This window comes from Dendropsophus ebraccatus, chromosome 1 (genome assembly GCF_027789765.1).
Source record: "Dendropsophus ebraccatus isolate aDenEbr1 chromosome 1, aDenEbr1.pat, whole genome shotgun sequence".
NCBI classification, from domain to species: Eukaryota; Metazoa; Chordata; class Amphibia; order Anura; family Hylidae; genus Dendropsophus; species Dendropsophus ebraccatus.
In genome coordinates, this window is record NC_091454.1 from 122563630 (window position 1) to 122707808 (window position 144179).

The following is a 144179-nucleotide window of genomic DNA, read 5'->3' on the forward strand; positions in this document are numbered from 1 at the left end:
CCATGTCATTTCAGGTCTCACCTCAGGCAGCAGAAAACCTAGAATCAGCCCTGTTTATCACATTTGCAGCTCTCTTAGAGCACACATCAGTACACATCAGTTGTGTAATTAGGTATGAGAACATTCCTTATACATGATGGTAGCTGTCTGATGTTATGTGTGGGAATAGTTTTATCTCAATGTGTTGTCTATCACCATGTGATCCCATCAACAAAGCTTTCATTTCGTACTGCTCAAAGATTTAGAGGAAAGAATACGTCCTGTCACCGGTGTTTGTGATAAATAGGGGCATCTCAGACAAATGGAGACAGCTTTCACTGGTATAGTTAACAACAAATGTGCATATATACACACATACATTTACATATTCACATGTCAAGTGGCCATTTTAAATCTGACTTGTACAGACACAAATGTTAAATATGACACAGTAGCTTTTTGTTGGCCCCATTTTCTGGCTCATTAATGGTCAGTCAATTTTGTTAAGAAAACCCCTTTGAAAAGTGTGTAAAGCAAGCCTAAATGTACACAGGCAGCTATGGGAGATAGCTGACTGTTTAAATATCCTGGACTTACCTTGCAGAGAGTGTTGGGTTACTTGCAATTGGCTGCTGACGCCCATGCCACTGGGGTCAGCTGAAATCCCCAATGGGCTACCTGAGTGCAGCATCAGCAAGCCAGGTGGGTAGTGAGATGTTGTCCTGCCTCCATCACTGCAACGACAGAGAGGAGACTATTGGAACCTGGAGAGGTAAGTTCCCTACTGTAGCTCTGTTTCTCCTAATTCTGGATTACCCCTTTAATCCTATAGGAAACCACAAAATAAGATTTTCAGTGGTGTGACTGGTTCCCAAAAATTGTTGAATTTGCATATTCTTTAAAGATGGAATAAAATGTGGTTGGTACTCAACAGTGGTGTCTATGACATTTATTTAACCTCTTAAGGACATAGGACGTACCGGTACGTCCTATGTCCTCACTTGCACTTCAAAGCGGGGCCGCGCAGCGGCCCCGCTTTGAAGTGCCGCGATCCCGGGTGCCGCGTGTAGCCCGGGACCGCCGCTATTAGCGGGCACGGTCTGATCGCCGTGCCCGCTAATTAGCTAATCGGAGGCAGCTGTCAAAGTTGACAGCTGCCTCCGATTACCGGAGGCAACGTTTCCCTGGTGTCTAGTGGGGGAGATCGCTCCTCCGGGACCTTGTCCCGGAGGAGCGATCTCCGTTACTGATGCCGGCCGGGGACGCGTCCAAGATGGCGCCGTCCTCGGCTCGGCACTCGTTTACTTCCGGCTGCAGCAGCCGAAAGTAAACGAGTGCCGATCTCATGGATCTCTGCAGCATATCTATGCTGCAGAGATCTCAATGAGAGATCCAAGTGTATATACTAGAAGTCCCCTAGGGGGGCTTCTAGTATATGTGTAAAAAAAAAAAAAAAAGTGTTGTTAATAGTAAAAAGCCCCCTCCCCTAATAAAAGTCTGAATCACCCCCCTTTTCCCAGGTTTTAAATAAAAGTAAACAAATAAATAAATAAATAAACATGTTTGCTATCGCCGCGTGCGTAATCGCCCGAACTATTAATTAATCACATTCCTGATCTCATACGGTAAACGGCGTCAGCGCAAAAAAATCCCAAAGTGCAAAATTGCGCATTTTTGGTCGCATCAAATCCAGAAAAAATGTAATAAAAAGCGATCAAAAAGACGTATATGGGCAATCAAGGTACCGATAGAAAGATCACATCATGGCGCAAAAAATGACACCTCGCACAGCCCCATAGACCAAAGGATAAAAGCGCTATAAGCCTGGGAATGGAGCGATTTTAAGGAACGTATATTGGTTAACAACGGTTTGAATTTTTTACAGGCCATCAGATACAATATAAGTTATACATGTTATATATCGTTTTAATCGTAACGACTTGAGGAACATGCATAACAAGTCAGTTTTACCCCAGGGTGAATGGCGTAAAAACACATTTCCCCCAAATAAAAGAAATGCGTTTTTTTTTTCAATTTCACCACACTTCGAATTTTTTTCTGGTTTCGCAGTGTACTTTATGTAAAAATTCAGCCTGTAGTTGCAAAGTACAATTAGTGACGCAAAAAATAAGGGGTCATGTGGGTTTCTAGGTGGAAAAATGCAAGTGCTATGACCTTTTAAACACAAGGAGGAAAAACCGAAAACGTAAAAACGAAAATGGGCCATGTCCTTAAAGGGTTAAAGGACAAGTGCCATGAAAAACTTTTTCCCAGCAATTGAAGCACATTACAAAGTTATATAACTCTGTAATATGCTTCAATTACCTATCTGCCTCCCTTCCCTCTCTTTCCCCCCCTCCACTTCCCACCAGGAAGTGTCCTGACTCACACAGACCTGATTACTGTCGTCACCAGGCAGCTCCTTCTTGTGAGGATGAGTCATCAGCAGGAGGGCTGCTCTAGGTCCTGTTACACCATCCTCCCCCTCCTTGTCAGGTGACTCTGCTTGCTCAGCTTATCTTCTCTAGTGACATGACTCCTTCACTGAGTCCACGGCAGCAGGAGAGAGGGTATGAGGGGAGGGGGGAGCTGCCTATGTGTCGGAGTCAGTGTGAGGGAAGATAAGCAAGTGAGATGTGACAAGTGATGGCTTGCAGTTGTTCAGCCAATGGGAGCTGAGCAAGCCTGTCACCTGACAAGGCAGGGGAGGGGGGAGGCTAGTGTAACAGGAGAAGGAGCTGAGAGAAGAGCTTGGTGACGGTGACAACAGTAATCAGGTCTGTGTGAGTCAGGACACTTCCTGGTGGGGGGTGGAGGGGGGAAAAGACAGGGAACGGAGGCAGATAGGTGATTGAAGCACATTACAGAGTTATATAACTTTGTAATCTGCTTCAATTACTGGGAAAAAATTTTTCATGGCACTTGTCCTTTAAGGGAAAGACCATCAATAGACCATTGCTAGCTCTCACACCACTTCAAGCCTTCACAAACTGTGTATGTCTTTTCTGCTAAACTGGTAATGCTGACCCATCATGAAAACCTCTAGTGATCCAGTTTCTTTTACTTAACATCTTGTTAGATGAGGCTTTACCGATTTGTGCAATTTGGGGTTTTTGTATGTTTTTGAAAGTTAATAAAAATTTACACAAATAAAAAAAACTGAAAAAAAGAAATGCTTGGCATAGCGTGGGTTGGCAGCATCTGGGACAAAGAAAAGTACTGCGACCCCACACCCCATGCGCTCTTCCCATGCCCCTAGCATTGTATTTAGCCCCCATAATGCCCTTAGCATTGCAGGTAACCCCCATGATGCCCCCAGCAGTGTAGTTGTCCTCCATATCCCTAGCAGTGTATTTAACCCCCTCAATGCCCCTAGCGGTGTAGTTAGTGTCCCATGATGCCCCTAGCAGAGTAGTTAGTGTCCCATTATGCCCCTAGCAGAGTAGTTAGTATCCCATGATGTCCCTAGCAGTGTAGGGTAACTTCATTTTTTGCTGAAAATCCGTGCCAAAATCCACATGCCACGTTTGAACTTGGCTTTAGGCAGCAATGATTGGGAAGTTAGTAAACATATTAAAATGAGCCTTCGTATGAGACAAAGATCACTTATGAAACGTGTAAAAACTAGCATTTTGCATAATAAGCCTTCTGCCAGAACTGTAACAATTGTCTTCTGTCTGCAGTTGTAGCTCACCGCCAAATTTGATCACTTTGATAAAAGCAAGTCCATAAAATGGCTAGTGAGTAATGGCCTTGACAAACCATTCCCATAAACAGTGATCTAATACTACTTTTATTAAGAATCAGCTAAAGTTTCTTACACCATACAAAGCTGTAATGCACGAAGCATCAGGATTTCGGTGCACAGGTTTTTGATGAAGAGAGAGAGTTTTATTTGTGGATCCAACTTTTTTTCTTAATTTATGCTGGACGTGGCTTAATGAACATAAACACACACATACATTATACACACATACAAAAATTATAAGTTAACTATTCCTTCCCTTGGAGAAACCAGAAAGTCAAACAATGAGTTAGGTTTCTCACTGTACACTTATCCTGTATTGATTTTAAGGTGTTAAAAAAAACTTTTCAAAAACATAAAAAATTTTGATTGTAAGGGAGTGGGTCTTGACACCCCCAACAATTGCTAGATGGAATAGGGAAAAGTACACATAAACTTTCTATAGAATCCACCTCCTGCTACAAGGAGTAGTGTCAGAAGTTTTGATTGGTGTGAGTCTGGGTGCTGAAACACATGGAGAGTGCGGCTCCGGCCCATTGTATTCAATGGTGAATTGGGATGCATTCCAATTCAATAGAAATGAAGATCCTCCGTCCTGGAGTCCTGGCCAGGATGATCTTCACTGACACCGGCTGTTCTGTAACACGGCCGGTGTCATATGATGTATGAAGCGGGCCTAATACTGTAAATTCAGATTTATGTACCAAATGTCAGACATTGCAGAGGATTGCAAGGAGAAACTCTGTTTGGCTATTTGCATTGATGCTTGTCCACATAGTGCTATTGTACAGGCACAGGCAGAGCTGTATAGGTGTACAAAGAGCCTTCAGATTTTAGCCATTTAACGTGTACCTCCAGTAAATTTAAAATCATCCCCTGTGCACTATATATAATATACATCAGTTTTGAATTAAACGCTAGAATCCTTCCAACTCCCTGCCTCATATATCTATGCATTATGGAGCTCCACCAGTGGGAGACCCAGTCCATGTAATTCTATGTTGGGTGATAGGAATGAACAGTTTATAATAACAGGGTGGAGTGTAATAAATTATCCCAGAGGTGTCCTAAGATAATGTCAAAAACACAATAGAACACAAAAAACACAAGAACTCTCACAGCAATATACAGTAAGTAAGTTCTGTCTTTGTGCTCAAAAATAAAAAGTAAAATAAAAAAATACTTTGAGCCTTGAAGTCTTAAATTAGTTAAAGAGGATGTTCAAAATTTTAAAAAAATGCAGGCGTAGTAGCTCTAGCTTATTTATGCTGTGTTTCGCTAAGTTTTGGGGCCATCGTGGACTGTTTTCAATTCACCCTTTTCTTTACTTCCTGATTTGGATCATTTGAGCAAGGGACCTGCTAAACTACAAAGACCAGCATGCTCTGCTCGCCAAAGCCTGCCCCTTTCCACCAGCCTACTGCTTGTAACTCCTCCCACATTCCCTCCCCCCAGTGACCACTAGCCAAGTAAGAACCACACAAACACCAGCCAGCCATCATTTCCCCATATGATTCCTTACCATATCCCCAGAGGCTGATGCCTCTGCTGTAACATGATAGAGGCAGCCAGCTCTTCTGCATTTCATAGATACTGTAGTACAGGTCCCTGCATGTATATACAAGCTCTGCTTGATGGGGGAGATGATGGGGGGGAGTAGTGGTCGCTGTTCTCTTTATCCATACAGCACAGATGATCAATTTCTTGCCCCCAGAACTCTGTTCAGTCACTCTGTCAGTTTCTGTGATTCTATTGGCTCTGAGGGACCATATGATGAAGGTCCTGATGAGCACTGTAAATGGCTAAAAAGGAACATGTGATAGTGTAACAAACCAATAGGAATTCAGATGCCCAGATATTGAAATTAGCCCAGAGGAAGGGAACCAATCAGAAAAGATTCTCTTACTGCCAAGACCGCCCAGTGCCATGACACGTTCTGTGATGTATTGACACAAAATGGAGGACAGTAACATGTATTGTGACAACACAAATAGAGATTTTTAGAACTACAGAACTTCCTGTGCAGCTGGAGAGGGAGGTCAAAATGACCAGAGAAAATGACCAGACCGGAACAGGAAGCACGTGGGTGGTATGTATAACTTTGGGGATGGGACAGAAAGGAAGAAAAAAGTTTTAAACTGGACAACTACTTTAAGGCTATGTTCACACTGCGTATATGTCCGGCCGCATATTTTCGCGGCCGGACATATACGCGGTAAACTCCGGGCGGAGATTTACGCTACTTGCAGCCGGCTATGTACGGACCGCGAACTTACGCCCGTAGTCTACTTACGCTTCCCGAGCGCCCTACGTAGCGATCTGACAGAGGTCTTTTACTTGGAAAGCTTTGCCTAGCCCCAGACACCCTACAGAACCTTTTGGATCGGCACAAAAAGCTGCAAAAATGAAGAAATCACCACTACGTACGGGACCGCATGTAACGCTACGGGCGTAAGTTACGGCATTTTAGTCCGCAAACAATGGTCTGGTTAATTTTTTACGGCGCCGCGTACGATCCGGGCATAAGTTCGTGCGTACTGTGAACTGTGCAGCCGTACATCGTATACTTTCCATTGTACGCAAACTACGTAAGTCTCCGGCCGCTTATTCACGGAACGCGCTACGGCCAAAAACTTACATAGTGGGAACATAGCCTAAGTCTGTAATGGGTTAATAATGGCAGTATAAATCCACTATCACCAGTTAGCAAAACCAGTATACATGAAAAGATGATAATTTTAATCCTATTCAATCCTTCAGACATAAATGTCTACATGTGTATGTTTATTTAACTAGTGACAATTGACACTGAAAGACAAGAATAATAATGTGGTGTCTATATTAACTCTCTTGTTCATTCCCCCCCCCCCAACAGGTTCCCTTCATCATGTTGAGCTTGTATAAAGACTTGCACCCTGTAGCTGTTCTCTATGCTCTATTGTCTAGGCATCTCAGGTGAGACTGTCACAGTCTGGAAAAAGTTTATTTTAAGCAACAGAAAGGTTGTTCATTTATCATATGACATCACTGAACTGTAATATGGCAAACTAATATTACCTTGTTTACCCATTGTATGGTTTTGTGAGAACAGATTTGAAATGTTATTAATCATAGGTAACATAATAGTGTTCCTTTATTGAATGGCTGTATAGTGCTTACATCCTGCTCGAAATCACGGCATTATGCCAACAGGCAGCAGGATGAATGGAAAACTCTTTTTATCAGGCTCAATATTCCATACAATAAATACACACCTGTTTGTATTTCTTTTACTCTCATGGGCTCATTTAGCATTTCTAAAACAGAAGAAAGGGATTACAGGATGTGTTTCTGCTCCAACACCTAACTTATAAAATGGATGAAATGGCTTGAAGACAGACATTACTCACAGCTATCTGTTTCCAGACACTACTGAGAGTTTAGCCATCGTTGCTAGTTATTATGGGATAGATACATAACCAATACATTGTGCTGTTACTGTAGGCAGGTATTGTCTGTGGGTTTGACCAAGCGATAGTGGAAAGGGTGATGTACACAGAGGCTTTGGAGTGTCAATGCTGATATTTGCTCTTTGGTTTTACTAGATCCAGTAATAAATAAAATACCCCCATTCTATATTCTGGAAATATTCTTTAGAATAACAGAATTGGGATCTGCCTCATAATATTTTTAGGTCAATACACAATGCATTAAAAAAAATATATTAATATTGTCTGACATTTATAATTCCACCAAAATGTTTATTAGGCTATATTCACATTAAGTAAAAAAAAAAAAAAATAGGCGTCCACTTTTTATTTTTAAAATAAATGTTCAACCATTCTTGTAACATTATGATTGACCTCAATGAAATGATGGACGTCCAATGCACACAGTGTATTAAATAATGGACGTTGTTTGTTGGGACATCACAATAATGATCATGACAACTAATAGTTTATACAGTGTAAGGCTATGTTCACACTTTGTATGAGACCGGCTGTTCCGTGTCGGGTCTTAGAAAAGATCATTCCCGCCAATACTGCAGTACTGGCCGGATTATCTTTAACGCAGCTAAATTTGGATTCGGGCGCATCCATGCGCGTCCTCATCTGAATTCCACGCTGCTTACAATGGAGCTTGCAGCCGGCACTGCACGCTCTATTATGTGAACTGACAGGGTTTTCTGTGGCCGCTATTCAATGAAAAGCGGCCACAAAAAACTGACGTGTCAGTTTCTCGCGGCGCCGCTAGGGATCCCGTCCGGAGTGTATACTATGAGTATACACTCCGGCCAGGATTCCATTGAAGGCAGCATTATGTAAGCTACGTAGTAATCACGGCCGTTGTTGCAAATCGGCAACAACAGCCGTGATTATTCCGTAGCTTACATAGTGTAAACATAGCCTAAGACTATGTTTACATATGACAAGAACGGCTGTTGCCAATTAAAACAATGGCCATTCTTGTCATGGAAAAAGAAATATCATTGAACTCAATTGAAACAACGGCCTTTGTTTCCACAGTATATTCAACAACAGCCGATGTTCAGTACAGCCGTGGAAATAACTGGCCTGCCAATTATTTTCGGCCATTGTTTCCAAACAACGGCCAGAAATAATTGACAGTTCACACACAGTGGGGCTGTCTTGTGGCCATAGTGTGATTGAGAATCAATGGTTAATTGATTTCTAGGCAGACTCATACGGCAGCCGATTGTAATGATTTTAAAATAATGTTCATCTGGCCATGTCAAACAATGGCCATTGTCATACCTAGAGAGAACATAGCCTAAGAATTAAAAAACAGAATTAAAAACCTGCCTGAGCCATATAATAGATCTGGTGCATTCTTGATTTGTCTGGTTTATCTGGGCCATTGTCTCTATAACGTTACAAAGTTTCCAGGGAACAAAAATTTTCTAGTAACTGTTTTTTTCCCCCTCATATCTCAGGCTCCAGACTTAAAGTTTATAAAAAGGGAGAATTGCATGTAAAATTTTCAATTTTGAGTTAGGTTTTAAGTACATTTTCATGGTAGGATTTCTCGCATAAACGTATATAGCTAACATACACAGTATTCCCCAGATTTGTACTCTTAAGATCTTTTGGCCACCTCATTTGTTTTATTTGTAATTGTTCTTTATTGGGAGATGAGAAATGTATTGTTTGTTTTAAATAGAAAGGAAAGAATTTCTCAGAAACAAGAGCCCTTATAATGCTCATTTATAGCCACTTTATATTTATTTTACACGTATTACCATGTGCACTAGAGATGGTTTAAAGTCTGTAATGTAAACTAATCAGTAACTTAATTGCTTCTGATTAACTTCATTGCAAAGATTTATTTATCTAGAACCCAGGTACCCATGGTAAGATCATGTGGGACAGCAGGCAGTGGCTGTAACATACTATAAACAAACCTGAAACTTTTCACTTACTTTCTAAAAACGCCATCTAGTTACAAAGATAACAAATTGAAGGCAATTCTTTTATAGGTAACCTGGGTTGAAAGAAAGGGCAAGGCATGACTTTCCATTTTACATGTTCTAACCCTGCTGCCTACATCTTTGTCTTTTTTTCACTGGATTCTAGACCTGTTTACTTGCAAAAATTAATAATTAAAAATGATAATTTTTATTTACATAGCGCCAACAGATTCCGCAGCACTTTACAATTCTCGTTATACATATATAGACAATCAGACATTACAGAAATACACATGTAATTATCAAACCGTACATGAGGGGTGAGGGTTCTGCTAACAGCTAAGAGCTAACAGACTATAAGGAGCAGGTAATAACTAGAATAAGATAAAGGCTTTGCTGAAGTTACTGTGACTAATGTCTCAAATAAGATGCACATTTGGCTTTTCAATAGGTTAACTCAAAATTACTAAATGTTTAGGATATATAGAGAGACATTCTATTTAGTGAATTTCATCATTTCAAATATACCATTCTGCCTACAGGTATGAGCCATGTACTAAAGAGGTCAATGATTTCCATTGCTGCTCATTTAAATATTGGGGGGCATCAGTGGAGACTCTTGATTGAGTACTTCATTGGAATTTTTCACTGATCTCCTTGAGTTCAGTGATTACTGTGTTTTGTTGATTGATTTGTCATTGCCCCAACTAGCCAGAATCTTGCTCCACACTGACGAGGGCCAAATACCCCGAAACGGCTGTCTGTGGATGGAAGCCTGCCTTGGGAAGCCCTTCACAATACTCGCACCTTGATTTAGACATTGACAAAAAGGGGCCACTCTGTTGTTTCCCTATTTATGTTCCAATGGTGTGGTGCTCTCCCCATCATGGAGGCACCCCGTGGCAACAGGCTAGAGATATCTGGCTATCCTGTGTTTTGAGACTCGCAACTGGGGCTCCACGGACTCTTTTTCTGCATATGTAAATTTTTGGAGGTATCAGTGGAGACTCTTGATTGAGTACTTCATTGGAATTTTCTCACTGATCTCGAGTTCAGTGATTTCTGTGTTTTGTCCATTGCTGCTCTGCCTTAGGGCCCTATTCCACAGTAACGATAATCGGCCGGATCGGCCCCATTTGGCCCGATTCGGGCGATTATCGTTCGGTGAAATAGAGAGAACGATCAGCCGATGATCGTGTCATCGGCTGATCGTTCATTTAGGGCCAGACCTAAAATCATCGTTCCCCCACCACGCATCGCTACGGTTGAATAGCGGTGCGCGGCGGGCGACCGACAATTTGAGAAGAAACAGCAGCAGCATCATCATACATTACCTGGCTGCAGGGCTTCTTCTCCGCGCTGTCTTCAGCTTGTGTGAGATTTGATAAATTCTGTGCAAAATCATAACAGGAAACACACATAAACACATTAAACACACACAAAGAAATTTCATCCAACATCCCATGAGTTATACAGAGGAGAAAGTAATATATAAATATTTTTCTTCAAAATCATCTGGTTTAAACAAAATCATCAGTGCTCTCTGCTGCCACCTCTGTCAGGAACTGTCCAGAGCAGCAGCAAATCCCCATAGAAAACCTCTCCTGCTCTGGACAGTTCCTGACTCGGACAGAGATGTCAGCTGAGAGCAGTGTATCAGACTGTAAAGAATACACCACTTCCTGAAGGATATACAGAAGCTGATAAGTATAACAAACATAATATTTTTGAATAGAAACAAATTACAAATATATATAACTTTCTGAAACCAGTTGATTTGAAAGAAAAAGATTTTTACCGTAGTACCCCTTTAACAGCCTACAAATGCCAGAATGTTTTCTGTCCTTAGGCTTGGTACCAAAAGTCCTTTTTTTATTACTGCTAAACTGCTGTATGGCATTTTGAAGGCTCTGATTTAAACCCTATTAATCACTTTTAATTTAAATTAAAGTGTAACTGTGACTTTATTTTTACATATTATAAGCAATATTACTAAATTTTCCAAATATGTTTTCCTAGTGTAATGTGTCACCTTCTGTGGGTAAATCCCTGTTTAAAGGACTCCCCCACCAAATCAAAAAGTAACCTTGCTTTTTGAATTCAGTGTATGAACAATAGAGAGAATTACAGAGCTACTTTGTGCAAAGGGCTGTATCCAGTGCCCTATCTAAAAAGATTTATCTGATGCTGTACCCCATGCTAGAGACAAAAAACATCAGGAACACCATTGGGTAAACATGTTCAAAGGAAGAGACAGAGGGTGCAACTTTGTCATCCCCTGCAGAGGCCGTACTTAGCTTTGTATGAGCAACAGCAGGCAATGACAAAGCTGTGCCTCCAAAGCATACTTGTATGTATGTGGTGCTGTGTCTATCTCTAAACAGTTTACCCAATGCTGTACCAGATGCACTCTGTCTCTAGGTACAGCAATATGGAAACCTGTCTAGAGAAAGAAAACACTGGGTACATCCAAGTGTGCAGTATACCTCTGTCATCCTCTGTTATTGTCTGTACATCACTCAACGGGATGAACTTCACATAGCAACATAATCTTGGACTAATTGTACTAGCAAAATAATCTTGGACAGATTGTACTGTTAAAATAATTTATATGAGATATGAAATCACTTTAAAATAATTTATTTGTTAAAAAAAGTATATATATATATATATATATATATATATATATAGTATATATATATAAATATAATTATTTTTTTTTTACTTATGTCTCAGTTGGTATCAGTTGGTATACTTTAAGATGCAAACTGAGACAAAGTGTTGTCCTACATCTATGTTACGCCTCATTCATATGTTTTAGACTAAATAAACACAAAAAAGATATTCCTGCAGTCATGAAGAGCTAAATGAGCGGGATGCCAGCAGGATGCCTTGCTTGTAATGAAGTATCCTGGGCTGTGGTATATTAGTCAAGCTAGTGCTGCACAATTTCTTAGATCAGGACCACCCACATGACTCTTTTTTAGTACCTTACACTGTATAGAGTGTGTGTTGTATTATAGGTTATTTTTGCTGTATACACGAAGCTAAGATAAAGACTTTTGATAAAGACATGTTCAGAAAGCTATTCTACAGCAGTAGAGCAAAACGATGGTGGTTTAGTGGCCAAAAATCTCATTACACATCCCCTTTAAGAGGCTCATTTATAGTATTTGTAGCATTAAAGTTTTTTCCCCATGAGGTAAATAAAATACATAACTACGAAATTACAATATTTTCACTAAATACATTTAGTTATCTCTGCAGATGCATGTTGGGTAATTTTCCCTGGATTTTTCCATTTTTGCACCATAAATAATAGTGTAATCAACACTTACACCATGCAACATCTATTACACTTGACACTTCTTCCGATTTAAAAAGGAAATCCATGTTTATTGTTAGCTACAAATAATAAACTTGTGTAACCATAAAAGAAATGTTTAGTTACCCATAACTGATAAAGTATATATGCTTTAACTTAGCTCCCTTCTAATGTTAGACACATGTTTATACAAAAGTAAACTGATTTATACCATATCTTTCATCATCTCTAATGTACGTATACACATTCTGAACAACTGTTATTACTTCATGTACTACCAAGTGCTGATATATAGTAGCCTTACATTTTTTTAGCTACTTAACACGATACAGTACATTAGCTTTTATGTTTTTAGACACTAACCTGTATTTGTACTAAAAACAATCAAACGCAAGCTACACTAGTGCTAAACATGTATCATTATATATCTCACATACTGTACCTGTGTGCCCTGAGATAACTAAGTATCACTACATATGAGTAACCATGTATATAACAGTAGTTAAGAACTTTAATGCATTTCAATTATTCTCAATTTTATGCATACTACAAAATCAGTCGAGCCAAGAAATGTTGGTTTTATTTTATGGACAATCATATAACTTGAGCATGTTTTCCTTCTGTCTAAGTAAGTGACCTCAATGTTTTCACAGAATTTAAAAGGTTAATTTGTTTGTTACAAGTGTTAACTCTGTGTTTATTTTCCTCCATTCTTTGGTTTTATGACAATTATATTACTGTTTCCAGCAATGTCCTGACTTACTAACACTGTGGGTGACCTAAATATTAATCCAGACATACAGAAGCTGTGTGGTCTGGGCCAATTGATATTGTCATTGAACAGCGGGACAGGTATTTTTCTTGTTTAGTTGATAAATGAGAAACATAGACCTTATTGTTTTCCTAAACAGACTGAGGTCAAAACTACCATAGTTGAGCATTACAATAGATGATAAAAAGTGGGATGCTTTGTGTGAGTGGCCTAACACAGCCTAAAACAGAATGTGTAGAATGTACATTAATACTTATATTACCCAAGCATTCTGCTCACAATGCCGCTGAACTCACCTTTCTCTAGGTTTTTAACTAGATTTTTAACCATGGCTTCAGAGATTGTCATCCATTTAGCCACTAGACCATTAGTGAAGTAAAGCACTTTTTTGTGACCTGTCTTGCAGTCATAATTCAAATTCATATCAAACACGTTTAGGAAACAGCAAGCTACACAAAGTTCAGCAAACACTTTTTCAATACATTCAGTTTTTATTGACTTTTTTCATTCAAAAATAATAATAACAACAACAACAACAACAAAGAAATATACAAGAATAACAAAATATCAAAAAAGGAGTGGAAAAGGGGAAGGGGAAAATGACGGGGTAGAATAAACTGGAGGGGAAAGTAGAGGTAAGCTTATAATGCATTTATCAGTAATAAATCAGAGGCCAAGATTACACCCTTACAGAGCAGAGAGAATACAAATTGTAAAAAATAGAGAGAGAGCTTCATAATAAAGAAATGGATACAAAATAATACAAAAAAACTATATAAACACCATTAGTTCCACTGTATATCTAGTACAAGCGTTAAGTATACAAAACTTGCTCTTTAGCGATTCCAAGACATATCAGAGGTAGCATTATATAATTATTGTCTGTCCCAGGCCCAGTATTAACTGTTCCTTCTGGCAATGCCAAAGACATGACCTTATAAAGGCAAAAGTCCAGAGAGTTCAAGGGGGAAGAATCCTAAAGAGCTAACACAAATGAGAGAGGGCCGCTATGTAGCCCTTGGAAGGTCCTTGGTGTGGTTGAACAAAGCGCTTTATAGTCATCTGTATGTGTAGCTTTTTAGAATCAGCTACTAATTCTTCCTTTCTATACAGGAAGGCTACTTCAGCAAGCCACTCAGATCTGTGGAGGCCGCATGCTTTTCTACAAATGGTAAATACAGTAACCGAGCGTGCTGCCATAAGGAGAAATCTCGACAATGATTTAGAAAAATGTTTAAGTGGGATGGTAACTATAGATAACAGTAGGGGAGCTGGATTGTTATCTAATTTTATACCATTAAGTTTAATAATCATTTCTAATACTGTAGTTCAAAAAGCATAGATGGGCAGGCATTTCCACCAAATGTGGATAAAGGTCCTCTCTCAGTATTACATCTCCAGCAGGCCTCAGAGCTCTTCACAAACATCTTTGAAGGACTATGGAGACCATGTACCAACCAATCCTTTTTCAACATGTCAGGAGCTTAAAGTTAGTCTCCTGCACTCTACAGGAAATAGATGTCTTCAAGCACATAGTTGGAACTTTATTCCAATACTGCTGGGAAATCTCTCTATACAACTCCCTACTCCAATTCTGCAAATAAGATAATGGCTTCTTATGATATATGTCAAGGAGCAGAGAGTACAGAATAGAGATTATCTCTTTTGAAAGGGCATTTGCTAAGAAAATATCTTTGAAATCAGTAGGGAATGTAAGCAAATTAAACTCAATTTTGTGTAGCTAGAAAAAAGGCTTAATTGGATATATTCCATATAGTGTGTTGAGGAGTGCAGGTAAGGTGGCCCTATATTCTGTTAGGGTTTTAAGTGATCCACAACCATAAAGCTATGAAAATGTGCACCTTATGTACAAAAAATTCCAAGAAACACGGAAGCCTCCAAGGCTGGCTGAAATGTGGGGTTGCCCTTTATCGGTTTCAAAGGGCCATCATAGGACAGTCATTGAAGAGACTTGGGTAATGAAGCATGAACTGTTACAACAGCTTGTAATTCATAATGATTTTATGAGAGTCTGTATATTAGGGTTCTGATTTGTCTTAAAATGTGTCACTTGCAGACATATCATTTGCACCCTTTGTTTGTGGAGAGTATATAAAATCTGAGATCTTTCAACGTTAAATCCCTTAACGTTAATGGAAACAAACTTTATGTCAGCCATGGTACCTAAGAGTAAGCTTCAAAAACTGGGCCAGGGCAAGACAAAATTCCTTGCTACAGAAAAGGACCTCTGACATACAAGGAAAGGGGGGAAACAACTACCACAAACCTGTAACAAAAACAAGCATCTTAAAGAAACGGTCACAAGGGCACAAAAGGTGGCAGCAAAAAAAACTTCAAATGTGAAGAATTTCCCAGGCCAATCCCTAGTCGGGGTAAAATGGTTAAGGCAACCATGTCGCTTAGTAGTAAGATAAAACACAAATAATACCAACACAAAGAGGGGCTTCAAGGCTTTAAAGTAAACAGGGTGCCAGAGATATCCCCTCCCCCAACATCCTGCATTCATAAGCATAGTGGGGAAAAATACAGAAAACATATAATATGCAAACATTTGCTGCAATATACAGTACATGAGGCTTAAAGTCCTCTTCTTGTTGAGAACGTGGTCTTTTTTTTGGGGTGATTGCATAACACCACCTGAAGATGGACAGACCATTTTTGGATGAGCACCAAGGCTTAAAAGATGATCAAAGTCCTGTGGGGTACATGGGTCCTGAAGTATCACAATTCATAAATTAAACAGGTGTGAGAGTTTTAAGAAATTCCAGGGGGTCTTCTAGGGATCAGAGCATCACTTGTTTAACCCTCAGGGGAAACAGCCAGTTTTCATTTTTGCACTTTTGTTTTTTCCTCCTTGTGTATATAAGGCCATAGCGCGTGCATTTTTCCACCTAGAGACCCAGATGAGCCCTTATTTTTGCCCCATTAATTGTACTGTGCAATGTAATTTTTGCCTAAAATATGCCTTGAAACCAGAAAAAAATTATATTTATAAAATTATATATTTTTTTTTATGGGGGGGGGGGGGTAACGCCAATTCACCTTAGGGTAAAACTGACTTGTTATACATGTTCCCTTACGTTGTTACGATTACAACGATATGGAACTTGTATAAGAGCAGATGCAGACGTGCCCCCTACTAGGCCACCGGGTATGAGGGAGAGCAAGTACTTAGATGCAGCTGTCAACTTTGACAGCTGCATTTAAATACTTTATTAGCGGGCACGGCGATCGGACCGTGCCCGCTAATAGCCGTGGTCCAGGGCTGCATATAGCACCCAGGATCGCAGCAGTTCAGAGCAGGGTCATCGAGCGACCCCCCTCTGAACTCCCCTAGCAGAACCAGGACGTTCAGTAACATCCTGGTGCAGCTATGGGTTATCACCTTTTTTTTTACAACTAGTGCAAAAGGATAGAGACACTTATAAAGTATTTTCTTAGTCTGAAGAACAGAAAGCAATGGTTTTAATAGAGTTTGCTGTCTTAAGGTACATAGAGACAAATCAGAATAATGTTATGTTCACACAACATACTTTTTGTTTTCAATTTACACAACAGCCATTCTTTATAATAATAAAATGATTTGCATTGAAGTCAATGCAAACAACAGCCGTTGTTCACACAGTGTATTGAACAACGGCCTTTGTTTGCTACGGCCATTGAATTAATGATCATGACAATTATTTCCAGCCATTCTCCATAGATGTCAATGCAATTTGCACTCAAAACAACAACCGATGTTTGATATTCAAAACAACAGCCGTTGTTTACACAGCGTGTGAACATCAACTAACCAATTCAACATTCAGAGCAATGGATAAATGTTGAGGACATGCTGATTTTGAATGGCTTCTCAGTCTAATACTATACCGTCCAACATACTTGCTTGGGCTCTTTATGCTAAAGATTGGCGCTTAGTTTTTTCCTGAAACGTGAAAGAGTTACTGTCATATCAGCTATGATCAGCTCCATATCAGCCATCTTTGAAGAACAGGAATATAATTTTTAACCACACATAAATCAGTGTGCCATTCAGCTTTCAGATCATTACCTATTGCTTCCATATTAGATTTTATTGTCAACAGGGTTAGCCCTACAGTTCAGGATTTTGTTTCAAAGTAGAGGCAGCTGCATTTGGAGAGGTAAGATCTGGGATACTGGCCTTGTATGAACGAGACTGTGAAACCCCCAGAGGTGGAAAGTCCTGGTCCAGCTGAGCAGAGGGCAATGCTTTCTGCGAATAGACTGAGTCCAGTGAGTCATCAGGTACTGGGGATTTCACTAATTCCTTTTTGCTTTCTTAAGTAGAAAAAGGATCAGCACTCACCCGGTAGATGCAATGGCTTAGCATTTATTCCATTCACAGGATAAGGGGAGGGAGGAGGGGGAGGTGCCGGACACGACCTGGTGTCTATATTATCCCTTGAGATATTAGTCTGTTCTGTGGCAGTAATTGTCAGGGCTGGATAGGTGGACCCTTTCCACTGCATCTATGGGCTGTATGCCTATGTCCAACAGTTCTGCTGCATACTGTATGTAATAGGTGCTGTAGGGCTTAATGTCACGGTGTACAGGCCATGTTAGACTATTTCACCCATGGCCTGGAAGACCTGCCACCTCTCGTGTGCCAGTGTGTAACCTGCTCTGTCCTGTGTGAGGAGATATTTGCTGCTGTGTACTCTCACCATATCGGATTCTTAAAGAGGATGTACCATCAGGTACATTTTCTTTAATATGACCCACGGATATAAAGGCACCGTCACAGGAAAGTCGGTGCTGCGGTCCGATTTTTGAACCGCAGCCCGGTTCCAGTAGAGGGGATTCTAATGGAACAGCGTCATAAAGGGATGGGGAATTCCTACCACTGGGGGCGGGCCAGCCCGCCTCCTGTGCTTCAGCCTCGGCCCGATACCCGTGGATAGAACGGCGCCCTACACAGGAAACGGGACCTGGTTCAAAAAACAGTCTGCGGCACCAGCTTCCCCGTGATGGCGCCGTCCTGATGGTACATCCTCTTTAAGGACACACTGAAGAAGCCTCAGAAGCATTCGTGGATGGCAGAAAGTTAGCAGTGATGGGCTTGGAGGGAAGTGGTTTCCCTCCTTTCTTGATTGACATCTGAAAGCTCAGTCTCAAGCAGGGTCAGGGGAGAGACAAGGTGTTACAGCTTGCTTCATGAGTTTGTGAAATCCGCTTTGACTCTTTTTTTTTTTTTAAATAAAATAAAAGCAATTTTCTTCTTTCTAGAAGCTCGAAAATCATGTGTCTCCTTGATCTAACAATGTCAGCAGTTTGGATCATGAATTGCTGTTGACAAATTAAGGCCAATTATTGCTGGTGGCTGGCATAAATCAGAAATCTGCATGTAAATGGTAAATACTGTAAATTTTATGTAACCAAAATGTATGTACAAAAATCTAATCATTATTGGTATTACAACCGCTATAGGATAACACTGAGCAGGACACCTTCGCTCAGCCTGATGATCTGTGTTATCCTTTCAAAGGGGTACTCTGGCCCTTTAATAGTTTTATGTATTGCTGCACTTCTATAGGTCTGTGATTGGCTGAGTGCGCGGCCACTGCTGAGACAAGTCCACCTTAGAAGTGATGGCAACTTTGTTCAACAGGGGACCCGATCAAACAATAGAAGGACCCCAGGGGAGCATGGATAGGTAAGAATAGGCTCTTTATTATGTTCTATATAAGTGCAACAATATATAAAAAATTAAAGGACCAAAGCTCCCCTTTAATTGATAATTTGTGTGTTAAGTGTTTTATTTTCTGTCTATTGTGTTTTAATTTTTCAAAGATAATTCTTTATTAAGGTTGGGAGAAAATGTTCAGATTCCATGCTGGAGCAGTTGCTGCATCTTGTAGTAATTACCTAGTAATGCAGTTGACACACACACTTGTGAGAATGATGCATGTTGTTGCCTCTGAAGGAATAGGAAAACACATTAATTTGATTCATGTCTTGTGGATGTCTTGTCTGTAGGTTTAAATGGCTAATTTATTTCACTAGCCACAAATTCATAGGCTGTGCCCTCTGTACACTAGTCCATCTGCTGTTTAACCTCTAATGTTAAAATTACTACCTTCACCATCTGACCTAATGTTGTTAAACTGAATAGGTCATACATACAGTTAGATTTGTTATCACTTATAAAACCAATCAGCATATTATATAGTTAAAATATTAGATTAGTAACTCAAGTAAATCTATTTTGCATATACAGTATCTACTGTACAATTTTCAGTTATTGGAAAGTAACTCCCTTTAATAACTACTATAATGGTCCTACATTAGTCATACAATTTTTGCGAAGTATTAGATTAAAAAAGACCTATTTTCTCTTTATTTGTATAGCATTACAGCACAGGTGTCAAACTCAGGCCCTCCAGCTGTTACAAAGCTACAATTCCCATCATGCCTAGACAGCCAAAGCTAAAGCCTTGACTTTCTAGGCATGATGGGAATTGAAATTTTGCAACAGCTGGAGGGCCTGAGCTTGACACCCCTGTATTAGGGTGGGTTGACACTACGGAATTCTCGCGGATAATATCTGCGGAATTCCGCTGTCTGTCCGCGCCTTTCCGCCGGCTCCATAGACACCATTCTATGGGCCGGCGTATTCCGCTATCGGGAATACGCTGGCCCATAGAATGGTGTCTATGGAGCTGGCGGCAAGGCGCGCGGACAGCTGACGGAATTCCGCGGAATTTATCTGCGAGAATTCCGTAGTGTGAACCCACCCTTAAGGAATATGTTGGTAAAATATTTCAAAATTCATAATTAAAAACAATACTTAAAATAGTAATAATAACACAGCAAATGTCTTCAATACTATTGGAACATTAGTCAAGAAAGCTTATAAGGCATTCATTGATATTTTATAGGAATTCTCATCGATAAAATATATCATTTTTCATACATGAACATGATATGTTAGATTATCATACGTGATAAATAATGGGTGGATGGTTTTTTGAGCACCACCTCTCAGAAAATTCTTTCAGTCACTGGCCATGGTGCTGTTCTTTCTTAGTGATTGGCTGAGCTGAGAGTGACATCCCTCTCAGCCAATTACTGACTGACTGAAGGGATAGTGCCACGGCCAGTGATTGACTGAACAGGCTGTAACTCTCAAACTCTCACAAGAGTGACAGCATGCTCAGCCGATCACTGGCTGTGGCACTGTCCTTCAGTCAGTGATTGCCTGAGCGGGTTAAAGTCGGCTGAAGACAAGGAACAGCACAAGGAGCACATAGAGGTAAGTATAGATTCAGTTTGCAAAGTTCACAAACATCGCAAACCCAATTTTTAAAAGATTCGCTCATCTCTTCTTTTTATAAGCAAAATTGCAATTTTGCCCTGTACTATGTGTTATGTCACCTTCTCAGATCCTAGAAAGTTCTAGGGCTTGTGGACTGTCCATGGGGCCATCTGGGATCTCAGTGGGAGAAAGAGATGAAGAACTGAGTTGGTTTAGCATCGCTGCGTCCTGCTTTCACTACACCCTCGCCAAACCAAGAAGTGAGAGCAGGACGTAGCAGATACCGGCTAAACTCTGGTGGGCTGAAACATGGTTTATTAACAAGATCATATACAAACACAATTGTTTTAAAGGGGTATTCCCCCCAAAATTATTTTTGCATTAATACATTGCTCACCCGAAGCTTTACATCTTTCCAATATAAAGTTATTATGGATTCTGCACAGTTTTGCTGTTGTCTAGATGCATTCACCACCAGGGAAGACATAGAATCATCAGCTCTCAGTCCAACCCGACACACTTCCTGCTCCTGGACCTCACCCTCCGAGACGGCATCACGTGTCCTCAGTCTCTTTAATTAGCCGAGTTAGTGCTTCTAACCCAGCACGCTGAAGTGAGGGAGGACACAGTGTGTAACCCCATCCCCCCCCAACTCACCCGGCATCAGAGAGACGGCCCCAGCGGCACCCCCCCCCCCCCCGCATCTCATCCGACTCAACCGGCATCAGAGAGACAGACCCAGCGGCCCCCCATCCACCACCCCCTTCCCGCATCTCATCCGACTCACCCGGCATCAGAGAGACGGCCCCAGCGGCACCCCATCCCCCCCCCACAACTCATACGACTCACCCGACATCAGAGAGATACGGCAGGTAAGACACGGCTCCCAGCGGCACCTCCCTCCACACACACACACTTATGAAGCCCGGTCGGTCCCTGCTGCTTCTCACCCAGCATCAAGTCAGGTCCGTCCCTGCTGCTTCTGCCTTTACAATGAATGGCTTGTCTGCTCTGCTTCATCACGTGCAGCAGAGCTGATCGCAGCAGGGACAGAGCCGGGCTGTTATCTTTGAGGGTTTATATCTGCGATCGGCTCTGCTACACGTGATGAAGCAGAGCCGACAAGCCATTCACTGTAAAGGCAGAAGCAGCAGGGACAGACCTGACTTGATGCTGGGTGAGAAGCAGCAGGGACCGACCGGGCTTCATAAGTGTGTGTTTGGAGGGGGGCATGCCGGGTGAGAAGCAGCAGGGACGGACCTGGCATGATAAGTGGGGTGGGCATCAGTATGGAAGGGAGCAGTGTGTGCCGGGGGGAGCAGCTTACAGTGTGTGAAGGTGGGTGGGGGGTCCGATCAGCAGGGAGAGCAGTATACAGTGTGTGCGTGTGGGAGGGGGGGGGGGAAGGGGTGCGATCAGCAGGGAATGCGGGGGCATCAGTATGGATTTTATACTGGAGCCTACTTTGATAGATCATAAGTTGTTGTCTGGCTGCTGAGCACTATGCTGGGAGTTGTAGTTGCTCATCAGCTATCGGTAATATGATGCAGAGAGAGCTTTATATTACTGATAGCTGCTGAGGAACTGCAACTCCCAGCATAGTGTTCATGTACTACAGAGAGCCAGCTCCACACCTCTGCTGCAGCTCTTTAGATCAGGATTTCTGTTAGAGAACTACATCATCATCAGATCTGCTGCATCACGGACCAATCAGAGAGAAGCAATGTATGATGGGAAATGTAGTTTCCTATCTTTGTTATAGATCGTCTTTTAGAAAAACTTTTTCTCAGGAACGGCAGCAGCTAGAAAGGCGGGAGACATCTCAAAATACTCAGGGGGACTTGGTGAGTAAGATCAGCTAGGTTTGGGGGCATTTCATATTTTAGCTCTTGGGGGGAATACCCCTTTAAAGAGAATCCTGAATACTGTTTCCTTTTCTACACATTTTATCTTTATTTTATTTTTAGCTTTACTCTAAAACAGCTGTCTACAGATGCTTAACTATTACTAAGTTACTGAATCTCTTTTTAAGTAAATAATTAAATAGGTACATACATAGATATAAATTAAATTTTGGGATATGGATCTAATGTAATTTTTTTTTTTAAATACTCATCTAAACTTCATTAAACATGAATAGACAGATACAGCACACATTAATTGAATAAATCAGGCTGTGTTTGTGTCAAACACAATAAAATAGGAATACTTTACTGTATGGCCAGGGCCGCCATCAGGGCAGTATTGGCGGTACAGTTGTCAGGGGCCCGGGCTCAGACTAAGCTCAGAGGGGCCCGGCCACCTGACAGCTGTACCGCACACAGTTTCCTCCTGCCTGTCTGTGTCTATACACTATAGACAGACAGGAAGGTTTCTACACAGACTGGGCCCCCTCCTCCCTATCCCGGGGCCCTCCCCCGCCCTCCATTACCTTTACTGGCTACTTCCTCCTCTCTTCTAAAGTCCCGACATTAGAGAAAGAGGAGGGGGAGGGGCCAGAGCCGCCTGTGAGGAGGAGAAGACAGGAAGCTGAGGACTCCAGAGCATGGCCCCCTGTGCTTCCCTGCACACAGAGTAAGAGAGAGAGAGAGTGTGTGTGTACAAGTATATATCGTGTGTGTGTGTACAAGTATATATCCTGTGTGTGTACACAAGTATATATCGTGTGTGTGTGTGTGTGTACAAGTATATATCCTGTGTGTGTACAAGTATATATCCTGTGTGTGTGTGTGTGTGTGTACAAGTATATATCCTGTGTGTGTGTGTACAAGTATATATCCTGTGTGTGTGTGTGTACAAGTATATATCCTGTGTGTGTGTGTACAAGTATATATCGTGTGTGTGTGTGTGTACACAAGTATATATCGTGTGTGTGTGTGTACAAGTATATATCCTGTGTGTGTGTGTACAAGTATAGATCCTGTGTGTGTGTGTACAAGTATATATCCTGTGTGTGTACAAGTATATATCTTGTGTGTGTGACCGTATGTAATGTATACAAGTATGTCTGGTTTGCATATGATGTATGGTGTGTAAAGTGCACATGTGTGTATACAAGTATATATCGTGTGTGTGTGTGTGTGTGTACAAGTATACATCCTGTGTGTGTGTGTACAAGTATATATCCTGTGTGTGTGTACAAGTATATATTGTGTGTGTGTGTACAAGTATATATCCTCTGTGTGTGTGTACATAAGTATATATCCTGTGTGTGTGTACATAAGTATATATCCTGTGTGTGTACAAGTATATATCCTGTATGTGTGTACATAAGTATATATCCTGTGTGTGTACAAGTATATATCCTGTGTGTGTGTGTGTGTGTGTGACCGTATGTAATGTATACAAGTATGTCTGGTTTGCATATGATGTATGGTGTGTAAAGTGCACATGTGTGTATGTGTGTGTACAAGTATATATCATGTGTGTGTGACTGGCAATATGTTTAGGATTCTGTAGATTAGCTACTGCAGCCTGACTATGAAATATGTCTCCTGGATTATTAAACATTGGGGCTTACATACTTACCTAGGACTTCTTGTATGCCAGTATTAGGAAGCTTTATTCTCTTATACCTCGTGTTCTGCTCCTGCTCTGTTATTCCTCCTGGACTAAATTTAAAGTGTGTAATGTATATAGGTATGTCTGTTATGTGTATCTGATAGATATATACGGTATATACGGTATGTAAAGAGCCCATGTTCATGTGTGTGTGTACAAGTATATAACCTGTGTGTATGACTGTAGGATTTGGTATATGTAGGATTCTGTAGTGTAGATGAAGCTCAGCAAGTTCCATATGGCCGTCCTGCTGATCTATCACTGTAGCCGCCTCACTCCTCGCTCCTCATTCCGGCGCAGTCTGCTTATTTTTCTAGGTTCTGCTGTTTTAAAGCCAAAATAAATCCAAAATAAAAATGCAAATGAGTTCCTTTAATGCACTGGGAAGTTCCTCGGCCCCTCAGTACACTGTCCCACCTGCATGCTGGTTGTAAAGTGCACACTTACTTAGGCCCCCTTCATATGTCCGGAAAATCTCGATTTTTGGACCCATCGACAGATTTTTCCGGAATCGGTCCTATTTTTGTCTGGAATTCCGTCCCAAATGCCCCCATAGGTGTCTATGGGAGCCTTGAAGTCCTTGGTGCTTTCCTGATGCACATCAGGAAAGCATCCGGAGTTCCACTCACCCGAACCTCACAAGTCGGCTGCCCCAGGCCTCCTTCTGCCGCTGCTCCCGGTGTGTCCCGGACTCCTGCTGCCTCCTCCTCCCCTCCCTGGACCTGAGCAGCGCCGCCCGATCTGCAAATCCAGCACTGGAACAACCGATATACTGTCCTGCTGACAGGTCATGATGGGAGTTGTGCTTCTGCAGCCTGTGGCCATCCAGGCTGCAGAAGTACAACTCCCATCATGACCTGTCAGCCAAGCATGATGAGAGTTGTAGTTCTGCAAGCTGTGACCATACAGTTTGCAGAACTACATCTCACATCATGTCCTATTTTTTCTTATGATCAGGAAATCCTGAAGGTAAAAACGGATTATTGTCAGGAAATCCTGATACTTTCCTGATGCCATTTGAGGCCTCCTGATCAGGATTTCCTGACAGTACAAACTGACACGGACGTGTGAATGGGGCCTTATACATACTCAGTTATCCATAAGCAGACATGTCTTGTCCCTGCGCCATCCAGAGTACGCAGTTTGAACAGCTCATGTGTGAGAACGAGACGTGTCTGCTTTTGCATAATTGCGTATGTGTAAGTAAGTGTGCACTTCACAACCAGCGTGCAGGTGGGACGGTGCACTGAGGGGCCGAGAAACTTCCCCAGTGCATTAAAAGAACTCATTTGCATTTTTTTAAAATTTAAATTTATTTAAAATTTATTTTGGCTTCAAAACAGCAGAACCTAGAAAAATAAGGAGACTGCGCCGGAATGAGGAGCGAGGCGGCTACAGTGATAGATCAGCAGGACGGTCATATGGATGAACCTGCTGATAGTTTTCCTTTAAAAGTCACAGTTTTATTGTAGATCTATAATACAAGACATTATTGCGGTCACGTTGAGGCTGGTGACACACCGTAGTTTTTGTTCCAAAGCGAAATGTGGATTAGAAAGGAATGAGGAATATAAAGGAAGGACGTGTACTTCTGCTTCTTGCTGGATCCACTTCTGGCCGTGGGTCAAAAACTGCCATGTAGTCTAATGGTTTTCTGCTTTATGGATTTACAATAAGAGTAGAGTCACACAGGCGAATCCTGTTTACAAGCGCATATACTAGCAGAGATGGCTAGGACAGTGGGGAAGTACGTTCACAAAGTGCTGAAAGTTCACAGTTTTTAACAAACACAATGTGGGAACGCAGCCGCTTCCCACTCCTCTTTGTATGGCATCTTCCTCTGCACCGCAATCTCAAGTGATCATGTGACGGTTACTAAAGACTGCAGTATAGCCAAAGACAAAGCTAGGAGCAGTAAGGAATAGGTGCAGTAAGTTATTTTGACAGGTGTTCTGCTCTGTTATAGTAAGCAGTGATCTGTCACTGCGTCCACTCCCACAGCAAATCCATACTTTGTGTGGCTCTCTGATTCCCAAGCAACCAGCCCAGGCGACATCAGGGCAAGAGGGGAACAATCCGCCAATGAAAAGGCAGCAATACTGGGCCAATCAGGCTGTTTTGGGTGCTCTATTTAAACAGACAGCTGCTGACCATAGCCGCCTGTGATTGGTCCCTCTTTAGCCATCACTAGTGTTTTTAAGTACTCAGCTTTTCCTTGATTCTGACTGTTTGCCCTGTTCCCTTTGCCTGCTGTTTTGGACGTCACTTTACTCTCCTGGCTTGACCTTGGCTTGTTGTGTGTACTTGTCTCTGGTTCTGACTCGGCTTGTACCTCAGACTATTGTGCGGTTTCTGATTTTGTCCCTGTCCTGCCTGTTCTGTTCCCGGTCTGTCTGATGTTTCGTAAAGCGTAAGCCTAATGCACTAAGCCCCTATTAAAAGGCCCGATCTTCACAGCAAGCGAGCGCCGACGCGCATGTCTGCATGCCACTTCAATTTATGGGATTATTGCTTTTGCTTATGGGGGGCCCTGACATTTTGGCTGTATGGGGCCCCGAAATTTCTGATGGCGGCCCTGTGTATGGCTACTTGTAGTGAATAGGGATATATCAAGGTGAGTTATGTTTAAGGATAAAGTCCTATGTACACAAACTGATATGTTTGTTAGTTTAGGTTATTAGTGTCCCTGTTATGTGGGTCCTTCAGTGGGTATGGTTTACTAAATGTGCAGTTGAAAGATGCCCATATTTACATTGAGATAGGGGCTAGGGGACAACATTAATCACCTTATGACCAGACATTAAAATACCTGCTACAACATCCTAGCTGCTAAAGACAGCTTAAGATCAATGTCCATTCTTGATCACACTTTATTTGTTGACCTTAGGTGTATTTTTACCCCAGTGACTTAGCTAATTTTAACTTCAAAAGGTATTCCCATCTCGATAAAACATGACTTACCAACCCCTACTGACCTGCTTGGTTTAAGCGTTCCAGTCATTTGTAGTCAAATCCAGAAACATGGCATCACTTCAAGTTGTAGAACAAAAAAAGTCACGTTAATTGATTTCAACAGTGTCATAGGATGCAACGTTTCAACCTTACAATCAGGTCTTTCTCAAGCATAATCAAAGTGCTATCAGTACTACTATTTATACACAAGTGAAACATGGGTAATTCATTAAAATGGTAATTGTGCCTTGGCCTGGGATGCTGGATACTGGTGAGCTCTGGTGTTTTGGGGTTACACAGGCACCGTACCTTTGGTAGAGCTAATGTGAGGTGCAGGGTCCAGGCCTCTGTCTTTGGGTGAAGCTAACTAGTAGAAGCTATCCTACAAAGATGAGCGTAGTCAGTACAGAGCAGCTTACTTGAATCTGTGCTCTACTGTGGATTAGCCTTTTTCCTGTCTCCTTAAGGGGGTGACTGTCCTGAAGTATGAATCCACAGCACAGGCAAGGGGTTTACTCTTGTAACTCAGTTACCCCAAGGTTGGGTTCAGCAGTGCATGACTACTGTAGTGTCTGGCACTGGAAATAGGTTTTCTCTGGCTGGAACACAACTAACTAACTTTCCAGGAAGTGGTGTGTGGCAGGCTAAACCTTCCTTCCCCAACTGCAGCTGTGCACAGGGGGAGTGAGACACCTAGTGGCTGGAGTAGGGCACAACAGCTAATTACACTAATTGTGGCACCTGACAGAACTAGTTTTAGGCTAGATTCACACGTAACGTATCCACAGGGGATTTCATGCAGCCAGTTTGCAGCGAAATCAGCTGTGGATAATTCTGTCATTTCCAATGTGATTAATACTCGCAGCAGGATTGTCATCCAGCTATGAGTATGTATGTAATAACCCCCTGCAGCCGGGAAGATAAAGTTACTGATCGCACTGGGTATTACTCCTGAAACCTTCTATGATTCTGAGATAAAGCTGGGGAAAGGGGGAGTGAAAAGCAGCGAGCATCTCTCTCTGGCTGTAAATGAAATATAATTTGTTCTCTCCTGTACAATCTATTATTAACAGTCAGGGAGAGATGCTGCTTCTTATTCCTCAAGCTGTATCTCAGGATTGCAGCAGGAGTCAGAAATGAGACCTGGTACGATCTGATGACATGTCAAATGTTACTACAAATGACAGTAATACTTATCTCATAAAGTTATGTACAGGGCATAGCTCCAAAGTCAATAGGAGTTATGAAAATTGCATAGCTTAGGCATGTGCAGGGTGCCAATGAAAACATTGTCAAATTCCTTAGATACTGCAGTTGCAGCAGCAGGGTAACAACTATCAGTCCACTTGGACCACTAGTTTATACAACCTCAATTCCAAAAAAAAGTTGGGAAACTAAACAAATTGTGAATAAAAACTGAATGCAATGATGTGGGGGTGCCAACATCTAATATTTTATTCAGAATAGAAGACAAATCATAGATGAAAAGTTCAAACTGAGAGAACGTATTATTTTAAGTGAAAAATATGTTGTTTTAAAATTTTACAGTGTCTACAAATCCCAAAAAAGTTGGGACAAGTAGCAAGAAGTGGCTGGAAAAATGACATCGAGCACATAACGAACAGCTGGAAGACCAATAATAATTAGGTGAATTGACAATATGTTTGGGTATAAAAAGCGCTACTCAGAGTGTCAGTGTCTCTCTGAAGCCAAGATGGTATGAGGAGCACCAATTCCACCATTGTTGTGCAGAAAGATAGTGCCGCAATACCAGGATGGTGTTACCCAGCGTAAAATAGCAAAGAATTTCAAGTTATCATCATTAACCATACATAACATCATCAAAAGATTCAGATAATCTGGAACAATCGCTGTGCGTAAGGGTCAAGGATGTAAAACTCTACTGGATACTCATGATCTCCGGGCCCTTAAATGTCACTGCACCTCAAACAGGAATGCCACTGTCAAGGAAATAACAGAATGGGCTCAGAAATACTTCCAGAAAGCAATGTCAGTGAACACAATCCACCGTGCCATCCGCTGTTGCCAGCTGAAACTCTACAGTGCAACTTTCTGGATGGTCATTCTTCCCCTCTCTATGCATACTGTTTTTGGCTATGTTCCCACACAGTATTTTTGCTCATTATTTTAGTCAGTATTTTATAACCAAAACCCAGAGTGAACTAAAAACACAGAGAGGCTATGTACATACACTATCGAAACTAAGTGGATGGTCGCCATTTAACGACGGCTGCTATTTCAAAACAATTGCTGTTGTTTTAAACAATGGCAATAATGGCAATTATTTGCCCTGACGACAATCCACTAAATTTCCACAGTGTGTGAACATAGCCTTTCTGGGTTTTCAATCCACTCCTGGTTTTGTTGCAAAGTATTGACCAAAAATACTATGTGGGAACATAGCCTAAATGTTATTTTGGTGATATACTATATACAGTTAAGGGTGTGACAATTAATACTTGTGCAGCCAAACAGGGTAATAAAAGAGGCGGTCATGTGGGGTCTCCCCTCTTTCTTTTTTATATTATGACCTATACAACATTTTCTTGAACTGGCAATTTACATTATATATCTAATAAAGTAATTTGACAAAGGCATGTTCTATTCAAGAATAAAAGATCAATGTAGGTTTAAAGGGGAACTCCAGGTAGAGGTTAAAAAAATGAACCTTCTGCAGAAGCATATAGCCTTATTTATTTATCTATCCCAGTTTTGAAACTACAAAAAATCCATTTGTTTTGGGGGGTGTTATTCTGTATTGTGTTTCTGTACTTTCTGGTTGAGCAGTTCCCAGAATGCAGTACTGGTTCTAGAATGCAGTACTTTCCCTCAGCTGTTCATCACAGTCCTCCACCCTGCCCATTCCCCACCTACATCTGTTACAGAACATCTAGGCTGTGTTTACACATTGTAGTTTCATTGTGTTACTGAATTATTTGCAGTATTTTATCATTTCATTGTGGTCCCACCCGCACCGCGCACTGTTACTACCTGTAACACCACACAGCACGCTGTATTCTCTAGCTGTAATGTTGATATTGGAATAAAGTAAAGAACTTTTTTTTTCTTTTTATTTCCACGCACATATTATGATTGAGCATCTTTTATCTTTGAAGTTGAGCCCCACAATAAGGAGTTTATCCCATATTATCTTACATGGGATATACTGTTTATGCCTTTTTGGGGGGGCATGTGGGATTGTCAGTGCTGGCTCTGATCCTCTCTGCCATTTAGCATCATTTACTTTTGTTAATGCATCATTTTTGTCAATACGCTGCAGTACTGCAATGAAACTCCAACATGTGTGAACACAGCCCTAATTTCACTGCAGAGTTTTGCACAATCAGTGAAATCAGTGCAGCAGCTGCTTCTGGCGGATCAGAGATGGTGGATCACTCAGGGTATTGGGGGATCGAGCCAAGCCTCCTGTGACATCAGGCCCTGCCCTCTCTCTGCATCATCAGCCTGTGCTCAGCAAACACATACAATGTGAGACAGAGGCATGGAATATTTGTCTCCTAAGGTGGGAGAGCAGTGGGAGCAGGAGACAATGTGAATTGGCACAGAAGCCATTTTTCTTCACTTCCTGGATTTCAATCAGCTATCAGTGTGGCAGAACCGTACGGATATGGTAATACATTGTATAGACACGTCTATATAACTTTCAATGTACTTTTAATAGAAAACACATTTTCCTTATGTGGAGTTCCCCTTTAACATTAAAACATTAACATTAAATATAAATGTAAACATTATACTGAAATTAAAGAGAATACTCTACATTCTCAACATGAGTATATAATACCCCTATTACTGAAAAATAGCCCAACAAAAGAGTGATATATGACAGGGTCTCAATGTAAGAGATTTGACATCTGGCAATAATGTAAAGCATATTGGCAATGTTCTACTCCCCCTATATTTTAAACAATGGTTTATACATGACAAGCTGAAGGGTACCCTTTTTTTAAAACATCTAGGGAAAAAGCTTGGCCATACAATTGAACGCTTCATCAGCATGGGTAATCAGTGTTTTGGATTTAATTCATCAATAAACTTTGGTAGTGTAAAAAAAAAGTCCATAAAAGCACATTTTTGTAATCATGGTCTAATTTAAACAGTGGCTTGTTATAGAAATGTGATCTTTTTGAAAAATCTATTGAAATTTACATCCTTGGATACATGAGGAACTAGAATCTAGGGAGAAATAAACAAGAAACAAAACAAAAACAAACCTTAGGCAAAAAACAAAAATGGGCCTTTTGTGTCGGTTTTTGGTGCATTTTGAAAACCATATAAGAGTATAGCAAAAAAAGTGTGAAAGAAACAATAAAGCTATATTCTAACACAGTATTTGGTCTTTATTTTGGTTAGTATTTTATCCAAAATTAATATGATGAATAAGTTACCTGTTTCTATGTTTTAGACTTACTTCTGTCTTCACCTTTGCATTGGGGCTGAAATATAAGGCAAGTATCCTGTCCACCATTTTGGGCCCCCAGGAATCCCTAGTTCACTCTGTCAAATGCTTTTTCTGCAGTAAAGGATTAGAGACCTTTTTTAGGTCCAGACTTAAATCATCGGCCGCCGACCCTGCATCGCATGTGTAATAGCGATGTGCGGCTGACGATTGCCCAAACAATTAATATTTACCTGTCCACTCTCCTAATCTTCTCCTGCACACTGCACACATCTCGGAACCATGTGCTGCAGCTTCAGAGAAACCTGTCTGAGCTGACAGGGTGCTCAGCCAATCACTGGCCGCAGCAGTCACAGTCAGTAATTGGATGAGCGGCCTGTCAGCTCAGACAGGCCGCTGTGAAGCTGGAGCGCAGGAGAAGACCAGGAGTGTGGACAGGTAAAGTAATAACTGTTTGGGAAAGGGCTGCATGAACATCGTTAATAATGTTCAGGCAGCCCTTGCTAAATGATTATCGGGCCGTGTAATAGGCCCAGTAAACAAGCGCCGTTCTAGCAGATTGGTGCTCATTGACAATATTGATTGGGTCTTCATTGGCCCGTGTAATAGGACCCTAACAGGATGAAAACTGATAGCTCTAAAGACACAACAAATTAGGTTGTAGTAAAATGCACCAAATTGGAGGTGGGTCTTAGAAAACCCCTTTAAATCCAATATCTAATGTATGCCCTAGCAGGAATTGTCCTGTCAGTGTAGCTTATATTTACAGGAAAACCTTGATGATCAACATAGTCCTTTGCCCTTTCTGACACTGCGATCAGTATTGATGTAAATGGCTGGGTCATAATAATTTTAATAGTAACTTTTATTTGTATAGCGCTAACAGATTCCGCAGCACTTTACAATTCTGGGGGTACATACATAGACAAAAATAGACATTACAGAGATATACATATAATTATCCATACATGAGAAGTGAGGGCCCTGCTCGCATGCATCAGCTTACACACTATAGTCATGGAGTCATGGAGTTGATGTCTAGTGGGAGTTTAGCTATAAATGATAGCTATCTTACTGTGAGTGATCTTTGGTGCACAACCTCCATGGCTCTTGTGATCACTACCCGAGAGAGGACTTACTCCTGTCTCTGATAAATGTACATTGCTAAGCACAAACACGTTAATGCAGAATACTGTACATCAATTCAAATACTTTTCACTTTATAAGGCTCAGTGAAAAGAGTATGCAATACTGGGGAAAAGTGAATTGTGTTTAACTCATCATAGACAGTGTAAGGCTATGTTCACAAAACGTTTCTTCAGCTCTGTTTAAAAAACATTTTGAGTCTAAAATAACAGACATCATTTAGCAGCCTGGCCTCCCCTTAGTTCAATGACGGCTGTTGGTACATTATTCTAGATTAGGTTACCAATTGGACTTTGGATGTGGCTTAATTGAAAAGTCCATTAAAGTTAATAGTAAAAACGAAGAAAGAACAACGAGAAAAGAAAAACTGTGTGTGAACAACTAATAAAAAACGTCCGCTGTTTGCAAAAGACGTCCGAAAATAATGATCATGTTCATTATTTTGACGTCCACGGTAAAAATGTCCGTTATTCAATACATTATGTGCGTTGGACGTCCGTATTTCCATTTACTTCAATGTATTGCCATTGTAGTCAGTTAAATTGCGGCACAAATCTAAATTTTTTAAAATAGCAAAATTGGGCGCCTTTTCAATATTATTGGCGTTGTGTGTTCACACTACGTTTTTCCAGTTTGTTATTTACATCGTTTTTGTAAAAAAATGAATGGAAAAGCAGATGCAATTGTGTGCATTCCGTTTTGATGCATTTTTCTATTGACTTCCATTATAAAAAAAAACCTCATCAAGACGTAAGCGTTTTTTCAGCGTACAACCACATTTTTGTGTACGCTAAAAAAAAAACCAACAGTTTTTGATCCTTTTTTTATTATTATAATGGAAGTCAATGTAAAAATAGATACAAACAGATTGCACACAATTGCATCTGTTTTTCCATCCTTTTTTAATCGGATGAAATAAATGGACTGCAAAAATGTAGTGTGGCCCTAGCCTAATGATATATTATATCAAACTTTTACTGTGTTTCCAACACCACAATATGGTATGCATTATTTTTTTAGACCATTCTGCAACTTCATTGTAAAATTGTAACTTTTTGTAATGCCTTCCTACCACACGTAGAAAGCTATAAAATGTTAGAGTGCTTTGCAAAATATATTGGTTGACTAATTGCTGACAAAGTATACAAAGGCACTCACTTTATTATATTTATATTATGACATGCCTTTACAAACATACTGTATCTATTGACTGCTAAGGTTGTCCACATCACAAAGACATGCGGAGGCAATCAGAACTGTCTAAAAGACAAACTCATAGCAACAAATTACAGGGCAGCTTTTATTTTAACAGCTGAAAGTTGTTTTTTAAACATTTTTAATTGACATGTTCCAAAGTATACATAGCCTTGGTGGCTTAAAAAAAGAGAAAAGCATCTTAGATGGTAACCATGATGCACCTAATGTACAATAAAGTGTGTTCCACTGTTTTTGGCGGATCTTTCTCTTGTATGGCTTCTTGTAAACTGGTCTAAATTTTAGACAGTAATAATAAATCTCCCTCATTATGCTTACATAAAGATTATTCATGGTGCATAATTAACACAAAGTGGCATAATCCCCAAGTGTTAGTGATTCACAGTGAACTATTCCTAGCATGCTAAATCTCTCCATGGATATACTTCTAATATACCAGACAGAATGGAGGGCTTAGAATTAAATGGTATAAATTATTAAGCGACTGCACGGTAGGAATGACAGAAAAAATGATCTGCATGACACTAAGAAAATAATTAAATCATAGAAAACCACATTAACATGGCTTCTTACCAAGTTGTGAACTATTCCAGTGTGGTTTCTTTTTTGTGATGTGGTTTTGAGGCAGAACTGTTATCAATAAAATAGCCTGAAAATAACATGTTCATGTAAAAGCCATCTAGACCACTTGGAGATTGGAGATTATTTTTCTTAAATACATTCAGGGGTAGATTGTCCATATATCTCTGGGTATTTTCCTGGTGAGTTACTCTCTTTTGCTTATGTTCACACTGAGTTCATGTGGTGAAATTGCACCTGCCTCAGTGTGCCATAGCCTGTCTATGAAAGGACTCGTGAGCCTGCGCTCCTGATGCTCTCCATGCAAAGAATTGACTTAAAAGTCTCTTAAGGGCACAGTACAGTTTAAGGGCCCTATTCCACAGGAACGATAATTGGCCGAATCGGCCCCATTCGGCCAGATTCAGCCGATTATCGCTTGGTGGAATAGAGAGAACGATCATTTAGGGCCAGACCTAAAATCATTGTTCCCCCACCACGCATCGCTACTGTCGAACAGCGGTGCACGGCAGGCAACCGACGATTTGAGAAGCACCATACATTACCTGCAGGTCTTCTCCTCCACTCCGGGTCCCGAGCGCTCTAGCTTCAGAATGGCCTGTCAGATGATGGAGCGCTCAGCCAATCACAGGCCGGGACCGCCACGGCCTGTGATTGGCTGAGTGGCCTGTCAGCTGACAGGTTATTCTGAAGCTAGAGTGCGCGGAACCCGGGGAAGACCTGACAGGTAATGTATGCTGCAAGGGCTGCAAGGACATCTGTAACGATGTCCCTGCAGCCCTCGCTCGACGATCATCGGGCCGTGGAATAGGCCCAGTAAACAAGCGGCGATCTAGCGGATCGGCGCTCGTTTACATAGTTGATTGGGCCCTGGTTGGCCCGTGGAATAGGGCCCTAATACTTTGTAACACGTTCACACAATGCAGTTTTCAGAGGAGACTAATTGCCAGCATTTTTCTTTAGATAAGGTAGGTTATGCTTGAGATATAGATACTTGTTGCAAAAGTCTCAGAGATCGCTTTAATGTTAATAGACTTGTTGTAGAGGCTAGGCAGCCACCAAGGGGCCTTTATAGTAGTACAGAAGTCTGTCAGGGTGACCTTGTGACTTGACTTTAGATACTTGTAAGAAGATACCCGTACTCACAGTTTAGAGAATACCGCCTCTTGCCGGAAGATATCACAGAGTGCCAGATCTAGGAAAACCGTCCCCGGGCAGAGTTAATCCTTCAAGATTAGCCAAGGAGATCAAGCGCAATCCTCATCAGCATCAGTTCCCTGTCCACAAAGGCCAGGCCCTGATAGAAAACTCTGTCAGACAGCAATTAATGTGGTCTATAATTAAACTAATTGAGACTGACTGAGACAAAATCTTACCCAGGACTGAGAACTACTCCCTACTTAAGGGCTAAGACTGGGCTAACCCCCTATTGGTCAGGGAGTATTTGCTATGGCTACTAGATGAAGAAAGACTGAGGGCCAAGTCAGATATTGTTACTATTGTGTTTTGTGTATGGCCAGGAAGGGGGAATCCTGCTGGGTTACTACAGAGTGAGGTTAGAGGTGAGGAGGGTGCAGTTATAAGACAAATGTATTAAAGTTTCCCATGACCTACTAAGCGATATCTTATAAGTACCTTTTGCTTGGCTCTGTGAGCCTGCGCCTTTGAAAAAAATCATTGTTTATGTAACTCTGACAGTGTCAAAGAGGCAGATCTATGAGCACTTTCACCACGTTCTCAGACCACCATGTGTTTCTAGGCCACCACTGCCTCTTCTGAGAATGATTGACAGCCAAGGATGAGCCGTCTGTTAATTATTCCCGAGGGGGGCGGAGGCAGCCTAAAAAAAAACGCAGTGGCCAGAGAGCGTGGTGGGTATTGACACCGTCATAGACCTACCTCTGTGACACTGTCAGTGTGAAATAAATGAGGTATTAAATATGGGATATTATTCAGATTTCTGGGACAAAATTTATCTAGGTGTCTGGGGTATTAATTTATTTAGAGTTGTGCAGTAAAAATGTATTCAGAAATATGGGGTATAAATTTATTTAGGGGTCTGCAGTATAATTTATTTAGGTGTCTGTGCTATACTGGATTATAGAGGAGCTGTTGCCTCTCCAGTTATAATTATGTTGCCTCTCCAGTTGCCTCTCCAGTTAATAATGTAGTTATAATATATAACAATACAACAGATAACAATTCTTGAACATCAATATCATAGTTGTCAACATTTGAAGTTTTTTTTCCCCCCCAGGGGCACTTTTGTGGGTGTAGTCAGTGTGTGGGGTGTGGCCTGTATTGGGTGGGGTTTGTGGAGTGTGGCTTGTTACCAGTGTCTTTTTTTTTTTTTTTTTTTTTTTTTTAGAATTTTACAGTTACAATTTTACAGTCAGAACAACACAATAGGAGCATTATAGACCCCACTATCAGGCCCCAGTATCCTACACACCCCACTATCAGGCCCCAGTATATTACACACCCCACTATCAGGTCCCTAGTATTTTACACACCCTACTATCAGGTCCACAGTATATTACACACCCCACTAATAGGTCCCCAGTATATTACACCCCCCTGTTAGTTCCCCAGTATATAACACACCCCAATATCAGGTAGGGGCAGCAGACAAGATACTGGATAGGATTAGATACACAGCTGAGCACCCAGAATAACATGATAGGATTAGATACAGCAGTTAAGTAGACAGTATCATTCTGGGTAGGATTACATACACAGTTGAATATACAGTATCACATGATATGATGAGTTGCTCAGCAGGCGGTATCACAGTTGATGAGCTTAGATACACAGCTCAGCAGGAAGTGATACAGTTGTAGCTGGTAAAATGGCTGCTGTGGATGACAATGAACGTTTGGAAGCATGGGTCACCCTTAGAGTAGCATGCAGGCTGTGTAGCATGCACTCATTAGGAGTGCCTATAGCTAAAGGCACTGGGGAGCAACAGGGACAGGGCTTCCTGGGACATACTTGGAACATGGTTTTGCTGGGACTGTCTCCTGAAAATCAGGTCAGTCCCAGGAAAAAAAGAATCCTGAAAATAGACTTTATAGATGAGTATCTGCTCCTTTTGGAAAAGACTTTGGTTTGACCAGTATGAAACATTGCCCTCCAAATTTTATTCATGGAATATATGAACATTTTTTTTAATCAAGTGTAATAAATCTCAGTTACCTTGCTAGAGACACAGAATACTGCTGCCTATGCAAAATCTCAAGTCAGAACATAAAGTCAAGATTTACTAAGCTGTCAAGCTAAATATAGAAAGATATTCACCTTGTACTATGCAGATACATCCTCCACAAAATAGATTTATATTCCGAAATTCTGAACATAATCAAGGACATTGTTATTTAGCTCATAGGATAATACCCCCTCATGATTGTGAGATAATAAAGTATATTTAATGTGCTATCATAAAATGTTTATTTCACAATAACCTTTTGTGGCTATGGCACTGGGGACTTCTTAGTAATAACTGGCAACAGTGAATCTACAAGGCAGTAGAATAGAACCACACCCACCTGTGCTATGTGGAGGAATGCTATGCACACATCCAACATTTTACAAAAGCATCTGATACTAATAGCAGTAAATGTCATTTTTACCATAAAATCAGGGAATGTGTATTTCATTTGCTGCATTACTTCAAATAAACACTTCCAGGGAATTTGGCCTGTTTATCTTAAACAAGTATTCTTATTTATTTTGTTGTCATCTCTGTTACAGCTGCATTCCATTCCATAATGATTATATGGCACAGGTGCTCGCCTACTGGAATCATTCAATGCAATTAATTACATTGCATAGTAAAATACTAAAAAAGAGAAAATGAAGGAAGGAATGCATATTCAACTTGATAAATTCCATTCTAAAGGCCCTATTACTTCAAACGATCATCGGCCCTACTATGCCAATTACTGACCATTCTGGCCAATAATCGTTTGGTGTAATAGCGCCTGTTAAAAGACCACAATTAGCCAACATGCACAATGCTGGCTCATTGTGGTGTTTCAACAGGTTGAAAAATGGCAAAAACAACATCAACGCTGCACCTGTTGCAGCAGACTACAATGGAATGATCTGGAATGGAGCCGGGATGATCTGAGGATCTTCCGAACTGCCCCTCCCACAGCTCCCCCCCTCCCCCACACACACACTCAGCCTTTATGTTAGCAGTACAGAAAAGTGCAAATTTAGATGCTGGGTGCTGCAACCAATAGCAGGAGGGATACACAGGATTCTGGATGTGGCCCACGAAGGGTCACTGGACCAGAAGAAACCCACAGGTGGATGAACACAGGTAGATGTCCAAGATGTCACAATAGCATCCAAAGGCTGGCACACTGGCGTGATTCAATATAATATTTATTTGGCGCAATGCGTTTTGGCCTTTCTATTGGGTCACAGGCCTTTTTCAAGCTTAAAGGAATGGTGACACCCCAGTAGAGTTGTGCCTATCCTTTGCACAACTCCACAAGGTGAGTGCGTCCATCTAGCACCTTTTGTAGACTCACCACCCCCCAGCCTTATTGCACCAGGAGGCGCCCCTCTTTGTTTTTTACTCCTATCAGGGCAGTATAGGTGATTCTGTTGTTTGCGGACCAGACAAATAAGGAGTAAAAAAGTCACCTGTGCATTGTCACATTTAGTACCTAATAATGGCTGCATAGGAGCCAGCAACTCAGCAAGCACGGGAAGCACTACTTAGTTTAGTGGAGGGTGCACATCACAGGGATATAATAAGCAGCAAGCAAGGGGTTAATGTGAGTATGGTGGGAGAATAGTAGGAAGGTGAACTGCAGGGCAAGGGGAGGGGCAAAAGGAGATATAAGAGGGAGCTTTAATGGCAAGGGATCAATGTGGAGCCGGTCAGTGAAAGTTCTTGTCTGCCTGCCCTGTTGTTGGTACCTTAGTTTGAGTGAGATACAGTCAGTTACAGTGGCAGCAGCAGGAGGAGGATTTGGAGGCATTGGTGATAAAAAAAAGCCACTTATTATTATTTTTTAATGGTTTCGGGGCTGGGGTCTACCCATCTTTGGTCTCCAGAATATGGTGCCTCCGGGTCTGCTGCCCACAGCTGAGGGTAATAGGAGACCAGTTCACTGGTTTATAAAAGTGAATTGCCTTCAAGTCCCTTTCCTGCTATATGTTTTATTTTTGCAAACAGTTTACAGAAAAAAACATAATTTATGTTATATCTACAGTGACGTTTTTATATACTGTAAAGTGTTTAAGTGAGATGTTTAATAAAATTGGGCCGCTGTGGCCTTTGCGCCAAACCTCAGTGTCAGTGTACATAATATAGGTGTTTGCACACAGACGATCTAGGATAGTCCCTTGTCATGGTTTACAGTGAGATGTCGGGGTATTAAAAGAGTATCCATTTTCTGCTATAATGGTTGGCCAACATATAAGATCTGGTCCTGGTAGACTGCATAAAGATGAGTTATTGTTTATTTTAAAATCAGGGTCACTGTGCTTGAGAACACATAAAAAAGTCTTTGTAAAGTATACACCGAATTGGATTCAGTAAGGTACAACATGGGTTCCAACAACTTAATACATGTTTAAAAATGTTTTCATTTTGTAAAAGAAAAAAAAAGTCTTTTTAGATAATTCCAGCAAATAGAAGACATGGCTAGTTGTCTGCAGTTTTTGTCTTTCTGCTGTATATTTATGAGAATGCACGTTCTGATAGGGAAGCAGCAGTAAGGAGACATCTGGTAGTCTCTGAGCTTTGCTCTGAGCACAGTGCTAACATTACATAAGGAACATATGCACTTTATTGAGGTATGCTGAGGGATAAAAAAGACCTACTATATTTAATATACATCTACAGCTGCCTAAGAATAGCTAAACTTGAATTCCTATAAAATAGAAATGAGACTGAAACTATTGCAGCTTGTTAAAATAGGTAAAAGTGATTTATACAAATATATTCCTTAGGAAACCAGAATTTATAGGCTTTGTATCTGTAATGTTATTTACATTGAAAGGAGTGTTTGTCTTAAGATCAACTTGACTACTTGATGAAGTGTAAGTAAGTGATTGACCTGCTGCTAAGCACAATATACAGACACTCACTGTGGGTCGTATGCTTTCATATTTTACTATATTTGGAAGTAAAAAGAATGATTAAGGTTTATATGTAATGTGCAGGTGCTAGGCCAAATTCATTTATTACTAGTGGTTGGAAAAAATCCAAGCACATGCAACCACTCAGGTGGAAGTTTTTTCCACCCAATATAAGGGACCTTAGGGTAAAGTGAACACAGGCATTTTATATTGAAGAGGATGTCTGGGTGGGGGGGGGGGGTGCCATGCTTATTTGGCTGATCCCCTGCAGCTGCTGTCCCAGCGTTTCCCGATCCCTGCTGATAGGGCTTCCTGATGAGGTCTCCAAACAAAGAAAATGCCAGTGGAGGCAGATTTCTGCTGCAGCCTGTGATTGGCTGAGAAGGCATTTCCTGTGTGCCTGTGTGGATGGAACCAGGAAGCGTATATCACTGGGATGAAATAGAATAAAGAAACTCCACCTCCTTTTTAGGAGAGAATGCATAAAATTGAAAAGTTCTCTTCACTCTGGTCAACTGTACTCGCCAAGTCAGCGTGCCTTCATGCTTTGGACGTGAAGCTGACAATTTTTTAACGTTTTATGACATTATTGTTCCATAGAGAGAGTACAGAAATCACAGGCAGGCACAAAAGGCGAAACTCATTTGCCGTTATTATAGGTTAGTTGGAAGTCATCAATGAGTCGCTTACTTTCATGTGCTTCGCTTTGGGCACAACACCATCGCTGGCATTCAATTTAGGAAAAGGGTGCCCCCCCTCCTTGTATCGATATACAAGATCTGTGAAGACACAAGTTTCAATGGGAAAATAGCCTCCATGTAGCAAAATTACAGATTCCTGGATGGTGCTAAACCTCTTGCCCTGTACAGCCACATTTATAGGAGGAAAAACTTGGTCCGAATATAAATATAGTTATATATATTTAATTTATTTATATATCTTATCAGCATAGACAATGCATTTCAGAAGATGGAATTCTGCTTCTTTTAGGTGAAGGTTCAACCAGATGGTGGTGTTAAATTATCATGTTTTTGCTGTGAATTTTAAATGCTGTAACAATAAAAAAAAGTATCAAATGACATCTATTACAGAGGTTATTTAGGATTAGAAAAAGTGCAGCTACATTCTTGCAAAAACTGCACCATCTATCCCCAGGTCATATGTGGCATTGCAATTCAGTTCCTGTAACTTCAGTGAACCTGAGCAAAATCCCATCATAACTGAGGACCAGGGTGGTGCTGTTTCTGGAAAAAACGGCTATGTTTTTCTAAGCCTAAACAACCCATAATAAATAAATCCATGTAACTATCTCTATGTTTTTTATGTTAATTTAATGTCTGGTAATAATGTATATACTGTAGATAATTGAATAGTTATTTTTCCCAGTAATTGAAGCACATTACAAAGTTATATAACTCTGTAATATGTTTCAATCACCTATCTGCCCCCTTCCCTATCTTTTCCCCCCTCCACCCCCCACCAGGAAGTGTAGGAAACTCACACATACCTAATTACTGTTGTCACCAGTTTCTTCTCTCAGCTCCATCTTTTGATGATGAGTCATCAGCAGGAGGGCTGGTCTAGCTCCTGTTACACCAGCCTCCCCCCCCTGCCTTGTCAGGTGACTCAGCTTGCTCAGCTCCCATTGGCTGAGCAACTGCAAGCCATCTGAGTCATGTCACTTGCTTATCTTCCCTTGTGACAGACTCCCGACACATGGGTAGATCCCCCCTCCCCTCATACTCTCTCCTGCTGCCGAGTGGACTCAGTGAGTGAATGAGTCATGTCACTAGGAAAGATAAGCAAGTGACATGGACTCACATGGCTTGCAGTTGCTCAGCCAATGGGAGCTGAGCAAGCTGAGTCACCTGACAATGCAGGGGAGGGGGAGGCTAGTGTAACAGGAGCTAGAGCAGCCCTCTTGCTGATGACTCATCGTAACAAGAAGGAGCTGAGAGAAGAAACTGGTGACAACAATAATTAGGTATGTGTGAGCTTCCTACACTTCCTGGTGAGGGGTGGAGGGGGGAGATAGGTGATTGAAGCACATTACACAGTTATATAACTGTGTAATGTGCTTTAATTACTGGGAAAAAGTTTTTCATGGGAGTTGTCCCTTAAGCTATGGGGGTCTACAGAGGAAACATTTTGTTTCTAGTATATCATGTGGTAGCTGTTTATTTATCAGTGGTTGATTATGTTTGCCAATCTTATTCACACATCAATGACAGACTGTCAGCTAAGCCATTGTTCGGCTGACAGTTAGCTACATAGGAGACATGCTGGCCACCTGGGGAGCGAGGATGTCATTGTGCAGGAGCTCAGGTCACTCCCCAATACACTGGCATCCCCTAAATGCACCTCCCCACACATTTTATACTACCAGCAGTCAGTAGTCGACTATAATAGGTCAGTTTCGGGCGGTAGCCCGGGGCCCTGAGCTCCTGGGGGGCCCATGGCCACCCAAACAAACTCATACTTTTGGTGGTTTATTATCTCCTGGCTACAGTTCTGTCATAATTTGCAAAAAATTGCTGCTTTTCTACAGCAATTTTGCATAAATCAGGGAATCATGACATTATCTATCCTGTACTTTGAACACCATGCTAGTTCTGCCATAGTTACAGTGGGCTGGGGGGGCCCAGCCTTGATCAACAGCCTGGGGCCTATGGTAAAGTTAATCCGCCCCTGCCAGCAGTCCAGGAGGAGAAGAGCAGCTCCTGCACGGGGATGTCCTCCCTCTCCAGGCAGGCATAACCCCCCAAGTAGCTGAGCGTGCCAGCCAACTGGATAGGAAGGACATCACCATGCAGGATCTCCAGGGCTGCTCTTCTTCTCCTTCTGGACTTCTGGTAGTATAAAGTGTATTGGGGGGTGACTTGGGGGTTGCTGTGGGGGATGCCAGTATATTGGGGGTGACCCAAGCTCCTGCATATTGAAATCCTCCCTCCCCAGGCAGTCAGCGTGTCTCCTATGCAGCTGAATGCACCGGCTGCCTGGAGAGGGAGGACATCACTGTGCAGGAGCACGGTTTAGAGTGGGGATTACCGTCACTATGACAGGAATCTCAGCTCCTTTACAATGTACCACTACTTACTGCTAGTCTTTACACTCTGTGGGTTGGGAACCACAGAGTGTAAAAAACAATCAAACAGGTTTACATGGTTCCCTATGGGAATACAAAGCTCGGTTCTCAAACAGCCTTTCAGAACCAATTGAGTTTGAGAACAGAGGTATTACTGTACACACACACACACACATACACACACACATATACATATTAGGATCAGGTTCAGATTCAGCCAACTGGATTTTTTTATATCCTGGACAATCCATTAAATGTAAAAAAGACAATAAAAATCCGGTCTTACATTTGCAAATATGATATGGATTTGTAAACATGCTTTGCAAAGGTCTCTTAACTGTTAAATAACAATTAGAAAGAAAACTATGAACCATAAAACAAGTCAGCACAGCAGGGTTGGATTTTGTATATTTGTCACAAACATCTGGTTTACATAACACAGATATCTTTCAGCAAATAAGAAAGAATAGTGAGTAAACTAAGACTGAAACTCTTGCAGTCAGTAAACTATCTAAACTAAGACTGCACTAAGATTTATAGCACAACACAGTCATTGAAAAATAAAGAAACCTGTATATAGAAATCATAGTAAGTCTCCTTTCTGGAGTCATGCTGTAATATAGAACAATTATTGGGTGCTATTGCCATGAAAAATTCAACTAGTAAATGTTAACAATAAAGAAAACTTCAGAAAATCATTGTGTAGTTTTAAACCACTTGTGTCAAGTGTGACTGCTGCACTAAAGGCAGTTATTATTTCTTACCATTGAGAATCAAATCAAGTTTCCTAATGCCTAAAGATCGGTGCCCCTGTAGGTAGTTTACCTTACAAAAAGGGTGCCCATGCATTTTTGTGCTTAGCACAATTTCCTCAAAAGTCATAAAGAAGTTGCATTTAGTACAACGTTATATGTGGGGTTCATAGGACCAAACGGATCTACTCTATTGGAGTCATACACATGTTTCATTTGCTTTCATTTGTAGTAGGCTCTATGTGGGCTGAATGCATGTTATATTGGCTGTTACTTGTAGTTTCATCTCCCCTTAGCCTATCTTTGTATGGGGCCCCTGGGTATACGTGTATAGTCTCACTGTGTATATTGTCATATATCTTTGACATTATAAGGGTTTTTAAATGCTTTGTTTTTGTACTTAATAAAATGATAAATTTCTTAGATTTACAAATAGTGGAGTGCCCCATATAAATCTTTTGGGCTCCTTTTTTTTGTAATTTCCTAACTCCCACAACACCTTGAATTTTAGAATAAAGCAATTTTGGCCTATATATATATATATAAAATTGGACTGTCACTGTACTAAACGGCATCTCTGAACTGTAGTAAAAAGGCGTAATCTCAGGCAGTAATTTTTATATGGTGGATATGTGTGGCTGTCACAGACTGTAATGGGGGGTTTTCGGCTGATGCAGGCAAGGGCAATCTGAAGCTGAGACACTGAGAACCTTAGTGGTATTTTTAAAAAAGCGTTTAAAGTGAATGTACCATCAGGTACATTGCTTAGGGTTTTTTACAAGAATGGATTGGTGCCGACTCAGGGATGCTAGTGGTGCAGTCCTTTTTTTGAACCACCATCTGGTTCCCACGTATGGCGTTGGTCTGTTTCCAAGCAATGGCCCAGCATGAAAAACTCGAGGCGGGCCTGCCAGACCTCAATGTGATGAAACCCACTCCCCTCTGTGACACGTCTCCATTAGAATCAGTGGAGCCGCATTACAGAAGGGAGGGGAGATCCTCACACTAGGAGCTGGTGAGCCTGCCTCCAGAGCTTCATGTCTGTACAATGCTAGCAAATAGGGATGAGCAAACTTTTGAAAAGTTCGGTTCGTTTTGATCCGGCGAACTTTCGTGAAGTTCGGATTCGTACAAACCGAACATAGAACGAACCTTGCTGAATAATTGCAGCTACAATAGTGGGAGTCTGATAGGGTATAGTTTAGTTTAGTTGCAGTTGCTATTACAATGAAAAAAGTGACAAAAATCAAAGTGCAAAAATAGTGAAAAAAAATTAGCCAAGGTGTAAGTGATTACACGGGACATAGGACACAAAGTTCCTTGGACCCAGTAGAATGGAAAACAGACATTTGACAGTGGAACCAGCAGCAGTAATAGTACTGTATTTGACCCAGTATGGTTGAGAACAGACAATTGAGGGAGGAGAAGGCAGCATTTGATTGCACCCAGGCCAGTATGGTTGAGAAGAGACTATTGGAGGAAGCGGCACCACTTGATTGCACCCAGGCCAGTATGGTTGAGAACAGACTATTTGAGGAGGAGGAGGAGGCAGTACCTGATTGCTCCCAGGCCAGTATGGTTGAGAACAGACAATTGACGGAGGAGAAGGATGTTCAGCCTTGGAGTGGTGGCCTGGGAATTCTCGCTGATGATGTTGTTCAGCGCACTTTCCAGAACACAGATGAGTGGGATGATGTCATTGATCCCATAGTCATGCCTGCTCACAGAGTGGCGTCCTCAAAAGGGATCAACAATTGGCAGGAAATGTTCGAAGAAACCTGTGCACTATGAGGTTTATCACATGTGCCATACAAGGTGTATGACCCATCCCTCCCTGCTGCACGGCAGAGACAATGTTCCTCCCATTGTCGGCTACAACACTTCCCGCCGTTAGCTGACGTGGGGTCAGCCATTCATATATCTCCTCCTTGATGGTCCGGAGGAGCTCCTGCCCACTGTGGCTTCGTTCACCCAGGCTCACCAAATGGAGGACAGCCTGAGAGCACCGGGCCTGACATAGTTGGTAAGACACCAGGGTAGGTTGGACTGCCATCAAAGCAGCGGATGGTTGCAAGGTGGTGGAGGCAGAACTTGTGCAGGACTGGCCCACTAAAGCACTGGGGAGATGACAGTGGCAAGAATGGGCCAACTTCCTGATGGTCTTCTGGGAGGATGTTGACCCAATGGGCAGTAACAGACATGTACTGCCCTTGCCCATAATTAAAAGACCAGACATCAGCACTAGGGTGCACGGTCTTGGACACCAAGAATCCCAATGAGTCGCCAACATTTTTCTACACAACTGTGCAGACTTATTTTTCTGCTGGGACAGTGATGGGACCTTTTTTTGACAGTTTTTTTTTTTTCTAACTTTTTTGTTGTGGCCAAATGGGGTTCTTCTATTTTATTTTTTTGAAGCTTTCTTGTAAACATATAAACTGAGAGATTTTCATTTAATAAAGTAGATTCAGCAACACTGAAGTTGCTTTCATGTGTCTTGGTTGATACTCACAGACAGCTGTCACATTACATTTTTGATTAGGCAGCACCCAGGTATATCTATGGAGACTAACCTAAGGTCTCACGCTAACAGGGGTGACGTCACACATCTTGATATTCACAGAAAACCAGAATACAAGGGATTATATGAGTAATAATCCCTTGTATCCTGGTCTATTCTGTGTTTTTACTTGTTATTGTTATTTTAACCAGATTCGTTACAAACTTTCTCAAAGTTTTTGCAAAGTTCATAACTGGTTCGTTATGGTTCGGTTCGCTCATCCCTACTAGCAAATAGACTGGCACTGTGCGAGGGAACCGGCATGGCAGTTAAAAAAAAAAGGACCGCTCCACCGGCATCCCCGCCCCAGCGCTGGTCAGTGCAATGTACTGGTGGTACATTTGCTTTAAGGTCAATAGTGCAGAAAATATTTGCATTGGGCACTGCATAGTGCATAATGCCATGTCTAGTAATTTGTTGCATTGCTTGTCTTCTCTTTGCTTTGAGTGGCAATGAGTCACTTCATAGGGGTTCAGTAGGGCACTCAGATAGGCAAGAAAGTAGCTTAAATGCCAGACTGGTTATCCCGTTTCCACATGACTAGTCTTGATACTTAGCTTTATATTTAGTTTTAGTTTTCAGTCATGGACTTCCAACTGTATAATATGAAATTGTCCAAGCCTCAACAAGACCTTCATACAAGCACACTCTTTTCCTGTATGGTTCAAGTTCATGATTGCACCTTCGGGAGCTATCACAGACATGCATGTAGGTAATACATGATAGACATAGCTGTAACTCTGCTGCTCTGTAAAAGGCTACTTGTGTCTGCTGTTAACAGTCAAGCATAACATTTGGACGACCAAACAACATGCCAGAGCACCAGCCACATCAGTTGGCTGAGAAACAGAAGGAATAAAGCTTCCTTAAAACCCCAAAGAATGCTTCCCACAGAATTCACAGCTCTTTCAAGTGAAATATTCCTTCGCACACTGCCAACTTTGAGTCAGTTGTGTTATATAGACAATAGGATAAAAGACCGATACTAATGATACCCAGATCTGAGAGACAGATGATTAGAATTAGACAACATACACAGAAGCAGAACCAGCCCAACTGGTCCAATATTGCTACTTTGTCACGTGAAAATGTACTTGGTAGTGTAATCTCTATTTGTGACATGTTTTACAAGAAATAGTATAGCAAAGAGCAGACAGGTTAAGTAAATTATTAGCTCTGGATAAATAATAATGAAAACTCCCTGAAACACAGCTAGATTTGGAACCAGTAACAGATATTACATAATGGATATACAAGCCCAATCTGTGTACAATAAATAATAGTGCAACTGCAAGAGATTTTCCAGGCAAATGATTGCCATAGTCACATATTCATACACCCCAATTTTACAGCAGTATAAACCAAGGCCCATGGGGGATGCCGGAAGTCTATCTATCAGTGGAAAAAACAATAAGAATCTCTGCAATATATTCTGTCAGAGCAATATGTGGGGAGATTTATCAAGCAGTCTTACTGTAAGAAAGGTCTTTGTCTATAGCCTGTGGCAACAGCTTAGCTTTCAAATGTGTATGAGCCGTGCAGAGCTGTATTTACCACTAGGCACCCGTGGTCCGGTGCCTAGGGCAGCACCTTGCAGGGGGGCAGCACCAGGGAGTAGAAGGAAGGAAACTACTTTTTTTTTTTTTTTTTTAAAGTCTCCCACCTCCCATTCAGACTTGCCAGTAAATCCGGTGTCTTTTCGAGGGGAGGGGGTGGGGGGTATGGCGGTATTGGTCAGGTCTGATATAGCAGTGTTATCCAGTCACAATATGGTGATATTGGTCAGGTATGATACGTTGGTGTTATCCAGTCACAATATGTCGGCATTGATCAGGTCTGGTATGGCGGTGTTGTTCAGGTCTGGTATGGTGGTGTTATTCAGTTACAGTATGTGGTATTGGTCAGGTCTGGTATGGTGGTGTTATCCAGTTACAGTATGGTGGTATTGGTCAGGTCAGGTCTGGTATGGTGGTGTTATCCAGTCACAGTATGGTGGTATTGGTCAGGTGTGGTATGGCGGTGGTATCCAATCACAGTATGGCTGTATTGGTCAGGTCTGGTATAGCAGTGTTATTCAGTCACAGTATGGCGGTATTGGTCAGATATGGTGGTGTTATCCAGTCACAGTATGGCGGTATTGGCAGGTCTGGTATGCAGGTGTTATTTAGTCACAGTATGGCGGTATTGGTCAGTTATGGTGGTGTTATCCAGTCACAGTATGGTGGTATTGGCAGGTCTGGTATGGAGTTGTTATCCAGTCACAGTATAGTAGTATTGGTCAGGTCTGGTATGGCGGTGTTATCCAGTCACAGTATGGTGGTATTGGCAGGTCTGGTATGGAGTTGTTATCCAGTCACAGTATAGTAGTATTGGTCAGGTCTGGTATGGCGGTGTTATCCAGTCACAGTATGGTGGTATTGGTCAGGTCTGGTATGGAGTTGTTATCCAGTCACAGTATGGTAGTATTGGTCAGGTCTGGTATGGCGGTGTTATCCAGTCACAGTATGGTGGTATTGGTCAGGTCTGGTATGATGCAGTTATCCAGTCACAGTATGGTAGTATTGGTCAGGTCTGGTATGGTGGTGTTATCCAGTCACAGTATGGTAGTATTGGTCAGGTCTGGTATGGCAGTGTTAAATGTGAGGCCTGGAGCGATTACCTACCAATCTACCAATCCTGTGGTGAGAATTCCCTTAGACAATATGCAGACTGCTCTAATCATTGATTCAATGTGGAAATTTGTTTATGTTTTAAGCAGTTAAAAAACATGTAGAGAAATGCATGAGGCCGAAACCACTCTGCCATTTCTTCCTAGTAGTCATGTGCTGTTACCAGGATTAGTGGCCATACGCCTATTGGTTACCGCATGAGGGTTTGGTTTCTTTGGCTGCATGTGGTGACGTGCAGTAAATGTGGGAACACGGCCTATGACTGATCAGATATCAATATGATGATCAGAAACTAGAAAATCCTGCTGCTAATTGGTGAGTAGGGATGGGACATCTGCAGGTGTAGTACCTAGGGCAGCAGCAGCTGGTAATACAGCCCTGGAGCCGTGGTAAAATGAAAGCTGAGACACACACACGTACTTCCTAACTGCTCATCACTAAAGAAAATCCATCTTCATCAAGGTAAAGACAGGTTTTCAGCAGCAATGAGATAAACTGACATAGAAATCTATAGAGAGGGGACGAGCCTGAAAGAAAAGGAGTGAGTAGAGGAAGTGCAACACACAGACTCTGCAGGTTCACTATTTTGCAGGAAGTGCTAGATTCACAGATAAGACTGCGAAGTACCACTCTGTATGCTACTATCCACTTTGAAATGAAGCTCAGAGAAAGCTGACACAGAGATGAAGTCTGCAGGGGGTAGTCAAAGGGAAAAATGCCATGTATTCTATATCATATAATGGATAGTGCTGCTCCTCATGGACACACACAGCTTAGGGTCCATTTACACAGAAAGATTATCTGGCAGATTATCTGCCAAAGATTTGAAGCCAAAGCCAGGAATGGATTTGAAAAGAGGAGAAATCTCAGCCTTACTTTATGACCTGATCTCTGTGTATAGTCTGTTCCTGGCTTTGGCTTCAAATCTTTGGAAAATAATCTGTCAGATAATCTTTCTGTGCAAATGGACCCTAAGGGCCCTTTTACACTGAAAGATTATCTGACAGATTATCTGCCAAAGATTTGAGGCCAAAACCAGGAATTGATTTGAAAAGAGGAGAAATTTCAGGCTTTCCTTTATTACCTGCTCTCTGTTTATAGTCCATTCCTGGCTTTGGCTTCAAATCTTTGGCAGATAATCTGTCAGATAATCTTTCCGTGTAAAAGGGCCCTAAGTCATCCTCCTCCTCGTATATTACTAATAAGAGGCCTGAAGAGAAACAGCTGTCACCCTGGGCTGCATTTTTGTAACTGTGGCTATGTTGGTCTTATAAATGACAGAAGCATAGTGCTGTCACAGAAGAGAAGGATTTAGGAAAAAGGATTTCTGACAACCTCAAAATGAGTGACTAGTGCAGTCAGGATGTCAGGAAGGCTAACCTGTATAGCTGTAGGTATAACCAATAGGAAAAAGGAGATGGTGATCTTGCTGTATAGAGCTCTAGTGAGACCGCACCTGCAATACTGTGTCAAGCTATATAATATCAAGCTGATATAATAGAGCCGTTTACTGGATTGCTTTATTGTATTTCTAAGGTAAAATACATTGAACAACAGATGTTAAAGAGTAATTTCCATGGGCCTTCTATAGACTGCATAGCTAATTTCTATACACTACACATTGGTAGCAGGGAACTAAGTGGAGGGACAAGCTCCTTTGTACACTGCCCCAGGGAAAGGAACAAGAAGCACATCTGAAATCACTTTAAAGTAACAGATCGCAAATAACCAGTAAATGTATAATGCTTTATCGCCATCTGCTGGTCAAATACTATACTGCAAAGAAATGACAATTATCCACCTGGGAACATACCCTCAAGTCCAAGTTTTTTTATTTCTTATAACCGTGTTTTTTTACCTGTATCATAAGCAGAGCAAATTGCAGTAAAATCTTCTTGCTTTGCACATACAGCCTTAGCCTTAAGATTATTCTGTAATGTCAATTGTAGTTTGTCATAAGTACAAGAGCTAAGCTGATTGCACTTGTGAGCATGAAAGTATCTTGATCTCAGCTGTCAGATAAAGGTAAAAACAATTGTTTTTATTTTTCAGCCAATGGAGTTTTAATAGGACCTTTTTTTGTTTGTTTTGTTTTGGGGGATCCTTTTATGTTTCCCTTTGGGCCTCACAGACTTCAGTAGGTTGTAGACCTGGAGGCTATAACTTGACCTCCAGCCATCATGTCAAACATTGCAGGGTTGCCAATGGGCCACAGAGGGACCCCTTTGTAGATGTAGTGACCCTGGAAGCTATGAGGTTAAACTGCAAAGACCATCACTTGCATTGCAGTGAGAGCCTGGTTGTGTTTGACAGCCTGCTCCTGCCATTCATCCTAGGGGCCTGCTTATGAGCCCATGGGACACCACCGTGTATGCACAACACTTTGCAACACTTTTCCAATACTACCCCTCCCCCCTCTAAGGGCCCTTTTAGACAAGCCAGTTATCAACTACTAGGAATGCTCATTCGGAGGAGCAGGAAAACGTCAGTGATCAGCCGAGTAGTGGGAAAACCTCCGCTTACTGGCTGATCACATCTTTAAAGCAGGCCTAAAAATGTATTGTATTTAAATGGCCATAGGAATGCTCAACCACTGGATTAATTGTGCCTTGTTAAGGCACTGCAAACGAGTGCCAATCTTGTTGCTAGGTGCTCATTTGCTACTGTAGGGTCTAAAAGGACCCTAAGTCAATTTGGGACATATCTTTGCCTATTTAAAACAGATAACATGCTAAATTTTGAGCCAATTAGGCCATATTGTATAACCTAAAAATAACTATAGTTTTAGGCAAGAATTCCTGAAAATTTTTGGTCATCATTGGTTTTATCAGGTCTTTTTCCACGAAACATGTCAGGTTTTTTTTAAGTATTACTTAAAATTAACTTTTGACATGTCACATAGACATGGCAAAAGTTTATATCAGTTTGTCCCCCCTCCCACCAATAGTTAAAACCCGGTAAATCACATCTGTCTGACCAATTACAGGAAACAAGCTTCATACACTAAGTTGGGACATTTATTAAGTCCGGCGTTTTTTACGCCGGACTTATAAATGTCCCCGCATCTCCAGCGCTACAGGGATTTATGTAGAGGCGGACTGGCTCTACATAAATCCCGTGCGCTTTGGTGCGCACCGCCGAAAACCTACGCCAGCTGAGGATTGGAGTAGGTTCTCAGCGTATCTTTTTGCGGAACGGATGGTGAATCACGCACACTCTGAGTCCACGCCCTCTGTTCCGCCCCCTTCACACACCCTCCCCACCCCCCGGCGTACCTGTCGAAAAGTGCCGATTTGAGAATATTTTATTTGCAAATCGGCCATTTGCGAATAAAATATTGCGCAAATTGGCAATTTCCGCCGAAACCCCCCGGACCGCACGATGATACATGTCCCCCTAAGTCTCTAATTATCAGAGAAAGTCCCTGCACCCTGACAAATCTAAACGTCTGCCATGTCAAAAAGTTCATTTAAATGACAGTAGTGCATTAAAGGGAATCTGTCAGCTCCCGGGGCTTTACCTAAGGTGCTGACAGTGTGCTGTAGCTGGCAGTCTCCTAGTGAGCATGGTGCCTTTTGGTAATTTGTCTGTGCAGGGGATTATGCACAATCTCGGTTTCCTACTGTAATAAAAAAGTCAAAGAGAAGTTTAGCCTCAGTGTTTGAGCAACACTCTGGCACACCTCACCACTCCTTCTTCCTCCCTCTTCTTCATGAATAATCAATACTGCCAGGCATCCTACTCCCTCAGCTGTCAGCCAGTGTCTCTGAGTGTTGACTTCAGACATAAACTACCTACAGAGGACTGATGTGCAATCAGATATAGTTGAATATCCTAGCCTTACTGTGTTGGAGCTGTGATGTAAGGGAAAATGACTTGTCTAGAGACCAGAATTTTTTTTTTCCTGGGTTTGATTAACCTGATGTAAATGAAATATAGTTATATATTTTTTTATTTTTTTCCTCATCATTGTATAAAAAACTGAATGTTTTATCATTATATATGTTTATATATGCCGTATACCTGCACAACCAAGATGTGCTGAGTGCCTTGTTTTTCTTTTTGTTATTTGAAAACATTTAATAAGAATTCAATACAGAAAAAAAATTAAACTTTTTAATTTGGACCTGATTGGGAATTCTTTTCACTTTTAAAAATAATACAATAATGAGAAAAAAAATAAAAAATAAAAAATTAAATATATTTAATTTCCATCACGGCAATTGAACCCAGGAGAAAATTGTTGTTGGTCTCTAGAAAGGTAATTTACCTCTAGATGTGGAAATTTAACCATATCTGATTGAAGATCAATCCTCTGTAGGCAGTTTATGTCTGAAATAGTGATGAGCGAGCATGCTCGTCCGAGCTTGTTACTCGTTCGAGTATTAAGGTACTCAAAGGTACTCGTTGCTCGGACGAGCATCTTGCGATACTCGAGAAAATGGCAGCAGGGGAGCCTCCACTACCAGCCTAACCACTACCAGCATGCGCTGGCATATGAGTGCTAAACACCTCACTCAGTGGAACCAAGGCCATTCACTTACTGAAAGTGACACCCCTGCTCCTTTCCCTGTGTCACATGCTGGCTCTGTCAGTCCCCCCACCCAGGCCCAGGTTCTCACCGCCATGCTGTGTCAGGCATAATTTTTGGGAGGTTCAACTGCTGCCTAATCTACCTTGTTTACTGAGTTCTCACCACAATGCTGTGTCAGGCATAATTTTTGGGAGGTTCCACACCTGCCTTGTTCACTGAGTTCTCACCGCCATGTGTCAGGCCGTGTCAGGCATAATTTATTATGGTGGGTCTGTATCTTGCTGTTACGGTGAGCTGTTGCATTTTTCTGTGTTTTTGTGTGTTTGCAATTTCAGCCATGGCAACGTGCTCCTGCCTAGTGTGAACGGTGTTCCAGGAGAGCTGACCAATTTTTTCTTTTTTTTCTGTGTTCCATTTGGGGGAGTGGCTGCCTCCATTTGGTCGTGCACTCCACCTGTCTCACCCAGGTGGTGCAATCATATTTGCAGGTAATAGACGGATCTTGCATGCCCAGAGCATAGGCGTATTACATGCCATGGAGAGGCCATTACAGTGTAGGGTCTGCCTCGATATGAGTCCACCTTATCGTGGTGAGGCAGTTTACACTGTTTGCAAATAGTAACCAAGAGACTCATTATTTTTGTGGAAGTTTTTTGGGCAGTTGGGGGGGCTGCTTTTAATTATTTTCATGTCTGTGGTGGGTCTGTATCTTGCTGTTGCGGTGAGCTGTTGCATTTTTCTGTGTTTTTGTGTGTTTTTAATTTATTATGTGTTGTCCATTTCGAACCATATAATTTGTAGATATAAACTTGCTGTGGGTTTCCTTTGCCTTCCTTTCATTTTCTAGCTGTTTCAAAGGCAGAAGTCAGCAGCTCAGTAAAGGCCACTTTATCAGCTGTTTTTTAATCTTCGATTTCAAATTTCAAAACAACTTCAATTCAAGTGCTTTTTTGTATCTATTGTATCTCCAAGATACACGCCACAGCAAAAAGGAACAGACAATGAAAATGGTGATAAAAGTCACTGTTTAGCAGGCAGAATTAATCAGGTTGGTAGAGGAGGTAGTAGTTGTTTTTTTTTTTCATTAAATTCAATTTAAATTTGCCTTCTCTTAGATACTTTTTAAAGGATTAAAAGTGTATTCGTTCAAATTCCGGGGCCTCTTAAGAAGGCTGTATTGTTATTTCTTCGTCCCTACCTCCAATTATTTTCCTCTCATGCACAACTGCATGAGGGTGTGAGGCTAAATCTAGCCATAATCCGGCTATTTTTATTGGATGATTGTATTGTCCATTTCATACCATGTTATTGCTGGATACAAACTTGAATAAATATTTAAAAAAAAAAAAACTTCAAACTCAAAATTTAAATTAATTCAAATTCAAACTCAAAATCAAATTATAATTCAAATTTCAAAAATAAATAAATAAAATTAAATTCAGTCGCCAGAACAGAAGTGGTGGGGAGAAGTGGTGAGTGACATGATACTGATAAAATTACCCCAACTGCTAAAGTGGTCAGGGGGTGTCATGCCCCAGCCCTGGTCAGTCTAGTAACTTAAAAAGACAAGTTAGTTATCAAGGGGGGGGGGGGGGGGGAGGGGAGCAGTCAGCTTGTCATGCACTGGCAGGGGAACACTCTCCAAGGCCTTTGACTTTCAAAGTGACCTTCAAGCCTTTGACCTTGGCTGCATGTGCCTTTCCCATCTTGGTCTGGGTCAGCACTATTGTTTCGAGGTTGACCACCAGGCTGTTGCCCAGAATTTGGCGTAATGGTGCAATTAGGCAGCCTCAAAGGCATCCATGCATGCTGCCCCTGCTGTTTCCTGTCCATTTCCATGGTGTTTCCATCATTTTCTGAGGTTGACCGGTTTTCACGCAACCTTCCCTGGGTCGAGCTTGGGTCCCCTGCAAAAATGCTCGAGTTTCCCATTGACTTCAATGGGGTTCGTTATTCGAAACGCATCGGGAAATATTCATCTCAAGTACCGAGCACCCGAGCATTTTAGTTGCTAATCACTAGTCTGAAATACTCAGAGACACTGGTTGACAGCAGGAGGTTGGTCTGAAGAGATTATTCATGAAGGTGAGGGAAAAGGAAGAAGTGGTGAGGTGTGCCAGAGTGCAGCACAAATGCTTAGCCCCAACTCTTTGACTCTTCATTACAGTAAGAGACCCAAGATTAAACATATTTCACTCCATGAACAAATTACCAAAAGGTAACATGCTCACTAGGGGACTGCATACTACTGCACGCTGTCTGCACCTTGGGTAGGGCCTAAGTGCTGACAGATTTCCTTTAAAGACTGCAGATACTGACCAAAAACTGCCATTTTCGTTTTACTGGATTTTATATTGTGAAGGCCATCTTTCCCTAAATATTTGGATGTACAGAACAAAATGGCAGGGCTGTGAAATGAGGGCTGTGAAAAGCTTAACAAACGTGAAACAGCTGTTGCTCGATGACTTTTGTCCACTCCGTGTTACTGTTTGGTGAAGGAATAAAGCATTTTTTACGTTTTAGCTACAAGTGGTGAGTGCCATATCTACTTCTTCTATGTGTTGGATTTTATTTGCCAAGAATCTGTCTTGCTTTACATGCAGTGCGGGAGATTTCTCAAACATAGTGTAAAGTGAAACTGGCTCAGTTGCCCCTAACAACCAATCAGATTCCACCTTTCATTTTCAAAAGAGTCTGTGAGAAATGAAAGGTGGAATCTGATTGGTTGCTAGGGGCAACTGAGCCAGTTTCACTTTATACTATGTTTTAAAAATCTCCCCCAGTACGTCTTGCAGTCACAATAATATACTTTATAAAATGTGCTAAGTTTGACTTTTTAGTTCTTGCTTGTACATCTCATCAGGTTTTAATTTTCCCCAGATCTTTCTTAATTTCTTAAAGTGCTAATGTTTCTTAAAGTGCTAATGGGTTTTATTTGCTCACTGCAGCCAATATACCATTCTCTTTGTCCCCAACCCACTCCAGTTATATGAGCATGCTTTGGCCTCTTCAAGGTCCAGTATATGCTACTTTTAGGCTATGTATAAGTACGGACATTGTTGCCATCGGCAACAATGGGCGTACTTTGTGCGGAGTGCAACATAAACCTATTCAGCTATGGGATCCCGGCCAGAGCGTATACACATCGTATGCGCTCCGACCGGGATCCCGCAAGGGGCCGCAAATAACTGACATGTCAGTTTTCTGCGGCCGCAATTCAATGAATTGTGCCGTAGAAAACCCTGTCAGTTCACACAGTAAAGTGAGCGTCTCCGGCCGCTCGCTTCCCTGTGTGCTATGGGAAGCTCTGATGCGGGCATGCGCTAATGCGCACAGATGCGCCCGCATCAGAACTCAGCGGTGCTAAAGATCATCCGGCCGGTACTGCATCTTCTCTGAGACTGACGAGTGAGAAATCGGTAATTTTGATCTTTCAACATGTTCTTAAATCATCGTTGATCGTTCGCAAAAAATTCGCAGATCGTTCAGTGTAAACATTCTTTCAACGATTTCCCCTATGTGTGAGATAGGCTTAACCCCTTGCTTCCGCAGCCTGTTTTGGCCTTAATGACCAGGGCCTATTTTTCAAATCTGGCCTGTGTCTCTTTATGTAGTTATAATTCTGCGGTGCTTTTAACTATCGCGGTTATTCTGAGACTGTTTTTTCATGACATATTCCTCTTTATGTTTATGGTAAACGTTGATTGATACACTCAGCAGTTTTTTGTGAAAAACACAACATTTGCGCAAAAAATTTGAAAAATGTATGTTTCTTTATCTTCAAAATTCTCTTTTCCTAAGAAAAATAGGCATGCCACATGAACTAATTATTAATGCAACATCTACAACATGTCTACTTTATGGTGACGTCATTTGGTGAACGTCCTTTTTCTTGTTAGGATGTTAGAGGGCTTCGAAATTTTGCAGTGATTTTTCAAATTTTCTGGAAAATGTCAAATTCTGTTTTCACAGAAATGTAAGCAAGTTGGAGGGGAAATTTAACATTTTCATTTTTTGGGCAGATATTCCATTTTAATCCATTTTTTTCCTCTAACCCAGCAAATACTAACTGAGAAATACCACTCTCTATTTATTCCCCTTATTCCAATGTTTCTAGAAATCCCCCATATGTGTCCGCAGTGCGTCACCTGACTCAACCACTGACCCCAGACATGACAGAGACCTGGTGAATTTTGGGGCCTTTTTTAATTTCATTTTTTTTTATACCCATTATACCATGTCACGGAGGCCTTGGGGTGCCATAATCTTTGTGTAAGACAAGTTGACGTTTCCATCGATACCATTTGGGGGGGACATGTGACACCCTGATAATTTTTTAATACGTTTTTATGAGGTGGTATGAATAAAAATCTCCATTGAGCAGCAGTTTTTCATCATTTTTTTGTACGTCGTTCACTATACGTCACATATGACATGTTATTGTTATTCGTCAGGTCGGTACAATTACAGTGATATCCATGTTATATAGCTTTTGTTATAGTTTATGGCATTTATACTATAAATACTGTTTGTGTCTTGCATATTATAAGTGGTAATATTTTAATTTTTTAACCAATGGAGTTTTTTTAATGGCAATAAACGGGTGGAATAATTAATGTAACGGGTTAATAGACGGGGATCATTTATAAAGAGGGATGGGGAATGTGTATATTTATTTCATTTATATATATTTATTTATTTATGATGTATTTATTTCATTTATTTATTGTAATTAATTATTTCTTTATGTATGTATGTATGTATGCGTTTAGTGTTTTTTTTTTTTTCACTTTTTCACATCTATAATGCATTACAGCACATGATCAGTGCTGTAATGCATTATATATTGAATGATCTGTCAGTGTTACACTGACAGATCATTCAAATGATCAGGTCCCTGCCTCAGTGCAGGGGCTTGATCATTAGAAATCATAGCAGCCCAGACGCACTGGGAAGCGTTTGGGTTGCTATGGTTACCCTCCCGGAGTCACGCGGATCCGGGAGGGGGAGAGAAAGTGCAGAGGGAGAAGGGGGAGCACGGGGAGGGGGCGGCCACATGGGGGGCTCGGCGGGCTCAGCAGCAGAGACGGGCAGCCTGGGGGAGCGCAACAGCGTGCGCCGCAGCTTCCTCCCGGGCACCCGATAGGCAGGGGGGCTGGCTCAGGATGGGGGAGCACGAGGAGGGGGCGGCCACACGGGGGAGCACGGAGAGGGGGCGGCCACAGAGAAGGGGAGCCTGGGGGGAGCGCAGCAGCATGTGCCGCAGCCTCCTCCCAGGCACCCGATCGGCTGAGGTAAGCATATCTCCCCATAGATGCTTCAGTCCCGCCGACCGCGGTGTCTATGGGGTTAACTGCTCAGGGGGAGCGCGGCTCCTCTCTGGGCAGTGGCAGCGGGAGGAGGCTGTGTGACACAGCCTCCTCCCACTGCCCGATCTCAACTAGGGAAAGAGGGGGGAGGCAGGGAATGCATGACGTCCAGGGACGTCATGATGCGTTCTGGCACTGCTTTTTATGACATCCCTGCACGTCATATTGGGGGAAGGGGTTAAACGATCGCATAGCGAATTTTCCGTACGATGTATCGTTCCGTCTAAACGCTGATCGTTATAAAAAAAAACATCGTTCATTCAAAATCGTTAATCGTGCGATCGGGCGAATTATCGTACCGTGTAAAAGTACCATTAGTGTGCACATATCTTAAGATAAAGTGAAAATCCACTAGACCTTGGAAAGCTTGTAATGCAGTTAAAAAAAAATATTTAGAGAGAGAGAGAGAAATGTACAGTACCAAAATAGTATCTTCTACGTAAATAATCTTTACAAGTTGCAAACTTATGATCCTGTACACTCACAAAAAGATCTATAGAGAGTATTACATGAAAACAAGACTGCCATGATTAAGTACTATACATCCTCATGATCAAATACATTATATTCTGAAAAATCTGGTGTTGAGGTTGAGCAGACAATATTCTGGACAGATCATCCGGCTGGTACTTAAGTACTTAAGATCATCCGGCCGGGGTCACGGAATGGCCGGATGTTCACAGCGTCTGAACATAGCCCTAAATTGCATTAAGCCAATCCACAATAACTTTAGAAAGTGCAAGAGACAGTCTACAAATGCACCAGGTTGGCTGTTTTTATAAATATATCTGTTGGTTTTCTTTATTTCAAAATGTTATGCTACAAGTAGTACACAAGCAATGCACACTTTACCTTGAAGTCACACCAAGTTTCCACCAAGCCATGCCTCTTTGATGAGTGAGGCATACAAGGGTCTAAAGATTTCTAATACATGTAAGCCAGTTTTTTTTCTTTTAAATTCTAGCACATATACAATACTAACTCTGCTTCAATAGTCTTTCTCCTGAAATTTTTTTATGTAACTGGAGCACTGGAAAACTCTGTGGGGCTTGAGATTAAATGAGAGCTACAAAGAGATACAATATAGGCTCAAACACTTCTGTGAGTGTCAAATTACAGTATTAGGCCATGTTCACATGCTGTATGAACATCGACTGGGGTTTGACACAGCCGCTGTTTGCAGTGCCAAACAACAGCCAATGTCTTATATTTTTACCTGGCTGATACTGCAGTATTGGCCGGGTGAACATCACTTTACTTTAATTGGAATTTGGGCACATTTAGATGTGCCTGCACTCCAATTAGCCATAGAGCATACCGGGAGACGTACTTTACATTGTGAGAATAGGCTGTTTTGTACAGCAGCTGTTCAATGAATAGCAGGCACACACAATAGACCTGTCAGTTATTTTGTGCGGACACAATGAACACCGGCCATACTGTATACAGAATGTATACACCATGGCCGGGTTCTATATACTTCAATGCTGTCAAGTATTGTTAGTTAACAACGGCCATTAATGCAAGCTGCAACAACGGCTGTAGTTTTACTAACAAATACGTTGTGTGAACGTGGCCTAAGGCTGTATTCAGAGACTGTATGAGCAATGGCCATTATTTGGCACTCAAAACAACGGCCATTTGGAGTATCAAACAATGGCCGATGTTTTAAATGCACATAGCATTGAAGTCTATGGACAACAGGCAGAAATAATTAACATCATCATTATTTATATGGCTGTAGCAAACAACAGTTGTTGTTTGTATTGACTTCAATGTAAATCATTTTATTATGAAAAGAACATCCATTGTGTAAATTGAAAACAATGGTCGCGCTTTTCATAAAAAGTACATTGTGTGAACATAGCCTTAAAATGAGTTTGAATTTTTTTTCTGGTACAGTGTAAGGCCATGTTCACACAACGTAAGTTCTGTACTAATCACGACCATTGCTGCAACGGCCGTTATTAGTACGGAACTTACGTTGTGCTGCAGGCCAAGGGAATCCCGGCCGGAGTGTATACACATGCTCCGGCCGCATGCTCCATAGTGTGCAGTGGGGAGTTCGGATGCGGGTGCGCACAGATGCGCCCGCATCAGAACTCAGTGGTGCTAAAGATCATCCGGCCGGTACTCCATCTTCTCTTAGACTGGCTGTTCTCATACTAAGTGTGCACATATCTTAAGATAAAGTGAAAATCCACCAGACCTAGGAAAGCTTGTAATGCAGTTAAAAGAGAGAGAGAGAGAGAGAGAGAGAGAGAGAGAGAGAGAGAGAGATGTACAGTACCAAAATGGTATCTTCTACGTAAATAATCTTTACAAGTTGCAAACTTATGATCCTGTACACACACAAAAAGATCTATAAAGAGTATTACATGAAAACAAGACTGCCATGATTAAGTACTATACATCCTCATGATCAAATACATTATATTCTGAAAAATTTGGCGTTGAGGTTGAGCAGACAATATTCTGGACAGTCATCAGTCATCCTCTTAGTTTTTCACTTAATCCATTGTGTTTCTCTTGTGTAACTGTTAAATAGGAAATGGTTTCCTGAAACTATATTAAAAAAAAGGTGAGAAATATTAAAAAACACATTTAGTTAATGAGGGGGGCTTTTTAAAAGAAAAAAGATACAGAATGTACAGCACGCACAATTTTGTAAGGGTAAAAGAGCCCAATAGCTCATATTTTTAATCATGTGTTGAATTACTGGTGACCAGTACGATGTGACATATTTTCCAAGTCCCCTGAATGTGTTCCCATGCGCCCACCCCTTATTTCATCCTTTTTCTGCAGCATGGCCCTTTTTTTATTTTAAGTCCCCAGAATTAATTACCTTTAATTCCTGGCCCTTAAAGGAGTTATCAAGCGCTACAAAAACATGGCCACTTTTCCCCCTCTCTTGTCTCAAGTTCAGGTGTTGTTTGCAATTGAGCTCCATTTACTTCAATGGAACTGAGTTTGAAACCCCACCCAATCTGGAGACAAGAGAGGGGGAAAAGTGGACATGTTTTTGTAGGGCTAAATAACCCCTTTAAAATGGTTATTCTCTTATTCCTGTTTGTCAGCATTGGCATCCCCCATTTATTGCTGGTCCCCAGCATAGCTCCCCTTTAACTCCTAGTTCTCAGCATGTCTCATCTCTTAAAGGGGTTATCCAGCGAAAATAGTTTGCTTTCAAATGAACTGGTTTCAGAAAGTTATACAGATGTGTAATTTACTTCTATTTAAAAATCTCAAATCTTCCCATACTTTTAAGCTGCTATGTGTCCTGCAGGAAATGTTGTTTTCTTTTCAGTGTGACACAGTGCTCTCTGCTGACATCTCTGCCTCGGTCAGCAGAAAGCACTGTGTCAGACTGAAAAGAAAACACAATTTTCTGCAGGACATACAGCAGCTGATAGATTTAGGCAGGGCTGTATTATCATCTGCTGCTGCCCTAGACACTAAACCTGGAGACGCCCCATCATCACTCACCAATTAGCATCATGATTTTCTAGTTTCTGATCATCATATTGGCAGTCGTAGGCTGCCTTCAAACATTTACTGCACGTCACCACATGCAGCCAAAGAAACCAGACCCTCATGCAGTAACCAATAGGCGTATGGCCACTAATCCTGGGAACAGCACATGACTACTAGGAAGAAATGGCAGAGTGGTTTCGCCCACATGCATTTCTCTACAAGTAGAAACATTGTCTGAATCAAGTTTTTCATGGTTTTTAACCGCTTAAAACATAAACAAATTTCCACATTGAATCAGTGATTACAACAGCTTGCATATTGTCTGAGGGAATTCTGACGACAGGATTGGTAGATTGATAGGTAATAGCTCCAGGCCTCACATTTAACACAACCACACCAGACCTGAATTATACTGCCATACTGTGACTGGATAACATCGCCATACCAGACCTGACCAATACCGCTATACTGTGACTGGCTAACACCACCAGACCTGACCAATACCACCATACTGTGACTGGATAACATCGCCATACCAGACCTGACCAATACCACCATACTGTGACTGGCTAACACCACCAGACCTGACCAATACCACCATACTGTTAATGGTTAACACTGCCATACCAGACCTGACCAATACCACCATACTGTGACTGGATAACACCTGTATACCAGACCTGACCAATCCCGCCATACTGTGACTGGATAACACTGCTATACCAGACCTGACCGATACCGCCACACTGTGACTGGATAACACCGCCACACCATACCTGACCAATATTGTCATATTGTGACTGGATAACACTGCTATACCAGACCTGACCAATACCGCCATACCAAAACCCCCACATCCCACCCCCCGGCAAGTCTGAACTGGAGGTGAGAGACTAAAAAAAAAAAGTTGTTTCCTTCCTCCTGCTCCCTGGTGCTGCCCCCCTGCATGGTGCTGCCCTAGGCACCACAGGTGCCTAGTGGTAAATACAGCTCTGGATATAGGAAGACTTAAGGAAAAAGATTTTCACTGGAATGCCACAATAATCCTGGTCCCTAGCATTCCTTTCTTTTAGCTCCTGGTCTCCTGCCTGACTCATCTCTCTTCTGATGTCCCTTGCAAGTATCCAAGTTTTGTGAGCAGCTCGATAGTCACGTACGTACAGGAGCATGGACTTCCTGCTCTTGTAGATACACTGACTGTTGAGGCACACTGTATGCATTGCTTGCCACTAATAACAAGCAACCGGTTGTACTTTTAATGCCTTTTACTTAGCAAAGTAAATATCCCCATTCCAGGGGGAAAAGTGAGTTAAGCTTTTGAATATAACAACCTGTAGAACTCCCTCAAGAGAACTTAATTTACACGGTCTTTTTCTACAACTGTGACTTAGCTATCGACTAACATGAGGTAGTGTATCCACAAAGCAGTGGTAAGTGCAGTTCTGTATTGAACACCATATTAAAGGCTAATATAGCTCTTAATAGAGCATTTCAAGTCAAATGCATAAAAAAACATAAAAAAGGCATTGAAAAGCCAAACAGAAGAATTTCTTACGTGAATGTTGCATTTGCCTGACCATCAATTATTAATAAAATAAAGAAATGCAAGTGTGATATTTTTTTTATTATTATTATAAAAGGCCATATGCAAACCAGACTTTTGTATTGGTTGATCACACAGATAATTTTTATGTTAACTTCTACAGTGGAACAAATTTGATTTACAGTGTAAATACATACAATAATTATCAATTTCCTTACCTGGGTCAACAGCACGACCATCAAAAAAATCTGGAGCCTACACAAGGTAAGAAATGTGTAAACAGATTAGTATCCATATATTTTACTTATTATGTAAAGGTTGTAAATCCTGAGATAATGGGAGAGACACCCCTTAATAATTATGATTTAGATATTCATGTTATTTTATTTATAACATATTATTTATTATGATTTATTTGTTCACTCACTGACCACCCATTTATATCAAGACACCTACATATAATGTATTTATGATACTGCAATTATAGTCGCTTTAATAGTCTTCCCCGCTTCCTACCACTTCTTAGGCTATGTGCACACTAAGTGAAAAAAGAGAGCTTTTTCTTTTAAATAACGTCTGATATTTCCGAATTATAATTGAAGTCAATGGAATGCATTAAAGTCAATGGAATAACGACCACCCAATACGTTGTTTGCAGTTGTTCCCACCACCCCTCAAATTAATGTTCATGCCATTTAATCATGGCCGTTACTGCATGAGCAGCAATGGTTATGTTAAGTAGTTCACACACAGTTGTAACCTCCATACCCCCCACTTATTTCTGTATTCCGCCCCCAGTGTCTTTGTTTTGAATACAGACAAGGCTGTAGTCAAGTCATTCCTATGGAGCCACGGCTCAAGTCATTCCTATGGAGCCACGGCTTAAGTCATTCCTATGGAGCCACCAGAAAAAGCCGAGTAAGCTGGAAAGTGCTTACTCGGCTCTTTCCAGCAATTTCATAGGAATGAATAGAGCCCCAGGTCATGTGCTGTAACCAGCGGCTGTACACATAACAAAGAAACCGGAGGCCCAATATGAGGATCAGCAGGGGGTACGGAGGTCGGACCCTTCTGTGATCTCTTTGTGGTCCCATATCTTGTGGATAGGGGACAAGTTAATTTTGCCTGGAAAACCTCTATAGGTGGATAAAAATACATATGGATATGAATACATTATAATTGTATATGCATTGTTTTAGAGTGGATTTTTCATGGATCTATCATATTCAAATAATTAAGATAAAGAATTCTGTTAAAAAAGACATAGGGGGACATTTATTAAGTCCAATGTTTTCTGCGCCGGACTTACAAATGTCCTCGCAGCTTCGGCATTACGGAGATTTATGTAGATAAAGCTGCATCATTTACTAAACTTTAGAGGGGTATACTACCCAAAGTAATATGCTTATAATATTATATAACATACTATAATACTCACAGTGGGGTATTGTGGCAGAAGGTTTTGATTTTCATTTGATTGTGAATTGTTGTTATTTGACTCTTGATTGCTTATGCTAGAGAAATATAAAGTTATGTTAATTTCAAATACATTTTCTCTTTAGATAGCAACTAGGGTCAAAATGAATTTGTCGAATGTTTTTTTTTCTGGATGAATATATTATCTATTTGGTACTGATTTGTAAACAATTGAACACTAATGGAGCATTTACATAGAGAGATTTATCTGACAGATTTTTGAGGGATTTAGAGGGGAAATTCCAGTCTTTCCTTTATCTCCCTGTGTAAACACACCCTAAGCCATTAGGCTTTGTTCACACTTTGTAAGAGACCAGCCGTTCTGTGATCCGAATGGTATACGCAGTGTCGGACTGGGGTACTTGGGCTCACCAGGGAATATTTTATTCTAAGGGTCCACCCTACATACACCAGATATACCCAGCGCCAAACCTTTCACATTACTATAGCGACTTTGCACAGTGCTGTGTATGTGACCGGCAATGCTCGCTAACTGTTAGTAACTGGTCAGACACTCTATGCCAGGGATAGGGAACCTTCGGCCTTTTAGCTGTTGCAAAACTACAATTCCTACCATGTCTGGACAGCCGAAGGCTGTCCAGGCATGATAGGAGTTGTAGTTTTGCAACAGCTGGAAGGCTGAAGGTTCCTCATCCCTGTTCTAGTGTATAGGAGCTGTCCAGGCATGATGAGAGTTGTAGTTTTGCAACTGCTGGAGGGTCAAAGGTTCCCCATCCCTGTTTTATGCAAACAGCACAGCTGTCCACTTAAGTTTCTTGAAGGGTGAAGTCCCATGAAACTAACTGGGGGATTATATGTCATCCTGAACTGCTAAACAGGGATACAGACATCCTGTTCAGGGGCCCACCAATGGGTAGGGCCCACCGGGGGATTCCCCTGCTCCCCTGTGGGCCAGTCCGAGCCTGGGTATACGGAATGGCCGGTGTCAGATAAAATCATCCTACAGTACTACATCCTTCTACAGTACTGGCCAGATGATCTTTAGCGTCGCTGAATTCTGATGCGGGCGCATCAGAATTCCCCGCTGCTCACAGCGGAGCGCATGGCCAGAGGCACCCTTTCTGTGTTTTCAATCAACTTCAGGTTTGGGTTGCAAAATACTGAGCAAAAATACTGTGTGGAAACCTAGCCTAAGGCTATGTTTACAGAATGTATAAACAACAGCCATTATTTGGCATTCAAAACAATGGTCACTGCTTTGAGCATCAAACAGCGGCCATTGTTTTAAATGAAATTTGCATTGATGTATATGGACAATGGCCAGAAATAATTGACATTGATGACCATTATTTTGACGGCCGTAGCAAACAACTACGGTTGTTCAAGACATTGTTTGAAACATTGGCTGTTGTTTGCATTGACTTAAATGAAAATGACTGCACTCCATTGTTTTAAATTAAAACAACGTCTGTTCTTCTCATAAAACTTACGTTGTATGTACATAGCCCAAGAGCACATTTGCTAAATGTGTTGCGTATTTCAAGCTGCCGATTTTATGCTGCTCATTTATTGGTGCAGATTTCAGCTACTTTTTTTTATATTGAATAAATAGATTGAGTAAATGCACTGTAAACCCCTGTCATCTCAAGAACTTATTGCTATGAATGATTATTTATAAAGCTGCTAAAGTTAGCCAAGTGTTGTATTTAACTATCTCTGGCAGCTCCATAGGCAATGGATTGAGTGTCAGAGTGCATACACAACTCACCACTCCATAAATTACAAACACTCAAGGCCCCATTGTATAGATTGTAGGGGTATCTTAGCAATAAGGCCCCCCACAATTATTATTTTCACTTGAAATACCCCTCCTAGGGTTGTGGGTTTTCACCTGCACTAAATAAGTGCCAATCTTGTAGATCAACACCCCTTTTGAGGAGTTTATTTAAAAGGCTCAACTATTGTGTGTCCAGAGATAAACAAATGATCACTTTATCATTTGTGCAGCCCTTTATATCCATCATTCATTAGCTTTCCATCCTCTATTACAGGGGTACTCAACAACTTTTAGTGAAGGTCCACTTACCGGGGTCTATTGTCAGGTGAAGGTCCGAGCTGAACATCAGTAGGAAACGTGTTTTGTTACTTTGTCACAAACGTTCAACTATTTATATACAGAATTGCTGCTTATTAGCGGGAAAATTGGCATTTTTTTCTCTCTCACCAAGCGTTTGATATAAGGTACAAAGGGAGTGACTGCCCTGGTAGTATATAGCCCCCCTGTTGCTCCCCCAGTAGTGTATAGCCCCCCCTGTGCGCTCTCCTTCAGTAGTATATAGCCCCCTGTTGCTCCCCCAGTAGTATATAGCCCTCCTGTGCGCTCTCCCCCTGTAGTATATAGCCCCCTGTGAGCTCCCCCCAGTAGTATATAGCCTCCCCGTGCGCTCTCCCCCCAGTAGTATATAGCCTCCTGTGAGCTCCCCCCAGTAGTATATAGCCCCCCTGTGCGCTCTCCCCCTGTAGTATATAGTCCCCTGTGCGCTGTCCCTCAGTAGTATATAGCCCCCTGTGAGCTCCCCCCAGTAGTATATAGCCCCCCTGTGCTCTCCCCCTGTAGTATATAGCCCCCTGTGAGCTCCCCCCAGTAGTATATAGCCCCGTGAGCTCCCCCCCAAGTAGTATATAGCCCCCCTGTGAGCTCCCCCCTGTAGTATATAGCCCCCTGTGAGCTCCCCCTGTAGGATATAGCCCCCCCATGCGCTGTCCCCCTGTAGTATATAGCCCCCTGTGAGCTCCCCCCAGTAGTATATAGCGCCCCTGTGCTCTCCCCCCAGTAGTATATATCCCCCCTTGTGCTTTCCCCCTGTAGTATATAGCCCCTGTGAGGTCCCCCCTGTAGTATATAACCCCCTGTGCGCTCCCCCCAGTAGTATATAGTCCACCTGTGCACTCTCCCCTTGTAGATGCCCCCCAGACAGAAAAAAAAATAACAAAAACAACTCACCTAGCACCTCGTTCCCCGCTGCGGCTGTCTTCTTCTCTTCCCGTCGGTCCGGCCCCCGGCTGATACGCGCTCTGTAGGGATGTCCCAGGGATTCCCCAGCAGAGCGCGCATCAGTGACCTCAGTGTGCGCCGCCGTCCTGCACTTCCGGGAAGGACAGGCCGGCAGCGTACACTGAGGTCTGTGGTGCGCGCTCTGCTGGGGAATCCCCGGGACATCCCTACAGAGCGCGTATCAGCCGGGGGCCGGACCGACACTGCCCCCAGCCCCACAGGCGTACTGACATCTAAGGACAGTGCGCCTATGGGGCGGGAGAAGTGCGGTGGGGAGCGGGACCTCCTAACCGCCCCGGGACGGACCGGATCTGGGGCGGTTAGGAGGTCTGACCAGGGGTCCGGACAGCTGGCCTCCGCGGTCCGGGTTCGGACCGCGGTCCGCCAGTTGAGGACCCCTGCTCTATTACATAGGTAGATGTGTGGCCAATGTACAATCTGCTAAAACAATTTGCCCAGCTGATGGCTCAACATTTGCTTGCTCATCAGCTAAATGTTACCCTATTATGCTGCGTTTACACGTAGCATTAATTCGCCCAATCGATCGTTTAACGATTTTGATACAACGATTTGGTTTTTAAAACGATCAGTGTTTAGACAATTAATCGTTAGAAAAATTGTTAGAAAATTTGAAAGAAAAATCGTTATTGCGATCGTTTTTAAGATCGCTTAAGCCCATCTTTTACATAAGGTGCATCTTTGAAAGACTGTTTACACGAAGCGATCTGCAAATTTTTAGCGAACGACGAACAACGATTTGAGAACATGTTGAAAGATCAAAATTAACGATTTTTCTCTCGTCGCTTGATCGTTTGCTGTGTTTACACTGAACGATTATCACTCAAATGCGATCATTTCAGCGAAAATTCGAACCATAATCGATCTGTGTAAACGCAGCATTACATAGGCCAATAATGGCCTGTTTGACAAATAATTAGACGTATAATAGAAATCGAAGACTGCCTGCCACATACAAACATGCATAAACGTGCACTTACCTCTTGTTGTTTAAATGCTTGTTAGGAGGTTTGAGAGGTTGAGGGTTGTGGTGATTTTGACACATAGGAAAGAATTTTGAGTACTTTGGAACACTTTAAAAAATGAATTAAAAGATGATTAGGTGGGGTAAGTAATGCTTAATGTTGCACCAATTAAAAGCTTTTCAGAGTAAAATTTGCCTTCTTGCCCAAAGTAACTAATCCGAATGTACATTCTTGCAGCAAAAAGTTGAAGGTGTGGTTGGTTACCATGGGCAACAAGACAAGTTTTTCCTTTGACATATTTGATGCAAAATATATTGGGGGACATTTATGAAAGTCCCACTCGAGGCATACACTAGGTAGAAGATGCAGATTCAATGGGTGGGCAAGGGCGGGACAATGCGCTTGCTCGCAGGCATAAATCATAATACAAATATACACCTGCTGGAAACAGGTGTAGATTTGGTACACCGAGTGCAGGTTCGGGCGACCGGCTGGCCGGATTCACTAAATGGGGTGCGCCTCTTAGTAAATCCGGCCATGGAAAAGGAGGCAGGGCCTGATTTAAGACCAGCATTCTCATACTTCATAAATCCCCCCCCCCCCCCCCCATTATCTCTGCATCTTTATTTGTTAAGAAACAATGCTCAAAAAGCATTTGAATTTAGTTGCCAGGGGCGGCCTAAGCCCAATTAGTTTTCTTTGTGCTCCTCTTTTTAGGCTGTGTGGCGGAGAAAGTGCTGATTCCTGAACCTTGTCTGAACAGGGATCTGTCTTTGTTTGTTCAGCCCCATCCGCTTTGCCTGTCAGGGTTCTGGCAATGAAGTTACTCTGCTGTTGGATTCTTTGCTAGTCAGGATTCCTTCAGCTGTTCAGTGTTGTGTTCTCTTGACTGGAAGTTACAGCTCCAACTCTGATATCTCTCTGTGAATTGACCTTTGGCTTTGATCTTTTGACTTTCCTATCCTTGGCCTGCCTAGATGCTTTTGCCTGACGTTTTTGTACCTAATGCCCGCCATTGCCGACCAGAACTGTTAACCCTGAACTATTGTGTTTGTCTGTCATTGTTTTGTGTACCATTGCTTACAGAGTAGGGACCATCTTTATGCTTGTCCACAGCTGTCTAGGGCTGTCTGAGGCAGGTAGACAGGGGCAGTGGGCGGGAAAAGCCAGGGCTCACTTTCTGTGTGTATCTGTCTGACTGCCCTTGCCATACCCGGTGCTAACAGGGAGCTACTGTAGCCACTATATACTGGATTTGGGTTAAAAAATAGATTTTAAGGGGTATTACGTCATTATTAGTCTTTTCCATTAAAGGGGTAGTGTGGCGGTAAAGAATTATTCACAGAATAACACACATTACAAAGTTATACAACTTTGTAATGTATGTTATGTCTGTGAATGGCCCCCTTCCCCGTGTCCCACCACCCCCACCCGTGTACCCGGAAGTGTGGTGCGCTATACTCACCTGTCACGTGCCGACACCCGTCTCCGATCTTCATTCAGTGACGTCTTCTTCGGCCGGCGAACAGCTCCGTATGTTCCGAATGCTGGCCGCCCTCTGCAGTGTCATCCGATGCTCAGCCGCGACTGGCTGAGCATAACTGTGCTCAGTCAATCGCGGCTGAGCACAGTTGTGACGCGGCAGGGGGGGGATGGGCGGTAGCGACTCGGCCGTCCGTCCGAAGATGATGTTTGGCACAAAATGGCGGACGGCCCTCGACACGGATTAGGTAATGTATGATGCACCAACACTTCCGGGTACACGGGTGGGGGTGGTGGGACACGGGGAAGGGGGCCATTCACAGACATAACATACATTACAAAGTTGTATAACTTTGTAATGTGTGTTATTCTGTGAATAATTTTTTAGCGCCGCACTACCCCTTTAATGACAGTCCTAACTGATCAGGAAGTCATGGGCCCCCAGCTGCCCCTCTTTTTAATGTTGTCCTTTAATTATTATTTTTTTTTTCACATTAAAGGGAACCGGTCACCCCCCGTTCCGGGGTGACAGGCTCCCGACCCCCCGTTAGAGCCCCATATACTTACCTAATCCCGCCGGGTCCCGCTTCTGGATCCGGTCGGGTCACGGAGATCTCAGCCGCTGCAGCCCGGCGCGCGCGCTGAGAGATGAGTCCAACACCCATAGAGAATGACAGGAGAGTCCAGCGCTCCGTCATTCTCTATGAGCGTTGGACTCATCTCTCAGCGCGCGCGCCGGGCTGCAGCGGCTGAGATCTCCGTGACCCGACCGGATCCAGAAGCGGGACCCGGCGGGATTAGGTAAGTATATGGGGCTCTAACGGGGGGTCGGGAGCCTGTCACCCGGCACGGGGGGTGACAGGTTCCCTTTAAGGCTATGTTCACACAATTTATATTTTATAAAAAGAACGGCCGTTGTTTTCAATCAAAACAATGGCTGTTCTTTTAGTGAAATAGGTTGCATTGAAGTCAATGCAAAACAAAGGCCATTGTTCACACAATGAATTGAACAACAGCTTTGAAATAATTAACAATGCATTGATTTTCAATGCAAATTTCAATGGCGCTCACCACGACTGTTGTTTTCTAAATTTTCTAATATAGTAATGAAATAGTGTCCAGTTTTTAGAGAACATAGGGAAAAAATTGTAACAGAGAACATTGTCATTTATATCCCTCTACATTAGTTATTGGATAGATAGATAGGAGATAGATAGATAGATAGATAGATAGATAGATAGATAGATAGATAGATAGATAGATAATATAAGTTGTTTGTGAAAACCAAATATTATGATATGGCTTACATCCAATATTGTAGCAGAATTGTATATTTGTGTTATATTAAGTCAATAAGAACTTAATTTCAAAAACGCATAAGTTAGCTCTTACTCTTTCAGGATACCCCATGCGACTGCATACAGGCACAAGAGAAAAAGGGCGGCAGTAATTGTAATAACAGCTGGAAACCAATTATCAGGATGCCAAAAATAGGATGTTCGGACAATCACAGCTGTTGTCACCTAGAAACAAGGTACATTGTAATTGGTTATTTCATTGCAGAACTATGTATTTACAAATACAAAAAAATAGATATAATTATATGTATGCTAATATAATTCATGACTTTATTGACATTTTACTTTTATGTTTGTAAATATAACAAAATGAGTGTTGCAGACAATACACAGGAGGCTTGGCTGGATCTAGTCTTTGAACTCTAACCCCACTCCCCTGAGTGATGTTATGACCTCTGCCCAGCCCACCAAGGGCTCCGGACCGGAATCACTAGACTCCCAGCATCATGATTCATTATTAGAGATGAGCGAACTGGGTTCGGGTTCGAGTCCATCCGAACTTGAACGTCCGGTATTTGATTAGTGGGGGCTGCTGAACTTGGATAAAGCTCTAAGGTGGTCTAGAAAACATGGATACAGCCAATGACTATATCCCTGTTTTCCACATAGCCTTAGGGCTTTATCCAACTTCAGCAGCCACCGCTAACCAAATGCTGAAAGTTCGGGTTCGGCTCATCTCTATTCATTATGAAGCTGGGAGCTCCGAATCACTTTAAATATTCACACTACTTTACTGACACAGCTGCGCATCTGTGTCAGTACTGATCTAGGCTATGTTCACACAATGCGAACAACCGGCCATTCCGTGACCCCGTCCGGGTCATGGAACGGCCGGTCTCTGCCCGGATCATACTTAAGTAACGGCCAGGTGATCTTTCCGCCTGCAGAGCTCTGATGTAAGCACATCAGCACGCGCACGCATCAGAGTTTCCCATAGCACACAATGAAGCGAGCAGCCGGAGCCGATCACTTCATTGTGTGAACTCACAGGGTTTCCTACGCCCGCAATTCATTGAACTGCGGCCACAGAAAACTGACATGTCAGTTATTTGTGGCCCCGCATGGGATCCCGGCCGGAGTGTGTACGATGTGTATACGCTCCGGCCGGGATCCCATTAAAAATAAGGCATTGTTCCACCCCGCAAAAAGTACGGCCATTGTTGCCGATGGCAACAAAAGCTGTACTTTTACATAGTGTGAACATAGCCCTAAAGTGTTGTCAGTTTGTGTTTTAAGACACAAAAAATTTGCTTCTGTGAAACCTGCCTTACTCTGAACATATAGGCTAAGTTCACACTGCCGTAGAATTACACTTTGGCCCATTTAAAACAAGCCTGACGAACTCCTAGACATATATATGCTACTGTATGCCATAGAGTGCCTTTGCATTACAGTTGGGGATGAGGGATCACAACGTAGCCCCGGGCACTGTACAGTATGAAGAAAGGACACCATATATATGTCAGTGTTCACACCTCAAACTTGATGTAAATTGAGCTTTACAGAAGCATTTAATATATAAAAACCCTACAATTGTACTTATTTGGTGTGATTTACTACAGTAGCAGCTAAGAATGTATATATAAAAAAATGACCATGTTCACACTGGCATTATCCATGACTCTTATGGGCGCAGTTTTGTAGTCTGTTGCATTATTATTTTTTAGATAGGGGAATGTAAAGGAAACTTGCTTTGTGCAGACTGGCATAATAGACAGGCATGCCTTATTACAAAAGTCTTAAAGGGGTTCTTTGGCAATTTTTTTTCCCTTTCAATTCAACTGATGTCAGAAAGTTACTTTTATTTGAAAATCTCCAGTCTACCAGTACTTATCAGCTGCTGTATGCCCTACAGGAAGTGATGTATTCTGTGCAGTCTGACATAGTGCTCTCTGCTGCCACCTCTGTCCATGACAGATGTTTCCAAAGCAGGAAAGGTTTTCTTTGGAGATTTGCTACTGCTGTGGACAGTTCCTATCATGGACAAAGGAGGCAGCAGAGAGCACTATGTAAGACTGGACAGAATATACCACTTCCTACAGGGCATACAGCAGCTGATAAGTACTGGAAGACCTAATATTTTTTAAAAGAACTAAATTACATATCTTTAGAACTTTCTAACACCAGTTGATTAGAAATATTTTTTATTTGTCGGAATACCCTTTTAATAGACATGACATCTCTGTTATCTAACAGATGCCAATGGGTCCTGGCAAATATTTATATATTTTTTTCACCAGGAAAGACTAGTGCATCAGACTACACTATTCTGGATATCAGACATCAATGAAACATGATGGAATGGATTCTAACAGGCTTCATTAGACTCTGTTAAGATCTAGCAAACAATAGATCCCTTATTGCTATGTTCCCACAATGTAAGAATAAATGCAAGACAATGAATGTTAATAATAAACATTATCATTAATAACGCCTGTTTTTTTGCAACAATGGGTGTTATTTGCACCAATTTTTACATTGTAGGAATATAGCCTACGTCTGTCATGTTTGCTTCTATAATTAAAGTCTGTTTTTTTCTGGGTCTGTTCATACTAACAATATAAGAAGAACCAGATCACAGAAGAGAAGTAGAAGGATTTTGCAGTCATTTTCATAATGTTCATTTCTTTATGCTCAAATTTCTCATGCAGCAGAGGATGACAGTCCTTTTTAATGTCAAAAGAAGCTATTAGTATTTTTCCAGTTGTTTTCCAGGAGACAATTTAATGTTAAATCATAGTGTGAACACTAGGTGGGGCTGAAACTTTGTTCTAAGCTAGTCCTTCTTTTATATTTACAATCTCTACATTTCTTCCTAGTTGAAATACACTATGTAACAATGTCTGCTGTGGAACCTAAATGAAAAAGGTCTGTTCTATTAAATAATGAAATGTTATACGAGCCCTAAGCCATAATAATGTCTTTACAATGACTCATTATACAGTCTTCTGCTCTTTTAATCATTTGCATTCCTGCATTAAAGTGAAATCCCAGTTTTGGAGCTACTCTGTTACATCAGTGACTAGATTTAAGCATTTTTTTTTTTTTTTTTACTATTTTCTCCATTGATTCTTTAAACTAAAAAAAACCCTGCTTTTATTCACAGCCCATTATCGTTAATAAGCCCATATTAGTATACCCTTTTCATTTAGGTATGGATGACATTTAGGACTTGCGATGAGAGAGCACTACTTGACTGAGTATTGCACTATTAATTAAATTCATTTTTGATTGAATATCTAATGAAAAATGCTGTAAAAATTTGAATCTTTACGAACTGCACTAATGCTACGTTTACACTAAACGATAATTCGCCCGATCGTACGATTAACAATGTCGGAGTAATAATTATTTTTTTCATAACGATCAGCGTACAATATATTGTGAGATCACTTAAAGCCTATCTCACACATTGGTTAAATCGCCGAACAACTGTTCACACGGAACGATCAACGACCATTTGAGAACTTGAAAGATCAAAATGAACGATTTCTCGCTTGTCGTTTGATCGTTCGCTGCGTTTACACCTACGATTATTGTTCGAATTTGATCGTTATCGTGCTAATTCGCACGATAATCGTTCCGAGTAAACGCAGCATTAAACAGCTTAACAATTGTTTAGCTGTTTTAGTACAATTACCTAGATCACTCACCTGTCCGCATTTCCCCGGTGTTCTCTTTGGCCTCCTCCAGCCCGCTGACAGCCCTGCAGCTTGGCTGCAGTTGCGTCCTGTCTTAGGGTGCCTTCACACACAGCATATCCGCAGCGGATTTCATGCTGCGAATTCGCAACGAAATCCGCTGCAGATACTTGCGCCAGGCTGTAGCGGGGAAGCTGAGCCCGCTCAGCCAATCAGTGACTAACTGTCGTGGGACAGCACCTCAGCCCATGATTGGTCGAGCGATCTGTCACTCATCAGATAAGAGGGACAGCCCACTCAGTCAATTACAGGCTGAGGCACCTGGCACACGGATTGCTGTGTGTACCAGATGCTAAAAAAAGAAGGCGTGAAGTAAGAAGATATAAGTATGAACCCTCCCCCCGCCTGCACTGCACCCATCCCAGAAAGGAAGGGAGCCACTTAACCCCCTTCCTTGCTGGTATGGGTGCAATAAGAAATCAGCCTGGCCACCAAGGAGGATAAGTGTGTTTGCAATGCATCCACACTTAACCTCTTGGTTGCCAAACTGTAAGCAGCTATCCAGGGGTGGATTTATTTCACTATAGGCCCTGGGCTGTTTACCAAGCTTGGGCCCCCAACCCCACTAAAACTATGGCAACACTAGCGTGGTGTTCTTAGTACAGGATAGATAATGTCATGATGCCCTGATTTGTGCAAAACTGTGATAAAAAAGCAGTGATTTTTGCAAATCATGGCAGAACTGTAGCCAGGAGACAATATACCACTTAAGGTATAAGTCTTTTTGAATGGCCATGGGCCTCCCAGGAGCTCAGGGCCCTGGGCTACCGCTCGAAAAGGATCTCTTATAATCCGTTACTGCAGCTATCTGTAAAGATGCTGCATACAGTAAAAATGTTGGGTTCTGCTCCTGCCTTTTTTGTTGTGTTTCTCCGATTTTGTTTTTCAGATATTGGTATGCAGAGGATTGCACCGGATTCGTCGATGACCAGCATTTTTGGGGTTTTTTTTTCAAATAAAATGGTTAAAGAGGGGTGTGGGGGTGTGAAAAAAAATTCCCTTGTGTCTTCTCTTTATTTCTTTACTCTACAGGCTTAGTAGTGAAATCCGTATGATAGATGGAATCCATTACTAAGCCAGGGCCTTGTGTTATCCAGTATAAAATGGCTAAAACTAATCCCTTCATTATTACCCCAGTACCCACCACACCAGGGGTACTGGGAAAAGCCGGGTGCCAGTAGTCCTGGAGCGTCAAAATTGACAGGCTGGTATTATTAGGCTGGGGAGTGCCAAAATATATGGCCCTTCCCACCCTGGTACTACTAGGCTGCTGCTGTTTGTTTTTATAACCTGGCTGGTAATGAAAATGAGGGGAACCCTACACATTTTTTAAAAAATAAATAGGGTTCCCCCCATTTTCATAACCAGCTGGGTAAAACAACAACAACAACAACAACGCAGCTTAGTGGTACCAGGGTAGAAATTGCTATTTATTTTAGCCCTCCCCAGCCTAATAATACCAGCCTGCTACCGTTAAGTCCAGGAGCCCCAAATTTGATGCTCCAGGACTACTGGCCCTCATCTTTCCCCTGTATCCCTGGTGTGGTGGGTAATAATGGGGGGTGGGGATGTGTGTAGTGTTAGCCATTTTATATCAGCTAACACTAGGCCTTGGTTTAGCATTGGATTTCATCTATCAGACTGCTTCCACTACTAAGTCTGTAAAGTAAAGAAATAAAGACAAGACACAAGGGATTTTTTAATTCAAATAAAAACACCCCCACACCCCTCATTGACTACTTTATTTAACAAAATCCCTAAAAAATGTAGGTCATTGGCGTAGTCCAATGAATCAAAGATCCCAATCTGATATCTGAAGAACAAAAAGGGAGAAACACACAAATGCATTATGCATTTTCACAGCCTGTTTAGGGCTATAATGGAAAAGATGGGATTCCCTTCCCATCCATTACATTATAGCTGAAAATCAATTAACTGTATATTAACTTAAACATATTTTCATTTCAGTTTTGCTTTTGTAAACTAAAAATAGCAAAATTAGAGCGAAAATTTGCTTTATTAAGTAAATATAAACTAAAACAAGAACCTGATGGTCAGGATTTCAAGAACATAAGAATGCAGAGAGAGGTATTAAACTTTAGTATGAATTGATCACCAGTTCAAGCCATAGATGCAGAACCTAGACAAGTAACAGTGAGTGGAGCAAACATGGTCTTTACAGCAGCACCCAAATTGAGTAAGCAGTATACCTGCTTATGAACAGGACAAATGACCATAGACCACCTACTAAAAATTCAATGGGCACTGTAGTTTCAAACAATTACTCTGCATTTAAGTCCTTAATGACACAAGTACACTTTAGGATAGACATTTAGGGAGAGATTTATCAAAGGGTGTAAAATATAGACTGGTGTAAACTGCCCAAAAAAACAGTCACAGCTCAGCTTTCATTTTACCAGACTTGAAACCTCAGCTGTAATTAGCTGTTTTGGGCAGTTTACGCCAGTGTATATTTTACACCCTTTGATAAATCTCCCCCCCCTTCAGTATTTTTTACAACTTTTTACAATCGTATATGCACACTGAGAAATTCTGTGCGTAATTTTCACTGACAGATTCTGCACAGAATTCTACACATTTTATAGCGCTCACGGAATTTGCGCAGAGTTCCCACCTCAATTCTTTGAGCGGAAAGCGGATCTGCGGCAGAAAATTCCGCACGGAAATTTCGTTGTGTTCATGGACAGACGGAAATCCCATTTTGCTCTATGGAAAGAGGCAATGTTGCATTTAAACGTGCAGAATTCTGTGTGCTTTTTGCTGTGGAATCCATGTGGAATTCCGCAAGAATTGCTCAGTGTGCACATACCCTAAGGCTGACTTCACACTGCCTTAAAATCTGTAAAATCTTTTCTCCCCTTACTTGCATTTTGAGGCTCTTTGGCAGCTTTTCCAAAATGCAGCATTCTGAGGGCGTGAAACTTTTTAGAAAAAGATTATTCACACATAGACTATGTTCACTTATAGCATTTCTGTCAGTTTTTTTAAAATCAAAACCAGGACTGGTTTGAAAACACCAAAACTGTGCCGATCTTTCTATTATATTTTGGCCTGTAAGTTCAACTCCTGATTATGGCTACAAATATTGACCAAAGTACCGATGAAAATACTGACCAAAATACTTTGTGTGAACATAGCCATAAAGTTAAAAAATACCAGAAAAAACGCATTGTATGAAAAGAAAAAGGCATACGCCGCATTGGCGTTTTTTCTGGTATTTTTTGTCTAGAAAATTGCCATAAAAAAAAGTGTGCTAACAAAGAATAGATAGATACAAACAAAGAATAGGATAGAATGATTTCTCATTTGATTTAGTTTGACTGCAGTGGGTGGATCTGTTTTTATTGGCAGAAGGCTCAAATGAGTTGTTTTTAGTGGTTCTCTTGATCTTGAGTCCTTTATTAAAGGGGTTATCCAGTGCTACAAAAACATGGCCACCTTCTTCCAGAAACAGCACCACTCTTGTCTCCAGTTTGGGTGAGGTTATGTAATTCAGTTCTATTTAAGTGACTGGAGCTTAAAGAGGTTATCCAGCGCTACAAAAACATGGCCACGTTCCCCCCACTGTTGTCTCCAGTCTGGGTGGGGTTTTGAAGCTCCGTTCCATTGAAGTAAATGGAGCTTAATTGCAAACTACACCTGAACAGGAGTCAACAGTAGGGGGACAAGTGGCCACGTTTTTGTAGCGCCGGATAACCCCTTTAGTTGCAAAACACACCTGAACTGGAGACAAGAGTGGTGCTGTCTCTGGAAGAAAGTGGCCATGTTTTTGTAGCTCTGGATAACCCCTTTAAACTAATGTTACAGAAGAACAGGACACACAGAGAAAAGTCTAGAATCCCATAAGCCAATAAATAATTTATAACAATATTGTCGTGTGAACAGACTCTTAATCAAAATAAAGCACATAATCACTTACTTGCATTGTTGTTGTTTTAAGGGTTGTAGGTGCATTAGTGGTAGTCCATGGGACCACATGTATTATTACAGTAGCTGTTGTAGACAGCTGCAGAGCTTTATCTCCACCACGTTCATCAGTAACTTTAATTAATAGTTGGAAAATTGTTGGATCCTCAATACCCTCAAAAATATTATATTGGAAGTTTTGAGCTGATGTAATAAAAGGAGGCTCATCATTATCCCTCTCAAGATTAAAACGATTAGCTTTATTCTCTGGGTGGGTAAACAAAACAGGAGTAGATGTAAGAATTACTAATGCTGTTGGGACAGACCTTTTCAAAACTTAAAATGTAACTCTCATTTCAAAGTCATTTTTCTGAAAACAATAAATATCAATAGTAAAAGCGTACAATACCAATAGTACAAGAGTTTTGAAACTCTGTAATAGGTTTTATTTAAGCCCCTATTAGATGGGGTGACTGTGAGGAGCAAACAAGCTCTGTCACCACTCGTTTGCTCCTCGTTCCCCGCTGGCTGCCGGCGCTATTACATGTGTCAGCAGCGAGCGGGTGAGAGCCGCTGGGGCCATGGAGAGGTGATCGCTAGATTGTCCGGGCAGCCCATAGTGAATAACTGCGGTCTGCTGCCACCACTCCTATTCCACAAAGCGACAGCAGGAGATCGCTGCTATCGTTGTAGTTTGTCTTTCAACATGTTGAAAGACAAACGAAAGCAACGATCAGCCAACATCGTTCATGTGGGCTGATTGTTGCCTTCTATTACATGGGACAATTATCGGCAAGAACGGATGATATCGACTGAATACCGCCAATAATCGTTCCGTATAGTAGGGCCATTAACAAAAGAGTTTCCTTCTGTAGTGAAAAAGCTGTTTTCCTTGCTCCCCCCTCACTCTAGAAGCAGAATTTCTGTGTCCATTATGCTCTATGGAGAGGGGAGGGGTTGAGAGGAGTAAGTGGGCAGGGAGAGGAGAAATAGCAGTCCTGCACAGCACATCATCATGCAATCTTCTCTCAGCAAGTTCCTAGATAAGCACTGACCTTTCTGACCTCTAAATTCAGCATTTTATATGCCCAGATAGTCTACAAACATACAGATTTTATGATTATTATTGTTATTATTACTACTACTACTACTCTGTATGCCTGCTATGAAATGCAGCCATGTCAATAAGCTTTTATAGAATGTTTGTAGTAGCTGTATTATAGCAATTAATAGAACCAATAGCATTAATGATTATACATATAAAAAAACCATTATCATACCTGATACTATAGCATAGCTAAGTTGATCATCAGGTGAGTCTATATCTGAACATTTTAGTTTTAGTACAGGTATCTTCTGTGTAGAATAAATAATTGTCTCATAATAGGCAGGAGAGCAAACAGGAGCCTCATCATTCACATTCTGCAGAACAATTAACAAGATCATTTTTCCGAGTAAACAATTCATTAAAAAACTTTATTTTGCCTGGCACTGTATTGGGAAATCCTCAAGCAAACATAAACCACTTTAGTTGCGTTTACATTGATAACTGATACAAGAAGAATAATGTATCATATGATGTTTTCAATGTTGTCATTTATAAAGAGCACTGTAGGCTCAGCTAAGGATGGGCACACTTACATGGTGGCATGGATTAATCATTACTTCATATTTTTGTGTGCTTGCCAGCCTCAACCTGTCTGTTTAACAGATGACAAACACATAAATACAAACCATGTTTAGAAAACGAATGCAGGCTATTTGAAAGGAATATAAACCTTCCTAGTATGTCAACTCGAGTTTCAGTGAATACTTTCGAATCATAGGTTGTATCGATGTTACAGGAAATTAAGACAACATACTACTATATCAGAATTCTCTTTTTTTTTTCTTTTTAAACCTTAAAAATTAATTTGCTTCTGCAGCCACTGCTTTGTACTGAGTAGTATTGCTTTGCTTACTAGTAGGCTATGTACATACACATATGTATGGCCATACAACAACTCACAGTAGATCAGTAGATGCTTATTTTATGTTTAACAGCCTTACTTCTGTGACTTACTTGCCTGTTACGTGTTTTATGTTTTTCACACTACAACATTTCAAAAGCAAGAGGAGCTTTAAAGAAGACCTATCATCAGGGTTGGCCTTAGGGTACATGGCACCCTGTGTGGAATTTACTTTTTCCCCCACCCCCAAAATGCGTCGGCTGATGTTGGCCCTACAGGGGGCAACATGGATGGGTAAGTAGATTAATAGCTTATTCATCCATTGTCATTACAGTGAATGCCAAATAGGTAAGACAGCAGCAAAAGAAGTAGTCCTAGCTGTATGTGAACTTTTTTTTTTTTACATGAAACAACAGGCACACTTTACTCTGACCATGTTTGGCCACACGGTTGCTGTACATATTAGTTTACACATGTTTAGTCAGGGCGCAGACAGGCAAGTATTCATTTTCTGTACTGTTGCACATGTTATATGCTGAAAAACACCTAAACTGCCTATGTAACACTATTTATTTCAGGCTAAATAAAGGAAAGTTAGGAATTTTAAACCAGTAAAACCTTTAAAGTTTGCTTGTCACCCTCACCCCACACACAGCTATATTTTTGTTTCTTATTGGTAAAAAAAGAGTCCATATGACTACAATAATGAGTACAGGGTATGTAGAGACACATATTGCGCGTGGGGGGTGGGCCATTAATAATAAATGGAATGCCATAAAGTGCAAATATAAAGCAGTGGCCAATGAAAGCTATTAAAGTGTTGCTTTCTAAAGCTACAAAACATACCACTTCCAGCCTGGTTTCACTCTAAAAGCAAGCACTCACATAAGTGGCCAATTTGTCTCTTGTCATAATTGCATGTGTACAAAGACAATGTTCACTACTTAGTTCTGTTAGATGATAATTACACAGTTGCTTGGAAATACACCCATACATTGCATTGCAAGGACAGAACAAGCATTCTGAAATCTACAATGAAATGAGAAAAGGGGCTAATTGTTATCTAAACAAAATCAGAACAGATATTAGAAGTGTAACAACTGCACTCAGGTTAGACTAATATTTATGCAGATTGTTTAACAAAATATTCATTGGGTGATATTGTATGTGTTAGAATGACAAATATTACACATTCATAAGAAAAGTAAGGATAATATAATATAACTGTAATATATTATGCTATATCTAGCTGTACATGCATCAATGGAATGCGTTTGCGTGTATATATATATATATATATATATATATATATATATGTATATATAACTGTTTTTTTTTGGGGGGGGGGCTGACTGAGGTGGGGCAGATTTCACTGATGGCACACAGGGAGTTCTGATGCACCAGGAGTTATGTAGAAATGTGTACATTTCTACATGAGGCCATAAACCAGGCTGCCACCTTTTAACAACCTAGCTCCTGTACTTATTGCCAGGACAGTTAACCCCTTACATGCTATGATCAAATCATGACTGTGGTGGCTATGGAAACTTTGCAGCTCTGTCACCCCATTGGCAGCCCAGGGTCATAATCATTGGTGTCAATTGGTTTCCTCCTGAAGGTCCCCAGGCCTGTCATCTAAGTGCTGGTTTACAACAACAATAATAGTGCCATATATTATATGACAGATCTCATATGAGGATGTCATTTGTTCCACGCACTGATCCCTGTTGAAATCTTGGGCATGCACCATTGTATTCAGACACAGTGGGGGAGATTTATCAAACATGGTGTAAAGTTAAACTGGCTCAGTTGCCCTTAGCAACCAATTAAATCCCACTTTTCATTCCTCACAGACTCTTTGGGAAATAAAAAGGTGGAATCTGATTGGTTGGTAGGGGCAACTGAGCCAGTTTCACTTTACACCATGTTTAATAGATTTCCCCCCATGTTTGATAAATCTCCCCCAGTGAGTTTATCAGGATCTGCATTGGCCTCACTGACTCACTGTGTATGAGATTTCATCAGGGTGTGTTGCTGGAAACTGAGTCATGTCTGTCTATTACACACTGAGGGAGTGTGGAATTAGTGTGGAAAGGCATTATACCCTGGAGCACTTCAAAGCAGGTAGTATGTGTTTTACTTACGTAAGAAGTTTGGTATTTTAGGTGACAGATTCACTTCAACATAGCACAGTTAATAGCTCAGTTTACGGCTGCCTATGTGCCAAAATTTTAGCACAATTTCAGCGCAATTGTGCAAAAACCAGCTTGCGTGAGTTTGACGTTTACCAAGTGTTTTTGACACTTTTTTTTTTAACATTATAATTGAACATTTTTAGTGATTCTAGTTCATTGCATCTCTGTTCTTGTTGTTAATACTTAAAAGGTTAGTCACAGAATTCAGAGTAATGTATAAGTTAAGTCTCCTGTAAATGTTCAACTGCAATTGAAGTCCAAGTCCATATATATATATATATATATATATATATATCTCCACTACCGTTCAAAAGTTTGGGGTCACCCAAACAATTTTGTGCTTTCCATGAAAAGTCACACTTCTTCACCACCATACGTTGTGAAATGAATAGAAAAGAGAGTCAAGACATTGACAAGGTTAGAAATAATGATTTGTATTTGAAATAACCTTGTATTTACATCAAACTTTGCTTTCGTCAAAGAATCCTCCTTTTGCAGCAATTACAGCATTGCACACCTTTGGCATTCTAGCTATTAATCTGTTGAGGTAAGCTGGAGAAATTGCACCCCACGCTTCTAGAAGCAGCTCCCACAAGTTGGATTGGTTGGATGGGCACTTCTGGCGTACCATACGGTCAAGCTGCTCCCACAACAGCTCAATGGGGTTCAGATCTGGTGACTGCGCTGGCCACTCCATTACCTATGATAGAATACCAGCTGCCTGCTTCTGCTGTAAATAGTTCTTGCACAATTTGAAGGTGCGTTTAGGGTCATTGTCCTGTTGTAGGATGAAATTGGCTCCAATCAAGCGCTGTCCTCTGGGTATGGCATGGCGTTGCAAAATTGAGTGATAGCCTTCCTTATTCAGAATCCCTTTTACCCTTTACAAATCTCCCACCTTACCAGCACCAAAGCAACCCCAGACCATCACATTACCTCCACCATGCTTAACAGATGGCGTCAGGCATTCTTCCAGCATCTTTTCATTTGTTCTGCGTCTCACAAACGTTCTTCTTTGTGATCCAAACACCTCAAACTTGGATTCATCCGTCCACAACACTTTTTTCCAGTCTTCCTCTGTCCAATGTCTGTGTTATTTTGCCCATCTTAATCTTTTTCTTTTACTGGCCAGTCTCAGATAGGGCTTTTTATTTGCCACTCTGCCCTGAAGGCCAAAATCCTGCAGCCGCCTCTTCACTGTAGATGTTGACACTGGTGTTTTGTGGGTACTATTTAATGAAGATGCCAGTTGGGGACCTGTGAGGCGTCTGTTTCTCAAACTAGAGAGTCTAATGTGCTTATATTCTTGCTTAGTTGTGCAACGCGGCCTCCCACTTCTTTTTCTACTCTGGTTAGAGCCGGTTTGTGCTGTCCTCTGAAGGGAGTAGTACACACCGTTGTAGGAAATCTTCAATTTCTTAGCAATTTCTCGCATGGAATAGCCTTCATTTCTAAGAACAAGAATAGACTGTCGAGTTTCAGATGAAAGTTCTCTTTTTCTGGCCATTTTGAGCGTTTAATTGACCCCACAAATGTGATGCTCCAGAAACACAATATGCTTAAAGGAAGGTCAGTTTTGTAGCTTCTGTAACGAGCTAGAGTGTTTTCAGATGTGTGAACATGATTGCACAAGGGTTTTCTAATCATCAATTAGCCTTCTGAGCCAATGAGCAAACACATTGTACCAGTAGAAAACTGGAGTGATAGTTGCTGGAAATGGGCCTCTATACACCTATGTAGATATTGCACCAAAAACCAAACATTTGCAGCTAGAATAGTCATTTACCACATTAGCAATGTATAAAGTGTATTTGTTTAAAGTTAGGACTAGTTTAAAGTTATCTTCAATGAAAAGTACAGTGCTTTTCCTTCAAAAATAAGGACATTTCAATGTGACCCCAAACTTTTGACCGGTAGTGTGTGTATATATATATATATATATATATATATATATATGTATATAGCCAACATATATATATATATATATATATATATATATATAGCCACTAGAGATGAGCGAGTAGTGAAATATTCGAAAGCTTGAAATTCGATTTGAACGGACCGACTACAAATGGCATAGACAAGGTGGAGAGCAAACCGCACCCAATGCTGTCATTGTGCCTTCCGCATTGCCAAACTTTTTAAAACCTGGCATGGAGCCAAATAAAATACCGCTGTTATCACACCAGAACATCCAGCCAGCGATAAATAAGAAGTGTTTAAAAAAATGTTTTTTAACCTGGTGCAGCGCCAAATAACATACTGTGATCATTGTTATCACACAGTAACTAGGCCAAGCCTGGCAAACACAGTACATATCTGAAATTTTATGTATGCCAGCCACTGATACGTGAGAGGTTTTTCTTTTCTTTTTAACAGACGCAGAGCGCAATAAACTGTCCTGCAACGATTCGACTGTAGGACAAAAAAGACAGACACAGGTCTATGCAGGAGAATTCTAAGCTGCATGCCTATCTATCTATCTATCTATCTATCTATCTATCTATCTATCTATCTGATATGCTGCTAGTCTATGTGCTGTATATGTGGATGTGTATGCTGTGCTGTGTAGTAGCCCCAAGAAAGGATTTTGGGGTCTTTTCTGCCTACAATCTGATAAGATGCTCACTGTCCCTATTGCAGTCTCGCTGTCCCTCATTACTTGCAACACTTAGGGCCTTATTACACCAACAGATTACCTGACAGATTTTTTTAAGCCAAAGCCAGAAATGGACCATAAACAGAGAACAGGTAATAAAGGAAAGACTGAGATTTCTCCTCTTTTAAAATCCATTCCTGGCTTTGGCTTAAAAAAAATATGTCAGATAATCTGTTGGTGTAATAGGGCCCTTAGACTGTAGGAGAAAATAGAATAATTGCAGCCAATTCTTCACAGTGAGCAGATGCCTGTCTTTCTGTGAGAATGAGCTGTAGATGTGGTGGTAGCCGGCCTATTCACAGAAAATCTGTTGAAATATATGAGCTTACTAGCCCTAAGAATGGCTTTTGGGGTCTTTCCTGCCTAAAATCAGCTAAATCCATACTCTCCCTGCTCCAGCCTTTTTCCCTGACTAGCTTCAAGATGGCATCTGAAGAAGAGCAGGAAAAGCCAAGTATACTCTGGAGGTCACACAAGTAAGCCAGCCAATGAATGTAGACGCTGTTCTCACGAATCCAGCGTGCTGGTAGGACCTATCTCCCCAACCCCCATGCATAGTTATTGGTAAAAAAAAAGTGCCAGGGAGGGTGGGAGATTTTTACAGCGTTTTCGGTCGGATGCTCGATCGAAAGCGAGTATTTTGCAAAGTGTAGTATTCAATCAAATACCTGCTTAATTGAGTACTACTCGATCATTTCTAATGGTCACCCATTTATTTAAATGTTTAAAGTAAATCCCCTGAACATCTCTTCCCGCAATACTTGCAGAATTAGTAATTATAAAGTCAATACACATAAATCCGAGATCTTAAATGTATCACTGCCCTCGGAGGAATTTCATTGGATAGGTAATCAATTTCCTTTTAAAGTCCAGCCTGCCCAGTTACGGTACCTAGGGATTAATATTAGTAGCGACCTGAACGATCTGTTCTGGGCTAATTTCCCCGCGCTGCTACGCTCCATTGAAGACAACCTGCAGTAATGGACTAACCTTACGCTGTCTTGGTTTGGCAAGATGGCGGCCCTGAAGATGGATATCTTACCTAAAGTACTTTATCTCATTCAGGCTCTCCCTTGCCCTGTTCCGGGATCTTTCCTGGCTAAATTTAGGACCCTGCTCACGCGTTTCATGTGGCATCCTGGGGGCCCACGTATACGCCATAATGTGTTAATCAGATCCAAGGAGTGCGGAGGAGTTGGTCTTCCGAACCTCAAGCTATATTACCAGGCAGCCATCTGCACCCGTGTTCTGGACCTTTGTCATTACACGACTACCAAAAGGTGGGTGGAATTTGAGTCCCCTCCGTTAGATCGTCCCCCAGCCCCAACCATTCCTTATGTAACTCGAGTGCTCTTGCCTGTTTGGGATGGGTTATTCACAAAGACTGGCCTTTCCTCTAGACCGGGCCCTCTTACCCCCCTCTTTGACAACCCCCAGTTTCTTTGACACCCATGTTATCCTAGATCTTCCAATGCATGATAGACCTCGCCTCTACCAGGTGCTCTCAGGCAAACAAGTACGTTCTCTCACGGTTGATCCCAGGCCCCCGCCGGGTGCATGGCTCCTCCGGGTTGCTTAGTTCACTTTGTTAACTCACTCTCTCCCACACCTCAGATTTTCAGGGACCTCTCATCTTTCGAGCGGTTATGCACTCAATCCTCCCCCCCTTCCCATACAGTTTCCTCAGTCTACGGTTTGCTTAGAGGCCATGTGGAAGAAACAGACGTGAAACCCAGTTATATCTCACATTGGGAGCAAGATCTCAATAGAACTTTTTCAGAGGAGGAGCTCTTTAAAATCTTCCTGCTCACTCATAAAGCATCAATATCTGGTAAGATCCAAGAGAGAAATTATAAGATTCTGAGCAGGTGGTATAGGTGCCCAGATAGGATACATTCTATGTTCCCCTCTGCCCCCTCCACTTGCTGGAGGTGTGGTAAGGCCATCGGCTCCTACCTTCATATTTGGTGGGACTGCCCCATAATTGCTCCCTTCTGGGCATCTGTCTTCCGTCTATATAATGAGGTGAGCTCCTCTTCCGTCTCGTCAAGCCCCGAAGTAGCGCTCCTCTCCTTACTACCTGGCCCCTCGCACCTCTCCAAGAAGGGCCTTCTTTGGCCCTTTATGGGAGTTGCCCGATCGGTCATTCCACGTTTGTGGAAACAAACTAGACCGCCCACTAAATTGGAGTTCTTGGATGCACTGAATAGGGTTAGGAGAATGGAGGAGATGGTGGCAGATGATTTGGACAAGCAGGATCTATTTAAATCTACGTGGTTGATCTGGGACATGTTTCGAGACACGGACGCCTTTCAGACTTGGCTTGACGGGCCTAGGAGCCCCTAAGATAGGTGCCATGGAGGCACTCCTTAGGTGGTCAACCCCTGTGATAATTTGTCCTTCCCTCCCCTTCCTACCCCTTCCCCTTTTCCCTCTCTTTTCTTTTCTCCCTGTTCTCTCTCTTCTTCTTCTCTTTCTCTCCTATTCTTGGTTTAGGTTATCTACATATTTTTATTAGACCTGGATGCCAGATGACATTGATAATTGTTTGACTGTTACCGTTCTGTTGCAAAACCTCTATGGTGACTTGGAAACTACTGGTCTGGTGCAACCTCCTCCGTGGACTGTCTCTCACTATTCACCAGACTATCATCGTTTGTGCGGGATGGACCCAGGGGTCTTCCCCCCCCACAACATCTTCTCTGCTTTTTGGACTCTCCGTCCTGTTATTAGACTCTTGTATCTTGGCTCCCGGTCGCCTACATTACGTGTCATTATATTGCTGTTGGCGAACTGTTATACATCTGGTTTTATAATAATAAAAGATTTAACCATAAAGTAAATGAGTGGCACATGAAGCTTACTCTTTTTCTAGAAGCTAACAGCTAAGGTTGGAGATAATTGATAAGCTTACCATTTCCAGATTACAGGTCAATCAGTAATTTGCTAATCAAGAACTTAATCAAATTAGGAATGTCATACATGTCTGCAGGTGTATTATGAGAATTCCTCACAGTTTAAGCCAGCATTAAGTGAATTGATATTAAAATAAAAAGTGAAAAGTGGAAATATAATAGTACATATGTATATATATATATTTATTCTGAGTTCCTGTACTTACGATTATGTCAATGGTGACAAGTGCCAAATTCTTGCGCTGTTTCAGGGGATCTGCTTCTACATCATTGTTGAGGTCAGTTGCCTGTACTGTTATTGAATATTTATTTTTCTTCTCAAAATCCAGGTTTTCTCGGACTTTGATATTACCTAGAATTTTATCTTACATTTGTAATTCTTCTTTTACATAACAACAGTAATTATTACCATGCTTGTCCTCCCTGCTGGGCTTTGTTTACCTGGCTATAGCATTGACTGTCTATCTACTTACTGTACATAAGCAATGGAGTCATTCACTGGCGTCCACTTATTTATTATTGGTATGTTCCAGTCAAGTAAAGAATGTGGGGAATTAACTGGTGAGTATACTGAAGTTTGGCGTGTTGTTCTATTGCTATGCCAAACTGCGGCCACACTTAAATACCTGGAAACACCCATTCACAAAGTATAGGCTTCAAATGAAATAATATCTGTATCAAAAACAGTCCTAATAGCTTAACACAGACTATTCATATATGACTAAAAATATAATGCTTTTCTTTATACAAAAAAGTTACTTGAAGAGTGTAATGCTTAAAAAATCCAAACCGATGGGTCATCAATTTTGCAATCCCAGATAAGAATGGAGCTAAACTTTAAAATAGTGTTGGTTAAAGTAAAGTATATCACCTGTGTCTGGTTCTATGTAGAACTTTGGTGGATTGCCATAATCACCACCAGCAAAAGTAAACTTGATGTTATCAAACGGCCAGTCGATATCTGTAAATTTGGTTGTTCCAACCAACGTGTCTACTGGACTGTTTTCTAACACTCCGAACACATTTGATGATGCATTGGGAGCAAATTCATTTACACGTGTAACTCTTACAATTACAGTGACTGTACCTAGGAAAATGAAGGCAGTATTAGTGGACACTGATATTTGAATCTACATTTAAACAATTTTTTTTTTAAATTAAATTCTAAATAGCTTTACATAATTGTAAGATGCATGTAAAATTTAAAATAACAGTGCCTTACTTGTTAGAGAGGGTGTCCCAGAATCAGAAACATCTATGAGTAATATGTGCCTGAACTGCATACCAGCAAAGTCTAGGTCATCATAATCTAAAGCCATTGGTCCAGACTATAAAAATAAATAATAATAATATTATTAAAGCGATGTGTGATAAAATATTGCCTTTGTTTACAGGTCTAATTTATTCATTACTATAATGTATATTTAACTCTTCAAGGTATGTGGGTTAAGATCACAGCCTGTGGTAGTGGAATAATAGTAATAAACTTTGATGAATTGTGACTAGTGATGCAAAACATGATAGTGAAATTCTAAAAAAAGGAAATAAAATACAATAATATAATAAGATGTGTCACATAGTCTGTATTCATGTTTTCCAGGACTCCTCACAGCTGCTTCTAACTTCTTCAACCACTGGTATTCAAATGCTGAACGATTGGACTTGAGCATGCTCAAGTTGCGCTCATCTGTAAGACTATGTTCACACAACATCAAAAATTGAGAAAAGACGCCTGATTTTGATATTTTAAAAAATGTCAGTTTTTGCCACGATTTAACTGACTGCAATGTCAATGCATTGAAGTCAATGGAAAGACGGACATCCAATGCACACAATGCATTAAATAACGGACGTTTTTACCGCAGACGTCAAAATAATGAACATGATCATTATTTTTTGACGTCTTTTGCAAACAGAAGATGTTTTTTATTAGCTGTTAAAACACAGTTTTTCTTTTGTCACCATTCTTTCTCCGTTTTTACTATTAAACTCAATGGACTTTTCAATTAAGCCACACTCAAAGGCCAATTAGTAATTTCAAACTAAAATAATGTACCAACAGCCGTCATTGCACTAAGGGGAGGCCAGGCTGCTAACGGACGTCATTTTAAACAGTGCTGAAAAAACGTTGTGTGAACATAGCCTATAGTCATAATAGTCATAGTCATAGTCTAATAGTTATGTTGCCAAGTTCAATACTTGCCATCATGTTATCTTTGAAGACAATCTAAAATCATAGAAGCAAGGCCAACTTCAAAATGATGAGAACAAAAACAGTGGAAAAAGTGTGTTTTTTTTCCAAAAAATTGTTGCCTTTTTTCATGCCTGTTTTTAGTAATTGCAATTGGAGTGGATAGATAGATAGATAGATAGATAGATAGATAGATAGACAGACAGACAGACAGACAGACATATAGATAATTTAGGATAGACAGATGGATAGATAGATACAGACAGACAGACAGACAGACAGACAGACAGACAGATAATATAGGATAGACAGATAGATAGATAGATAGACAGACAGACAGACAGACAGACATATAGATAATTTAGGATAGACAGATGGATAGATAGATACAGACAGACAGACAGACAGACAGATAGATAGGAGATAGACAGACAGATAGATAGATAGGAAATAGATAGATATTAGATAGATAGATAGATAGATAGATAGATAGATAGATAGATAGATAGATAGACAGACAGACAGACAGAAAGATACACTTTCCTAGCTAAAGAATGCCACACAGCACTGGAGATAAATTATACTGTGATTTCAAAATTAAAGGATGCTCACTAATTGGGCAACAGCATAAAACAATGCAAAAAAACCTGAAGCTGTAATTTAGGTTTCAAACCAGACAGTGTTAGATATCTTTAATCCCTTCATGCCCCCTCCTAGCCTTATCTTTGCTTCATTGACAGCCATGACTTAGCTTCCAGGGATGGGAGAGGGAGAGAGAAGGCATTAGAGCCCACAGCAACTCAGGGGCATGGAAAGGCCTCATTGGTACTTTGCACTGATGCATAAATATAGAAGCGCTGATGCATAAATAAAAGTCACCATGTGTCTTCTGGATCTGACAGATATCAAACTGCAGCTAATAGATTAACTTTAATTTCATTTTACTTTTTTTTTTTTTTACATATTTTCAAAACTAACATTTAAAACATATTTTTGAAGTGTTTTGTTTATCAAGTAATATAAAAAAAATCTAAAAGGAAAAACACAAGACAAAATGCTTTATATGTAGTTTTACACATAGACTTATATATGAAATATATTAACGAAAATTTCAAATTAACATCCACAAAATGCTGTGACATACATATGATGTTTCAGTGATTTTTTTTTTTTTTTTTTTTTTTTTTTTAGAAAATCAAAGCAAAATCATGCTACCGTAACATTAGCACAACTTGGGCACAACACCTCAGACATGTTAGGAATAAAATATAATATTTAACTTACAACAATTGTATTGCCTATGAGAGTGAATTTATTTGCTGAGAACTCGTCAACAGGATTCAACTCATAATTGAGAACATTATTTGGTTTGTCTAAGTCTCGATCAACACATGTGATTTGCAGCAAAGGGCTGTTAATTGCTGTTGTTTCAGCAACTTGAATCCTAATGGAAAGGAATGACATTGTTAATTACGTGATATTATTGCAAAAACTATGATACATAAATTAATTAGCTATAATGTTACAATTATTTAGCTAAAATTATGCAGCTCCCCTTATGCCACCCAAACAGCCCTGACCCATCAAAGCATAGACTCTAAAAGTGTCCTGTTCCCCTGCCACTAAGATATTGGCATTGACATGATACCCTCAAGGGCGTCTTCACACATAATGGATTGTAGCAGATTTTTCTCTCCGAATTTTGCAGCAAGATCTGTTGCAATCCAAAGTCCTGTCAGTTCCTATGTGAATACATACTTACAGCAGATCTTCCAGCAGACTGCTGTGAGTATGTAAATCCCCCGACCCTTAACCCACACATTGCCTGCACATACATTACCCGTCCGCCAGAAAACGGACGACGTGTATACACTCCGGCCGGGATCCCATACAAGAATAGGCAGTGTTCCACCCCGTACTTTTACGTAGTGTGAACATAGCCTAAAGGTGTTATCCCAAGCTTATTACTTATCAAATCATACTCCACACTGATATTTTTTTCCAGAGCTGTACATTTAGCATTCTCAATATTTTTATTATGAATAGGCTTTTACATAGAGCTGAACATTTATAGTTTATAGTTTAACAGTGTTATATTAAACATGTACTCCGCAAAGTTTTTATTAATACAAACTTAATCAAACCTGGCACTTACATATTGGGGTAACCTTCACATTGTGGATAGTTATCATTGACATCAATTAGTCTCACTACTAATTCTGCAGCTGTTATGTGAACTCTGTCATTATCAAATGCATGCACAATAAGTCGCTGCTCATGAACAATGTTTGGATCTTCATAATCCAATAAATAGGCTATTTTTATTTCTCCAGAATCTGCAATAAATTGAAAAACATATTTTCAAAATGAACATATTCTCCTTGACAACAGTTAAGTTCTGAGCAGGCTGAGAAGTTGTCTCTCGTGGATGGGGTAACGTGGTTTTCAGTTTCTGAAACTGCTTTTCCTAATTTTTCCCTCTTTTGCAAACAGTGCAAATAGGATAGGAGCTTGGTCTTGTAATAGTTCCCAACTCATGGGGACTAGAACAGGCTGTTAAAGCATGGGTTCCGAGGAGCTATTCTCTAACACGTCCACACATGTCGACAAGTCTTGATTTCTTTTCTATTCCTAGTTACTAGTCTATTATATACTCTTTCTTGATACATCTGTATATAACGTACTGTTAGTCATCCAGTCATCTTCCTAACCATGAATAACTTCCTCAGGGCTTTCCCATTCTAATGTACCTTGCTTTGTTTGTCTGTGTGGTTGTGTTAACTTTTTGGATATATTTATAGATGTTTATTGACATTTATTTTGAGACTTTTTTTTAAGAGGATTTATACTAAATCACATTTCACTGTGACACTATTTATCACTATGTAAATCTCAGAGGATTGAAGTGTTAATTCTCTGTGATTCTAACCTCATTGTGATGTATATGACGCTTTTGTTGTAATCGTGGAGATTTCTGTGTAACCAATCACGCTTTTCCATTAATTATATCACATCTATAAAGAAAGGATTGTGTTTCAATATTCACTCTCGAAAATGGCGGTGAGAAGCAATTGAAATGTTGCATATGATATTTTGCAACCGAGTTGCAACTGAGTTGAAACCGTATTTGATGGAATAAACTTCACTTGAGATTTAGAACTGGATTGAGTGCTGCAGACTATCCTACGGAGTTTCAACATTTTCTTGTATAAATAAACTAGGTATATTTCCTCTTGAAATGAATCAAAAATAATTACTACAGTTAACATTAGTCCATTTGCAGTATGTGTGTAAAAAGTGGGTGAGAGCCTTTTACACATGTTAGCTTTCGATCATTGCCCAATGTAAAAACACTGGTGATCAGTCTACAAATGAGCAAATGTGCATTTGTCTGCCAAACGCATCTTTTGTGGGAACAAAACATTAATCCTTTGTTGGCAGTACCATCTACATGTGTAAACAGAGAATGTGCTGCTGACAAACAATCTATTTCTGCGGATGAAGGCTTTTGAATGAGAATTTTTCTGTAAAATTAAGGTTTCCTATGCCATTTATTGGCACTATTTACTGTGTAAAATGACTCTTGGGCTTGATTCATACCACATAATTGCATGCTTTAGAAAGGCACAGTTTGTTTTAGTTACATTACCTTCAAAGCAAACAGCATCGAGATACCTACCATATCATGTTGCAACCTGTTGTGTTCAAGATGTAGCAGATGACAAAACATGATCCATTAGTACCTTCACATTTTTTAATAGTAGAAAACAGCTGCCTTACTTAAATCGACTCTGTACCCCTAATCTGCCCCCCCCCCACTAAACCACTTGTACCTTCGGATAGCTGCTTTTAATCAAAGATCTGTCCTGGGGTCCATTCGGCAGGTGATGCACTTATTGTCCTAAAAAAACAACTTTTATACTGGCAGCCCTGTGCCAAATGGCCGTGGCCTAGATTGTGTATGCATTAGGCTGGCACACCCTTTTTGTCACTTCTCCCCGCCCTCCTCATCATTAGGAATGCTCCAGGAAGATTTTCTACTATTCATCACCTGTGTCAGCACAGCACATGGGCTGGATCACTAAGGCACCTGTGCAATGTTCAGACAGAAGAAAATGTTCTAAGGGCATTCCTAATGATGAAGAGGGTGGGAAGGAGGGACGGAGGGGTGGTGCAAAGTTAGGACACAGATATTCTAGGCCACGGCCGTTCGACTTAGGGCTGCAAGTTTTTTTTTTTTACAATAACTGCATCACCTGCCGAACGGACCCCAGAACAGATCTTGGATTAAAAGCAGCTATCCAAAGGTACAAGTGGTTTGGGAAGGACAGATTGTGGGTACAGAGTCGCTTTAAGTTAACATTCTGTAGTTTTTTTATGCATGCACTTCTAATGGTAGCTTTTTTTTTTTTTCAAATTAAAAAAAAAAAATCATATTTTAACTGAATGTAAAAAGTTATGGGCCTTACTCTACTATATACTTATTAACTTTTCTCTTTGTAACATTGTGTTCTGTCAATAATTTTTTCTGCAGTGCCAAAAAGTACCAGCCCCGGAAGTATACATACAATTTTTTTTTATACAATTTATTGCTTAACATACCCTCATCTATGAATAGCCCAGGGTAAGTTGTAAAAAATTCATAGTGTACGCTGTCTCCAATATCTCGGTCAGTTGCTTGTAGTTTAAGTACAACTGTTCCGGGAGGAAGATTTTCAGGTATGTCAATAGATTTATTTGGTAAATTTCTATAATAAACAAAAATTATTTGTTAATATCCTTTTTTTATGCTTTTTATTCGTATAGCGCACACAGATTTCACAGCACTTTACATAGTTTTGCCAATTATTGCTCCCTGTCCCCATTAGGGCTCACAATCTAAATCCACCTATCTGTATGTTTTGGGTGTGGGAGGAAACCGGAGTACCCAGAGCAAACCCACTCAAACACGGAGAGAACATACAAACTCTTTGCAGTCCTTGGTGGGATTTAAAACCAGGACCCCAGCGCTGCAAGGCTACAGTGCTAACCACTGAGCCACCATGTTGTATAATGCATTATCCTCTCTAAATCCAAACTGCAGGTGGCTTGGGGCAGCACAGTGAAAAATACACACAACTTTTTCAAGCATGCTTGAGAAAGAGTTATTACCCTTGAAACGTCACATGGTGTGAACTTGGACGATCCATCAAGAAACTAGTCTGATGTGAGCTCTGAGTGAGCCTGGACTATTGACTTTTCTTCCTCGTTCACATTACATGCAACGTGGTGAAGTGTATTTTGATGTAAGACTGTTTATATTATTCCATATAAATTGCATTAAAAAGGAAACATTAACTTTTCCCAGAAAACCCCTTTAATGCTTTAATTCCATTATCCAGAAATCTGCAACATGCAAATTTCAAGTAAAGTAGTGCAGAAGTATACATACATATGCATTATTCATGACTGCTTACCGGTCTATTATACAGTTGTAGAAACTGCCAAATTTATAAGCAGTATGCTACGCTGTTTCCCTATGCAGTTGATCAAGTGTACAGGCTGAGCCAGATGACAAAATGCAAACCAGTTCCCATGACTGTACTCTTAGCACAATAAACAAACTTGCATCCAGCAAGATATGTACAGTTAGTGCAGTTGCATTCCTTTGTTCAAGTTCCCTAGAAGCTGCATCACTGTGGCTCACAGGCAGGAGAGGCGAGCCAGAAGATAAAGTTACCTGCTCCATGCCTTAATTAGGTGAGCACAGCAGGGGACATTTAGTATAGGGACACAGCACAGCAGGGGTCATTTAGTATAGGGGCACAGCACAGCAGGTGACATTGTTACTATGGGGCATAGCAGGGCAGGGGGCATTAGTACTTTATGTGAGGGGGAACAGCAGAGGCCATTATTACTATATGGAGGTGCAAATCAAGGAGCATTATTACTATATGGGGGTCAATAGCAGGGGGCATTATTACTATATGGAGGGCACAGCAGGCGGCATTATTACTATATGGAGGGCACAGCAGGGGGTATTATTACTATATGGAGGTCAGAGAAGGGGATATTATTACTATATGAAGGACACAACAGTAGGCCTTATTACTATTAGGAGGGCACATAAGATGGGCACTATTACTATTTTTGGGGGTCACTACTATTCTATATTACTACTATATGGGCAATCGTACATAGAGGGGGGTAACCCAAATACCCAAACATATTTTTTTGCACAGGGGCCCTATGCACTCAGTGTCTGCCCCTGCAGTACAGTACCATACAGTATGTAGTGTAGAGTAAAAGATAGAAATACTGCACAGTATTATGTACCTTCCTATACTCCAGCAAGTAAGTGTGCCAGGTAGCACTGTTGAGCTAGTTTTACCATGATCTAGTTGGCAGGTGCCACATCTGTACAAGCATGACTAGGCCATAAAGGTGGGCAACTGTAGGGATGTGATTATGTTATTTTACTGTCTTTATTTTAACCGTAATGGAAACTATTGCACTTACTGATAAACAGGCTCTTCATCATTTTCATTTTGGAGACTGAGTGTGATTAAGCCATTGCAGAACATTGGATTTGGCTTAACATTTCTCACCTTGATGGATATCACAAATTTCTATAATTGTCCAAAAAATTTTGATTAATAAAATATTAATTCATATTTCCGTCCAGATATATGTAAGCATGTAATTAAACATTCCATATAGGCCTTAAAGTGTCACTGTCACCTCCTTTTTTGGAACCAGGCCATTGGAACAGGCTGGCCGAAAGGTCTAGACCCCACCCCCTTTACATCGGTCAACCAATAGGCGTCGAGGGGGCGGGGCCAAAAATTGTGGGCGGGGCTAAGTTGCGCTAATGCCGCGAGGCCACACCCACTCAATACAATCTGCAGTTGATAAAAGGACACTTTTTACTTGAACAAACACCATGACGTATGATATGAAATAAGGTTTGAAAAACGCTAAATTTACACTTTACACCTGTGTAGAGATGTCAGAATGCACAAAAGGGGGTGACGGTGTCACTTTAAGCACATGGTAGGGAATCTGAGTAATGACCTTTCCCTACCTATATTGATGTTTACTTTTCAGATTATTAAAATATCAGTCAAAAATAAAATACATCTGTATGCATCCATATGAAACCTGAAGCATTTAGAGATACAGTAAGGCTATTACACCTCTATACATTTCTGTATCACACATGCATAAGGCATTTAAATGGGGATAAAACATTTTTGCTATAAAACTTAAAAAAAGATGCAGCCAGTGATTGACTGATCAGGGCAGCTCTGTGGGAATTATGTTCCAAAGGAACAAGGAATAAATGGTGGTAAGCAGGGACTGGAGGCTTCTGAATAGCAGTTTTGCGGGATTGGGGGAGGTTAGAGCCTCTTTGATTTTTATTCAAGCCCAAGCTGACCGTTGTATTTTAATGTCTTTTAAAATGTTGAAAGACAAACGAGGAGCATAGCAGAAATCTGCTGCCATTGCCCTGTGTAATAGGAGCGGCGACAGCAGACGACCGCTATCTCCTATGGGCTCCCCAGACAATACAAAGATCGTCCAGGGAGCCCCCCCACCTGCACTTACCCGCTTTCTGTCAGTGCGTGTAATAGCGCCGGCAGCAAGCAGGGAACGAGGAGCAAGCGAGCACTGACCTGACAGGTTGGCGCTTGATTGCTCCTGGACATTGCCCCGTGTAATAGGGGCTTAACAGTGACTTTTTGGAGATGTAGCCAGGAGTAACATGTCAGCCATAAAACCTTTTAAACTTCTGCTAGACTGGAAAAAAAAATCTGCTGCCATGTTAGTTCTCAGAAACTAATGATAAACTGTTATTTTGTTAACAACTATGAGGAATAACTAAGTGACAGTTTACCATCAGTAGAAAAAAATATCAAAATATAAAAATATATATAAATAATAATAGTAGAGTGTTGCCAACAGGTGAAGATTGTAATGTACATTTACATGGATAAACATGATAAAATAAACATCTGACAAATGGCAACACTGCCAATGTATAAAAGAGCTTTGGCAATCAATCAAACAAACAAACAAACAAACAAACACAGAAACAGGTACTCGGGTAACACAACTAAGAAGATGGTGGAGAAGACTAGCCAATCAGGGAAATGGGAAATGAACAATTTTATTCTCAACATACACCAGTTTTAAAAGTGTTTCCATTGAAACACTGCACTATACCTTTGGGTCGGATTCATAGTCCAGATGCTTGTCAGTTGTAGAAATGATGCCAGTATCAGAATTCAATACAAAGAAGGTATCAGACTGAAGTGAAGAATGAGTGACTTCAAACTGTGACAAAAATATGAGATGCCAATAACTTGAGAATATAAAAGATGTGTTTTTTTTCCCATATTACCACAAAACTACCACTAGGATTACACTGCTAGCCTGTTACACTTGTAAAACTAGTAGGCCAATTTTAAATTGGCTTAAAATATCTGTGACTATATTTTGGCACATTCTGGACTATATTGGCAAGCATGTAGCATTTCAAGCAAAACCTCCATTAAGGCGAAGCTTTGCCTAGCCAGTTTGGTTGAATGAGGTATGAAGATTGTCTAAAACACACACACTAGATGTGTTCTATTTGAGAGTGCAACAAGATGTGCTAAATTTTGGGGAATTTCATGCCAAAGTTGAGCAGTTAGATAAATATGCCCCAATATTTTTACTTTTGTCAATATCTCCTGCCAGTCAATACATTACATTTCCTCTTAGTCTTGTCTGTAATATTAGTCTAAAATTCAGAATGAATCCAAAGGGAATGTATTTTTTTTTTTACCGACAAGAGCTAGTTACTGAAACATGTTAGTTTTTTTTTATCTGCTTCTATTTTCTGTTTGTAATTTTAATTTATAACACTATTATGAGTTTGCCTAAGCTATTTTAACAGCCTTTAGAAATATGCTTTTGATAGGACCTGTCCTATTAAAGAGGATAAGAAAGGATTCTAGGTTCAGTGACCTTTAAAGAGGTCATTGTACAGGGAAGGGAATGTGAGTTGTGAGGAACAGCTATTTTGTATTTTTGTTGTCTATTTACTGGTGTCACCTTTTATTGTACTCCTGTCTGTGTACATAAGGAGGGCACTACTGGAAAATTATCTTTACAAAACAACGCAGTTGTCTCCTCATTCTTACAACTGGTATGGGTCTGAACTGGACTTATGAAAACTTTTCACGTGTCTCTATGACATGTCAAAAGTTTTTTTTTAAACAACAGTGACACTTTAGGACACAACCAGAGACATTGATCGCTCTTGCCTGTAGATATTTGGACCACTGTTTTGTTACTAATATTTTTCTGATATTAATCTTTGGGGATTTTAAATTAGTAATTGTGATGGTTCAATGGCTGTTAGTGTTTCTTTACAGCAATGTGGTTTTAGCTTAGTAATGGAAACATCTGCATGAGTTTGTATGTACTGCTTTGTGCATGGTTTCCACCCATATACTTGCCACTCTTACATCTCTGTGAAAAATATTAACACCATATCAGCAACAGGAAATGAATATTATAAATTACAATAATACACATTTTTAAGGGGACTCTGTCACCTCCAAAATACCTGCTAAGCTTAACCCTTTGAGGACCAGGCCCAAAATGACCCAGTGGACCGCGCAAATTTTGATCTTAGTGCTTTCGTTTTTCCCTCCTCCCCTTCTAAGAGCTCTAGCACTCTCAGTTTTCTATCTACAAGCCATGTAAGTGTTGTTTTTTACAGGAATAGTTGTACTTTGTAATGGCGTCATTCATTTTACCATAACATGTATGATGGAATTCCAAATATATTATTTATGAAGATATAAATAGGTGAAATCGTAAATAAGAATGCAAAATGGTAACGTTTGGGGGGTTCCTGTGTCTACGTAATGCACTATATGGTAACAGCGACATGACACTATTATTCTATAGGTCAGTCCGAACACAACCATATGCAGGTTGCACAGATTCTCTAATGTTATATATGTATTTTTTTTATGAAATCCTTTTTTTGGCAATTAAATATTAATAAAATGGGCCTATTGTGACGCTTATAACGGTTTTATTTTTTCACCTACGGGGCTGTATGGGGTGTAATTTTTTCCGCCATGATCTCTAGTTTTTATTAATACCATATTTGTGAAGATCGGACGTTTTGATCACTTTTTATTGATTTTTTTTAATATATAATGTAACATAAAATCGGTAATCCGCGCACTTTTTCCCCTCTTTTCTTGTACGCCCTTTACCGGTCGCAATGACGCTTGTTATATTTTAATAGATCGGACAATTACGCACGCTACGGTATATTATATGTTTATCTATTTATTAATTTTTATATGTTTTATTTATATAATGGGAAAGGGGGGTGACTTTTATTCGGGGAGGGGTTTTGGGGTAGTGTGTTAGTGTTTTGAACTTTTTTTTTTTTACACTTTTGAAGTCCCTTTGGGGGACTTCTACATACAGTACTTTGATTTCTACACTGATGAATGCTATGCCATAGGCATAGCATTGATCAGTGTTATCGGCGATGTGCTCATTGAGCCTGACTGTGCAGGCTCAGTGTAGCAGATCGCCGATCGGACCGCACGGAGGCAGGTAAGAGACCTCCGGCGGTCGTTTCAACGATCGGGACCCCCCCTGTCACTTACACTTAAATGCCGCAGTCGCGCCGCGATCGCTGCGTTTAAGGGGTTAGTGACACGCGGCAGCGTGTCATTACCGGTGAGGTCCCGGCTGCTGATTGCAGCCGGCCCCCACCTGCTATGAAGCGCGCTCCGCTCCGGAGCGCGCTTCATAGCGGGAAAAACACCCAGGACGTAAGGTTACGTCATGGGTCGTCTGGGGACAGACTTCCATGACGTAACCCTACATCCAGGGTCGTCTAGGGGTTAAAGAGTCACAGTCGTATTTTTTTTTTTCAGAAATCAATAGTCCAGGCGATTTTAAGAAACCTTGTAATTGGGTTTATTAGCCAAATATGCCATTATCTGCATGTAAAAAGCCTTTTCCCAGGTCCCCCCCCTCCCTCCTCTTTTCCATCCACTGCAAAAAATCAGAAAATTGTGACTTGTTGCATCAGATGTACCCAGTCTGTTCTAGGGAGAGAGGAGGGGGGAGAAGGGAGTTAGCTGACAGCAGAAAGCAGATAACAGAGGATTACAGGCACAGAGCTGGGTGAACGCTGTAATCAGAGCTCAGAGAGGTCAGTGCTGACTGTCAGAGGACATAAAGGGCGATGTATTTGTAGATTAACTCTTTGTTGTCCTGTTTTGGTCTTTTATTTAGCTCTCTCCATAGGAGAACAAGGAAGATGGGGGAGAGCTTCAAACTGCTTTTTCATGATAAAAATGCATTTTTCAGCTAATAAACCTAATTACAAAGTTTCTTAAAATCGCCTGTACTATTGATTTCTGCAAAAAAATAAAATAATTCACGACAGTGACACTTTAAGTTATCAGTAGATTATACATCATAGAGTATAGAACGTTGATTCTATATCTGCAATTTTATCTTTCTATGTTCTTGCATTCCTTTGCTATAAGCCACAAATGAAGAAGTCTAAGTAGTCCTCTTCATTATATTCTTCAGCTAAGTAGTCCTCTCTATGCATTAACATGCCCAGTTTGTAGGCTTACAGCGGTGAAATACAAAGGAGTAGAAAGCTACAAATTACAGATTTGGAATCAGCATCTCTTATCCTACTTACAGATGGCTTTAGTTTTCGGTTTTCAGGAAGATGGGTTAAGGGTGACAGAGTCCCTTTAACCACATTTTCCTTTTAACAATGTATTTTAAAAACGTACTGTCACATCATCTCCTTCATCTGGATCTTCCGCAAGAACAGTGTAAAGTTTTGTCAATACAGGGAATGTTTCAGGGACTGCTAAAGTAATTCCTGGTAGAGAAAAAATATTATTTAACGTCATTTCATTAGTATCAGCATTTTTGTTATATAAATAAATATATAAATGACCTTATGAGAACTATTCTTTTACATTTTGACAATTGCATCTATGTATAAACTATATTACTGCTATCCTATCTACACATTTAAATGGAGTTAGCTTATACCAAGTCAAGTGATTTTTTTGACCACGTGATTCAAGGATTTCTCATAAAGAATGTGAAAAAATGCCACAAAAACACACAAAAAATGCTATGCACCTACATTTCAAGCAAGAAGAAAAAACAATGGGAGCATGTGGGAGAAAAATGTCACTAACTGGATGAAAATATCATACCTAGAGCATTATGCATTTTAAGAAACGGCATCTAATCAGTAAGACACATCCCAAGTCAGGAGAAATACCGCATATAGAATTATAAGTATAGAATTATATTTATCTATGTTAATATTTAGCTAACATAATTTTAGCCCAAATATGCACTACATTTTTGTACATTTTTTTTTCTGGAATAACTCTTACCTGTCCCAGTAGAAAATGCAGGGTCACATTCTGGTGGCTCATCCACATTCTGTATAATAACATGGATGGGATAGTAGGCTGTGTGATAACCATCAGTAGCAGAAATAACTAAGGAATATGCTTTGTGGTTATCAGGATTGTCATAGTCCAGTGGTTGAAGCAATGTTAGTGCACCAGTAACTGTAATAAAAATGCTCATTAGTCAAGGGTGTTGGAACATGGAAGATATGAAAGAATATGAAACAACCGAGTGTTTTGGAATCTGTTTAAAGTAGTAACTAATGTTTTACAATAAATGGGGAATACCTGGGTTTATATTAAACAAGGATGTTGACCCTGGAAAGCCATATGTGATTTCATCTGCAGCATCTCTATCTGTTGCCTCAAAAACTTCCAAGATAGATCCAGTGAGTGTATTTTCAGGGACATAAATTGTGTCATTTTCAATTTTACTATAGAGGAAAATTAAAGAAAAAAAAAACAGCTTGTAGATTATTGGTATTACTACTTTTTGTTGGTTGTATCAACTCAAGGATGTGATATAATCATCAATGGCCATTTTAAGGCCACATTCAGACGCTGTAAGACAGTGGCCGTTCTGTGACATAGTCGTTTCACAGAAAGGCCACTGTCTGTGAAGTTCACCCTGGGCCTCTACTGCAGTACCGGATGGATAAACATAACTTTTGGGGTGCCCACATTCCAATTAATCATAGCAGACAATGTAAAATATGGCCAAAGCCGTACTTTACATTGTCTGCACAGTCAATTTTGTGCAGCCGCTATTCAATGAAAATTGACATGTCAATTTTCTGTGCGGCCACATGGAATTCCAGCCGGAGTGTATTCGGTGTGTATATGGACATTTATGGACTTTTTGTAACAAGATTTTAACAAGACTTCTAATAAATGGAAATGGAATGTGCTGACTTCCACAAGTTTTTCCATAGGAAAATCCCGGCCGGGATTCCATAGGAAAAATGTAAATTCACCTTTTCAATTAATAACGGCAATCTGCAACAATGGCCGTTATTTATTGGGAATATACAGCATGTGAACGAGGCCTAAGAAACCACAAAATCTCTTTCCTTACCTTTCCTTTTGGCTTGACAAATCCCCAAAGGGGTAATGCAAGATGACTAGCTTTAAAAGTATACCTGACTTTATGATACTTGCAGGCTGTGTTTTTTTTTATGTGTGTTTATACAGTAAGTGGTTACCAAATAGTTGCTATGTAAGCTACAGGGAGTCACAGAGTTTTCTATCATGTCATAATAATAGGTATGGTTATACACATCGGTTGGTGGTTTGCAAACTGAAGTAGCATCTATGAGTAACTTTACAGTTCGTTTCAAGTGTCCATGAACTGCAAAATAAAGAATGGAAATGTGTTTGCAGAAAAGGACCCATTGTTTAAAAAATGTTTTTATGCTAAAAACACATTTTTAACACTTTGAGGACCAGGCCCAAAATGACCCAGTGGACCGTGCAAATTTTGATCTTAGTGTTTCCGTTTTTCCCTCCTCCCCTTCTAAGAGCTCTAGAACTTTCAGTTTTTTATCTACAAGGCCATGTAAGGGCTTATTTGTTACATGAATAGTTGTACTGTGTAATGGCGTCATTCATTTTACCATAACATGTATTATGGAATTCCAAATATATTATTTATGAAGATATAAATAGGTGAAATCGCAAAAAAGAATGCAATATGGTAACGTTTGGGGGGTTCCTGTGTCTACGTAATGCACTATATGGTAAAAGCGACATGATACAATTATTCTATAGGTCAGTCCGAACACAACCACATGCAGGTTACACAGATTCTCTAATGTTATATATATTTTTTTAAATGAAATCCTTTTTTTTGGCAATTAATTATAAATAAAATGGGACTATTGGGGCGCTTATAACGGTTTTATTTTTTCACCTACAGGGCTGTATGGGGAGTCATTTTTTCCGGCATGATCTCTAGTTTTTATTAATACCATATTTGTGAAGATCGGACGTTTTGATCACTTTTTATTAATTTTTTTTTATATATAATGTAACATAAAATCGGTAATCCGCGCACTTTTTTCCCTCTTTTCGTGTACGCCGTTCGCCATTCGCAATGACGCTTGTTATATTTTAATAGATCGGACAATTACGCACGCTACGGTATATTATATGTTTATTTGTTTATTTATTTTTATATGTTTTATTTATATAATGGGAAAGGGGGGTGATTTCAACTTTTATTGGGGGAGGGGTTTTGGGGTAGTGTGTTAGTGTTTTTAACTTTTTTTTTTTACACATTTGAAGTCCCTTTGGGGGACTTTTACATACATTAGTTTGATTTTTACACTGACCATTGCTATGCCATAGGCATAGCATTGATCAGTGTTATCTGCGATCTGCTCATTGAGCCTGCCTGTGCAGGCTCAGTGTAGCAGATCGCCGATCGGACCGTGCGGAGGCAGGTGAGAGAGCTCCGGCGGTCCGTTTTACCGATCGGTAAGTGACAGGGGACTCCCCCTGTCACTTACACTTAAACGGCGTTTAAGGAGTTAATGACACGCGGCAGCGCGATCGCTGCAGCGTGTCATTACCGGTGAGGTCCCGGCTGCTGATTGCAGCCGGCCCCCACCTGCTATGAAGCGCGCTCAGCTCCGGAGCACGCTTCATAGCGGGAGAAACACCCAGGGCGTACAGTTACGCCCTAGGTCGTCTGGGGACAGACTTCCATGGTGTAACTATACGCCCTGGGTCGTCTAGGGGTTAAACAATTTTTGTTGACACTTTTTCTAATTTTCCCTTTTTCATATCTATTTTATATTTTAAAAAATCCTAAAATCTTGCAGTTTTCATTCTTAGCAATATAACTAAAGCTTAAATTCCTGTTGTATCAGTATTGATAAGAGTAGGCTTAAAGTGGCATGGTTCTCCTGAAAAGCTGATCGGAAGGGGTTCCAGGAGTCAGCACCCCCCTCTTGGCAGTTAATGTCAATCAATCATTTCAGCCACAAAAGTCTTTTAAAGGGGTGTTCCAGCTTAAAACTAACTTGGATATGGGACAAGTAAGGATAGAGGATAGGTAAGAAATTGCAGGTACTACATGGGACCAATGGTTCTATTCATTCTCTCTTGAGCTGCTAGACAGAGCGCAGTACAGCACTCAGCTCTTTCCGACAGCTCCAGAGCGAAATAAGCCGTGAGTCACATGCCATACCCATGGCTTTATTCAAAACTAAACAGTTGGGGGTCGATATGGAGATCGTCGGGAAGTGCGGAGGTTGGACACTCTGCAATCTCTTTCTTGTCTCGCATCCTGTGATTTTGGCTACAAATACTGACCAAAATATTATGCGTGAACATAACCTTAGTGTGGATCGTATGCACTCTCACTTACTTTGAGGACCTCTATTTAAAATATATACTGTATATATCAAAATGAAATGTGTTTATAGATATCTCTACTGCCAAGTGATGTCTCAGCGTTTTGTATTTTATGTCCAGGCGAATTCCATCACATCAGTGCTGGTATGCTACATTTGCTGATGTATGCATTGAAGTCCAGTTAAGATTCCCAAAAACATGTCATCTACATTGTTTGTGAGAGTCATTGTCAGGGGCATAGCTAAGATTCATAGGGGCCCCATAGCAAGAACCTGTAAAGGGCATCATGAATCCTGTGCGCCCCCCCCCCCCCAATAACCTAGCTTACCCCCCCGCAGGGTTCCATTCCCCCAGGTCCCTGGCGCATGAGTGATGTCAATGGCAGGCCAGGGAGCTGGGAGAATGGAACACAGAGGGACTTCATCAGGTCTCATGAGTATATATATAGTTGGGAGTCTCTTGTGGCTGGAGGTGCAATTCTGCCCCTGGCCACAAGAGAGACTGGCAGGGCAAGGAGCCCTGCCAGTGGGTGCTGTGAGCTGTACCTACCATGAAGACAAACCACATCTTGCCGGGGGAGGGGGGGATGGGGGGGATGGGGGCCTCCTTTGCTTCATGGGTGCCTTTTAAGAAAAATGAACTTACACAAATACTGGAAGTTCATCATTTATGTCTTCAATGTAGATAACGAGGCCTCCTTCACAGGAAAGACCACTTGGATCTGTTGCTGAAAGTAAGAGCCTAAACTCCTTAGGGAAAAAGGGAATAATAGTCAAAACAATAACACCAATAACACTTATACAATAGCAATATGAAGAAAGAAAATTGTCAAGAGACAATAATACTGTAAGGATAGCTTCACACGTATCGTATTGCAGCGGATTTTCTGCTGCGGATCCAAAGCAGATTCACAGTAGATCTGGCTAAATAAACACAGCATCAAATCTGCACAGATCCGCAGCAGATTTGACAGTGCGCATTTAATGTGCTGTGTTCATTCATTTAGTCAAATCTGCTGCAATACGATACATGTGAAGCTACCCTTAACTTTCTAAACATACATAAAATGCAATGCAGTTTTTTTTTTTTTAATTTTGTGTAAAATTTACCCAATTCTTCATGTTTCTGTGGTCCAAAATGTCTTAACATCTCAGAAATCTATAGCAACACTGTAATTTTAATAATAAAAGGTAAACTGTAAGCTGGGAAAGATGTCCCTAACTGGCAGCATGGCTACAAAGTTATGTCGGCAGTGAGATTATCCATATATTATTGTAGCTGGCTGAGACTGCAATTACCAAAAAATAAATAAATAAAGATGTTTACTGCCAATCTGAAGTATCAGGTGTGGCCAAAGGGCTTCCATGCCTTCCTTTTCTCTGGTCACACATCTATGACAGGTTTAGAAAATCTCACTGCTTACATAGCCATGTAGCTGTGCAAGCAGTTTAGGACATTTTTTTGTAGCTAACATTTTCCCTACAATCTTTAGTAGTCTTTTATAAACTTTCAGGAGACTTAAGTATATAATATGTTGTCAATTTTTTATTAGTGGTTATTTTCTACTGTTACATCGTATTTTGTCTGTGCCTATTAACTAAATGTTACCTCATATCCTGCATCGAAATCCAGAGGTTCTGATGTATTTTGGAAAATAAATCCAATTCTTTTATCTACATCAAAAAAGAATCCATTTTGAGTTGGACCTGATGTTTGGGACTGAAGAGCAAACTGTAATTGAAGAAATGCAGAAAGTTTGATACTAAGAAACAGAATAACCAGTTCATAATTGCTTAGTAGGTGTCAAATCTGTCCATAGTCTCATATACACACTGAACCATCTACGCAGCAATCCCGTGCAGATAATTTATTTCCCATTGGATTTCTACTCCAAGCTAAAACATAATTCAGTCTTGGAAATAATTCAGTCTTGGATATTGAATCATGAAGGACAATATGTCAGATGCAATAATGGGGTATGGGTTATATGAGACCGTTCATCTTTTGCTACTGTTTACAATTTGCTACCTCTTACCTATCAGTATTTTTATGCCACTTGTCTAGCACACTGCGAACCCTTACTTCAAAGGTTTATCTCTGCAAATATCTTGTTCTCTATAGCAATCTGGGTTCAGATTGATTGCTATTGAGTTTATATTCACACATTGTAAAAATAAGAGCAAAAAAAGGCTGATAAGATGTCTGATAATAGTGATCAGGATAATATATTATATAATACAGGAGGTTATTTGCCATTATTCTTAAGGTGTGTTTACACGTAACGATTATCGTGCAAATTTGACGATTAACAATCGAATTCGAACAATAATCGTACGTGTAAACGCAGTGAACGATCAAACAACGATTGGTGCAATGATTGGCTGAAGAGGGGAGCCGGGAATTTCAAACAGCTCCTCTTCAGCCAATCAGTGCTGCCGTGCATTGATTGGCTGAAGAGGGGGGGCGGGAATTTCAAACAGCTCCTCTTCAGCCAATCAGTGCTGCCATGCATTAATTGGCTGAAGAGGGGAGCCGAGAATTTCAAACAGCTCCTCTTCAGCCAATCAGTGCACCTCTTCAGCACTGATTGGCCGAAGAGGAGCTGTTTGAAATTTCCGGCTTCCCTCTTCAGCCAATCAATGCACGGCAGCACTGATTGGCTGAAGAGGAGCTGTTTGAAATTCCCGGCTTCCCTCTTCAGCCAATCAATGCACGGCAGCACTGATTGGCTGAAGAGAAGCTGTTTGATATTCCCGGCTTCCCTCTTCAGCCAATCAATGCACGGCAGCACTGATTGGCTGAAGAGGAGCTGTTTGAAATTCCCGGCTTCCCTCTTCAGCCAATCAACGCACGGCAGCACTAATTGGCTGAAGAGGAGCTGTTTGAAATTCCCGGCTTCCCTCTTCAGCCAATCAATGCACGGCAGCACTGATTGGCTGAAGAGGAGCTGTTTAAAATTCCCGGCTCCCCTCTTCAGCCAATCAATGCACGGCAGCACTGATTGGCTGAAGAGGAGCTGTTTGAAATTCCCGGCTTCCCTCTTCAGTCAATCAATGCACGGCAGCACAGATTGGCTGAAGAGGAGCTGTTTGAAATTCCCGGCTCCCCTCTTCAGCCAATCAATACACTGAAGAGGGGAGCCGGGAATTTGGAACACCCGCTACGCCGAGCAGGTAAGGTATGCTCGTGGCCGGGGTGGCCGGGGCGGCCGGGGCGATCGGGGTGGTGATCGGAGCGGCGGGGGTGGTGATCAGAGTGGCGGGAGTGGCAATCGGAGCGGCGGAGGTGGCGATCGGGCCGACGGGGGTGGCGATCGAGCCACCGGGGGGGGGGCTGTAGGATGCGTGGCCGGGCTGCGGAGGAGTAGGGGCCGGGCTGCAGGTGGGCCGGGCCGCGGGCAAGCGATCTTAAAACGATTGCAAAACAATTTTTCCGTACGATATATCGTTCTGTCTAAATGCTGAAAAAAAAAAAACGTTACTCCAACATCGTTAATCGTACGATCGGGCTAATTATCGTTCCGTGTAAACGTAGCTTTACATTGTGTGAACATAGCCTTATATAATGTCATTCTAAAAGCAAATGTACAGATGTGTCATTTTTTAAAAGGGTGGCCACAGATTCAGGGAACCTAACAAACCAGGCCTGCTCCCCTATCACAGCCTATTCCATGACTGCCAGGTCTCTGGCGTAGTCCTCTTCTAATATTCCATGCAGAAAGGGGACGCCTGCTCAGAAGCTGTTCCCATTCTCTTCAACTGCTGAGTGGTCACTTCCTGTCAGCACGGGATGTCAGCAGCACTAATAATACTGCGCAGAAATGGGCAATCGTGAAACCTATTTGCTTCAAAAATCTGTGATACTTGATTAGTACCACCGTTTAAAACTGCCTGAGCCCCTATAAAAAATCTTGTACATTCTTAGATTATGTTCACACAACGTCCAAAAGAGAGAAAGGGTGTCCACTTTTTCTATTTAAAAAGATGCCCGTTATTGCTGCCATTTAACTGACTGCAATGTAATGCATTGAAGTCAATGTAATGCACACAGTGTATATAAAATGTATAATAATGATCTTGTCAATTATTTTCAGACATTGTTTGCAACCACTGGACATCATTTTTGGTTGTTTACACACAGTTTTTCTTTTTTCACAACATGTGCAACATTATTCTTGCTTTCAAGCATGACTTTTCAAATGTTTCAGAAGCTAGACTTAATTCAATTTGAATTTCTGTTTTTTAATGTTTAAAACTTTATAAAAGTGTATGAAAATCTCACACAAAAGCAAACAGCAGTCTCATATGACTACCTCATACTATGTGTACAACTAATGGTGCTTTTACACTGACAGACTTTTGAAGCCAAAGCCAGGAATGCATTTGAAAAGAGGAGAAATCCCAGCCTGTCCTTTATGACCTGTTCTCTGTTTATAGTCTTTTCCTGACTTTGGCTTAATAAATCTGTCAGATAAATCTCTCTGTGAAAAGGCACCCTTAAAGTTATTCTTACCATCAGGTTATCACCATCCTCATCTACTGCTGGTACACTATAAATAGATGTATACATTGGGGAATTCTCCTTGATTGTTCTGCTTACTAAAAAAAAGTGGAATAAAAAAAAAACATAAAAATAATATAATTTCTTGACAAAAGTTCTCAGAAATTACACAGAAACCATTCACACTCTGTGAAAAGACCACACATGGGGGGACATTTATGAAGACCGGCGTACTTTTAGGGCCCGCCCTCATTTACCCCACCAAATTCACTAAGAGGCACATACCTCTTGGCAAAAGAGGCCTGACTTGTACTTGCCAAATGGTGGCTGCTTAAATCTACAGCTGCTCCAGAGCAGGTGTAAATTTCTGCCATGATTTATGCCTACAAGCTGGCATTAATCATGGTAAATCTGGCACAGAGGAGGCCACGCCATCTCCCCACCTTGCTGTCCCCTTCCCACCTCCATTAGGCTAGTGGGGATTACGGCTGGCACAGGGAAAGTATCTGCGCCTTTTCCATGGCATACACCACTGTAGGAAGTTTCATAAATCTCCCCCTTGATGTAGACAAGTTATTTCTGTCATAAACAAGATATGTACAGCTCACTACAATGATTTATTAAGTCTGGGTCCAAACTGCACAATAAGTTCAAGAAGAAAGTGCTGCATGCAGGCTTGTCAAAATGCAGAGGATTTAGTTTATTTCATTATACAGTAGCAAATTCAAATGTTAAAGGGGTTTTCCATTTCCACATGCGGAGGCCCTAACTTCAAGATTCTTTCATGTAATAATTAGCAACTGTACCACTTGCATATGAAACAAGGAGAAAAAAAGGGACCGGTGTCAGGACTGAGGCCAGTGGAGGATGTATTTGGCCCTTAGAAATTTTTTTACTTCCAAAACAGCTGGTGTTAAAAGGTTATAAAAATTTGAAATGTACTGCTATTTAAAAACGAAAGTCTTCCAGTAGTTATTAGCTGCTGTATCTTGCAGGAAGTGGTGTTTTCTTTCTAGTCTGACACAGTGCTCTCTGCTGCCACCTCTGTCTGTGACAGGAACTGTCCAAAGCAGGAAAGGTTTTCTATGGGCATTTGCTACTGCTTTGACAGTTTTTGTCATGGACAGAGGTGGCAGCAGAGAGCACAGTGGCAGACTGGAAAGAAAGTTCACTTCCTGTAAGGTATACAGTAGCTAATAAGTACTGGAAGATTTGAGACATATAACCTAGAGGTTAGAGGTATAACCAATAGGAAGGAAGAGCAAGATTGTGATCCCTATGTATAGAACTCTAGTGACACCACACCTAGAATACTGTGTCCAGTTCTGGAAACCTCAACTACAAAAAGAGATTGATTTAAAAAAAAAAAAAATCGGTCTAAAGTAAGGCTACAAAAATGGTGAATAGTTTCAGTCATGAAACTTAAAAAAAAGGACTTAAAGGGCTTTGTCCATAAATGAACAAATCCCTTCCCAGCCATCTTCAGCCGGTTTTTGGCTGCATGGTGAGGAAGCCTAAAAGAGCAGAGTCAGCTGTCTTATGTAATTTGTGTAACTTCTATAGACAATCACTGAGAGTAGCTCCAAGTGCTACTCTATTTATGCACCTCCTATCGATGTCAATGAGAGGTATGCAAATTACGTAATTTGGCTGTTTTCAGCTTTTCAACCATTTCTAGAGATGGCCGGGAAGACATCTTTTTGATAAATGGGTTAACCACAGATTGGGAAAAAGCCCCTGGGTAATACCATTCTAACACTATCCTGACACCTCCACCCACCTGTAGAAAGTAGTGCCACACACACGGCTCTAGAGACCTCATTAAAAATAGTACTATGGGATCTAATTTCCACAAATGTTCCTAATTGCTGTTGCGAGGGGGAAGGAGGTTAGAAGAGATCACAGACACTGCCTAGGTAATGCCCCTATTCCACGAGTCGTTTGAAGGAGCAAACGAGCGCTATTAGCGTTCGTTTGCTCCTCGTTCCCCGCTCGCTGCCGCCGCTATTCAACGCGGCGTCAGCGAGCGGGTGAGTGCGGGAGGGGCGGCGGGGAGCTGCTGGGGGGGCTGCCCGGGGGATCGCTGATCGTCCAGGCAGCCCATAGGATACAGCAGCGCCTGCTGCCGATGCTCCTATTCAACGGAGCGACGGCAGCAGATCGCTGCTATATCAGTCGCTTGTTTTTCAACATGTTGAAAAACAAGCAACTGCAACGATCAGCCGACATGAACGATGTCGGCTGATCGTTGCACTCTATTCCACGGGACGAATATCGTTCGTAGCGGTCGATATCGGCCGAATACGAACGATATTGCTCCTCTAAACGACCCGTGGAATAGGGCCTTAAGTCTGCATGTGAGAGGTACACTTTGATTATTTGTGATTCATCTACAGTACTTCATGCAGCACTTCAACAAGGCTGCATGTATGAGGAGAGAAATGAATATCACTGCAAAAGGACCTACTCCCCCCAAACCCCCTCCGAGGTTGTTTTTTTGTGTGTGTGTATTACTATTTTCTCTCTCTTTAAATATATACAGGTTTAGTACTTAAGTACATAAAGGAAGTATACAATATACAGATTAGGCTATGTCCACACAATGTCAAAAAAATATAAATAGCGGCAGCCTTTTTTATTGAAAAAGACGTCCATTATTGTTACGATTTAATTGACTTCTATGGAACGCATTGAAGTCAATGGAATGATGGACTTTCATTGCACACTGTGTATATACAATGTATTATAATGACCATGTCAATTATGTTCGGACGTCTTTTGCAAACAGTGGATATAATTTTTTTAGTTGTTCACAAACAGTTTTTCTTTTAGTCCGCCTAAACTAAAATAATTTACCAGCAGCCGTCATTGCACTGACAGGCGGCAAAACATCAAAATAACATCCATCATTTTAAACTTAAAATGACGGACGTCATTTTAAAAGCAGAGGAAATAATGTTGGTGAACATAGCCTTATGTATCAATCAGTATAATATGTAACACCAGGTACTAGATGGCCAAGTATCCCAGCAAAATATCCAATAGCTACAAAATAGGATATGCTTATTCAAACATTATTTATTTAGGTAACAACTTTCAGCATTATATACAATTATGTACAAATGTTAATTCTCCAGAAATGGAAATTCATGCACCATGTCGTGCTGTTCTTTCTCTATGTTGAAACTGTCCCGTACAGTCAAAACCCTTTTCGGTCTGTCAGCTGTAACCAGATCAGTGAACACTACCTGTCAATCAAGTCTAAAGTATGGCAGCGCCAACCAAATCCCCCCTATGTCCAATCTGGGTGTATATTTACTTTAGATTTCATTGACAGGTTGTGTTCACTGATCTGGTTACAGCTGATAGACCGACAAGGGTTTTGACTGTACGGGACAGTTTTGACATAGGGAAAGAACAGCACGACATGATGCCTGAATTTCCATTTCTGGAGAATTAACTTTTGTACATAATTGTATATAATAGTAAAGGTTGTTACCTAAATCATGTTTGATTAAGCATATCATATTTTGTAGTTATTGAACATAGCCTTATACATACTATTGAAGTACACATAGTATTTTTCATGGGATAACCTCTTTATGTTTTTATAGCATGGTAGAAAGGAAAGGAACACTTACCTCTTTTTGCCTGGAAATCAGAATTGCACTTTGGCGGTTCATTAACATTTTCAATAATTACTGTAAATTCAGCGCTGTCTCTACCTAAAAGTCCATCACTGGATACCACTGTAAAGTCATATCTGTTAGGTGTGCTATCTTCAAAATCAAAATCTTTTGTAGCCGTAATTATTCCACTGCCTAAAAAATAAATAAATGAAAGAGAGAAATAAAGAAATAAAGTACATCAAAATCTGCATGTATGGTGAAGCTTGTTGTTAAAAGGATACTCCGCAAGAAAAAATTATTCTAATCATACTGGTTTCAGAAAGTTATACAGTTTTATAAGTTACCGCTGGTTAAAAATGAATTTAATAAATTTCACGTTAAGGATATCCACAACATTTACCATTTTCCCCTCAGGCAAAAGGGTTCTTTTTTTATCAACTGATTTACATTTGTCCTGTTGTGTGTCCTGCAGAAAGTGGAGTTTTCCTTCCAGTCTGACAAGGTGATTCCCCCGCCACCTCTGTCCGTGTTCAGAGCAGTAGCAAAAAAGACTGGAAAGAATATATCACTTCCTGCAGGTCATACAGCACAAGATAACGAAGGCTTGAGGTTTTTTTTTAAATAGAAGCAATTTACAAATTTAAACTACTGCGGAGAACAGTCTGCTGCCTACAACATCCTCCAGCATGACTGATTTAACAGTGGGTCTGTAATGGTGTTGGGAGACTTTTTTTTTAGAAAGAGGTACCCTAACTGACATTGGGTATCTGGATGAGATCCTCAGACCCCTTGTGAGACTATATGCAGGTGCATTGGGCCCTGGGATTCTTCTGACGCATGACAATAAAGGCATTTATGCTATGGACTGGCCCGCCAATTCCCCAGACCCGAATCCCATTAAGCATATCTGGGACATCATGTCTTGTTCCATCCACCAATGCTATGTTGCAGCACAGACTTTTCAGAGGTTGACTGATGCCTAAATCCAGGTCTGGGAGGAGATCCTTCTGCAGAACATCTGCCCCCTCATCAAGAATAGGCATTGAAGTGAAGCCATGCAGGTACATGCAAGCAACACACACTTCTAAGACTCATTTCTTTGTCTTGAGGCATTTCCACTGAAGTTGGATCAGCCTGTAATTTGATTTTCCTCTTTGATTTTGAGTATCATCGTAAATCATTCCAAAGAGCCCTCTACGCCTTCACGCTTTATTCTGCTCCAGGATGTAGAAGCTGGACCTTTACAGCTAGAGGGCACCAGGTCACTTCATAAGTTTAGTCCCGGTGTGAGCAGCAGCTGCTTCCCAAGAACCAAAGCCAGTGTATGGCACCAGGCTAACAGGCTGAGTATATGTGGTTAGCAAGGCAGGTCATTAGCAGGAATCAGAGTAGTACAAGGGATGAGACAGGCAGGTCAGACAATTTGAGTAAGTAATGGGAGAGATAGGCAGTACAGACAATGGTCAGGCAGAAAGCATAATCTGAAGGCATGGCATGGGTCAGGATACTTGGGAATACATCAGAAACAGCAGACAGATACTTTTGATTGGAATGCTAGACTCTAACAATACATAGGCAAGGAAATGGCAGGGGGAGCTAGTTTAAATAGGTGCAGGTAGCTCTGGATTGGCAGATGGCAGTAGCAGATGAAGACAAGCTGCCTTTATAAATCCAGAGAAATTGATCACATGCACACCTTATAGACCAGAGGCACCAATGCAGCAGAGACCAGAGGGAGGAAGAAATCGTCAGAAGACACAAGGACTAGCAGACCTAGGACCTGCACTACACACAGTAGAGCAGTGGACAGGAGCACGGCAGAGAGAAGCATCGCTGGAATTCGAATGGCGCCACAGCGATGACTAACAGAGCCCAGCGGCATTACATCCAGACCTCCATGGGATATTAATTTTGATTTAAATTGATCTTTTTTTTGTTTTAATGTTCTCAACACATTCCACTATGTAATGAATAAAGATTTTACAACTGGAACATTTCAATTACTGAGATCTAGGATGTGGTCTTTTGGTTTTTCCCTTTTTCCTATTTTTTGAGCAGTGTATATTTTTAACATGCACAAAAAAATGTGGCATGCACCTAGCTTAAAATGTACTGGTGTCAAACAAAGTAGGCACTAATATCATGCATAAGTGGCCTAGATAAACCAAATTCGCATAGGTTTACATTCAGTTGTTTTACACAGAATAGCATAGATACACTAATATCACATGTGATACACTGTTCTAAGACATGATTGACTGAGAGATACTAAAATCACACAGGGTGGCTTATTGCACATGATAGTCTGAGATACATGTATTATGCATAATATCTAGAGATATACTACTATCATAAAGGGTAGCTTAGATACATCAGTATCACACAGAATGAAAATTAGACCTAGATAAATGGCCAAAATGGTCCAAAGGTTTGCTTACCTTGGTGGGTACCAACTCTCACACACAGACACCCCTGACACACCACCAAAACACACTGGCAACTTTGATGCATCACTGACACCACCAGAGGTGGATTAAATGTACCCTGGGTCACTGGTTGTCCATCCAACTCCCCCATTTCACCATAGCCTCACAACACCACCCCTCCCCTCCCCATCCACCATGACCCCCCTTCTTCTGCCTGTGGTGCATCAACAATCCATGGCAACTATGGTAGATAACCCCCTGGCTGCTGCCCCCACTATAGTAGATGGCCCCCTGGCTGCTGCCCCACTATTGTGGATGGCCCCCTGCTGCCTCTAGTAGAATAGATGACCCTTTGGCTGCTACCCCCACTATAGTAGATGTGGGATACTGGGTAGGGAGGCCTAGAACTGGAGTGGAATGATGGTCACAAAGGATATTGGAAAGAGGTAGAAATAGAACACTGGTGCATGGCACCAAGCATGCACGTTACTGTTACTTATGTTATATTTCTAATATAAAATAAAACAAAAATGTGTCATTAAGAATAATTCCCATTGTCCAATGCAATGCAATATGTCCAAAACTAACAAAATATATACTTACTTGGGTCAATTGTAAAAGGTACACCTGCTGTGCCAATATGGAATGTTCTTCGACTAGTTGAAAAAGCTCTAACAACTTCTTGATTTTCTGTTCTACCTTCAGGTAACCGAACAGGAGACTCTTTATCAAAGGTCACTGCTGCAATTACTTGTGAGATCCCTGCAAAAGAAATATAATACATTTCTCTGAATTGAAATATTTATGAGGTTAAAGCGAATGTACCATCAGGTACGTTCGCTTTAAGTATTGCCCATGGATAGAACAACCCAGCGTTGCTCTATCCATTGGCAATGTACAGTACCTGATGGTACATTCGCTTTAAACTAAAAATGTATTGTGGTATTTATATACCTAGCACAAACATGTTCACAGAATTTTAGAAAGAGGTAGACTGAATGATTTGTTATCTAAGGCTAATTGTTCTAATGGCCACTTTTCACCTCTGGCATGGCACAGTATATTGCATGATTTTGCACACAAAGCAGTATAGTACTTTTTAATGAGTTTAGTAGTTTTTAAGTCCATTTTGGTGTTGTTGAATTTTCAACACATATTGTACAAGTGAAGACGGACATTTGTTTTGCCGCTTTACTTAAAGTGTTTGTCCCAGGGTCCAAAATAATATTACTACTATTGGTATTGATGATATTACGGCATGTGGTCTCCATTGGTCACTGCGTGCAGGTATGGTTTCACTCCGCATGTCACAGTTGCAATTTAGTAAATTCCACAGGAAAATTGTCCACTGCCTTCAATGAGTAAAAAAGCTGGCATGGAGCAAGAAGCAAACTGCTGGGGAGTCAGGTAGGAATACCATTTTAGAGCCCATTTAAAGCAAAATCCTTCTTAAGCTATGTTCACACAACGTGTCATTTTGAGTCTAAAATAACGGACGTCATTTAGCAGCTTGGCCTCCCCTTAGTGGCATGAACCTCATATTGGAAAGCTGTTAGTCAAAATTTGCAACCAGTGATTGCCTTTACCTAAAATATTAAGAATCCTATATAAGGCTCAAATAGTGCGGTCTATGCGCACCCAAAACTGTCCAACACAAAAACCAAAAGAAAAAACTACGAATGCAAGACCAATGTATATATAAGTACTTATCTTTTATTAGAATATCAAAAAGAAATTATTTCAATTAAAAATACATAACAGGGGGGCTGGAGCTAATACAAATCCCCATGAAAGCGGTGGATTAACTAGGTTCTTATACATAAAGTACTATGTCACAAAGTAGATAACAGTAAAATGGGGAACCTAAATATACACATATATACTGGGCACTGGGTTGGTACTGCATACAATAAATAAATAAATCTCACAGTGAGTACAAAGAAAAAAACACCATCCACAAATAATGAATATTACCCATACATGTCCTTAGTATACGAGTCCACCTCACTATGCACCCGACGCGCACTTCGCGTGTTGCTTTATTAAGAGTAAACGACTAATGGTGTGTTTACACAGACAAAGCCAAAAACAGACGATAAACAGGAAACATGTCATAAGGAAAAGACTGAGATTTCTCCTCTTTTCAAATCCATTTCTGGCTCTGGCTTTAAAAATCTGTCAGATAAATCCATGTGTGTAAACGCACCATAATGGGGAAAAATCATGACCCTTTAAAGATTTTTTTTTATTTTTTTTTTACAGGAAACTAATTGACCAACAATACTGCAATGTCAACCTGCAAAATCTATATGGTTAGTAATCTCTGAAGACTTACCTGCAAATAAGAACAGAGCTGTAGTAATTTCCTTTGAAACCATCATTTCAGTTAGCAGGAAAAGGCATAGGTAATACTTTTAAAGCTGAAGGTCTTGATGAGTATCCCTGTTTCTCCCTTACTCTTTGTGTAGCACACTGCCACTCTTTTCACACTGAGCTAAAGTAAACATATAAGTGTGCTATGTACATGATTATTGATAGATAAGAAAATGTGTACACTTGGCTCATTCTTGTTTACTCTGACGTTGCTATGTTTCTCTAGGCGCGGTGTTCTCTTCATGTTAAGAAGAAGAAAGTTAACTTTAGCAGTGAAGCAGCGTAAGTAAAAAAAAAATTATTAAACTTGCTGCTGTATATTTAGTGATATCTATAATATGATTTATTTTCCTATTGTGCAACAAATAATAGTACATTGCTGCTTGTCAATTTTGTACTTGTTCATGATTTTCAGTGTCTTTCATATATTGCCGTAAATAAAAAAAAAATCTGCAGCTATCACATATTTAGTTGTAGATCTGCTATGGATTTGCATCAGTATGCTATGATTGTCCAGTATGTATTAACCAACCAACCAAACAACCAACCAACCATCATTTGTATTGCTTTGATGGGACTTTTTCTACGCATTTATTGAATTTCTTGTTTTGTAAAGTTCAAAAAGCTAACTAGGTCTATTCTACTTAGTAGCTTTTGTCCAGAAAGAGAATCATCATTCTCTTTAGGCTATATTCACACACCGTTAGAGACCAGCCGTTCGGTGACCCCGACGGATTATCCGTCCGGACGCGGAACTCTGAACACTGTGTGAACGGATAGGTCTTTCTGCGTCCGGAATTCGCTGAATTCCGGCCGCAGAAAACTGACATGTCAGTTTTTTCCGGCGCCGCATGTGATCCCGGCCGGAGCGCATACAATGTGTGTACGCTCTGGCCGGGATCCCATTGCAAATTAGGCTATGTTCAACTCCTCAAAACTACGGCCGTAGGTCTGCGGCGAGAACTATGGCCGTAGTTTTACGTAGTGTGAACATAGCCTTAAACTGACACATTACATTCATTCTCTGGGATTTATGATTATAACAATGTCCAATTAATATAGGTTTTACTTTATTTTCCATTTTCCAAAAATGAATAGGCCTAAAAGTGCCATACTCAGACCCTTTTTTTCCTTTTATTTTTCCACCAATGGAGCTATATGAGGTCTTTTTCTTGGCTCCATGGTCTATACTTAACATTGGTACAACGTTGGTGTGGAATGGACTTTTTGATCGCTTTTTAGTCATCTTTTTCTATTTTTTTTTATTTGGCAAAAATGGTCAATTCTGGTGCTTGGAATCTTTTTTTGTTTACAACTTTTATTATATGGAATCGCTAATGTTAGATCTTAATAGTTCAGGAAATTATGCATGCGGTGATAGCAATATGATTATGTGATTATTTATTTTTTTATTTAGAAAAAGGGGAAAGGAGGGGTGATTTTTAACGTTTACTATGGAACTTTTTTTAATCTTTAACTCCTTAAGGACAGAGCCAATTTCGATTTTTGCGTTTTAGTTTTTTCCTCCTTGTGCTTAAAAGGCCATAGCACTTGCATTTTTCCACCTAGAAACCCACATGAGCCCTTATTTTTTGCATCACTAATTGTACTTTGCAATGACAGGCTGAAATTTTGCATAAAGTACACTGCGAAACCAGAAAAAAATTCAAAGTGTGGTGAAATTGAAAAAAAAAATGCATTTTGTTTATTTGGGGGAAATGTGTTTTTACACCATTCGCCCTGGGGTAAAACTGACTTGTTATATATGTTCCTCAAGTCGTTACGATTACAACGATATGTAGCATGTATAACTTATATTGTATCTGATGGCCTGTAAAAAATTTAAACCATTGTCAACAAATATATGTCACTTAAAACCGCTTCATTCCCAGGCTTATAGCGCTTTTATCCTTTGGTCTATGGGGCTGTGTCAGGTGTCATTCGTTGCGCCATGATGTGTTCTTTCTATCGGTACCTTGATTGCGCATATATGAGACTTTTTGATCGCTTTTTATTACAATTTTTCTGGATTTGATGCGACCAAAAATGCGCAATTTTGCGCTTTGGGATTTTTTTGCGCTGACGCCATTTACCATGCGAGATCAGGAATGTGATTAATTAATAGTTCAGGCGATTACGCACGCGGCAAAATCAAACATGTTTGTTTATTTATTTATTCATTTACTTTTATTTATAACCTGGGAAAAGGGGGGTGATTCAGACTTTTATTAGGGGAGGGGGCTTTTTACTATTAACAACACTTTTTTTTTACTTTAACACTTATACTAGAAGCCCCCCCTTTCCCTAAAGAAAGCTATGATCATTATTATCTGTGATAGACTGATAGATGCTGCTGGAGAAGCCTCTATCAGTGGATCAGGCCACAAAGCCCACATATAGACATGTGAGGCTTGTGGCCCTTTAATGAAACAATGATAGGGCGTTGGGGGCCACCAGACACCAGTGGATCACCACTGGCCCAACAAGTGACACATTAAAAGCCCTTTAGAGTCTGTTTTCTGACTTGAACATGGAATCTAAGGAATTAATTCATGCCGGCATGAAGCAGCGGCCGTCGGCTACACATAGTAACAGAAAGCCGCTAGATATACAAGAACATCTAAGTGTGACTAAGGATCAACAGATTTTGATGCTTTTAATGCTTTAGCAGCACGTATTATCTGCTTTGCCTCCTTCTGTGTAATTTTATACATCTCTCCGTTACAGTTCCAGTCTCTTTATTCCTCTCATATTCTTTTTCTATAGCCCTCTGTTGTAAACCATAATGGCCTCCTTCTCCTTTTACTATATTCTTGTTTTTACACAAGGGATATTCCAATCATTATTATATACCTATAGATCAATAGTTATTATAAATCTAAGTTTTGATTAGATTTAATATACTTGGTTTCTATACTGCCCTTGTCATACAGTTGTTGCAGTTAAGCCATGACTAAAAGCTAGAAGGGCCTCAAACACTTGCTGTTAGCTGTCATGTGTGATTTTTTTTTTCTGCTTTGTTGTCCGAAATTACCTTTACCATTACCTTTAATGCACATCCGAGGGGTCCTTGAACCTTTTCTTGACATGTTTAGCTAGTACTTCCCTATACCTCCATGTGTTCTATTTTGTCAGCTGGTGGAGCTGGAATTATTGCCTCTGAGGGTTGCATAAATTAAAGGGGTATTCCGGGGGAAGGGAATCACTTTCCCCCTTTCCACAGGATAGGGCAAAAGTAGGAGGTCGCTGGGGGGGACCAACCCCTTTACCCCCCACCGTTCTTCGCATCAGCCCCGGTGGCTCTGGTATGAATAGAGCCGCAGGTACTGCACATGACCCATGGCTCTATTAATTCTTATGGAGCAACAAGAAGCCGGAAGTACGCTGGTAGTGCGCTGTACTAGGCTATTTCCGTTGGCTCCATAGGAATGAATAGAGCTGCGAGTCGCATGCTGAACCCGCAACTCTGTTCATAACAGAGCCGGCAGGGCCTGATATGAAGGTTGCTGGGGGGTACAGAGGTCAGTTCCCCTGCAATTTCATACTTTCCCCCTTGGAAAAAAAAATGTTTTTCTTAATGTTTTTCTTAGAATACCCCTTTAAAGGGAACCTGTCACCCCCCGTACCGGGGTGACAGGCTCCCGACCCCCCGTTAGAGACCCCTATACTTACCTCATCCCGCCGGGTCCCGCTTCTGGATTCGGTCGGGTCCCGGAGATCTCAGCCGCTGCAGCCCGGCGCGCGCGCTGAGAGATGAGTCCAACACCCATAGAGAATGACAGGAGAGTCCAGCGCTCCGTCATTCTCTATGAGCGTTGGACTCATCTGTCAGCGCGCGCGCCGGGCTGCAGCGGCTGAGATCTCCGGGACCCGACCGAATCCAGAAGCGGGACCCGGCGGGATGAGGTAAGTATAGGGGTCTCTAACGGGGGGTCGGGAGCCTGTCACCCCGGCACGGGGGGTGACAGGTTCCCTTTAAGCTTTGCTGGTCTAGACAGCATAATTTGTGACTGAATATAAAATTGCCTAAAAGACTGATGTTTATTATTATTATCCTTTGATAATATTATCATTATTACTTAATGGCCACAAATACATGTTGTTAAGGTGCCATGGCGGTAGAGCAGGCTCAGGAGGCAGTGCTTTATACAGTGGGTGTCAGCTGTATGTTACTGCTGACACCTCTCTGCAACTACAAGGAGCAGACTTCAATCCAATACCGGGCATTCAACCTTGTGCATGCCATATTCAATTTTGGGCACAGCATGCGCAGTGTAGCCTGACAGATGCTGGACCTTTCATGGGACCTCCCCCCCCTGCAAGTTAGTATTTTCAAAAAGTAATAGGTGGCAGTCAAAGTAATGTTTTATTTAGGGATGAGCGAACCGAACCGTAACGAGCCAGAATCGTTACGAACCAGAATCGTTACGAACCAGATTCGTTACAAACCAGATTCGTTACGAACTTCCCAAAAAGTTCGGTTAGTCACTGAACCGAACTTAGAGAAAGTTCGTAACGAATCTGGAATATTCGATATTCGTACGCATATCTCCTGATATTCGAATATTTGATTGAATATTCGATCCCATTAAAGTCTATGGGAACAAGTATTCAATTATTTAAAAATATCTATTCGACCATTTGGAGGTCACCAAGTCCACAATGACACCTCAGGAAATGATGCCAATACCACTGGAATGCAACTGGGACAGCAGGGAAAGCATCGGACACTCCAAAATCGATGGTAATAAAGTCTTAAGTCAATGTTATACAGGGGAATTACCTGGTTATTAAAGAATGTATGAATATTTTATAGGTACAGCTAGACGGCTGTATTATGTAGCACGTAGCACTTGGTAAACAGAGTGCCTTATAGTAGCACAGCAGCCTGCTTGTACCACCCTGTGTACTTATGTATGACGTAGCAGCACGTAGCACTGGCTGAACACACGTACTACTCTTTTTTTAGATTGCGCAGTCTAGCACGTATCAGCAGCACAAAGCACTTGGTCAGCAGAGTGCTTGCACTACCCTTTGTAGATTTGCTACTACATATTTGAATGGAAACACCCAGTAACCTTGTTTGCTGTCAATGAATGGAAACACCCAGTAGCCTTGTTTGCTGTCAATGAATGGAAACACCCAGTACTCTTGTTTGCTGTCAATGAATGGAAACATCCAGTAGCCTAGTTTGCTGTCAATTAATGGAAACACCCAGTGTCCTTGTTTGCTGTCACTAAGTGGAAACATCCAGCGACCTTGTTTGCTGTCACTGAATGCAAACCCCCAGTAACTTTGTTTGCTGTCACTGATTAGATACCGCGTAGCCTTGTTTTCTGTCAATGAATGGAAACACCTAGTAGCCTTGTTTGCTGTCACTGAGTGGAAACACCCAGCGACCTTGTTTGCTTTCACTGAATGGAAACACCCAGTAATCTTGTTTGCTGTCAATGAATGGAAACAGCCAGTACTCTTGTTTGCTGTCAATGAATGGAAACACCCAGTAGCCTTGTTTGCTGTCACTGAATGCAGACACCCAGTAACATTGTTTGCTGTCACTGAGTGGAAACAACCAGTGACCTTGTTTGCTGTCACTGAGTGGAAACACCAAGTGACCTTGTTTGCTGTCATTGAATGGAAACACCCAGTAACCTTGTTTGCTGTCAATGAATGGAAACACACAGTAACCTTGCTTGCTGTCACCAATTTTGGGATGGTTTATATGCTACCTCTGTTTAAATGGTTCACTGTGTGATCACTGCCGTGCTGTTACCCAGAATTTGGCGTAATGGTCCGATTAGGCAGCCTCAGAGGCATCCATGCATGCTTCCACTGCATTCTTATATGCATCCAGAGGTGTTGGCATCATTTCCTGAGGTTTCATTTTGCACTTGGTGACCTCCGATTCGTTGAATATTGATTTCCAGGTCCCAATGCTTTTTCTCCCATAGATTATAATGGGATTCGATATTCGTTCGAATAGTCGAATATCGGGAGCTATTTGAATCTAATCCAATTGAATTGAATATTTCACTATTCACTCATCTCTAATAACCAGGTAATTCACCTGTATAACATCGAGTTGTAACTTTATTACCGGCGATTTTGGGGTGTCAGATGCTTCCCCTGCTGTCCCAGTTGCATTCCAGTGGTGTTGGCATCATTTCCTGAGGTGTCATTGTGGACTTGGTGACCTCCAAGTGGTCGAATAGATGTTTTTCAATAATCAAATACTTGTTCCCATAGACTTTAATGGGATTGAATATTCGAATATCAGGAGATATGCGTACGAATATCGAATATTCGAATATTTCACTATTCGCTCATTACTATTAGCAAGGTTCTTTTTAGATTCGGTTCGTACGAATCCGAACTTCACAAAAGTTCTCCAGATTGAACCGAACCAAACTTTTCAAAAGTTCGCCCATCCGTAGTTTTATTCTTAATGAAAAATTAGGCCTATGACATTAAGGCGTGGGTTTCCTTCATCTAGATCAGCAAGGATTCATAAGCACTAATGTAGCAGAGTTACCAGTCAGAATTGTAGTGTATTAACTAGGTATGCAAATGCACCATCTGTTACATCTGTACATGCATAGACGTACATAAGAGATACAGATGCAGAGGCATTAATCAGATTTGTAGTGTATTAACGTGCTAACGTACCACAACTATGACTGTTAACTTTGCTATAACTGTATGGAAACAAACTTGATGGACTTAAAGACTTTTTTCCAACCCACTTACTGTAACTATGTAAACTGATGAAATATTTAGAAAGCGGGTGAAAATCCACAGAAAAAAAGCAATCAAGCATAACCAGGATCATTATTTGTTTCTGAAATAGTCACCATCTTATTTCACAATTGATACACAAAGTGTTATGGATTAATACTAAATAAAGGTAAACCTTCTCCATCCAATCAAAAAATCAACACAGCTGAAAAAGATTTGTACATGACAGTGTTTGCTAGGATTATTAGGTGGTGTTTGGAAATATTCTAATACAACTCTCACATTTTTGAGGTTACCAACTGGCATTTCATCATATCCAAAGTTTGGTTGCTATTATGCCTAATGGATTATGATTGCTGAAAAGATTACTGGTATTTACATTTGATAATCATGAAATGATGATCATGAGTAATATGGCTGGTTCTAAAGCCATTACTTACTATGATACCACTTAACATGTACAATATAATTATAAATAACTTATTAAAATCCATCTGAATACAGAGAATTTCTTCAGTAAATATATATTCACTATGAAGTTCACACGTTGTATGACAGCGGGCGTTCTGTGACACGGCCGCTGTCTGTAAAGTTCAACCCGGCCGGACGAACTTCATTTCTTTAGAATTGAAATGCGGGCATATACGGTTGTGCCTGCATTCCAATTAGCCATTGCCGACAATGTAAAGTCCGTCCAGAGCCGGACTTTACATAGTCTGCATTGTCAGTTTTGTGCGTCCGCTATTCAATGAATAGCAGCGGCAAAAAACTGACATGTCAGTTTACTCTGCGGCTGCAAGGAATCCCAGCCAGAGTGTATACACTCCAGCCGGGACTCAAAAGAAAACAAAGCAATGTATTGTTTCAATAAATAGTGGCCAGTGTTGCAATCTGCAACAATGACCGTTAGTAATTGACAAAATATGCTGTGTGAACCCAGACTTAGGCTATATTCACAGAATGTCATTTTTTATGACAACAATAGCCGTTGATGGCAATTAAAACTATGGCCGTTCTTGTCATAAAAAATGTGCTGCATTGAAATCAAGGGATATTAGATCCGTCCCCTATTGGGAGGTAATAACTTCAAACATATTTTAATTCTGCCTTGGCAGAAAATTACCTTCTTTCCCGCTAGTGGTAAAACTTAGCTTTTATTGAAATCCTTAAACAGAAGAAAAATGTGCTAGTGTATGTACAGTGCTATGATTAAAAATAGTCCCTTGATATCTAATGTCCGTACGTAGTTGCAGTTGCAATGTACAAAGGGGATATGAGGCTCTCCTCTGATTGCAAACAGGAGAGACAGCACACTGATTCACACCGATCAGTAATAGTGTTGTATGTTGAATGGGAGAAGCTAGACTGCCGGCTAGTCTCGCTTATATTCCCACCCATTAGTATTTATAGTTATAGATTTGCGATAGCGCTAAACACTTCGCTGTTGCGATGCAGCTGACTGATTTACTGATGGTGTGTTATGTTCCTCAGAGACTTTACAGATAACTGTTGTAAATGGGATCAATTGACACTATGTTGCTTTTCAGTGTCTACTGAGATTGCGCTGCTGTCTAAAAATGAGGTCATGCATGCATGCTATATCTTTTCGGCAGCACACACCGCTTGCCTATTAGAACGTGTCAGAGATGCCCGTCACAAGATTGGGTGTAGGTCCCACTGTATCGGTACACGGGCAGCGTGCACTGTGTCCCGAGGAGTGCGGACCTCACTTCCCAGTGGCTATGCCTATTCTGCTATTTGTCAGTTTTGCTCACTGTACATATAATTGTCGGACTAGATAGTATCAAGTGGACTATATTAAAATTCCTTGCCTTTCAAGACCTAACTAGTTTCGCCAGTAGACTCTGGCTTTCTCAAAGGAGGCAATGGGAGGGGGTGGATCTATGTGTGGCTTTTATGCCATTTACTACGAGACTTCACCCCCGGTCCTGGTTGGTGAACCTATTGTATTGTATGATGGCAGCGAGGCTTGGAGAGCAGAGGTGGTTTTGTGCTTTGTGATTGGGGCTCCAATGCAACGTTCATAGTTTGAAACGGGCGCCAGATTTAGGGCCGCCTTGTTTTGTGTTGTGACGTGTGTAAAAGTAATGCGCATGTCAGTGAACTTAGAAACTGCTTAGGATGGAGGTTTAACTGCGCATGTCACTGCACTTAGAGGCACACTGGATTAAATCCATTTGTGCGCATGTATTAGGACTTAGTCCGAATTGTGATTATATTGTTGCTTATACGCATGTCTACGGACTTAGATTGAACCGCAGTATGTGGAGTGAGCTGCGCATGTCAGCACTCTTTGAAGTCGGGAGCCTCTCGCACTGTGTCCAGTTTGCGCATGTCACATCACTTAAAGGATAAGGGGAAAAGAAGAAGAAGTGTACTGTACGTCTTAGCGCATGTCATGGGACTTGGTCTGATATTTGCAAGAGTGTTGTACTTTAGCGCATGTCAGACAACCTATTCTGAATCCTGCAGGAAGGTCGATCGATGCTTTGGTGCAGGTACTTGGTCTGAGAGCTTGACTCGTAACAGTAACGGGGCACTTAATTGGGTAGTTATACTACAGCAAGGGCTATATTCGTGACATTGTGCAGGATATCCCTTGGAGCTACTGGATACTGTGTGAGTATATGTATATTTATTTACTCTGTACTAATCACTGCGATTGAAAAGAAGCTCTTTTCTATATTGGGAGCTTATTAGAAGTATTGCTGTGTATCATCTGATTGTTGCGTATGGTTCACCAAGGACCTAAAAATAGTACTGTATGTGATTTTGCTACATAGTAAGTCTACAGAAAAGGGGTGTAAGTAAAACCCTCTTTTAGGCCGCCAGGGGATAGGGTTTTTAGACGGTGGATCCATTTGGCTTCCGCTTGAAGGAGTTTGAGGTCCAAATTGCCTCTTCTTAGGCCGAGTTGTATCTGCTGAATTCCCCAGAAAATTAGTCCTTTAGAGTTACCGCTGTGTTCTGCATTTATATGGCTTGCTATGCTTGTGTCGGTTTTAGTCCGAATATTACTGAGATGAGATCCTATGCGGTTCTTGAAGGGCTGGATGGTCTTCCCTACATACAAGAGACCGCAAGGGCATTTTGCGGCATACACTATGCCCTTTACCCTGTGCACTGTACATACACTAGCACATTTTTCTTCTGTTTAAGGATTTCAATAAAAGCTGCATTGAAATAAATGCAAACACTGGCCGTTGTTCACACAGTGTAGTGAACAACAGCTGTTGTTCGCTACGGCCGGATAAATAATTGTCATTGACATAATTGTCATAATTAATTATTTCTGGCCGAATTGCATTGGATTTAATGCAGTTTTCAGCGCAGCAACGCCCATTGTTTGAAACTCACTACAATGACTGTTGTTTTTGAGTGCTGAATAACGCCAGTTGTTCATGCACTGTGTGAACATTTAAATTTTCCATCTAATTTGTTGTCACAATAACATAGATCTAATGTATTTGTATACCTTTGTTCCTACTGTTTTTTGATCTGGGATGTATGTCACCAAAACATCAGGACAAGACAGGGGCGTAGCTAGGGGTTCAGCCTAGGGGGGGCGAGTGAGTCTGAGTGGGCCCCCAACCTATTATGTTACCCATAGGGAACCTCAGTAGACCCCAAACAAATAGAGGTGTAAGTAAAGTGCAGACACATCCAGTGACTCACAGGTGACGTCTTCTCTGATGAGAGTGGGTCAGATTTCCTTTTCTTTTTCATTGTGAAGACTCTTCTAACCACAAATCATCACAGCAGTATCTGCCAGACAAACATCTTCAGCACCTTACTTTTACAGCACTTTTAACCACCTCTATACAAACTCTCCATCATAGTGCCCTTAAACAGTAACAGAGACTTCTTTGAAGACCAATCTGTAGTCATTTTTTCTTTTCTGTGCTTCTTTCTATACTTAGATCCCTTCTTTATGCCTGTATCTGTAGTTAGGATCCATCATTGTGTCCTCATCTGTAGTAAGACATCCTCTTCATGCCCCATCTGTAGTTGTGTTCCCTCTCTTTGCCCTCTGTAGTTAGCCCCCCCCCTTATGCCCTCAACACTAGTTGGGCCCCCACTTTGTGCCTCCATCTGCAGTTAGCCCCCCCCCCCCTTTGTGCTAAATAAATGGTACCCCTTTGTCCTAATGAACTGTACCACCGCCCCCCTGTATAAACTGTGCCTCTTATGAACTGTTTCTATATTAAATAGTGCCACTGTCCCCATATTATACTGTGCCCACAATGTAGTTTGCCACTGCCTACCTAATAAACTATATTACTACTGCCCTCCAATGTACTGTACCACTGCCCCCTGTAATGTACCATACCACTGTCCTCTCTCATGTACTGTACCACTGTCCTCTAATGTACTGTACCACTGTCCTCTAATGTACTGTACCACTGTCCTCTAATGTACTGTACCACTGTCCTCTCTAATGTATTGTACCACTGTCCTCTCTCATGTACTGTACCACTGTCCCCTCTAATGTACTGTACCACTGCCCTCTAATGTACTGTACCACTGTCCTCTCTAATGTTCTGTACCACTGTCCTCTCTCATGTACTGTACCACTGTCCTCTCTCATGTACTGTACCACTGTCCCCTCTAATGTACTGTACCACTGCCCTCTCTAATGTTCTGTACCACTGCCCTCTCTAATGTTCTGTACCACTGTCCTCTCTCATGTACTGTACCACTGTCCTCTCTCATGTACTGTACCACTGTCCCCTCTCATGTACTGTACCACTGTCCCCTCTCATGTACGGTACCACTGTCCCCTCTAATGTACTGTACCACTGCCCTCTAATGTACTGTACCACTGCCCTCTAATGTACTGTGCCACTGCCCTCTAATGTACTGTACCACTGTCCTCTAATGTACTGTACCACTGTCCTCTCTAATGTACTGTACCACTGTCCTTCCCTAATGTATTGTACCACTGTCCCCTCTAATGTACTGTACCACTGTCCTCTAATGTACTGTACCACTGTCTCCTCTAATGTACTGTACCACTGTCCCCTCTAATGTACTGTACCACTGTCCCCTCTAATGTACTGTACCACTGTCCTCTCTAATGTACTGTACCACTGTCCTTCCCTAATGTATTGTACCACTGTCCCCTCTAATGTACTTTACTACTGACCTCCTAAATCATTGTTTTCCAACCAGTGGCTCCTCAGCTGTTCCTTAACTACAACCTCCATTATGTCAGGACATGATGGGAGTTCTAGTCTTGTAGCAACTGAAGGGTCACATGTTGGAGAACACTATACTAAATAAACCTCCCTCCTAAATTATGGTTTACCTACCAGTGGCAAAACTACAACTCCCATTGTACCCTGGTAGCAGGACATGATGAGAGTTTTAGTTTGGTAACAGCTCAGGAGCCACTGTTAGGAAGCAATCATTTAGGGGTACAGTTTATTTAGTAAAGTATTCTCCAACATGTGACCCTCCTGCTGTTCCTAAACTACAATCCCCACTATCTCCTGCCAGAAGGGCATGATGGGAGCTGTAGTTTTGTCACAGGTTTGAGAACACTACTAAATAAACTCTACCTATGTGTATACACTCCAGCCGGGATTCCTCAGAAGGCAGTACTACATAAGTTCCGTAGAAATCACGGCCATTGTTACAACGGCCATGATTACTACGGAACTTACTGTATGTAGTGTGAACATAGCCTTAAACACTAAGTTTTACTTATCTCTTCTTACATCACATTACATACACCCAGGGACACACACACACATCCCATGCACCCAGGACACACACACATCCCATGCACCCAGGACACACACACATCCCATGCACCCAGGACACACACATCCCATGCACCCAGGGCACACACACATCCCATGCACCCAGGGCACACACACATCCCATGCACCCAGGGCACACACACATCCCATGCACCCAGGGCACACACACATCCCATGCACCCAGGGCACACACACATCCCATGCACCCAGGGCACACACACATCCCATGCACCCAGGGACACACACACACATCCCATGCACCCAGGGACACACACATCCCATGCACCCAGGACACAGACACATCCCATGCACCCAGGACACACACACATCCCATGCACCCAGGACACACACATCCCATGCACCCAGGGACACACACATCCCATGCACCCAGGACACACACATCCCATGCACCCAGGACACACACACATCCCATGCACCCAGGACACACACACATCCCATGCACCCAGGACACACACATCACATGCACCCAGGACACACACATCCCATGCACCCAGGACACACACACATCCCATGCACCCAGGACACACACACATCCCATGCACCCAGGACACACACATCCCATGCACCCAGGACACAGACACATCCCATGCTTCCAGGACACACACACACACATCACATGCACCCAGGACACACACATCCCATGCACCCAGGACACACACATCCCATGCACCCAGGACACACACATCCCATGCACCCAGGACACACAGCACTTACTGTAATTGCAGGGAAGCTCTGAGGGGGCCATGTGGTGCAGTTCTCTGATCTTCTCCTCACAGTCGGACTCTGGGCCCCTCCTCTTCTTCTGTCCCGACATCCAGGAGAGCAAGAAGCAGCCGGAGGAGGTAGTGAGGGAGTGGGGGAGGGGCCCGGGCTGTGAGGAGGGGGTCCTGTCTGTGTCTCTTCTGCCCTGGTATAGAGTGAGCAGACACACAGACAGGAAGCTGCAGTGTCTGCCCTGAGTGCAGCGGCCACTACTTCCCGGCAGCCTTAAAGTGGCAGAGCAGCCTAATTAACATCCGGCCTCTGCGGCTCTTAAGTGTACTGGGGAGGACCGGCCCGGGGGGCCCCCAGCCTTGGTGGGCCCGGGGGCGACCGCCCCCTTTGCCCCCCTCTAATTTCGCCACTGGGACAAGACTATAGTTATTTATGACCACCTAAAAAAAAGCGAGGATTTCTTGAACAATCTGATCTGCGCAGAATAGGTAAAAGAGAGAGTTATTTGGTCAGTAATAGCATTAGACATGACAAGGAGTTAATGGATGAATATAGTCAGGAAACCCTTTTATTACCAAATAAATGGTGGGTTTTATTTATAAGAATAATGCTTTATGCTACACTTCAATATGAAATTCAGACCACCCACTTGGTGAGTAAAGCACAGACTTTTGAAAAGTCCGAAAATTTTTGCACAGGGATTTGCACAAACATTGTTCATGTCGGCTGATAGTTGCCTTCTATTACACAGGACGATTATCAGCCGTAATGGCCAATATCAGCCGAATACGGCCCATAATCTTTCTGTGTAATAAGGCCTTAAGCAACCTGAGCTTGTAAATCAGCTATACTAAGAAAGAGCAGAGTAAACATCCCAAAATTCATTTCTCATGTACTAGTTTGAACTGGCTTTCAGATTTTATTCAGATTTAATGGCTGATGTGAATTCTTCCAAGAGCAGAGACTCTAGTCAAAAGACAGGTGTAGTGAGTGTACAAGGTAATGTATATAGCATGTCCATTTACACCATACATATCACCCCTCTGTCTGATCGTACGTGGAATCTGAGTGAGTGGCTCCAATGAGCCATAACTAATGCAATCCCTGTTTATGCCGATTGAGTTCATTGTTGTCCATGTATATCTACATCCTCATTGTGGGCTTGTTTATACTACCAGAGGCTGTTATCCCAATATCTTTTCTCCTATATTAAATCATCTGATGCATACTACTATTGTCCTTAACAGAATAGGTCTCCTGATAAACCCATATTAAATGGGGGAAATATTTGATACCTCCTTCGACTATCTATTGTTCTGGATTTTTTTGGGGGGCATAGTTTGGAGTATTTAGTCACCTGGTTACATATATATATTAAGATACCTAGCTGGTGTCTGGAGATTAATTTTCTATAATTGTTTATATTGCTACATTTAAAGTTTCTAAAGTTGCTAGTTTTAAAGCATATTCATTAAAAGTTAAGTTTTAGATACATATATAGTGATTTTTTTTTTTATTATGTGTCTGGCCATTTGATCACCTGTGATCTGTTTCACTAGTGATAGTTGCACTATACACATGTACTACTGGGCACAGAGCATCCACCCACTGAATGTAGACAATGTAATGCCCATTCATACAGTATTGCTGCTTGTCTCCTGGGACTCCACAGATTTCCTGTGCAAGAGCTCTGCCATGCGCTAAGCATCACTGCTTACTGTACATACAGTACGTCTACTTATGCTGTAAATGGTGTTTTTCCATATACGGATACGTGCACACTACGCAATGGCGACGGACAACCGGTTGGGCATTCCGCACCTTGCAACAGGTTCATTCTTTGGACGGAGGATGGAATCCACCCATGCATAGAATGGAGTCTATGAGTGCGCAAAGGGTTTTCCGTCTCCATTCCGCAGTGTGCACGCGCCCTACCACAGTCAATGGGTCCAGTTTGTCTATTTTTCATCGTTGAAACCATAGTGAAAAATTTATTCGAGTAACGGCATTAGAGCTTATGTTTATGTGTAATATCACATCTTTACGCAATGTAACACCGTCATATATTGTCAGGTTTTTGATAAATTAAAAAATGAAAGCACATGAATGGATTCAAACAGTTACTAGCTAAACCCCTGGAGAAGACAAATATACACAGACATGAGAATGTATTCACTTGATCTGCAATTACTGTGTAATTAGGTTTTGGTTACAATTACATAACCAAAGTCATTTATGTTGAATAAGCTGAAGTATAGCCAAGTTTCCTGTAAAGGTAAAGTGCTGGGCATCTCAATAGTTACAATTCTGAGAATTAACCATTGATTACCACAGAATTCTGTAACAAAAAAAAAGTATGTGGCATTCAAGTGCATTCAGTCATTACAAGTACAATAGTAGTATAGAAAAAGAACAAACACACCCTCATATTAAGCCTGTTAGTAAGCTTTCTGCCTATGGATGACTGCACTTGCAACAACACATATAACTATGACAACTTGCAACATTTTCAAGTGGCTGGGTACTTCTTGTATTAGCTAACACAATGATGATAAAAACTATTGTTGAGAATATAACAAAAGATAAAAATGCACAGTTAAGAAGATTCAACAGGTGGGTGAGCAACTTATCTTGAATTGTGGCTTTTTGTTGAAACATAAATTGTAACTCAAGTTTGCTGTAATGGATGTTTGGATGTTTGCAACTCTAATTTAAAGGGTCACTTTCATCATTTTTTGTTAATATGTATATTACAAAAAGGGGTGATTGGCTTGCGAGTGAAATTTATAAAAAAAATGTATCAAAAAATCAAAAAGTTCATGCTACAGTGATATTATATCCTGAAAGTAGGGAGTTTAGGTAGAAACATGCAATGGTGATTTCCTCATCCTAAACTGTTTGTTAAAACAAAAGCACATAGGTTTTCTATGGGATTTAGGTCCAGGGAAAGTACAGGCCACTCTATGCACCCCAGTGTCCAGCAGCCATTCCCTAATGATACGACCTTGTTAGGCTAAAGCATTATTGTCCATAAGGATGAAATTAGGTTTGTGTTGTTCAGGCACAGACACAATGACTGGATTAATGATGTGATTCAAGTAGTATGGGCTTGTCACTGTACCCATCACAAATTGTAGGGTGGTTCAGTATTGACCAGAAACACCTACCACATTTTACCACCACCACCAAAGGCAAAAGTGGCTGATGCGTAGGGGTATCCTTGACGTCTCCAACATTGTGGACAGCCATCGTTTCTGCTTTTCATGAATTAATAGCATTGAGACCCAGTGGTCCCTCATCCAACCTAGATGCTCATTTGGTGGTGTTACAACATGGGTAGATGTGTCTAGTCAATACAGAACTGTCATATACTTTGTCAATGGTACAGTGACAAGCCCACACTACTTGAATAACATCATTTATCCAGTCACTGCCATCCGCCTTAACAACACAGACCTAATGACTTCTTTGTGGACGACAATACTTTAGCTTATCAAGGTCGTATCATTAGTGAACAGCTGCTGGAGACTCGGGTACCTCAAATGGAGAGGTCTGCTTTTTCCCCAGGCCTGAACACCTATGGGATCAGCTAAATTGCTGTGTAGAGAGGTTCATAACTCCATACCCCAGAACCTTCATGGCCTGAGGGCCCCCCTTCAAGAAGAGTGGGATGCCATACCTCAGCAGACAATAAGTTGACTTGTAAACAGCATGAGACATTGTTGTCAAGCTATAATTGATGCTAAAGGACACATGACAACTTATTGAGAATTTTTTTTTTTTTTTTGTTGGGGTATACCCACCACTGGTGTTAGCTTTTTTGTCAATAAACTGTTTCTGATGAGGAAATCACAATTGAATGCTTCTACTTAAATGCCCTACTTTCATAATATAATCACTGTTTCATGAATGTTTTTTTTGTGTGTTACATTAATTTTACTAAATTCTGTATGCCTAAATTTTCGTGAATAGTGTACATTTTATATCATAATATGTTTTTGCAATATTGCATTTGAACACTAGGTGGTAGACAAGGATACAGAAAATTTCTTTAAGGAAATAAAAACTTTAAGACTACACTTAACAAACAAAAATACATTTGAGGCATTGCTTATTTAAAGTAAATATTCATTAAAACAACCTGGGCCAAGCTAAATACAGCGCTTGGCATCAAAGGCATTTTTTGCAGCAGCACACAAAACACAGGGGGAGTATTATTTTATTGGACAGAGCCTTTCTGTGTTTTTAATCCACTCCTGGTTTTGGTTGCAATATGAGGACCACAATACCGACTGAAATATACGTAGTGTGAACCAAGCCTTAAAGTGTACTTATTAGTCCAAAAGATTATAATATATATACTTGCTTTTCTTATTAACCCTTCCCAGTGGTGACAATGTGCATTTAGTGTTCTCTTTGCTGTTATTGAGTCTATGAGAGTTCCCTCTGTGGTTCACAGCTGTTTTTCATTCTCTCCATTTCAGGGAGCTGGTCCAGAGCTCGGCTGTTTGCCAGTAGTACACACATAGGACTTCCTTTGACTGAGTTCTCTGCCAATCATACACACTCCTCTTGAAAATGGCAATGAGAAATCAATGAGAAATCACTAAAATGTTGCATGTGGTTGCTGTGCTGCATTTGGATGTGAATTTTTTTTGCCTTAGATGAAGTAGTCACCTGAGTTAACAAGAAATCGTGTGGAGTGCTGTGGAATATCTTCTAACAATTAAAAAACATACTTCCCTCTGCTATGTCATTACATAGTGCTGGTGATTGTCCTCAGGCTGTATCCACCCTCTCCATGGAGCGTGCAGACAGCGGAAATTAGAAGCCAACAGCTCAGGTTTGTAGGAATCTGAATGGCAGCCGGCTCGCTCATCTCTACTTACAAGTCCGGGTCCCAGCTACAATTCACAAGTACATGCAGTAGTTGCTGCTGCACTGTGAAGGGCCATTTCTATTGGCCCTCTCCAGGCTTAAAATACTAGTCTGCCACCGCCCTAGACCAGGACTGCCATTTTTTGATGTTCTGGAACTGCTGGTACCCAGGACTTTCGAGTAACCCCTGTGGCAGTGGGTACTATGGTAATAATGTGGGGAGTTAGAATTAGCCATTTTATGGGATAATTCTCAGCCTCTGGTACATAATGGATGTCGTCTATCAGGCATCTTTCACTACTAATGCCACGTTCGCCAATTTTTTGATTTAACAACAGCCATTGTTGCAAATTTGCAACAAGGGCCGTTGTTTAAACACAGCAGCCCATTGCATTAACCCCTATGGAATCCCGGTTGGAGTGTATACACTGTATACACTCTGGCCAGGATTCCATGCAGCCACACAAAAAAATTACATGTCTATTTTTTGCGGCCACTATTCATTGAACAGTGGCCACACGAAATAGGCTGTGCAGACAATGTAAAGTACTGCTCTGGCCGTACTTTATATGATCTGCTATAGAGTGCGCACACGGCGGTGTCACAGAACGGCCAATGTTTAACCACTTCTGAACATTGCTTAAGCCTGTAAAGTGTGCAAAAAAGCAATATATTTTATAAAAAAAAAAAATCTGCCAGTCCTCCCTGTAGTCCTAAGAATACTGGTATCTAAAAAACAAAAAAGAGAAAAAGAAAATGTTAGTAAATGGAGGGAGCTCTCCCTTATTGCACTAGTGACCACCACATTTGGTCGGGAACTGGAGAGAATAGTGGTGTTGTCTCTTGAAGAAAGTGGCCATGTTTTTCTAATGATGAATAACTCCTTTATTAAAGTGAATGCACCTCTTTACAAGCTATAAGTGTTACAAACCATTAGTTGTCTCATTCACCATATTTTTGCCTGAATATGCAAATCCGGTCCGTTGTGCACAGGAGGTGAGCCCAAGAAGAGCAGTTCAAAGGTATCTTCTCTCCCATCCCAGATGACTTGTTGCTCCTCTTCTCCTCAGTCCCACCTCCAGTCTATGATACCCCGTTCTAATGACGAGCCAAGTTGGGGCTGTGCTGAAAGGCTGGATGGGGAGGAAACTGGAGTCGCGACTGAGGAGAAGAGAAAGCATGCGTCATCGGGGCTGGAGGGGAGATAGCTGTGAACTGCTCTTACCAGGCTCACCCCCTGTGCACAACTGACCGGATTTTCATATAGCTATTTAGGCAAAAAATAACATGAACGGGACAACTGATTATAAATCGGACCGCAGCAGCTGATTCAGCGCAGTTCCATGTATCCAATGGGGTTTAACACTTGATATTGTCTGTAAAGTGGTACATTCGCTTTAAGGACACAGCAGGGATCACTTTGAAAAAACAGAAATGACCATTGAGCCACAGTGTTGTTAAATAAAAACAAAAACACTTAAGAAATATTTTTAAACCTGAACAACCTGCAACGTCACATTTTTAATTATTTTCCATAGGCTTTTTTTATAACACTTAAAAAACATTTATTTTTTTTTTAAGTTGCAGTTTAAATAGCCTTTTCGTGCTTTTTAAATTAAAAAAAAAAAAAAAAACTGGGCGGAAAACTAAAGCCTTATCAGTTCTTTCTTCAACATGCCCTTTGCACTGCTAATCACATAAAGGAAAGTGCTGTCTCATTTTTAATAATCAGCTATTACCTTTCATTTCTGTTAAATTCAAATTCAAAATGATTTATTATGTGCCAAATTTGCTGCAAAAAAGTTTTTTTTTTTTTTAATGTATCAGAAAATCTGTTTTCAAACCTGACATGCAAAATCTTCTCAATCCGGTAAACAAAATGCAAAATAGTCATTCTTTTATTTATTTAGAATGTTACTACTTTAGTACCTTCTTGGCTCAGTGGCAGTATCTCATAACTGCAGCATGCTCTGGCTATGCCATTTTATCTCCTATAGACCTCCATATGTTGGATAAAAAGAAATGCCAGAAAAAAACTGCATTATAGAGGATGGGCAGTTTTGGTGTGTGTGTGTGGGGGGGGGGGGGGGGGGGGGGGTTAAACCCTAAAAAAGTCGAACAAAATGTTTGTGTGAGTCGGGATCCTGAAGCTGATTTTTAGTTGCTGAGATTTCTGCAACAAATCTGCTACCTGTGAACAGGGATTAGATCACATATTAAATTGAAACCGAGCTAGGGTGTTTACATTCAGCTAACTTAGGAACATTAAATGCATTTACCTTCTTCTACGTGAAAGGTAATTGGACATCTGGAACCTTGGAATTCCTTGGAGCAGTAAATCTTTCAAACAACTATTTTCACTAAATCACAAGTTACGACAAGACCCATGTTTCATGAGAAAAGTTCAGGTCTGGTGCACTTCTCTAATATTAACTGAATGCAGATTCCATAGGACATTACTTTTTTGATCATTTACATTAACACTTTCATTGAATATACAGTATGTGTTATTTAGCTGGTTTGATGAAACAGTATACGGCTATGTCAAAAGATTGCTGCATAACAATTCTGTGAACATCAGCTAAGAAATGCATTTTCAAGAATCTAATGATGTTGTCATAGCCAGCAGGCTGTTAGCCAGCTCACTGTAATACACATACAGCCAATTTTACACCAGTGTAATATGGACCTTGGCATCTAGTTTTAAAAATACTTATGGCTGTAATAAAGACACAAAAATGTTTCCATATTATGCTTGTGTGACTCCAGCCTCTGTTGCTGACATATTATAGAAGCTTTATCTGTTTCCCAAAAAAAATTCACAAAAAATATAATCCAACCACAGCTCCCTAAATGGAAGGTGTGTGAGTCACGTTTGAAACTGCTGACACTATTAAATAACCGTTAGGTCAAGAAGATACACTATACCTTTCATATATCCATCTGTGCTTCCAGAATGTAGAAAAATGCTTTTATTCTCTGGCACAGAGTCAGAGGCTTTTCCAAACTCTTGAATAGCTGCAAGCTGGAATGTCTTTCCTCTCCCCCCTCCCTACTTGATTGAATCCTGGAAGCTGAGTCCCAAACATCTTCTGGTATGGAAGGGGGGAGTAAGAAGGTGTTACAGCTTACTGCACTTTAGAAGCTCATGAAGGCCTCTTTGACTTTTTGTAATATAAAATAAAAGCATTTTTCTATATTCTGGACCAGGCAGATAAAAGAGGACTTCCTCATAAAATTAAAGCGCAACCAGCCAAAAATGTAAAATAAAAACGCACGTATGCCGCTAAATGTGAATAGGACATAATTAAATTGTTAAAAAATTTACCGTGCAAGATTAGGAATGTGATTAATTAATAGTTCAGTTGATACAAAACATGTTTATTTATTTATTTATTTATTTTTATAACATGGGGAAAGGGGGGTGATTCAAACTTTTATTAGGGGAGGGGGCTTTTTTTTATTAATAATAACACTTTTTTTTTACTTTTGCACATATACTAGAAGCACCCCTGGGGGACTTCTTGTATAAGTACACTGATCTTTCAATGAGATCTATGCTGTATAGTTATACAGCATAGATCAATGCTGCAGCCGGAAGCAATCCAGTCCCGAGCCCGGATCAGCGTCATTACGGCGCAGACCCCGGACCGAGCCGGATGTGTGGATCGCTCCCACTAGACACCAGGGATGGGCTGCAGTAAGTAATCGGATGCAGCTGTCAACTTTGACAGCTGCATCCGATAAACTAATTAGCGGGCATGGCGATCGGACCGTGCCCGCTAATAGCCACAGTCCCGGGCTACGAGTGGCACCTGGGACTGCTCTGAACATCCCTAGGCGGCCCAGGACGTACAGGTATGCCCAGGGTCGCCTAGGGGTTAAGAGCGACTGGGGTGCCACCCCCTCAGCTCTGCTACTTTACTGACTGAACTCTGCTACTTAGAATGGTAAAGATCATTGCTTGGTTACCATGACAATCTTACTGATGTCAGTGAGACCAAATTGTTAAGGACCTTCCATCTTCTACAACTTCTATTGGCCAATAGTGGACATGTGACTGTGTGGATGTTGTGAGGCATTGACTGACAAGACCTTAGAATTTATATTGGCTGCTATATTTCAGCTATTTACATATGTGCTGTGATGGCTGTTAGTGTTTACAGTGTGGCCATTTTTTCCAATGGGCCATTATTTTCTATGGGAAATTAGGGGTCTTTAAACGTGCATTTCTTAAAAACGACAAAAAGAAGAAGAAGAAGATAACCTTCTTCAACTGGGAGTCCAATGAAGTATCCATATGTTTTATAAGTAAGTTACCATAGTTCCTCTAAACGTATGAGCACAGAAGCCATATATACATGGGATCCAAATGTGTTGTAAATTGCAGGGCTTGAAATAGTTAATTCTTTTAAAGGCGTCACTCTTGAGAAAGTATTGCCACATCATCAAGCAAGATGGTTCATGCATACAGGAGCTGTAGAGCCCATAGGACTGAACAATAGACACGACCATAGTGTCTTTTTGTGATTTTGTGTATTTATTGCATGGGTCTCAAACTCGCGGCCCGCGGGCCAACTGCGGCCCGCGGGACACAAGTTTGCAGCCCCCACCACTTTACTGCCCGGTGGCCCCCCTCCGCCGCCCAGCCCATTGATCGATCACTCTTGTGACCGCAAGCAGTGTTTTGCTTGCGGTCACAAGAGTCTGTGTTGGACGGCCCCCGGCTGATGCTGCCTCCCTGCGGGTGTCCCCGGGATTCCCGGGCAGCACGCGCACCAGGGAGCTGTGTGCGCAGCGGCTGTTGCTTCCGAGTCAGGGAGCGCTAACCCGGAAAGTAACAGCCTGGCGCACACAGCTCCCTGGTGCGCGTGCTGCCCGGGAATCCCGGGGACACCCGCAGGGAGGCAGCATCAGCCGGGGGCCGTCCGTAAGAAGGGAGC

The 144179-nt window shown here is 41.2% G+C and overlaps 1 protein-coding gene across 1 annotated transcript; it reads right to left on the minus strand.

Moving 5' to 3' along the window:
- Positions 1-61835: 61835 nt before the first annotated feature.
- LOC138783252 (cadherin-related family member 4-like) lies at positions 61836-121107 on the minus strand. The gene is made up of 24 exons (XM_069957725.1): positions 121065-121107; positions 119333-119491; positions 116316-116495; positions 112687-112772; positions 109783-109905; positions 108820-108923; positions 105106-105251; positions 104800-104979; positions 104176-104267; positions 100562-100672; positions 98855-98964; positions 96959-97104; positions 94512-94692; positions 93641-93800; positions 91388-91493; positions 91037-91252; positions 90372-90517; positions 81728-81869; positions 80461-80714; positions 72854-72984; positions 69995-70087; positions 65943-66018; positions 64723-64759; positions 61836-62052 (listed from the first exon to the last, which is right to left on the minus strand). The coding sequence occupies exons 1-24, from the start codon at positions 121105-121107 to the stop codon at positions 61994-61996; spliced, it is 3081 nt and encodes a 1026-aa protein (XP_069813826.1). The 3' UTR covers positions 61836-61993.
- Positions 121108-144179: the final 23072 nt, after the last annotated feature.

Bases quoted from the DNA above. Each gene is read 5' to 3' on its own strand.
- LOC138783252 (XM_069957725.1), bottom strand. From the start codon at position 121,107: ATGGTTTCAAAGGAAATTACTACAGCTCTGTTCTTATTTGCAG. The intron at 91,494-93,640 runs GTAAGTTAAATA...TTATTTTTATAG, and splicing joins TCATAGGCAATACAATTGTT to TCTGGACCAATGGCTTTAGA. The intron at 64,760-65,942 runs GTGAGTATTATA...TACCTTGTGTAG, and splicing joins TTCTGCCACAATACCCCACT to GCTCCAGATTTTTTTGATGG.